Raw genomic sequence first — 143,061 nt, forward strand, 5'->3', positions numbered from 1 at the left:
TTTATAGTCTTAGTTTTGATCAATTTTTTGGAAATGGAGCACATGTCCTTTCTCCGTGGTGGAAAGCCTACTTCTGTTGCAGCTCACAGTTGTATTTTGAAAATTAGTTCTGCTGGGAAAACTTTGCAAGCACATTCTCCAGCACTCAGTGATGCCCCATATAGCAAAGTTCAGCTCTCTGCAGCTCCCTGAGGAGGGGAAGCATGGAGGGAGGTGCAGGTGTCTCTTCCCTGGTCACCAAGGACATGACATGCAGGAACGGCACAGAGCTGTGCCAGGGGAGGGTCAGATTGGACATCAGGAAAAATCTCTTTAATGTGAGGTTGGTCAAACACTGGCACGAGCTTCCTAGTGAGAAGGCTGATGCCCTGTGTCTCTTGGTGTTCAAGAGACATTTGGACAATGCCCTCAATACTACACTTTAAATTTTGGTTAGCCCTGAAGAGGTCAGGTAGCTGGACTTGATGATCTTTTCAAGTCCCTTTCAGCTGAACTATTCTATTCTATTCTGTTCTGTTCTGTTCTGTTCTGTACTCCTTGCTGCTATTGCTTCAAAACCAAAATGCTTTCTTTAGATTGCAATATCAAAGTCGTCCCAAAATTGAAGTTAGAAAACAGATGTGAAGCGAAAGGGATCATGGAATGGTTAGCTTTTGGGTGACAGATGATTAGAAAATGCTCAAGGAGAAACATCTGGCCTTTCGCTTCATACTCCATGCCACCATTCAGAGCTTTAAAAGAAGAGTAATCCAAATGGGAAAACACAAAACCTGTTTATGACAGATGCTAGATTTATTGCCTGTCTCTGCAATACAGTCCACAGTTTGAAGAGTAAATTGTACTGCTGTTATTCTGTCAATGAATTCTCTAAACAACCCCAAAAAACTCAAGCAGGAAAAACAGCCACAGATGAGCTGATGCTTGTGTTTTAAAGCTCTCAGCTCCAAATCTAGCCACTTATCGCTCCTTTCTGAAACTGAACTCCTGACTTTCCCAGTAGTACAGCTCTAGTTGGGTGACTGTTTACCAAGTGCCATCTAATGGGTTCAAAACTGACTTTGAGATTAAATTCAGAGGGGAAAAATGTGTTAAAAAAAAAAAAAAAAAAAAAAAAAAAGAGTTTTATCTGTGTAAAATGAGCATAAGCCTGATCAGAATCTGACCCTGCATTTCTCACTATGTGTGTGCGTGGATGTGTGGGTGCAGGGAGGCAGAGGAAATATGTGACAGAAGTCATAAAAGCTCCTAGATAATGCCTCTAAAGTATTTCTAAGGCATTGCACAAGTAACAATATTCAGAGACATAAATTCAGACAGAAGGGATCTATTTTACGTGGACAGAAGAATACTCATGTGGAATACACGCACAAAGAAGCTTCTTTAGGCAAAACAAACAAACAAACACTGGAGTCATTTATCTCCTTGCCCTCTTTTTTTTGCTGGAATACAGGAACTCCACAGTGTTACAGCCTAAAACTGTGGAAGAGGCCTCCCTCTGTCCCTGCTGAGTTCATCTGCAGAATCCCACTTCAGCCTGTTCAGCTGGGCAGGGGTAGAGGGCCCATTTCATGGGCAGACAAGGTAGGGTCTATGGAAAAGCAGCCTGCGAGACTATGGCAGTCTTTCGAAATCACATAAGAAGCCAGTGGGAATTGCCAAAGCAGCAATCGCCATGCCAAAACAGGAAAGAACACCATAGATTTCAGTAACAGCTACACTGCTGAAGCCTCTTTTCTAAATATTTTTCTTACAAAAAGGAACTACTCTGTTTGCTCAAGTGTTATTTCAGAATGAAATTGGTCTTTGAAAACTTATTAAAGTAAACCAAGAACTAAAATCTTTCTTGATATAGTTGAATAGAACTTTTACCCCTCATTGAACTTGATAAATTTGAATTAATTGCATAGGGAGAGGCAGATTCAACAGCAGAATTACCAGACTACAACTCCCAAACGAGAAATGGAAACACAGCTTCTTGACATTGCAAATGCAGCCAGTATCCATCTGTGCCAGGCACACAGACTGTCATTATTGCGTAGCCCTAGCAGTATCCTTCTCACACCAAAAGCATATTTGGCTTCTGACAGAGAGGAAAACAAACAGGATGTTTTCACCCTAAAGTACAAATTGTTAGTGCCCATTCCAGTGTGTGCTGGAAGGTTCCCCTTACAACCTGCTTGGAACTGCAGCTGGATGGCAGTGGGACAAAGGAGGGCTTTTCAATTAGGTACATCCCCAGATACTGCAAAAAGTTGTAATTTGGATTACAGTAGTTCCAGCTATTAAATGAATTTGCAAAATCATTATTCATCTTTAGAGTTTTGGTGGGTTTTTGTTGTTGCTGCTGAAAAGCGTTTACTGCCTCCTCTCCACCTCTGTGAGCAGGGTAGTGTAGCCGTCACTGACATGTTCTCCTTGGCTCAACTTCACTCTCCTTCAGCATGGGAACAGCTGGGCAAAAAGCTGCACATTGCCTATACTAAAACTGCGCAGGGAACAAAGATGATGCAAAGAGACCATTAAATCTAGGCCCGGCCATAAATCTGAGAAGAGCAAGCAGCAATATGAAGCAAAATGTCTACAAAGAGCTTAGAAAATAGGAGCTGTTCCTGACAAATATCACTGCTACTGCAGGTAAAGTATTCAAACTTCAAGCAAACAGCTTAAATCAGCTTAAGAAAGACAATAATTCAGCTCTCCTCTGCTCTGCCAAGAAGCTCTGCACATAATGTAAGGTAGCGTGAACAACTGTTCTTTTTCATCTAAGGAGACTTACTTGAAAACTGATTTTTCAAAAGAACCCACCTTTAAGCTGATAGAGAGAAAAACATCTAAGCAGTCTTGAGTTACTGAAAAATATGTTAAATTCTCAAATAACTGAAAAATTATTCTTTAGTCTCAAAATTCCCATGAGTACTCAGTTCTACAGGGAGAACAAACAGAAGGATTTTCAGATCGTTACATAGATTTGAGGGGTCATATAAAAGTTTTCAAAAAACATCCTCTCAGTCAGATGCACAGCACTGTCAGCATAATACTGTAACTCTCCACAATGGTGTTTTATCACAACACCACTTTGAACAATACAATATTCATAAAAAGACACTGCTGGAATATATTATCTCACTAGTACATGATGATAAGATTAAGTTGTTTGGTATTAGAAGTGATAAGGATTAGTGTTATCAGTGTTTGGCTTGTTGGACTTGTATTACATAGTGCCATTGACAATAATCACATCAAAATTTTGGATAATTTAGCAATAATTCAGTAATAATTACCAGATTAAGCTGTAAGGCAAAAAAACAGTGCGGCATTTGTACAATGACTCAGTGTGATAGCTTTGTACCTAAGAAAACTGATTCTGCTGATTCACCTTAGTCTTTTATTTGAAGAATGTATGCCCTCAAATGAGAGCAGGACAAGACAAGAAGGATATATAAGAAAACTATTTTCAGAACCAGTCGGCTACTCTTCGAATCCTGCAAAAAATTCTGGCCTAGATTTTGGCTCGTTGGGGCTGGGAGCAGCTTACTGTGGTTCAGCCACTATTGCTGCAGACTCCCAGGCACTGTGACAATACAAATAGCTAGTGAAGACAGCACTAGATGTTTACACATGCTGTGAGCACTTGAACACAAGGCATCTCAGTTCAGATAACAGATGCAGTGTTCACATGTGTTGTTTAGGCAGTCACTTTAGCAAATCTCACCCAAGAGATTAACTTTTGTTATTTACCAGTATTTGCTTGCTATCTTCAGCATACTCAGCCTACCAAACACATGCATATAAAACACAAATACAGTGACTGTTAACCTCGGAGGGCTCTGCTTGAAGGAAAGCCGTAGAACAAATAAGTAGTTGTATGAACACTGAAAAGAAAATAGATGCTAAGAACAGGATTTTAAATTCCTATTTTGACCCCAGTTATAACTAAAATTCGGATGTCATGGGGAATACATATGCTAAGGCAACACCTAGATGTTATTCTGTTAAATGAGACCTGGCATGCACAGGATGACAGACAGGAAAGGAACGGACCTCTTTCCATATTTATTATGTTCTAGTGCACCTATCATACACCTAGCACTTGTTCATTCTCACTTTATTCCTTTTCATATATATTGGACTCCTGTGTTTACAAAACTATTATATAGCAAGGGATTTATATACAGAATTGGTATTACGCACATCAAACCATTTCTGCCAGCTACCCAAGGCAGCCACAGTATCACACTGCCTTCTCTTGAACTCATTTATCTTTTTTCACAGCTTAGTACATTCTATCTAAATTTAGAAGGCAGTTTTGCAACCATTGCATGGAATAACCCTTGTTCTGGCCAATAGACCCAAAACCCACAAGCAGGAATTGTAGAACCACAGAGCTAGAAGAGACCTCAAGAGGTCATAGAGTCCCTTCCCCTACCCTATGATCAGACCTCCCCTTCTGGGTTGATGCTCATCCACCTACAGATCTCCATTGTCAGAGATTTACCACTTCCCACAGCAATCCATGGTTCCCTATTTCTACCTGATAATGTTTTCCTTAAAATTAACCATTAATCTTCCTTAATTAAAATCAAGTCTGTTGTCTTTTATGCTTTCCACTGCAGTCACAGACAACAGATTATCACCTTTCATTTGTCTCTTCTTTACGCTTAAAACAAATCATAATTCTTTAACTTTTTTCATCTCAACTCATTATTCTTTTTCACCTCCCCTAGATCTTCTCCAATTGGTTTATATTTGCAAATAAGCTGCCCTAACAGTTGTCCTGCTGGTTGGTGTCTTACCATTGATGAGCTGAGTGGGAGAGCTGCTGTATGTCTAAGAGCCTACCCTTCTGGTCATGCTTTCAGGAAGGGTGCTTCCCTTTTCACAATACTGTGACACTCTTGACTCACACTCAGCTTGTGACACCCCAGATTTTTTTCTGTTGAATTTGCTACTTAGCAAGCTCTCCCTTCTTGTCTTTCTGCAGCTATATATTTCCGTCCAAATGTTTCATCTTGCACTGGTCCCTATTTCTCTTCATTTTCCATGGTTTATGAAAATTTTTCAAGATCATCTTTAATTCTAAGCTTCTCCCTTCTATATCAGCATTACTTACAAATGCAATAGGAATGCCTTTCTATTTATGCCATTCTATTATTCAGGTAACAAACATACTAGACCATGAACAAAGGGCTTGATTCTGTATCTCTTATATTAAGCAATGTTGTCTGCTAACTTTACATACAAAGGATTATTCATACAGCTAAACAGAAGTGAACTTGAGCTAAGACTGAAAAATGGGGTCCTTAGAGTGCAGATGTATTAGTAACACAGACTGTTACAGGTACTTGTCCCAGCAGGAGAGTAATAAACAAGAATGTGCAGTTAAAGTCCATTTGGAAAGAATGTTCAATAGGTACAGCAGTTTTCATGCCACCAATTTTCTTCCTATCAATGACAGCAGTTACATTCACCACAGGAAACCCACTATAATCTGCCACAATATATGCTTTATGATTCTGGATTTAGAACACTTTGGAATACTTTCTCCTGATTATTTATTTTTTTTCAATCCTGTGCACAGATATATAGATAGATCTAATGTCCCTTGTTTCTAGTTTTAGCCCGTATTCATTGAGATTCTTACATAAATGAAGCTGAACACACATGGACATTTTACTGTTAGATACTTCAGTGATCAAAGCAGTTAGGATCTGCATGCCTACAGAAAATTTGGGGGCTGTTTTGAACTAGAATGTAAAACCTGTTATAACAGATCTCAAACTGAAGTCCAGTCAAGCACCACATCTAACGGTGTGTAACACTAGATAACTGGGGAAAAAGGGTAAGAAATAAGAAACGGGTGGGTGCCTCTTCTAATACCTTCCCCAGATCTAACAACGGCCTAAGTATTTTCTGAGCTAGCATTTTTAGCATCTGGGTCATTGTATGCACAAGCTTCTATTTAGTTAATTTCAACTGCTATTATTTTGATTAATTTTGGTATTGTTTAAACTGAAATAGAGAGCATAAAACCCCTAGAACCACAAATTGCATACAGTGCCATAGCTCTACTGACATTCATCTCATAATGCCAATATGCACCAATCAATTATTTGACCTAAAATATTTTGGAAAGAATTGTCTGAAACTATCGTGTGAAAACTAAAAGGACAAAAGAAATGATGGTAAAATTAAATTATTCACGTTTCCACGGGGACAATGGGGAAAAAAAAAAAAAAAAAAGAAAAAAGAAAAAAAAAAGGACGGTCTTTAAAGGATTAGAATAAATCAGCTACTGCAATCAAATCTGCAAATGCAGCAAAATCGAAAGATGATTGCCAATGCTGCTGAAGCCATGCTAGGTCAAAATTTTAATGAAGTTCTTCTAAAAATGTATAAGCAGTAATTGCACGATTGAACTGAAAATCTGAGAAACAGGGTTAAACAGGAAATTAAGATGGAAGTTACAGTTATGATTGCTGAAACATTAGCTCAAACATTTCTAAGCTGCTCACTGAAGAAAAAGATATAATGCATTTTCCACATTGGGGCAGATTTTCTCAGATCAGTTATTGTGTGTTTAAAGATGAAAGATAACGCGCATCAAGCAGTATGTATATGTAGGGAGATCAAGAAGGGACAATGCCCTACTTCTAACTCAAGTGCTCTTTTATCATTCATGAATTTGATGTGCTTGCCCTTTTAAATTGCCTCCACTGTCCCACCACAAACATACCAAGTGCAAAACACTCGGTTTATTGGCCTTACTATAATTTATACTCTGAAGCTTTGCATGTGCAGAGTATCAGACATTAAATTCCAAGGACTGAGGCCACTTGTATTCATGTCTATTGAAATGGAAAGAACATAAAATAATATCTCACTGGAAAACTCATTTTAGCTGGCCATTCCATTTGTAAATGTTATCTTCAAGCAGAGAGATTTCTCCCATGACAGTTATCCTATTTTTCTCAGAGGGAAAAAATAAAAATAAAAAAATAGACATTTACCCCTTTTATTGCACAGTGTGTTAAACAAATTCTGTAACTTAAGGGACATACATGCAGCCTAATCAAACTTCAAAAGCACCCCAAACATTCACGAGCACCCTATGCAGATATGAAAAGTACAGCCTCAGAAAATGTCACTTATAGAACTTGCAAAAACATAAAAATTACATTTTTTTAGGTAGTCTGACCATTTTTTATACCATGACGATTGTAGTTTATGCTGTAGAGAATGAATATAAGCCATACTGGTGATATTTTGCAATAGCTATTGAAAGAAATAGGGGAAAAGATGAGGATACAGAACAAGGAATCAAGACACCTCAGCTGTTTTATTTGCTGTACTGCTTTGTACATGACATAAGTAGAGACTTTGATTTCAGTGACTCAGTTTTCCCACCTGTAAAATGAGGATAACATATCTACATGTCTCGCAGGGTAATGGTGCAATTTAATTTCATTGTGTATATAAAGCTCATTTAGATTGCTAAGTGGCAAATGCTGTATAAATGCAAGGTATTATTATTACACATATTACAAACACAAATTTGAGAAATTTGGCACAGAATGTTTTGGTTTTATCTCCTTTAGCTGCCCTTTTGTTTTAAATAATAATCATCATTGGTATTCTATAACATTGAGAGGAAACAACAGACAAAGGATTCTCTGTACACACATGCTGAAGTGGGGGAAGCCAATATAACAAACAAGAAACAAAGAACAGGGCAAGTCTGTAGTCTGAAAAAGCAAGTTAAAATGGAGCCCTGCTCTAAATTTTTGTAAGGTTCCTTTTTACTCTCTTGAAATACCACATGCATGATCTTACAGCTACTTTTTCCACATTCTTCCCATTTATGGGATAATGCTTTGGCCCTCTGGCAGGTAAACTTTCCATTTGTGATTTCAAAGGGAGCTTTCAGCATAAGGTCCAAAGAAACTAACCTTTAATAGAGCCACTGATGTTGTTTTATCCTTGCTCTTCCAAGAGCACAAACCTAGAGGCAATTCAAGAAGGAACCGCTCCAGAATTCATTGATAACCAAGGCAGCAAAGTAACAAGAGACAAATTCAAATTGTCATAGAACAATAATGTCTGGGAATTTCATGTATGTATGTATGTATGTATGTATTTACTTATTTTTGTGAAAGCCTTGACCACCTCTCCCTTAACCCCATTCTTCTTTTGGAAATGTGTAGAGAAACAGTGGTGCTTGAAATACAGGACTCAACCCCCAGCACAATTGCAAGCCATTGTGCGCTGAGTTACAAATGGGGTATAACCCAGCTCATACATTTGTGGCTGCTTGCTTCGTTTGTATTCAATGAATCTGAATTTTCATGGGACTGATAAATCCCAGGACGTGCTTCACCTTTACATCTGGGGACAACCATGTTCAGGGAATCAGCCACAGCATACAGCAGTGTCTGACAGCATTGGCAGCTACAGCCCCTGCTAGCTCATCCAGCTGTGTAAGTCTTCTAGAGCTCCAAGCCCACTCGGCATTTGTCACAGCAAGGTCACTCCACCGAACTATCTCAACTTCTCAGCCACCCAAGCTGAGACTAAAACTGGGTGCACCGCCTGAAAATTCACCTGCTTCTGCTTCCCCTGAGCCCCTCCACCAGGCTATACAGTAAGAGTGTTTGTAATGAGTCATTGTCCTGGACATCTGGACAGCCGGCCGAGTTTATTTCGAGTGCTATTTGCGGGCAATTTATGATCACTAACAGCAGGATAACTTTTGCAGTTGCTACAGGGGCAGAGGGGTCCCCCCGGACCGAGCCGCAGTGGCGGCGGCGGACAGGCAGCGGGCTGGGGTGGGGTGAAGCACCGGGACTGGCCCTGAGGGAAGCACTGGGGGCGGCCATTTCTCGCCGGGCCTCGCCGTCCATTTCGGCTCGCTACGCCCCCGGCAGGCAAGCACCGCCCTGCCCGAGCGGCCGGAGGTGCGAGGGGCCGGCGCCGGGCGGCGTGGCGGCTCGGAGGAGCCCTGCCCGGCCCAGCCCGGCCCAGCCCCGCGGCGGCGCTGCCGGGCGGTGCGGAGCCTGCGCATTGCGCTGTGGCGGCCCCCTCCTGCCCGGCCGGCGGAGCCGCGAGTCCCGGCGCTGAAGATGGCGGAGGGCGGCGGTGGTGGTGGTGGTGGAGCGGCGGCGGCGGCGCCCCCCCCCTCCTGCTCTTCCTCCTCCTCCTCCTCCTCCTTGAAGGGGCTGCGGGAGCAGATGGGTGAGAGCGGCCGGGAGGGGAAGGGCGGCTGCGGATGGGTGTGGGGGGGGTGAGGGCACGGGCAGCCGCCGCCACCGGGTTCCTCCCCCCTCCAAGTCCCTTTCGGGGCCGGGGAGCGGAGCCTGGGGCCGCCGGGGCTTTGTGTCCGGGCTGCGCTCCCGGGGGCGGTCAGGCCTGCAGCCCCCGCAGGGGTTTGGTTGGGTCCCGGCGAGGCGCCCTGTGACTGCAGAGGGAAAGGGACAGGATGTGGCATCGCTTCCGAATCAAAGATTTGATAATAACTTTTTTTTTTTAAAACTTTTGTCTTGAGACCCAAGGAAACTCTGCTTTACGTTTGTCCTCCAGTGCATTTATGTGCCTATTTGTGCAGAAGACCCCTGGTAATTCGTACCCTGCAATGTGTGTTGTGCACGCATGATGTATGTCCCAAGCGTAATTTCATGGCACAGCTGCACACATCAGCTCTGTGGGTGAGCCATTGTAAAAGATCAATATTTTCTTAAAAAAAGTAAGGACACAGAATCATGGATTTTGATTTAATTTGATCTAAACTAACCTGGACTATGGACAAAAAAACTACTGCGGCAACCTACCACTTAATTGTTTTCAGTGCATCTGTGTAATTACATAAAGAAGAGCGCTGGCAAAAGGTCCTGAATGCTCAATTCATTTCTGGCAGTCTTTCTTCTTCACTGTGTTCTGTATCAGAAATATTTTTTTCTCTCTTTTGAAATTAAGATGATCTAATGTTTGAGAAAGATAACAGCCTGCCAAAAGATAGCACCTCTCACCTGCACAGGCCATGTCTATTTGATCCTTATCCTCGCTGCTAGAACTGCAGAATTTCCTTTTGCGCATTGGATGCTCTTATACTGTAGATCCCACGTTTTTCTCTGGCAGAGGGCACCCATGTTTGCTGACAGCTGTCATGGCCTAGATTTAGTCCCCCAAAAAAAGAGGTGAAATGTTCCGTGAACCAGTCAGCTTCTTCTCTCTTTAACTACACACATGTGCTAATGTGCACATTGTGTTGAAAAAACAAAAACCCCTCACTAGATCCTAGAAAGGATAGACCTTGAGGTTTTTTTCCCGAGGCAACAAAAGTCACTGAACCAGAATCTAAACTTCAGTTTATATAGAATGGATTTCTACCACTTACGTGTTGGAAGATGAGCTCATTGCTAATCTGAACTGAAGCAATGCTGTCTGTGAGTGTACAGTTCTGTTCCTAACTTCTCCTTCACTATCTGGAGAAAGCAAATAATGTTTAGAAATCATCCTCACAATCCAGTGTTTAACAGTGGAATTTGTGAGATAATTGCCACTGTATTTGCTGCTGTTTGGCAGAGTTGTGAGCAGTAACTAAGTGATAGAGCAGCTGTTTGGGGAAGATCTGTTTAAAAAAAAAAAAAAAAAAGACAGCATGAGGAACCTTGTTCTGTCCCACGCTGCTGTTTGTCAGGTTTGGAGATGTGGGGAGAAGGACATAACATTTTGCTTCTGTAAGGTCAGATGGCTGAGCAGGGACCTTCTCAATTCCAAAATACCTGCTAGCCAGAATTCTAACAGCCAGACTCTGCTGGGCTGTGGACAATTACGTACTTTGCTGTCTTAATCTGCAGATCAAACATCTCTGCAAACAAATACAGTGCTGCAAGTACATTCAGTCCTTTGCCTTTGAACTTCTGGTTGGGAATCTCATGTTTAAGGGGGCAGCATCTTGCTGAGAAACCACGTCTCCTTCTGGTATATGTGTGTATATATATGTATGTGTATATATACATGCATATCTATGTATATATACATATACACCTTTTGTGAAGTTATCTTTTGTGTAGGTTCCTTTTGTAGGTCTTTAGTACAAGACACTGCCAGGTCCTTGTTCCCTGCCTCTGCTTTCTGCTACCAGCCTTTTGATACTGGTTTGATTTTCAGCTGATTGGTACTGATTAGTTACTTTAGTCCTTGAAAATGTAGAATCCCAGGGTGCCACTAACTTCCTTATCTATGTGGTAAGGTTAAAGAGAATCTTTGTCTTGCAATTCAAGCTGGTATTGAGATAAGGAAAAGGTGTTTCTTTTTCTTTGAGTATCAGTTGTAATTAAGAATCTGCGCGCCAAATCATGCTTGCTGTATCAATTCTACAACTCCCTTGCAATATTTTTCTGCCCTTCACACCTGTCCAGTCTTATTTCCTTTAAGAAGGTGACAAAAAGCAAAATTTGCTTCTACAACCAGAAGCTATTGAACGTTGCAATCAGTGATGCATGAACAGGCAACTTCCATTACATATGAATTGTGATTATACACTATGAAACAGCAGCATGTAAATGGCAGATTGTTTCTCCGTTCTTGTGATCCACGCTGGCTGTTGTCACCCATCAGGGACAAAGAAGATATTTTTGCTCAGATTCTAATACCATAAGCACTGCTGAGGCTCATAAAGACTGAAGAAGTGGGGGATAGTGAATTACTTCGTAGGTTACCCAGTAAGTGAGGGGTTTTGAGTGGTATGGGTAAGCAGAATTTTTAAAATACATTTTTAAGTTGTTGTAGTCTGCATTTATTTTATTGTTTAACCTTCATTTTCACTGAAATACAAAGATCTCATCTTTCGTAGCATCAGTGACAGGGGATGTGTCTTTACTTTTGCCAGAGCTTGGATACACAGTTGCTAGGATTTCCACTTGTATTTTGAGTCATTGTAGTGAAGGTGCTTCAAAACATGCACTTTGTATATTAAAATGCTATATGTAAATTTTCCCTTCCAAGGCCTACACAGTCTTTTTGGGAAACCTGTTGCATGACATGGGACAAAACTAAAGAGCCTTTTTTCTTTGGCCTTTTCCACAAATCTAGCTGCAAGCACAATTCCCATTGCATACATGGCCAAGCCCAGTTTGATCAGTTTTCTACTAAAGCAACAGCTTCAGTCAATCCAATTGTTTGTTCTGCTCTGCTTAAGTGATTGTCTACTGTCTACCTTTGTCCATTTTTCCTGGAATGCAGCTCCTTTACCAAACACCTATATACAGAATTTACATTAAAAGAAGTCTAAATGGGTAACTAATAGGGAAAATTAATTGCTTAAGCACATATTGAGGAACATGTGCAAATTTGTCTGGTCTCCAGGTAATAGACATCTAATAAAATGTGACTTTAGTGCACAAGTTCATAGGAACAGCTATGGAGGTACTAGAGAAATGATGTGTAGAGAAAACGCTTTGGAACCCAGCAGCTTCATCAGACAATTGATGATTTGATCTCTGCGTCAGAGTTTCTGGCTGGAAGAGAGGAAGAACTAACATTCAAATTTGGCTCTTCAAAAGCCTTTCAGTTTTACAGGGTGGTTGTGACTGGAGGCAGTCTTCATAATTTTTCTGGGAACCTGTAAGATGAAGAATCTGCCTTTGTCAAGTTCCTGATAGCATGGAGGGTGGTACAGTAAAAAGCATCTTCAGTATTCAGTTGTCTTACTTGGTAGTGTTTGTACAGATGGCTCATGTGTTTTCCATCTGTGGAGCAAAGGCAGCCCGGTGACTGGGGCATTAAAGTGGCATTTGGTAGATCTGAGTTCAGCTTCTTGTGTTCTCAAACTCCTCATGGCTTTGGAGAAGGCCTTTAAGGTTCTCCTGTGCTTCATCTTATTATGCTTATACATAAAGAAAAAAAAAAGTCTCAAAACTATATGCCTATACAACATATTTTGGGAAATTTCTTATTCACAATGTTCCATTTCCTGATTTCCCACTTGTTTTTTCATGCATTAACATTACAAAAGATACATTTGGATTCCATGCTTCAACTGAGATGAAAGTATTGAACAAATAATGACTTGCAAGGATCACAGCTGTAATGGTGGAAGCCCAGAGATTCAGTCATTTTTACTGTCCTTAACTGTATACAGCCTTAAAACATGATTGGAATCAAGGACTCCTTTTTTTTATACGCTTGTCTTTTAAAATAAGAAAATGGATAGCAATATTTAAATTACTGATATATTGTTATTGATTCTCAGTTCTTAAAAGCAATAAGACAGTTAAACAGAAAAGTGAGGAAAGTGGAAGAAATATTCTGGGATAGTCATAATTATAGAAGTACTGAATTCTGCTATCTTTATGTAAATATGATTAAATAATCAAAGATACTAGACTTACCAGATGACTTGGGACGCTTTAAAAACAAACTAGGGACAACAAATTCCTGTCAACCACAAATGAATTGGAACCATTTAGCTTCTAATTATGCAGCTTACAACCAGGTAGTTCTTAATTGATGATATGCTTTTGATACGTTTGCACATGCCTGTCCAATAATTAAAACTGTTTTAGATGTAAGTGATTAACTTGCTAGCGGTGTAGGATTCGTGGAAGAAGACCACATGTTGCTCGATGTGTTTTCATTTGAAGGAGAATCAGTAGCTGCCATGCCTAATTCCTCCGCAATCCACAGAACATGGCTGTTCACAGCCATGTTCATAAATGGACACAAGCATTTGTTCATAAGGAACGCTGCTCTAGATGCTTGACCTTTGATTTCTTTTAAAATATTTTCATTTTCTGGTCAGTTTTAAACTTCTGCCTTGCAGGTGAAGGAGCCCACAGTTATAGTTGCCTTTGACAAAAATCGTTACCATTGATAGTGTTCAGAATGCCTCTTCCTTTCCTCTGTTTTCTGTCTTCATAATTCACAGGGAACTTCTAAAGTACTGTTTTATGAGTATTTAGCTGGCTCTTAATTCACTGACACCCTCTGCTGTTTAAATGCACCGACCCGAATCCTGGAAGGGAGAAAAGATACTGCTATGGCTTTTGAATAGCCTTCTCTGAGCAAGAGTTTTAATGTTTTTTAGTGTTAAAATCCTCCCAAATCAGAGGGGGGTTGGCTACAAGAGTATAGAAATTCTATAGAGATCTTTATACTAAAAGAACATGAATGAATAAATGTGTTCTGTGAAATTGAATGTTCACCCTCATTTTAGTTTTCTCAAGATAATTGTGTAAAGAAACAGTTTGGTGGAACAGCGCTGATCAATGATACGTAAGTTGAGTTCTGGACGTTCAAAGCCTAGGACAGCAGTCTCAAGGCCAGACCAGCAAGTGTCACCTTACATTCAGCTTTCTCTGAAAGGTTTTCTGTCACTAGGTAATGAATTAAGCAAACCCATAGTATCTTGATTGTTCTCTCATGCCCTTTTACCCTGCTTGTGGGTTTTGTGTTGTTTTTTTTTCACCCATTGGTCATTTTTAGCTTACCTTCCTTGTAGTGAATTGCCTCAGTACTTTTATTTTTTAATTGCTTAGGTTAAGCACACAGTTTTAAGAAAATTTACAGTTTAATTCCTTTTGCATTTTGTGCCACCGTGTTCTCGCTGTTGACTTGGCAGCATCTGATAGCACTGAGCTGGTGCATGCTGTATGTGAGTGCTGTATGGGTCTGGAGGTTGGTCTCTTGGAGGTAAATGCCAGCGTAGTCTCCCTTCTTCTGAAGCAGAGAGAGTGTTGGAATGGGTTCTTAAGCTGCTATAAGAAATTCATCAAGTGTAAAAGGCAAAAGCAGTAGTTTTCACTGCTTTCATGTAAAGGAGCTATTATCCTTTCATCTAAAGAAAGCTCAAAATTGTTTTCACAGGATTTGTCTCAAGTTAGTTGTGACTTGTCGTGCTAGGCTGTGTTCTGGCATTGTTTTGGCTGCATGAATTAAACAATTGGCAGCCAGCAAATAAGAGGACAAAAGCATTTACAAGAAAATGCTTTGAGCAAGCAAAAGAAACCAAGCTACTCAGGAAAGGGGGAAGTAGGGGATAAGAGAAGTTAGCTAATTTCCAGTGTTAAGGGTAGTGCAATATAAAAGAAAGAAATCATAAAATAGATGTGAGAGAGGAAAAGAGGACAGAAGTTTGTCCTGAAGTTACTTTTCACAGTGGCTGTGCAGGTGTACGAAGAGGAGTCAATTTAAGGCAACCTCCATAGCTGGGGGAATACACCAGGTTTGGCTGACGTCTGTCTGTCCTTTTGCTGGCTCCTGGGCTGGAGAAGTATAGGAGGAACTCAACTGCTCTGTGTGGGTTCGCAGCGGGACTGCTCTGACAGCTGTTAAGCTAGTCAGCATGAGGGACAAAACACATTAAAAATAATTTTTGAATTTATTTAATATTTGAATTTTATTTGAATTATATTAAAAATATAACATTTTAAATTTATTTTTATTTCATTTATTTTTGAATTTATATGCAAAGTGCTAGTAAAGAAATAAAATTATCTGTACCAAAGAGTGAGTATAGATAATCTTCTGCACCATGTATAAAATGTCACCATTTTACCTTTTTGTTCCTTCTGTGGCTGTTAAACCTGTCTCATTCTGGCACGTTTGCATACACCTATATATAAGCATATAACCTATGTCATGTAACACTTAAATTTCATAGTGAACCCACATAAAATGATGTAAGGGTATATTTATTATATAAATTACTTTTGTTTTAGGATAGTGTATCAGGATATTAGGATATTGAAATTTCCACAATGCAGTAATAGGTAAATATTGATTTCTGCTACACTTGTGGATGTCCACAAGAGATTTTCAGTCATAGTTTATTTCAGCAGCTTTAAAGTCATTATTTAATAGCTCTTTAAAAGAAATCACTCAGAGTGGATGAAAGCATTTTTTGTTTGTCTTGCAGTTGGCAGACAGAGTTTGTGGCTGCCAACCCACAGAAACTTTGTGCAGAAATATTCTCTTTACATCTAAAATGCACCTACAACGTGTTCTGTTGGAGAATTTTATTGAGGCATTTTAGTGCCTTGCTCTTTCACTGAGAAACATAATGAGCATTCCGAACTTTCCAAATCCGTGGCCTCCCTGTACCTGTGTCTAAGGAGGACTCTGCTTCTAGACAGCAAGGAAACAGCAGCAATGCATGGCCATTTGCTAAGGAGTACAGCTGGGACTGTAAGCTTTGTGTATGCCTTATGTAGGAAGTGTCAGCTCCAAAGAGAGGTCATTGTGCAAATGAGCTTGGTAAGCACAATGCAATAAAGAGATTAATAACTAATACCACATAGAGCGCAGAAGTGATCTGAGTTGCATTAAACCTTTGCAGAGAGTTGGGAATACGTGAGCTGGGGAAGCATCCTCTTTGGCGTGCCTTTTTGTACAAATCATATCAAAAGAGATTGGTGATTGGTGAAAGAGTACCTTCCTATTAAAAAAAAAAAAAAGTGAAATCATGCTGAATGCAAAGCCTTTTCACTTTACTTTGGGAGGGTGAGGAAGAACTGTGGGGAAAAGAGAGTGGCAAAGGAGAAAATGAGGGATGCAGAAAGCCACTGAGTAATTGAGAATAGAGTACCTGCCATGACTCAGTTTCATTACTTTCAAGTGGTGAGTAATAACATACCTTACTTGTAAAGAACCCCAAGCTGTGATGCCTGGTCTCTTTTCCAGAAAAGGGGGGTGAATGTAGCTACTCAACCCTATAGAAGTCCTCTGTGTACATGGTATAGGCAGCGCTCCTACCAACTCTATGATGGCTTCTCAAAGAGGTGACATCTCTTCGTCCTCTTTAAGCCTTGTGCTGGAAGGTGCTTTCCCCATTAAGCAGAGAGAAGCATAACTCTGGTCTGAGTGGTGTGAGCAAGGTTAAAGTAACAGAATATGAGAGAGAGGAGGAATTAGGGAGACTCCCCATAGGAGGCTGGTTCACAATAGGTATCGCTAGCTTTTGGACCAAGCATTGTACTCAGCTGATTCTGCTTGTGGACAATGGGATAGCTTCTCTGGCTAGAGAAAGTTTTTGCAGATGGCTGCCAATTCATTTAAGAACAAATTTTGATAATTTGGCCTGTGCTCTTACTACGTTCAAGTTTGGTTTAGATTGTGTGCTTCCCTTAGGGAAATGTGTACAGAGATCAACCCACAAATTAACTAACAATCTTCCTGGTGCCTTGCTGAGCATGCCCTAGGCTGAAAAAGCACGTAACATCTTTTTGAGATTGCTTCAGCCATATCTTTGTAGATTTCCTAGTAAGAAGTAGGTTTTTTTTAATTATGTGGATTTTTTTTTGGATGTTTCCAGTTCTTAATCTAAGTATGGATATTTTAAGGATAATTGCAAACTTACTTTCTTGCAAATATATCTCAAGTATTTGTTTGTAGAGCTGCTAATTTGTATACTATAAATGCTTGTGTCAAGCAGTTTTCCAGTGGGAGCAGTACTTTTGATGAGCTGAACAAATCATCCTAAGATGCCTTGAGCATTGGGAAGAAAAACAGATTGTAGTAGAGAATTAGGTGCAGAAATAGACTTTAACACCACAGGACAAATGCTGGGGGGGAGAAAGCACATAAAGGTAGTAAAATAGATATCCCACGTAGGGAATACGTCTAAAATGAAAGGCTGCAAATAGAAACTAGAAAAAGGGTAGGACAACAGGAAGCTCTTCTGGCCTGCTGAAGCTGAGAGACAGCGTGCACTGTTTTCGGAAGATCTGCATGCTTCCCATCTGGTGAGTGCCCAGACAAAACAGGAGAACCATCTGCTTCCCAGCTGGTCCGTCAGAAGGTGCCTGCTGGGCGGCACGCGTGCCGCTGGTGGAGCCCGTCAGCCCCCGCAGCCTGAAGGTGGGACGTGAGGAGCACCAGGGAAAACAGAGAAAAAGGGGAAAACAGGGAAAAGAGTGTGTAGGGAGGGGGCTGTTCCGTTCATCGTTAAAAGCCTGGTTGTCCACCAGTTCGTGAGAGGGTGCGGTGCGTCCTGCTGCCCAGGAGTAATGCTGTAAAGACGGTATCCAGTTTTTCAAACTGACTAATGCATGGTCTTGCATCTGTTTATCTTAACCTGTGGTAATTAATAGGTGGAAATCAGCTTAAAGGAAAATACGTGGAAATCTCAGCCTTGAATCCTAACTTCTTCCTGCTTTGGAAAAAAAGGTTAAAAGAAATAGGATCTGAGGAGTGTTACAGAAAGGGATTACTAGCAGCTAGGCAAAGAGTTACTGCTTGAGAAAAGAGCTAATGCAATACAAAAATGATATTTTGCAAATTTGACACAGTCTGCTATAAAATCAGAGATGTTTAGTGGGAAGTTCAAATTCGTTCTGTTTTATGCATTGCTTGTTGGCCTCTTGGCACCTGATTTAAACATTTGTGAAAACGTGTAGATTGACAACGATGCTTAACATTGAAGAGATCCTCTAACTTTAGTTTGAAAGGCTTACCCTGGGTTTTTTTTTTGTTTGGTTGCTTGGTTTACATGATGAGTCAGTAAATCATAAGAACCAGAAGGATTGCTGTGAAAGTCAGCATATTCTGCTCTCCCTTCTGGTTTGGCACAGGAGAGGAAAAGAGAGCGGGGCAGCGTCTGATCGGGTGAAAGACACCGTGAAAGATGATGCGATGGGAGCCCTCAACCTTGCTAGGTAAAGGGACGGAGCCGGTTCAGGTCCTAATGAGGCTTGCTAAGAACAGCAACTGTGTAGGTCCTCTGACAGTCTTGGCAGTGGCCAAGAGCATTAAGTCGGCGCAAGGATAGAAATAGAAATAAAGCTTTATTTATAGCAGCGGGCTCTTCAGGGCATATTGGAAACCTAATCAGAACGGGAAGTGTCGTCATGCTTGGTGCGAGGGAGGTGCCACCAGACCCGTGCTGTTAGCTGGGCTGCGGGCTGGAGGTGAACCAGGACGAGTCTGCCTTGTCCAGCTCGTGGCAGCTCCTGGTGCTCTGTTTGGGTTGGGTTGGGTTATCTTGTCCGAGATGTGCTGGGCCAGATGTATAATGTTAGATGGTAGTGGCAGGGCAGAAGGAAAACTGCTGCCCAAGTTACCTAACCATTTTCCGTCCCAAATATCCCTATTTTATTATGCACAAATGCAGCTATTGGTACTGGCCACATGGGTGTCTTGTGCCTTTATAAATTTTAGCTGAAGTATTTAGTCTACTGTAAAATAAGCACACATATCATGCTGATAACAAATAATTGTTGTGAAAGCCTTTAGTGACTGCTGTGGGAGGGAAGCTCAGACTAGGAAGGAGATTTAGTTTGCCTCTTAGGGAATTTTTCTTCTCCAGGAAGTTTGCTGAATGTGTCCGTGAAGGCATCCCCCAGTATGACAGCACACAGTACAGCCTGTAGTGAAGTGGTTGTTAACTGGTTTCCTGTTCTGGGGTTTCCTGATTAATTACAGAAATACTAGGCTTATTTTACAAAAATAGGTAGGTTTTGTGGGAAACTCATTTCAGTGAAGCTTTGCTTCATAGCAGATTGCTGCATTCAGTATGAAAAAGTGTTCTAAAAAATCACAGGCATCTTATGCTAAAGAATATTTAAATCTAATTAAAAAGTCTTTTTACCATATTAAAGAAAAATAAGATCTGTGTTTTTTTAAATTTGTACAGTACAACAGTGTGCAGTTAATCTCCCCATACAGTAGAATGTTGATGTTGAAAATTACAGATTTTATCGTAAATTGACCATAAAATTGACAAAGGCCATTAAACCTTTCTTCTGATGTGAGATTTGGTGAAGCTGAGCTCACACATTTTGAGGATGCATGTAATGTGATAGCTGTTTCCCTTTTAATAATCTTGTGCTTAAATCTGTAGTTTGTTTTTAATTCTAATTTTGTTAGTTAAATGGATTGTTTTGGTGTGACATGAAGGTGCACTCCTAGTGCCTCCGAATCTTGCACTTCCAAATTTGTAAGCATGTTGTTTCTATTAAAATTACAGATCGTTGAATCAGTGATCAGAAATGTTTTAACTGCCATGCAAAATCCTTTGGCTAAGTATTTCTGGACCTTTTCCTTCTCTGTGCCCTTTGCAAGTTGTACTGGTTTTGTAACCCACTTTTATGTTCTTCTATAGAATCTCAAATATTTTTTGCAACCTTAGTTATATTTTTAAAATGAACTAATTGCCTTGTAGATGGGGCACATTTTTAAATGGTGCCTTCTAATCATAAACATTATTTAAGTTTGGTGTGCTTTTTTTTAATGAATAAATACATAATCCCATAAATCCATAATAACCAGTTTGTTCATCAAGATTTCTAATAGTAAAATACTTCTACAGGTAAAGTAAGATTAATTAGATACCTTTTTACATTACAGCTTGCTTCTCTCTGTAACTTTGTTACAGAAATTTGGGTGTTTAAGTTTCTGGGAGTACAGGCAAAATTCCAGTGCTGGTTTTGACTAGAACCTGTGTCAAGTCGGGTGAATTTATTCTGTTGTGCTCAGTTTCCAGCTGGGCTGGGGTGAATTTTCTCAGCCCACCTGTGTACCTCTTTCAATGGAGACTGAAGAAACAATGCAACTGGGTTTCTATATTTCTCTTAATTTAAAATTGTATTTGAAGATGCTCGTATTTTTTTAGTCTTTGTGGCCTACAGGGGTATAAATGTTCTGGCTGTGTGTTCCTGTGCTCAGAAAAACCTGCAGTAGGCTGTTCTTCCTCAGAGTGTTTTCACATCTTGTTGTGTGCAGCAGATACAACTTGTCTGGTGACCTGAGCCAGATTCATGTCTATGTGACCTGCAGTACTCACAAAATCAGCTTTTTGACTGTCTTTTCATCTATGTGGTGAAATTACAGTGTGCCTTGTTCTAGCTCTTCTCGTTGCAAATTGGTAATCTTACCATGTTGCATTATATCAGGTCTCTTATTTGTTTGAAAAGAGCCTCCAAGATGCATTGGGTAGAATTGAGGAAGACTTTTGTTTGGGGCTGCAATGAAAAATTAATTCAAGACATGGCAACAGCTGCGGGTGACAATTTAGAGTTGCTGAATAAGTATTGTAATCAGCATTTATCACTGACATCACATGGGATTAAACACTTTGAGGTGATTGTTCTTGGGCACAGCCTTAGGGAGGATTATTACCATGACAGAGCTAGTTGTCATGGCAATACATGAAGAGGAGAGAGACTCTTCCTTCCTCTTTTCCTCTTTTGCAGTTTGCACTCCTCTATTAAAGGAAAGCCTGAGATCATTGACAAAGCTTTTTTTTTTTTTTTTTTTTAATATAACACCAAAATTGCTATTCATCCTCCGTGTTATGGTTTAAATCATAATTACGAAGTAGATTACCCTTTCTGTTTAAAACAGGCGTTAACTTCTACTTTTTTTTTTATGTATAATTGATGGCAAATCTGATGTGTCTGGTGCTGCCTGGTGCTTCCTCTTGCTTTTTCCAAAGTTAAGCATTTCTGAAAGACCCCAGTTTATCTCCCTGTATCTGTGAGCCAAGGTGACTTGATGCTGATGAAAATGCGTCCCTGGTGTAAAGATGCTGTCCATTCAAAGCTGGGCAGGGAAGTGGGGTAGAGCTGTCTGGCCCACAGGCTGCCCTGCCTGCTCTCTGTGCAACGTTTTGCCTTCAGACCCTAAACATCACTAATTAAAGCGAAAAGGGATAGCAAAATAAAGCAGATTTGTGAAAAATGATACAGTAAATAGTCTCCCTGACTTCTTAAGGGCTCTTCTTAAGGGCTTTTGTCATTTAGTGAAATTAATATAGCCAGCATTCAATTTCTGTATGATTAACTGGGAGCCATAGTCCTGCAGTTCTCTGTGTTCACCTTGGGAGGACTCAGAGAAGGTGAATTGGTCTCTCCACAATTGCTCAAATTACTATTTTGGAATCTAATTTATAATTAAAATTTATTTTTGAAGATCCAATTTCAGAAGTACAATGTAAGCATTCCTAATGGTTTACTTTATACAGCTAACCCACTTTCTTTTTCATGTCATGAAATAATGAAAGATGCTCGGAAACTTTTTCCTGCTTGGGTCTCATCAAAATATTATTCGATCACTGCTAACAGTCTATTATGTTTGTTTAAGCCTGCAAATACAAGTGCGTAGCAAAAAGTTTTTATTAAGTGTTTAAGTCAGACTTATAACTTTACTAAATATTGTTTCTCTTATAATAGTTCACTATTAAATGTTCGATTTTTCTGAAACCATGTATTCCTTTTCTATGCATTGTAAAACATAAGCTTTTGTCTCTGTTGCTTTTACAAATAAAACCTGTGTCACCTCTGAAATCTCATCTGAAAAATTGTTTCTTCTTAAAAAATGAACAGGCCCGAGTTAGTTATTAAATTAAAGAATCTGCAGCCTCAAATAGAACTTGATGCTTTTATTTTATGTGTTTATTTCATGAGTTAGGGTTGTAGAAATTCTCTTAATATGGAATGATTCTTTCTCACAGTTGCTGCAGCCCAAGCCATAGCAGAAGAAAGAAGAAGCCAAAGTGGTGTTAGCCCTATTGCAGTCCAGACCTCAATAAACATAAAGACAGCAACTAAACCAGGTATGATTATTGGTCATTGTTCTTAATGAAGTGTTGGGTTTACAGGGAGGTTTTTAAAAAGAAGTTTGATTCTCTTTCCTTAGTAGTGATTAGAGCATGAAGTGCTTGTTTAGATGGTTCACAGATTCATTGAAGGTCTAGTTCTGATGACAGGCTTTTTGTTCTCAGTGCTCTCAGTTCAGCTGCTGAAGTTGCCTATCATTTCAGCAGGACATAACAATGAAGATAAATGCATTCTTCATGTTCTGGTTTGCTTGCCAGTTCACTTCTGTCTGAAATTCAAGTTTTTATACCTACAAAGACTCAGGCAGTCTTGGTTCTGCTTAGCCTGAAAAGTAGCTATCCTGCAGCACTTTGAATTTGTCAAGATGCATAAACTATCTGTTCCCAGATGGAGTTTTCCTAGATTCCTGTATTTCTTGATCACGGGAATTAATATGTGCAGGAATAAGGATCAGAGTTGAATTTGGAATAAGTGTACGTTCTACAACGTCTGATGTTTCTCAGGCTTTCTTTTGACTGTACACAGTGGACTTTTTAATCTTGTGCATACTTTCAGCTGCACCCATTAAAAAAGGATCGGTTGTAGTGAGGGAGTGGAAAGGGGAATGGGGAGGGTATTCTGCCTCTTCTTAGTTTTCCAGTTGAGATCTCTAATCTCTATATAAAATGTGCAGTGCTTTGGTGGTATGCATCTCTCAGGATGTTCCATAATCCTGTCAGTAGGAAAGACTTTACGACTACTTTATTTAGATTTAAATGTTCAAAATAACTGACAGTTACATGTCTTCAATTTTTCTTTTGACAGTGATAGATGGTTCTACTCTAAGAACAGAAGAAAGGCAAAGACTAGCCAGGGAACGTAGAGAAGAGCGGGAAAAGCAACATGGTATTTTCTTGTTCCATTTGAAATATAATTTCTGAAAATATTTGTGATAAAAAAATAACTTATGCTGTTACTCCTTGTTTAGTCACTTTTTTCAGCTTGCTGGAGACCACCAACCAGGTCTGCCCTTGGTCTTGCTTCAGTGACCATCTGTGAACCTGGAGAAAAATTAGAGTTGAGAGGAAAATATTACAGAGATTTTTGGCTTCTTGAAACTGTGTATTGCTTCTGTCCTTCCAGTTCTGAGGGACCACCAGGCAAATAGAGTCAACTTCTTGTTGGAAACCTCAGCAAAAACATTTCTGAAATGATAACCTTTATCTTAGAGCTTCTTCCTGTAGCCCTGAAGACTGAGGTTTGAGAAACACTGATTCAGAGAAAACCAAAAAGGACTTAGCTAGTTAAATGGCTTGATTGCCTCGAATACTGCTTCTCTTGTTTCCTAGCATGCTGAAAAGGCTCCTGGATTTAAGTGTCAGCAGTATATGCTTTATTTTAGCTAAGAATCTGAGACTTAGAGAAGAGTATAAAACTCTTGCCCAGCTTTATGCTGTTTGTGATGTGAATCTGAGTTTATATATGTGAAGCAAGAGATGAAAGGGTCACGGTATGCCCTGCAGTCCTTGTTCTCAGTCTCCCATCTGGTGAGGAGCAGTGTCTTACTCTGGCCTGCATGTCTGTGTTGCTTAATGTGTGATCAAAGACACACAAAACAGGAATGATCGTCTCTTCCTAACACGAAGAGAGAACAGGACTGGGATGTACGTAAATTCAGAAGTATTTTTGGGGCTTTGTACATAGATAATGCCAATGTGTTGTTAATATAATTATCTGGTCTCTAAGTTCATTTCATCTGTCTAGCCACAGAAACTACGTCTACTGTGTATTCAGGCGCTAGATTTTTGTCAGAGGAGGTGAAGCTTGTTAAACTCTGCACAGCTGTATCTAGGTGGAGGCTGTGGAGAACAGTGACATAACTATTTGAACTCAGATGCAGTATCTACAGCGTTTTCCTGTGTTGTTGCCCAATGCTTTACATCTTTTCCATATATGTTTAATTCTAAAAAACTGAGAATTGCAACATAGAAAATTCCACCCTTTGATACTCAACTTACTACTTACTTATTAACACTATTATGATGGCAAGGAAAATGTGTATATACATATCCTGGCATTCCTGTCTAGACAGTGAAGTGTAATGGCAGAAAAGGTTCAAATTCATTGCCATCCTGGGGACAGAATTAGACATCTCAGTCATCATGTGAAGTGTCATCCAGCACTGCTAGCTAATCTTGCTATGTGTTGTAGTTTGAAGGGGTGATAATTTTGCTTGGTAGTCTTTTGCCTGTAATCCATGTTGTAATACCAATGAATAGTTAAGTTTGATTTTAATTTTCTCTTTAAAATTTACAGCTGCCAAAGAGACACAAATCCTTGAAAAGGAGAGAAAAGCAAAACTTCAGTATGAAAAACAGTTAGAAGAAAGGCAGAGAAAGTTAAAAGAACAAAAGCAGAAAGAGGAACAACGGAGGGCAGCAGTAGAGGAAAAAAGAAAACAGAAAATAGAAGAGGAAAAGGTACTGTGTCTTGAAGTTCTGTAGTTGTATAGGAGCTCCTACATTATGTTCTTACCATGCTCTGAATGATGAAAAATAGAAAGTCTTGGGAATGCTGTGTGTGTTGGAACGTAAAAACATTTTACACATCTTTACAGTGGGCACATGTCCTCCATCCCCATCCCTGGACTAGTTTTAACTATACTTGAGGAACTCTAGGTTTTGGAAGCTGTGTTTGCTGTTTGGCCAGTGATTATTTTTGACATTCACAAAAACAAACAAACCTCTATATTCCTAAATGTGTTGCTTCTTTTTGGTGCACTTAATAGATCCCATTTGTAAATTAGCATGGGTGACAGGTTTTAAACTTTTTTTGGCTCTGTGTCTTGCTTTCTGGCAGCCTAGCTGTGGCCAATGAGTCTCACATTCTTTAAGTTCTCCTAAATCATAATTTGTTACTATATGTTGTACACTTGATGTTACCTGTGTACTTATAATTTACTGCTTTGCACTTTGTATCAGCTGTTCTTAATTGACTGTCCCTTTGCCTTTGCTTTGATTGCACATGGAGCAGCAGAGCAGTATTTGACTTGTGGAGCATGTTGCTGGCTTCATAGAAGCAGAGAACAGAAATAAATACATTACTATGTGCCATCCCCTTTGACAAGTTGGTCTGCTGATGCATGTTAAATGTGTTGCAAGTTATGAAAGGGTTGATTTCCAGAAGCAGTGTCAGCAGTAAAAGCATAACACACACACGCTTTCATAAGCTAGCTGTAAGAACTTGCTGTGGTCATTGATGAGGAGGATGTAAGCCTGGCAGGATGTCCCCTTGGAGAGTCCAGCTATTGTCATACTATTCGAGGAATAGGTCTTTTTTTTTTTTTTTTGACTGGCAGTATTCGACACTGGTGTTTTATTATCTATAATCAGCTTCTGGGTGTGTTCAGATGGATATTCCGTTTGAACTTCATGGAATAATTTACATTGCTGAAGAACAAGCAGAAATGTTTGGGATGGGCCTTGACTGGAGTCCAGTGTGGTATTATCTCTTCAGGCAACTACTTTAAGCATAAAACATCCCTTATGCTTCAAGAGGTGCTGCCCCTAAGCCTACAGGATGTTTATTCATGAAACTTAGAGGATGATAGGTATGTTTTCAGTAGCCACTGTGGTGAGTGGTGAAGGGACTAGCCGATGAGTTTTTGATTGATGTTAACCTTGTCTTTTAATTGGTCCCTGGAGGAAGACAATCTTGTACATAGAGAGAGAGAGATATGTGAAGAATCAGGGAGGTAAGAAAATAGTGTGCACTTGACCTGTAAACCTTGCTTTCAACCAGAAAAGGAAAACAGATCTCGACTTTTGGACTCTCACACCTGAAAAAAACTGCTTCTAAAGAAGCAGTTAAGGCATTATTTGCCAGCAAGATGTCATCTTCTCTTGTAATTTAGCAGATAGAAGTGCATCAAAAATACATAGTCTGCCACGTGCTTGTAAGGTTCTTTAGCCAAGTCTCATTTAGTTAATCGCCTTCCTTGGATAATGCAGAGGAAGAAACACAATAGCAAGCAATGTGGAAAAATAAGTGGTTCTCTGTGTAAGCCAGTCTTGAAGACAATTAGCAATGGTACCATTGAGATACCTGTCTTATAACAATTACTCAATTATTCTGTACAGCTGTGCAACTGATTATGTTGATGTATTGAGTTGATAACAGATTTTCCATTGTTTACAAAGCAAAGTCTTTAACTATGACTTTCAAGAATTACCACACTGCAAATACCTTCTCATCTACAGATTACATAAACACTAGATGCTTCGGCATGTTAGGTAAACTCTAATTCAGCTTTGTTTAACAAGGGGTGAGGGGCAAAAACCGAGCTTTATATTTCAAAAAAAAAACTTTTCATTTTATCTTTTGTCTTTCTTGTATATGGAATGCTGCTTTCCTTCCTTCCTTCCTTCCTTCCTTCCTTCCTTCCTTTCCTCCTTCCTTCCAAGTTTACTTTGTCTGTTTTACACTGTGACTGTGTCAGTTTGTATTGTGAAACGGTGTTGAAAGAAAGTGAAAGTCTTACGTCCTCAGGAGGGAGGAACATTTGGATAATAAGTCCCCTTGGCATCTTACTCTAATGTATCAGCAGTAAATACTGCATCAAGAGATCGCTTGGGATCTGACTGTTCCAGAAAAGAAATCTGTTGTTGACACGTGGATAGAAACCTGGCTGATTGTGGAGAAGAAATGGTCTAGCATGATTACATTTTGTCTTTGTGTACAACAGATGAAGTTCCCACATAAGCAGTTCTTAGTCCTGGATACAGAAGAAAGCTTTGTTCGGTACTCCTCATCCTGTCAGCAGCGATTGCTCTAGTCTAGAGCTGATTAATCTTTTTTGCAGATTTTTTGCTTTCATATTTTGCTGTGTCTGGTTTCATTGTGTATCTATTGATGTCAGTATCTGTTAATACTTGGATCAGTGTTCATATAGTTCTCTGACAATACAAACAACCTTATAGTTACACTTGGTATTTTATAATGGAGAATTTCAAGCACCTCTTAGAAACAACTTGAGAATATAAATAGTGTAAAGAATAAGCAATTATTTTTGCTCAGTTTGGGCTTCATCCCTATTTAGAAAATAAGTAGTACTGTTTACTGAATAGGAAACCTGATGGCTATTTTAAGTAAAGAGTAACATGGATTACCTGTGCTGTCACTCAGTCTAATCATGTTTACAATTTCAAAACTATTAATTGTCATTAACATTTTTGTGTGATAGTTTTTGCAACAAAATAAAACATTTTAAATCTTGCTGGGAAAAAACAAAAACAAAAACAATCTGTATTTTGCCTTCTAGCATAGCTGTGCTTTATAGTTACATACCTTCATAGTGGTGTTGTTTAATAATAGGAGCGATATGAAGCAGCTATGCATCGTACCTTGGAACGGAGTCAGCGACTGGAAACACGACAAAAGAGATGGTCCTGGGGAGGGTCTGTAACGCCAGATTCAGAGAGCAAAACAGGTAAGTAACACCTTTTCTAGCATGGTTAATATGCATGAACACTGGCAGGTGTAGTGCTATTCATAGAGACCTGGGCATCCTTTTCTATGTTGGATCTTATAACAGGATCCACAGGTAGGTTTGGGGGGAAAGATTCCTGTCTGTACTTGTCCTGAAATGGTGCACTGGGAGAGATCTTTTCATGTACTGCCCAGCTGGAAGGCCCCTGCCAATAAGTAACTTTAAATTAGTTATTGTCCAGCAATAAAGTAAAGCCAAAAACTCTTCAGTTCAGCTTATCTTCTGAATTGCTGGAATTGTACTGGGTGTATTTCGACTTTTGTTTTAGTAGTGTCTTTTTTTGCTAGCTTGAGTGTTAGTTTTTAAGTGTCTGTTTAAAGCATGTTTAAAAGAGCTTATGATAGAAATAATCATGATAATCCCCATTTTTTTTGCTTGATTTAACATTGTTTATTATTTGACCTTGTAACTTACAAACCTTCTTCTTCCACAGAGCAACAGACCACAGATGAAGTTGGAACTGGTGGTATTGATTTCTAAAATTTTCTTTTTCTTTTGTTTTACACTCACTACTAATCATTTAAACTTGAGTTCTTGTTTCTCTAAAACTAAGAAAAACCATCTCCATGTAGATCTTCTCCTGGATCTTGGCCAGCTATGCAACAAACGTGATCCCTAAGTGGAAAGCAGTCCTCTATGTTTTTAACTATCCCTCCCAGCTAATTAAACTACAGCTTTGGTTGTGGCATCCTGAGGGAATTTTGAGGAAAAGGATATGTGCATTTAGGCTTTTAAAGATGATTAGATACAGCATGGGAAGAGGAGAAGAGAAATTCTTAGAGAATTGTATTTGAAAATAAATTAACTCGGTAGTCAGCTTTTTTTCAAAAACGGACATTTTGAACCTTTTCATTGTCTCCTACTTTGCAAAAAGTGTGGGGTTGGTTTATTTTTTGTTTTGTGGTTTCTTTTTCTATTTTTTTTTAATGAGCAATTGAAAATACTTGTAAAAGCAAACGATTTTTGCTAATTTTTTTGTAAAAGGGAATGGCTCCTATGTGCAGTTTGATTCTTTTTCCACGTAGGGCTTTGCAAAACTAGATGTCTTATCGTCTAAATGTAATTCTATGTATTTAATGTATTTTGATTGTAGTTCTGGTATTTGCCAGTGTGCAGAGTGAGCCATTCATAGGAATGTTTTGGATCGCTGATATATTTGTGAAGTCTGTATGTTTAATAAGTAAAATTATTTCTTGTAGGTAGTTTAAGACAACAGCTCTCAGCTGAGACCCAGCTAAATCTGAATTCTGAGAATCTGTGCATGCTCACAGCATTACTAATTCAACACAGCTGTCTTGTAATCCTGACAATATGAGACTTGAAAATGCAATGAAAGTCTGAGTGAGCATGATTTAACTACTGTGCCTTATTCTGGCAACATAGCAGAAGCATATGTATTTTATTTAAACTTCTCTCCTCCCTTTCTATGCACAGCATGAATCCCTAATTTTCTTCAAAATTAGCCACTTTCACTGTATTCGTTTACCTGTTAAACGTGTTCCTTAGATATATAAATATTTTTATATATATTATCTCTATGTATTATCTATATACAAATATAGATAAATCCAGATAGCATATTCCACATTACCAAATGTCTTGGAACGTAGGATGTCACATTTGTCATGGGCATTTAGGAAAGCATTATTTTTTTCTCCTGGATTCTTTTCTACCTTCTCTAATTTAAAAGCTAAACTTTATAACCAACATAAAGTAATGCCTTTGCTCTCTTCTAATTTATGTGAGGAAAAGAGTCCTGTCTGTCCCTTTAATCGTGAAGACTAGAATCACGGTACTGCTGAAGCATGTTACAAATAAACAGTCTTCCAACAAACATGTTCCTAATGTGAAAATAAACACTTAAGCTGTACCTTATGCTTCATGAAGTAGCGACAGGAAGGGCATGTATGTTCTGCTACATTAGATCAATTTGAATAACTTGGTGCCAATTCTGAAAAAAAATGACTGTAGAAATAAACAAATAATGCAGTGTTTGACCAAGACACTTTTATGCACGCTGTTTTAAATTTCTGTTAGTCTTTAGATTGAGATTTCAAACATACTTCTGTCTTTTCTGGGCTGGATAATACGAAATCGTGATTGGATTCATTCTTGTTGTATTTATTCCTGTTTCAGGATTGTCCTTGGCTTCTTAACTTTCTGGAGCTCATTGCTTAATTGTTGTTAAAAATCTACAAAAAACATAGGATGCATAAATCCAGCCAGCCTTCAAGTAAAATAATCTTTATTTGATCCCTTTCACCTTATATTTATATAATTGCTGGAAAGAAAACAATTACCTTTAGAGTTTGGAATGAGCTCTGCTGCATTACATCATTGTGGCTGAGTAATGCACCTGCTCTGACAGCATGTCTAAAGCAAATTTCTATAGGGTATTTTTCCATCATCAATTTCTGTGGCAGATTTGGGATTAAAGTCTCCATCTCCATTTCTTGAAATGAAAAACACTGTGGGGCAGATTTCAAATATTCTTTATTGTATATGCTTTCTTGTCTTTCGCGTTGCTGTGCAACAAAAATAAGAAATCAGTCATGTCCTTCCATGAACCAGATATGCCAGTGGTAATATTTAGGAATGTTGACTGGTAAAGCAGTGTTTGTGGGTGATGGAGATAGCATGCTCTTGAAAGTAAACCCCATGTAACTGAACATTTCACCAGCCATCAGGCATTCCATATTATGTACAGAATGTGATTAATTGAGACTGCACCAAATACCCCGCTGATGGTCTGAAATTTAAAAATTGATGAAAACCCTAGAGTCTAATGTTGCATTAATGACATTGCTGTCAGTGCTAAGATGAAACGTGCAGGGTGTGGGTCTGCCAAGAAAAATGGCAAGGCTGTGTAGTAAAGCATCCCTGATGACAGAGTCCTTATAAATGAGGGAGGTTTAGTGATGACTGCTAAGCAAAAGTAGACATTCAGGTGCACTTGAAGTGGAGACTTGTGCTATTAGAATAAAAAGTGGGTTGCAAGATTTTCCCCTTTCTAAATAGATTCTGTGTCCCCGTACAAACTTGGAAGGAGCTACAAAGCAGATAATTTTATTTTATTTAGCCTAATTTTATGTGACCCCAGATAGGCAGTGTGCCAGCACCCTCTGTCTCTCAGTGAAACTTGGCTGGAAGCTAGGGTTGAGAGCTGCTTTCTCAGTGATATTTGTAAGATACCATGTTCCATAGCTCCTTCCCACATTGCCAACCTTGATGCATAGTAATCATGTTCTTTCTTTGGCTTTGTTGCTGATTTTTTTTCCATACCATTAAAAAAACAGATGTTTAGTACCTCATGAATTATACTATATGCTTTTTCCAGTTCAAGTTCCTTGTTGCAAATAATTTAGCTTTCCCATCAAAGTACAGAAGTATTTACGTATGTTACCAGGCTAACTTACTTGAGAAAATCATGTCTGTCTTCTGAAGTTGTTTTGTTTAATAGCGATCTGTCCAAAACTTTGAGGTTTTCAGAAGCAATCTTGTGCTTGAGGTAGGGGAAAATATGAGGCCATCTGATCATATATTTTCAAATGTAGTGCTCAAAAAAGCATTGAGTTCTAACAATTTTAGGCAATTAGCACAAAGTAAACTTTTTTGTAAATAGGAAAATTCAAATATCTGTATGATATGCTTTACCAATTTGATTTTTTCCAGTCAAGGTGTCAACTGTTTTTTTATCTGAACAGTCGTGTATAGACTGTACATTTTTCTTTCTAGTCTTCTAGCAGCAATTTCAGCACTTGTCTCTACTAAACAGCGCAGTCCACCTTCAGAACCTGTAAACTTGCTGAAAAAGAGGTATTTTGCATAGTGTAATTTTTCTCAAGGCAAGATTTATTTTTCAGCCCTCTGGGTCTCGGTAGGTGATTGACTAAAGCTCATAATTCATGTAGGTGCTGAAGTCTTAATTTGAACAAAGAGAAATTTATATAAAGTATCTCCACGATGTTAGGCATTTGACTCACGTGTGCTTAAATTAAGGCAGGAACAGAGTGGTTTTTTGTTGTTGTTTGTTTGTTGTTTTTCAAACCAGCCACTAGAGGGGAGTGTTTCCCTTTGGAAAGACCCAAATACAAAAATTACAAGTTCCTGTTTTTTGTATATGAACTCTTGCAAGGCTGTTTTAGTTATCAGAGTACTCAGGCTTCATTCAAAAAATACCATTTTTGTTACGTTAGGAAAGTATCATCTAAGCTCAGATTTTGTTTCTTAACTAGATTGACTAAATTCCCCTTTCTCTTACCCCATGGAGACTTTCCTTTTAATTCACTGTGACAACAGCTTTCCATTTCTTTAGATTCAGCTTCAGAAGGTGTGTTCCACTTCACATGGGTTCGCATTTGCTGCTTTGAGAGGGAGACCCTTAGCTCCTCGTGGTGCTTTAGGAAGTCTGGGTTGGGTACATGAATCAAAAGTAGAGGTCGGGCTGTCCATAGGAACGCTTGTGCCCTGGCTCTTGCTGTAAGGAGCTGCTAGAGCACACTAGCCGAAGGGAAAAGAAGCTGCCCCTGTGGTGAGTAGTGCTGATTTTTGCTTTGGCGTTTCGTATGTGCTGATGAGTTCGTATTAATCATCTTTGCAGTCCAATGTACCAGCACAATCAATTATTTGTGTTAGAAGTACAGGACTTTTGGTGTTTATTATGCTAGTCCGTAATGCTTTACATGCATTATCATATTCTACTTACTGAGTTTCCATAGCAATAGATCCATGCTTTTTCAGGGCTTTCATGCTTTGGAGTAGTGTTCATCCTGAAAGAACATTATTTGAAATTAAAAAGCAGGTCTTTATCTGGCTTGTGGTAAACTTAAAATTTTGCAGTATGAGTTGTGATTTTGTGTGTTTGTGTGTTTGTATACTCATATAGAAAAATTAATTAATGTCTCAAGGTGTAGTTGTTTCAGAAGAGTCGGAAAGCTGGTTGGAAACATGAACTTAAGGAATAGCTTTTAGGAAAAAAAAATAAGAAATTTCTGAAATAAAACAGCCCTTCAGAAATAATCAGAAATAAGAATTCTTTCTTGACTTTCTTCAGGACTTGGTTTTATACTTCCAAAAGCATTTATTTTGCTTTGTTTTTCTTAACTAGTGAATGAATAACTGTTTTAACATACCGGAGTGGAAGTTACAAAGAAGGAAATTACTGTTATTCAGGTTTTGTTGTTACTTTCTCTGTCTTGCCAGTTTAGTAACAACACACAATCTCAGTAGCATCTGTCTTCATGTGTTAGGAGCAGAGGGTTTAAAAATCACTTGTTTGCATAAACATACTTAAAATCTATGCTTCACTGTACTAAAACTGAACGCCTTTCCTCTGCATGTTACAACTGGTATTAATTGTATCAAGTACAATCAAAGGAAAACAAACAAACAACAACAATAACACTTTTGTTTCTCATTAAACAAAACTTGAGGTAGCTTTCAGGATGTAATACTTCCAAAGTTGTCTCCAAGGAAAATGTGAAAGGTTCCTCTGCAGGTATGAAGATGAATTCTAAAGTAACCACTTCTTTACACAGCCAGCAAGCGGTCCACCTCCACTGCAAACCTCAAACAAACAGAAGCTGTCATGAATAAACGTTTATCATCATCTGCAGCACTTTTAAATGCTTCTGATAGAAGTAAGTGTTTGTGTTCCTGCTGGTAGCAGGTATACTGCTTAACTGTTATTTGGGGAGGAGACATGAGGACAAATGATACTCCTCTTCCTCCCTTGATGTGTAATTCACTTCATATTTTGATCTCAAATGCATTTCATGCAATTTGTTAATCCAGCTTGACTGTTCAGGGCTTTGACCCAGTTGATGTGATCTCTATTAGAGGAGAAGAGTAACGGTAAAGATTACTGTCTTTTTTATTATTATTATGTTTATTTCTGTAATCATTTTACTAAAGTCAAATCTTGGTGAATGATTGGTTCGTAAATCATTTCCCATCATCTTCAGGGGGTTGCATGCCTTAAATCACATCCTAAAATTTCAGCAAACTAAAAATAGTACAAAAGTAAAGTTTAAATTTTGTTAGACAGCTTTAGTCATTTGCTTGCCTGTGGGGAGGAAAAAATCAACATAGTTTTGGCATCTTTCTTTTGTGCAGGTCCTGTACTCTATAGACACGCTTTCTTTTTAATCTTAGAATTCTGCCTTAACCAAATAGAAAAGAATGCATAAAAAACTCTTGACACTTCTGGGAGATTTTTGGATGGGAGGAGGTTGTTTTTGTTTTGACCTGAGGTTCTAGTATGATTGTAGCTATAGACTGTAGCACTGTCATTTTCTAGCCCAATAAAGACATGTAACTTTGATTCTGATACACAAATTATGCATTTCTCAAACTGTTAGTACACACCACTGCTTCCAAGCATTCTGAAGTCTATCTTACCGTGTTAATGATTGTCAAGAAATACAAGTGGGCTACAAGATAGCTATTCCTTTAATTTTATTTTTGAAGGGTTTCTGAGTGCGTTTGTGCTCTTGAGATCCTCTATAATTTCTGTTGCTTCCAATCTCATTTTTGATTTCAAATGTAGGTTTGATAAAGTTACTAGCCACAGTGTGTCACATTTAAAATGTGCATCACTTGACTAGTTTTAACAGAGATCTAGAGGGATGGGATAGATCTCTGTTTTTTTAATTCTGACAGGCTTAGATGTTTCACTCTTCTCACTTCCTCCTCCCTTCTGCCCCATCCCAATATGTGTTCACTACCTGTATTGAGGAAACGTGAAACAGACCTTCCAGAATGTAACATCAAGGTCATTCTGTAAATCCTAATGATCTGCCTTCTTCAATTAAAAATAAAATAATTATTTAATTTGGAAAAAAAAAAAAAAAGAATTGTACTAATCTACTTGTTAAGAAAAGTAAAGATTTGTATTAGCACATATCAGCTTGTTTTAGCATGAGACTTCCTTGTGGGAATCTCTTCTGTGTTTCATAGGAGCCTGCCTGTAACAGAAATGTTTCTTCCCAAGGTAATGAAAAGTATTAATAAGCCAAGAGCTGTTTAATATGAACAGTTAGGTCTACACTGAAGTGTTCTGTCAGTCTTACAACATTTGATCAAATTAGCTGTGCTAGAAAAATCTCTAACATAGACATGGCTAACACTATTTTTGCTGGTTCAGGTTGGAAGGTGATGCAGCAGAAAAACTTGTATTCATGCACTGTTTGCTTGGTAGGGAAATTGGTGAATATATCTATGCTGGCATAGCTGCAGGGGCAGTCTGTCTGAGTCACTGGAGACTGCTTGTGATCTGAAATGATATTTATGTATAATGTGTCTCCAGGGTTCAGCCTGGGTATGAGTCAGAAACAGGGCTGTAGAGTAGAAATTAAGCATCTAACAAAGGAAGTCAGTAATTATCAGCTAATTGGGATTGCTTTCAAACTTACTGTCTACTGTGAAATCCTTTGTGAATCTTTGTATGCATTGGAGAATAAAATCTCGGGTGGTTTGAAATGGAAGAAATTTGGATAGGACTTGTGACTTCTTGGATTAGCTGGATGTAGAGGGTGACTTACTGACAGATTTAGATCACCACAGCAAGTTAGAACAATTGCTCCTGGTCTGGTGTTCAAGAAGAAATGCCTGTTTGGTGGATGATGACGAAATGCAAATCGTAGAGGAAAATACGGTCACAAAATTGACCAGATTGCTTCTGCCGCGTGTATGTGTCTGGGAAGGTGAAGGAGCAGAATGCATAAATGAGAGAAAGGAACTTGTTTCTGGATCAGTGGAGTATTTATTCAGCTGTGTTAATTCTGAGCTGTACACTTTGTTTCTGTCTCTTACTCATTCAGAATGTGAGCAGAGGCCTTTTTAAAATTATTTATTCAGAAAGGCCTGCAAAGATGACGTCAGTAGCTCAAACGAGGTCTGTTAAGATTGGCATTATGTCTCTGTGATAAGCAATGTACAGGAGTGTAAGATATATGCATACATGGAGTGATTCTTCCCTATTCCAGTTTTCCTGCTTGTGAAGGATCTATACTAGGAAGTGACTTAATTGCAATTCTGTATATAAGGGAAGTGGGGCTGGTGTTGGAGGGGACCTTTTAGGCTTTTCAACAAAATTAATCCATGCACTTTCACTTCCAGGTACCACAAAGCGAAGTGCCTCATTAAACAGGCTGAATAACAAAGTTCCTGTACATTCTCAGCAGTCAGCACTCAAAGGTTCACAGGTGGAACAGAAAGGTGCTAGAAACAAGTTCATTTTGAGAATTGGGAGACGGTAGACGGGGTATTGGAAATTGACTTTAAACCACGTCCCAGGTTCATTATCTGGGTTTTTACTCATGCGTTCACTGCTGTAGGTGTGGTCTATGCACTGTGGCGTAAATATTGTTATGCACATTCCAGTGCCAGATATTAGGTGATTTCCTAAAAACCAGACTTTAAAAAGTGGAAGGGGTGGAGGAGGTGGGGGGCTGGAGGGGCAGAATAGACAAATGCTAGCCAAATCATTTCACTTACAAGAAACTACTGGTTCATAATTTTTAGATCAGTGTTTTCAGCTGATTTCTTGGCAAAAGCAAAGCATGAAAATGACAATTTAGAAAATCATATATATATAAATACTATGTTAAAAATAATCTTCCTTACGCTTGGTCTCTAGGAGGAACAGAAAAGAAGAGGAGCACATCTTTGAATAGAATGAGTAGTAAACCCCATTCCTCTCCTGAACTAGAAAAAGTGAAAAAGGAAGAAAAAACAGGTGGTTGTTTCATAAAGCTGAATATTTCCTTTAAAAAAAATTCACAGTAAAGTTTGGATAGGCTTACCTTCACTAGTTTCCTTTGGTTGTTAAATCTCCAGGACTTTTTAAGGGCTTTTTAGTTATTCAGTGGTAAAGATAAAATTGTAAATAGTAAAGATTAAATTTCTAACTTGGGGCAGAAAAAAAAAAATGCTGTAAGAAGGATTTGACTCTGTTAGGTTGTGCTCTAAGTAGATTGCAGAAAGTCTCTGCTCAGGAGAGAGGTGTATTTGAAAGCTGGTAGGATTAAGTGTAAGATACGGTAAAAATGTTAGTGATGTTTTCACTTCTTAGTTAAATCTTACTTTTGCTTTCTAAGCTCTCTTTCACTATTCAGTTTAATAGCAACTTCTCTGCTCCTGCTGCTCATCTAAACTTTCTGCATGTGAATGATGGAGGAAACTGGTTTCACTTCAATCTCCTTTGTTCTGTGTATTCCCCACTAGGTTACAAATATCTTTTTTTTTTTTTTTCTAGGGATTCTTTCTAAAGCAGAAGACTAGCAACTTTTCTAACTCTTTTTTTCCCTTTAACAATTCTGAAACTTTCCTTTTAGCAGCTGTTGCCAACAGTGGAAAAAACATTATTCTTTTTCAGAATCTTTCCTGTTCGAGAGATTGATGAGTGCTGTCCATTTGTCTGTGCAAATGATGCCTGATGATAACCATTCACTTTGGCTTGAAAGTCTTCTGTTTATATCAGAATAACCTTTCTTGCAATGTAGAGTGTATAGCTCTGAAGAGCTGTGTCAAAATTTTTCCTATTTTGACTGACTTCAGCATTCATCCCTGTTGTATGCATCTGTCTCCGTGTATTAAATTGATTGCTATTAAGCAAGCCGAGGACAAGTGCAGCATAAGAGATGGCAGTGTTTAATCTTTCTGTGCTATTAGTTTGGATTTCTCTCTCCATGACTTGTATTTTTCTTCTAAAACTGCTATGATTTGCAACAATGCTCACAAACCTCCTTTGCTTTGTACTGCTTGTCTTTTTCATTATATGATTTCATGTTGGATCCTTTTTGATTTGTTCCCATCATTTAGCTCGCCGCTCCCAGGTCAGTCCTCTGGACAGTAGCGTTATCAGTCGCCTCCTCGCCCCTACACAGGCATCCTTAGCTAGGAGTAAAAGTGCTGCTACATTATCGGCTGATGGACAAGATCCCTCAGGTAACAGGAGGGCAGCAAAGTGAAAGTTTTTTGCAGTCGTTCTTCAAGCAAGAACTTAACATGATAGTTGCTAACTGCTGTGTTTCAGTCTGGATCAGACAGTTAATGTATGGTTATGTATAATATTACTTATCCAGTATTTTCTTTGGTCAGTGACAACTGATTCATATGCTATGTTGCGTGTTTATTTAGTAAAACCAGAGAAAAACACTGGCTTTTAAAACTTAAAGAGTGCCAGTTTACTTGGTTTGTGGAGAACCAAAATTCTGATACTTGTTTTGTTTTTTCCTTTTTTTTTTTTGTTTTTTAACTGACTTGGAGATCTGCATTTCAGTGTATACTCAAATGAATCTGAGAAATACTGGTCAGAGAACAGTGCTAGGAAATTAACAAAAGGGAAGAATAAATATATATATCATTTCAAAGGAGGCTGAAAGAAGTAAGTTCAAGGCCTAAATTTCTTTAGGGGGAGAAACTCTTGTAGAAACATGGCAAAGGGGTTGTCTTAACATAAATGCAGGGAGCACTGAGCTGGCTGCACTCAGAACGACGAGGAGTAGTAGCATACCAGAAAGAGTACATAGTGGAGAAACCCTGTCTGGCCCAAGTAATTTTACACTGCTCCAGACTGAGCTGGTAAGCTCACACAGTGGCTCAGTGTAGTACTAGCAAAAGAATCTCTACATCATGTTCTGTTGCAAGGAAGGCCTAGCTGCATTCCACATGTCTTATTACTGTTGTTAAGTATGCCCCGGTAAATACTTGTGTGGAACCAATGTGGAGTCCTTTCTCCTCTCTTACTTCATAACTTGCATTCCCAGTTTTGCTCATTTCTTTAGTGTATTCTTCCACTTTTTTTTTTTTTTTTTTTAATCTTATGCCACTTAACTTGGTCCTTGTTAATGGTAACATTTCTGCACTGCTCCCCTTGTATAATCAGGTTTTTGGTTCATAGTCAGTGGTCATGTTTTTGCGCAGCTATCTATGTGCCACTTTTATTTTATCATGAATATTTCAGATCATGTCATGTGGGGAAATACCATCTTTTTCACCATTACTGACAGCATGTGACTTATTCACTATTGCTGAATTAAAGATAACTTTTACATTCTTATCATTTTACTTAGAAGTACTTTCTTCTTTTTGGTAAAAACCTACCTGTGCTTTAGCACAAACTAAGCACAAACAGAATACAGTTCTCCTTCCACAAACGCTGCAAATATAAAAATAAAATGTATTTTCCATAAAGTTACAAAATTAAGTGCTGGCATCTGTCACAATTTATTCATACTCTAGAAAAATCGCTTGTCTCATTTCAGAAGTAGATTTTTACATATATGTATGCTTGTCCATCTATGATTATTTTAGTAAAAGTAGTAATTAGAAGATATAATTTCTTTCAATATTGTATTATTTGTGAAGAGATTGACGCCTAAGGTAGAAAAGCTATTTTAGTTTAGCAGTTGATTCGTCTCTCTTATATGTTTATTTTACACCACTTAACTTTGATTTGTTAACGTGGATAAAGGGTGCACATACATAGTAAGAAAGGGGTTAGAGAGGCAGAGTAGAATAAAATACTGTTGCATAAATGCTTATTTCACAAGAAATGTTTGTGAAGTAATGCTCAGATTCCTAGAGTAATTCTGCTTTGTAAGTACATTGTGAACAGAAGGAAATTTTCCTCCATGAGTATGGGGGGAATGTACTTAAAATTTGAATGAAGAATTTGTAAAGAATCATGCTAAGCCATTAAAACTGTTCTGAAGTATTTGTGATGAGATGCATCTTGACTGAAATGAAAGTAATACTGGTGTATTGCAAAATCAGGCAATGTTTGGAAAAGCATTTTATTTTTATCTACTTCAGACTCTGCTTTCAGAATGGTTTTATTCTTAGTGCTGTTGCTTCCAAAGTACTAATCGTGTGGTGGTGGTGTCTGTGTCCATGACCCATTGCAATGTGCACTTCCTGTGATGTTTCTCTGTATGGTTTCTAACACACACAATCTTTCTTTCTCTCTTTTTCCCTCTTTTCTCCTATTCCTATGCTGTGCACTTGGTTCTTGTTTTGTCTTGTCAAATTCCTAACTTTTATAGAATCTCACCTCTGTCCTCGTTCAGCTTCAGCCAGTTCCATCAGTTCCCCAGTCCCAACTCCTAAAGTGCCCGTGCGCAGTCGTAGCATCGACAGATTGAAGCCCTCTGTACCTTCATCTGATGCAAGTTCACCAGATTCAACCCAGGTTTGTTCAAAATCCACAGGAATTAGGTTTGTATTAATCTGGGGGTTTGGAACAGTTCAGGATTTGTGTGTGTGCTTTGTTATTGAGATGTCTGATAGTGCGTGCTTCAAAAACATAGTATTGAAATAGAATTGAAATTTTATGATCCTTGGTCTCTCTGGTATCTTAATGGCAAGCTGTTTTCTGCTTATGGTTCCTGAAGTTTCATTTAGGTAACATAATGACTGGGTCTGTATTTTGGAACATAAAGGAAATGTGAAGTTCATGTTTTTGAGGAGTTGTATGTTTGTTGTGGTAGCAGCTACCCTGTCTTTAATGTATCCTAGAGTGAACATTATTTTATTATTACATATCTTCTTAGAAATCAGAGATGGAAAAACCATCCCCAGGTTCTGGGTTAAGACGCCCTCCCTCACCATCCGTGTCTGCCCGTAGAAGATCCCCTTCTCCTGCTAATTTGGTGAAGCGTCCTCCATCACCTTCTACAGTTAGGTATGTGTCCTGGTTAAATAGCTTATTCAGAACAAAATGAAGGCTGCTTCCTGTCTCAAAGAAAGCTGTGCTGTTAGAATTCAGATGACCTATGCTACACCATGTTGATATACACAAGGATTTCACTTGTGGTCTGATTTCTCTTTTTTTGCACGTTGAGGAATGCAGCACTTACTTAAGCCTTTGTCTCCTTTGTGCAGACAAAACTACTCCTGTTTTTTTGTATAATCTTTGCACTGAAACCAATAGGAAGCATGCAAGCTTCTGAATAAGTCAATCTACCTGTATTATGGTAGGAATTCCTTAGACTGGAATCACAAGGTTTATCCTTGACATGGACTAAAAGCAGAACTGATCTAAAAGATCTGTTTGGATGTTAGTCCATTAGTAGGGAGCCCAGGTGCCCAGGGTATTTCAGAATCCTCTGTTTAAGGTTAATGAGGAAGGCAGCAGTATTTGTGTATGTATTTATTTTTAAAAGCAAGGTGCATAGTACAAATTAGACCACTGTCCTCTGTTGTGTATTTGATTTTTTTGCTGATATCCCTGAAAAATATTCTTTACTTCAGCAGACAAAAGACTCGCCCACCTTCACCTAGTATATCAAAACAAAGGCCACCATCTCCTACTCCGATCTCTAAACCAGCACCCATCCAACGTCCACCTCTCATACCAGGTGTTATAAACATTACCAAAAAGAAAAGTGAAGCAGAGAGCAAACCAAAGGAAAAGAGCACAGAAGGAATGGGACAAGAGCAAGGTGCTTCACCAGCCTTGGACAGGGATGCAGTAGCAGCTAGCACGAAGACCAAAGAAGGTGAGTGCATCTCCATGACTGAGACTCTTATTCAAGAGATCTCCAGCATATACTAGAACTGATAAAATAATTCATTCATGAGGCAGACCACTGGAGATTAGGATGCTATAAGGTGGCTTATATAAGGCTTATATAGCAATTACATGATTACTTATATAGTAGTTTTATGTGGTGGTGGATTTTAGTGCAATAGTTGGTTTATTCAGCTTGGTTATTGAAGACTTAAGTCAGGAGCTTTCAATATTATTGGTTGTACTATAACCTTAAGAAAAATAGAAATCCTGTTTGCCTTCTGGACTTCAGGTTGTTGAGAGATCTGTTAGCTTGAGGCTTGCAAAGTCAGTAGTTAAACTATACAAAGGTCTTTCAATGCATTCAATAGTTCTTATAATTGCTTGTGTAGAAACTTGCTTGTGGGAATAAATCAACTATTGGTACATCTCTGTCTGAAAGCTAGTTCTCACAAAGCTAGAAGGCTGCCTTAGTCTGGATTTCAGTGAACATGCTGCCTCAGGGAAAAAGTGGTCAGTGAATGTGTCACGCTGAGAAATTACTGTGATAGATTAAGGAGAGCCATATAGTGGATAAACAGTTAGTCTCCTAGTCCTTTTCATTGTGCCAAGTAAGCACAGCCTCTGTCCCTCTTACTGGAAGAACACCATGTGCCATCTCCAGAACAGAGTCTGGGAGAGCCTTCTGATGAGGTCTTGAAGGCATTACTCTGTGGAGAAGGACTTAGGGGAGACTTAAGAGGAAAAGGTGGGATCTCTGGAGTTTAAACTACAGCCAATGGGCAGTACTGAGGGTGAAAATCCTTCAGAAATAGGTAAGTGGGAACATATGCTTGCTGCACGTTACTGCATGTACAGTTCCTGTTGTGCATTCCTCAGCTGCTACAGTTGTCTGTGATTTTTGAGACACTTCCTGACGTTATGTGATGTTGGATGTGAAATACTATTAGTCATCTGAAGAACTCATTTATGGTATAGTTCTTTGAGCACATGTTCCTGTAGAAGGAAGCTCAGATATTGTAGTCAAATGTCAATGAGTTGCATATGCATCTTCAGTGTCACGTCACTCATCTTTGCAGTCAGAATGTCCATCTCTCGATGCACATTGTGATAAACGTCTTGCATGCCTCAGAGAGGGCATAATCAATTGTTAATAGTGTCAGCAGTTGGTTGAAACCTCTATAACATGTCCTATTCCTGTATCTTCCAGTTCTGGAATACAAACACCTGTCCTTGTTCCATGGATGCTTCACCTGTCTCCTGTCTGCACTGATTTCTGGAGCTGCATTAGCCCAGTTTATCAGTTTCCATTTTATTTAATTGCTAATCTCCAAGCTAGCCATCTTTGTAGTGGTTCGTAATGGGGCTGGGTGAAGCTCTTCATCTTTGGCACATATGAGGAAATTGTGGCCATGTTCTTCAATCTAGAGATGATGTGGTTTATCTTTTTCAATGTCTTGGTACAATGCAATATTGCCAAGAGAGGCAAAATCTTTGCTCTTATTAAAAAAAAAAAAAAAAGTTGCTTTCACTTTTCACAGTGTGTGCAATAGATAATGAAGAAAAGGGACTAATGATGGATATCTGTGTAGACAGTTTACCTTCTGGGTTGGTGCAATACCATATTTCAGGCAGCTTCTGAAATCAAAGCACACCAATGGCATATGGCAAATCAGTCTCCAGGTCTTGTAGGTTCAACCTAATTTCAGCTTTGTGTACTTCTGGCTTCATACCATCTCTTCACCCTCAAACTAAGCTTGATTGCCTGTTGCTGACAGACAGCAATCAAGTCTTTGTCTTGCTCTTTGTGTCTTCATACTAAAATACACTGTTCTGCAGTAAAACACTTTCTTATTTTTCAGTGACTCGGAGCAGTTGTCATTTCTGGCAGCAGCCTTTCGCAGCTTCTTTGAGAGTTAAAAGGCTTGTTTCAACTTTAAGCATAAGTGCTCCTTCATGAGCTCTCACCTTATGCATGATGATAGGTAATAAACTATCATGGAGCCTCGCTTCTTTTCTATCTAAATAGTGAAGGCTTTGGAATATGATTCCTAGATTAACTGTGAATACATGACTTGCCTTGAAATGATCTGGAATCCTCCATGTCTCCAACTAATAGTACAACACAAACACATTTGTGCTCTTGTTGTCAGGCTAGAAAGTAACAGTCCAGTAATGAACTGACACCAGTTTCTCCTCACATAGTAGATCTGTGTAGTACTCTTTTCACCTTGTTAAAAAAAAAGTCCTGATTAATGGGAAAAGAGGAGGAGATTCAACTTCCACCTCTTCTTAAGTTACAGGTTTCCTGCATCCTTTCTACTTAGCTGGCAGGATAATACTGCTGGAGAGGAACTACTTAGAGCAGTCCATATTCCTAATGGCTGCAAGAATCTTAAAAGCACCTCTTTGCTCTTAAACCACAGGCTAGAACTAAGTAAGATCGGCAGATCAGCTATTAGTCCTTTAGAGGCATTTTACAAATGTTCTGAGACAGCTCTCTCACCTGTTTCCCTCTTCACCTTTCTATCATGAAAATGACAGAAAAGAGACAATAATGACAGGTGGGAGTACAATGAAAATGGAGCTGAGTATAAAACTGTAGAATAATATTGTTAAGGCATGTTAGCCATCATGTTGGGAAGTCCCATGTCCAGCCCTATGGAAACAGACTACAAAGGGCATGAAAGCACTATTGAAGTAACCATATGGGAATTGTCAGTAAAGTTTCAGCAGTTAAAATGCAATAGAAAGATCTTTCATAGACTTGAGGTCTCCTATACTTTTTGTTTTTATGCTCCCCCTGTTCTTTCCATATCTGTGGTATTCTGAATATTTTTTTGACTAATTTTCTATCATTTTTGATACCAGATATTCGTAGTATTTCAAGCTCTTATTACCATGTTATAATCCTAAAACCTATACCTGAAAAGCCTAAAGCTGTTAGGCTTCTTGCTGAGGACTAATTTATCTGTTTTAGATTCAGTTTTGATGGGGGAAAGAGTTAAATCAACCAATTTTGATATTGAGATTCCTGTAGTGTCAAAATGGGGGTGTTGTGCTGGTTGCTGTGCAAGTGCATAATGGAAGATGGTCTTTGATGTAAAACGTGTCTAGTTTAACCTGGCAAGACATTTGGGTGGCAAAGGAGAAGAGAGCCATTTTGATTTTCTTTAGGGTTATATACTGGCAACATTAAGTGTTGCCTCCCCCTTTCAAATGAAAAATTTGCAGAATATAGAAAGAAGAACACTTAGTTCATGCAACTCTTGAGTAGGCAGATTCTGCTAATAGTTCTCACAACTGCAAGGAGCCGATCTTTCGTACTTGAGGAGGAGGTGGAGGAGGTTCCCTTTTGGCAGAGCTCAGATTTAGAAGCATCGTGGTTGGATTCCTGTTTGTACCGACATAGCTGTATTTTTGCCCAAATAAGATGCAATGTGCGTTCTGAGGAGGAGCTTCAGTTTCAACATTGGGTAAACCTAACTATCAGAAAACTTTTCTGTGACTGCTCTCTGTCAGTGCTATAATCCTGTTTCTGGGACTGCAAGAACAATTTTTATGCACAAAGCACTACTATGATTCAGCAATTAAGAGTGTACTCAGTGAATTATGCCCTATAGCTGCAGGTAGTGATTACGTGTCCACAGGATTTAAACAGATTTTCAGGTATTAAAGTGCCTAATGATGGCATTGTGTTTTGAATGACTTTTCTTTAGGTTGGAAGCAAAATAACGGATGAAACCCTGATGTCAGTGTTCATGAAAATTAACTTGGCTTGAAGGCTTTCTAAAACTTAAGCAAACATATATGTGCTAATTTGTGAGATATTAAAAAGAAGAAAGACACATCCTGACCAATGTTACGGTTCTGTTGCTCTGCTGACACCAAGAGTGAATATTCAGATGACCTCTAGTAATGGTAGAACAGTGTTAATTCTATAGAGTGGGATAAAAATCATAGTTATTTCAATATATATTGAGAGCAACTGGATGGCAAGGGATTTTTATTTATTTATTTAAAATATAATTGTATTTATAATATATTTATTTATTTACAATAGCATCTCTGAGGTTCATAACACCAGGCAGGGTGAACAAACAAAAACTGCAGGGCTATATAAATGTCTACTAACCTGGTGGCTGGGGCTGTTTTGATCTCTATGTAAACCGGAGAATGATTTTTTGCTAAAATATGATATTGCTGAAGGCATTAGTATGTGCCTTCAAGGCCAAATTAAATAGGTGATTATTTGAAATGCATTCAATTTTATTAGAAGGAAGTTAAATATATTTCCTGAAGCAGTGTTTCTTCAGTTTTCTTTTAAGCGTTTCTAATTGTATTAGAATGAAAATATCTTATTAGAAATACACTTTAAGTTCCATGGTAATTGGAGAATACCATTAAACTGTATTGTCTGAAACATGGCTGGAATGCTGTAGTTGAAATGATCTGTTATCAGTGTTAGTGAGATGTTGGTGCGCTGCCACCTTCTCTTTAGGACTGCCCTTTGGCTCTTGTGGGCCTCTATACACTGAGTATACTTACTGAGTGATGAGTGCTGATCTAAAAATGTAGTGGGTTGGTTGGCCAAGAAAAAAATCTCACAGTTATAACGTCTTTCTTAATTTTAAGTTGCTAGGTCTTTTTAACAGCAATTTTCTTTTAAACGTTGCAGAATCAGGTAGCAAAGCAGTAGCAGGGACCACCACAGCTGAAGAAGCTGCTAAAATCTTGGCAGAGAAACGACGTCTGGCACGAGAGCAAAGAGAGCGGGAAGACCAAGAAAGAATTCAGAGAGAGGAAGAGGAAAGGTAACAGTTCAGGAGAAGGAAATGTTTTCTTTGGTGGGTGTGGTTGAAATGGACACTTCAGTTTTACATTTTCCTAAGCATTAAATTTGATGTAGGACAAATTGCTGTGTGTATCATTAATCTATACCTCAGTATATATGTAATGCATGGTCACAGTGCAAATCGCTGCTTCCTTTTCCTAACAGTCACCAGTACTGCTTTTACTTCAAATCTAAAATGTGTTTTTACGCCATTTATATTTGTTTTGTTGTCTTGAAATATTCAGCCTCTCTGTATGAAACTTTACTTCAATGAACTCAGAAAGTGAGTACATTAAATCTCATTTTAGTGATCCTAAATCTGGATCAGAAACGTAGTAGCTAAATAATTCAAAGCAATAAATCAGTATACATTTGGTTCATCACAAAGAAGTTGTTAACAATAACAATTTTGTGCTGGCCATCTTTACTCCAGGTCATAGAGCAAAGTCTGCATAAGGTCCTGTCTAAGCTTCTCTGTACACTATGGAGTATCAGATTTTGTCTGTTTTCTGCTCACTGGGTATTAAGCTGTCATGAACTTTAACAGAGTCTGCTACAGATCAGAAATATATCACGCCCTTATTGGATTAGATCTGATGTGTACATCTGCATGATCTTGCAGTGAAACACCTCTAGTATATCTCTGGATCTAGGACTACAGAAGAAAAACTGTTTTAGAAAATTTGACGAAATTTGTTTGTCAGTGATTGAGAGCTTCATTCATGTTTTGGATGCAGGTGGTATTTATTAAATAGTTCTCTCTTAATCCAGTTCTCAATCAGACATTCCATTATTGGAAAAGCTGGCTTTGGACTTGTCTTAATCAAGAATGTTTAAGTGTATAGATAGTTTCTTTCAAGTTATTCTGCTTTTTCCTTTGACTGGTCTGGATGGTGGCATTTGTAATTCCACACCAGAAAGTATCATTATGCAATTATTCTATGATGGACAAACTGAAAACTTTCTTGCTTTCCTAGTCTGCCTCACATGCATGCACACTTTTAAAGAAGGAAATGTCCAGTCAGTAATCTGTATCTTGGAAACACTAGAATCAGAGAAGAAGAAATGGCCAAGAGAGCAGTTGAAGAAAAAGCACGACGGGAAGAGGAGCTCCGCAAACAGGAGGAAGAAAAGAGAGTGGCTTATGAAGAACAGCAAAGACAAGCTGAAGAGGAAAGAATCCGTCGAGAACAAGAAGAGCAGGAAAAACTTGCAGAGCTTCAACAGCAGGTCTGTTTATTTGTACGATTCTAACTGTGTTCCTTGTACAAAGCTGCTGACATGTTTTTGAGAGGGTTGTCTTTTATTTTCTTTCATAGAACAGTTTTGACAAATCTCAGGAATTTAGAGAGGAATGATAGAAAGTAGAGTTCATCTTGTCCGTGACAGGATATTGGTTTAAAGAATATCTTGCAGTTCTTCCTTGTCCTAGTGTTGTATGTGTTTTCTTCCCACATTTGATGAATTCAAGTGTGGGACAGAGGCAGATATTTTGGAAGTTTTCAAAAAATTTTTTTAGCCATCTGGCATGTTACTTTGCACACACAAAAGTATTTGTACTGAGACCACTTTACCACTGTACTGCTGTGTATTATAAGAAAACGGTCTGTTTGGAAAGTCATCCAGCCTCCTCTGATTCCAGATGAGCAAAAAGAAAGATTGGTAGTGTTTCCAAGTCTGCTTTTCCAGTTGCTAGATAGTCTTCCACAGCTAATATATGTGTACCTTTCCAAAGGCGTCTTTCTAAGCGAAGGAAACTGTTTTGAAGAAAGTGGACTTTCTTTAAATGAGATTAATTTTGAAAATCAAGGCAGCTTTACAATGAAGTGATTTATGTTTAAAGAGTTGTATCTTATGGACAGCATTGAAATGTGTCTCTGAACGTATCTTTAAAAGCTTGCTTAAGTGTAGTCAACACTCTAAGTAATTGTCATATGCTTTTATTTTCTTTCCAGTCATAGTGGAAAAGATTTTCCAGTGTAGAAGGAACAGAAAATGCTCAGCACAGAGTATCTTGCAGAGTATACCTCACTGCCAAGGTTTTTAAATTAATCTTGAAACATACAGAATTCAGTTGCTGTCCTGTTACTTCATAAATTATCCTTCTTAGAAAAACTTCATCCTGAAGTATAGTTTGAACTCTGACTAGCTAAACAACATCCAGAAGATTTGCATAATTGTAATAAAGAATTGCAATTCTTTTCAAGTCAGTTTTTAAATGTCACAGTAATATAAATTTCATTTCAGTAACTGTATCATTGGCATTTAGCTGCAATGCATGGTACTATTAAATAGCGATTGTCTGCCACTCCTGTCTATCTTAAACCAGAATCTGTAATGGCTCTGCTTTTAGCTCTTGGAATTGAGTTGTGCATAAGATGCTCTTTTTCTTTCCCTTTTATTTTTTTGGCCTTGCTTTGTTTTCAGAGAGAAGAAGCTGAAGCAAAAGCTCAAGAAGAGGCTGAAAGACAGCGGCTGGAAAGGGAGAGAATTATGCAGCAAAATATGCAGGAAAGGCTTGAAAGAAAAAAGGTATGCTGTTTTGAAAGGAGAAAGGCTTCTCAGCCTAAAGTAGTTGTTGAAGTGTTAGTATTAAACTAAGCAGGCAGACTGTCTCAGGTGCATTTAAATAGAAGTAGTAGTATTTTTAAAGCTAGCTCTGGCTTGTGAGCTTTAACAACAGTGAATAAAGTAGTAAATTTATTAAATATATAATTCATGTGATGAACATTTAAACCAGAATGCTGAAACATAAAACTCTGTCATTGCAAATATTCTCCCCATTTTAACAGAGAATTGAAGAAATAATGAAGAGAACACGAAAATCGGATCAAAACGAATCCAAGGTACTTGTTTTCTTAGATCTGTAGAATGACCCTTCCCAGAGAAGGCCTTGTCTTGTACCCGATATTCCTCTGTTATCTTTGAACAAACTGGCTTCCATATGAGGGTCAAAGTTCTGGCACACTAGAGTAACGTTCAGTAGCTTTCCATGGCATACATTCTTCTGCATTGCTTGTTCAGACCAAATGTCTTTGCATTTTTGTTCTAGGCATATAGAAACAATATGATCTGGCATTACCACTTGCAGATCAATTCCAAAACCTACTGATTGGTAATGATTTTTTTAAAAATTACCCATTCTTCTTGGGCTATGGGCTAGCCTCTGGAATAGCATGAGAGCTAGGATTGAACCATTTGTGAAATGCTGTGAAATGCAAGCAATTGTGAATAAGCAAGCAATTATGAATAACACTTCCTGAATTCAGTTGCAGAATGAAGGGAAGTCTTCCTCCGAGGTTATCGAGGGAGAAGACATTGAAGAGGAGGAAGAGTTGGGACTTGAGAAGACCAATCAATCAGGTAAGGAAATTTGATGAGAGATCTAAGTCGCTGCCAGTGTCTCAGTGTTGTTTTAGCAGTGTTAAAATGTCACTCAATTTATAGCATTGTGATGATCTGAGACACAAATTCCAGAAATGTCACAATCTCTGCTTAAATAGAGTACATAGTTGCCAGTTATAATAGAATAATCCTTATAATAATATATATCTTATATTATGATAATAATACCATAACATGTAATTAATATATTATAATATTAATATTATAATATTAATATAATAATCCTTATAATAGAAGCTATTCAGAATTATTAAATGCAAAATGATTTGTGTATGAAATGCAGGCAGCATGTTTTCTTTTTACAAATGTATTTTGAAAGTGAAAAACAAAAATCATGTTGTTATAGCTTGCCTTTAGATTAATTTCTCTACAGAAAGAGAGTGCATCAAATTTTGGCTAGGAAAGGTCATTTTGACACTTGTATTTTATTCATTTAGAACAGCATATCTGTTACTGAAGCTCTGTTTTTGTTTTTTCCTTCATACTTCCAGGAAAACTAAATGGCGTTGACTTACTCCAGGAAGTCAAGGGGGAGACAGAGGGCTGTTTACAGACTGCACATGGCTTGATCTCTACAGAATTTGAGCAACAAGACATGTCAGAGTTGAAGGCCAATGAAGTATTTATGAATGGGAGCGATTTGAAAAGCGATGATGGATCTCTACTCTTTACTGAATTAAAGGATTCCAGGTGAGTCTGTGTAGGTGGCTGTTTTATTGTCAAAGCAGTTATCTGTCACACAAGAAATCCCTCTGTGTTTAAATTCAATTTACTACTGTATGTAGCACTGGATCAAATTTTGCACCCCACTAGTTTTCTGGTATTTCTCTGGCTTGCTCTGGGCACATGGTATGTACATGCTGTCAGTTTGCAGGTTCTTGCAGAGTCAGTTAGCTCAGGGTAACTGTTTGTTTAGATGACACCATGTTGACAGTACAGGCTTTGCTAAGTGATACACATAGCCAGCAACATCGCAGTGTTACTTGTAAAGAATGGTATTGACTTGAAAACTTTTTCCATTGAAATAGCTAGCAGTTCTTTTCATTAACAAAATGTTCAACAAGGAGAAGGGGGGATGAAACTGAAAAGGAAGAATAACCTACAGGAAGTTCTAGAACAATTCTAGTTGTGCTGAAACAGCAGATAAAACACAGAAACCTCCCTTAATGGGATTTTTTTTTTGGTATTTCAAATTTTATCTCTTTAAACATAAAGTTATTCCTATGTAATAGTGGAAAACGTGTCCTCTCATGCTAGTTCCATTTGCTCATCTAAATGCTAAAGGTTTAGAAATGACATTGCAAACTTTTATTTTTTTTAATTAAGAGGAGAAATGCACAGTGCTAAAATTAATAGAGGAGGGCTTCTTTAAACTTGCTGGTTCTTCATATCATTTCTGGAGCCAGACCTTACCTGAAAGTTATTAGTATAGTAAAAAGTTGTTACATGCTGGTGGGTCGTTCTTCGCCACTGGCTCTTGGATGGGAAATCCCATGTGGCACCTGGAGGAGCTCATCTAGGGATGCCCTTCAGAATATGCACTGCTTTGCAAGCTGTGTAGACTGCTAATTCAGCTGGCCTGTAATGAATCTAAAGAGTAAATATCCAGAAATTGTAATGCTAGTATCCATTTGCTTTTTCCAGCCATCCTGCAAAAGAAATGGTTATTGATGACTCAGTGAAGTTGGGTGTTAATGAAGCTGATCATACAAGTGGACTTATTCAGAATCTTAATGGAAAATCTGATTCATGGACTTTTGAGGAGTTTATTGACGTTGGAGTACATTCCAGGTCAACAAAACTGAGTTCAGACAGTCTCTCTGCTGATAACTGTAATCAAAACTTGAATGATGCTGCTACAATACCTTCTAGTCCCAAATTGGCTTATGAGGAAGATGGTGCAGTGAATTCTTTGACCAAACCTATAGATTCTTCATCAGGTAATCCAAGCTGATTTCCCTATCTATCCCCTCCTCTGGCTGGATAATTAACTTTGTTGCATTTTTATTCTCCTTGCCTTAACTTCAGCTTCTTATTTTCAAGGCACTTTTTCCAATGTGTAGACTGGAGGAAAAGCTCCTTCTTTAGTGCTTGTAACTTGAATTCTGTCAAAAGGAGTCACCAACTGATGCCTTTTTAGGGATTTGCTCTATACAGCAGCTCAGGCCTGACATCAAGGCTCTTCCAAAGACACAGCTGAGCCCCTGTGAAGCTCCTGTTTCTCCTATCAGCACTCAAGCCCATCTGTTGTATTTTAGGCTTCTTCTAAAACGTCTTAAATGGCACGTTACTTTTGAAGATACTAACAGTTTAAAAGGTGTCTGATGTAACTCTACAGACAAGACCTGGCTGCTTTCCCCTTTCCACTCCTAGGCATGTTCTGTAACTTTTTGATGCTGATCTGCATGGTCTTAAAAGGTCTTTCAGGCTCTGGCAAGATATTAGCTGTCTTCTATACTTACCATAGCATAGTCTTTCACTTCACTGATGGGTGTAACACCAACCTTAAATTCCACCAACGGTTGTATTGCATTTTGGGAGGAGTAATAAAGCTACATGCACAATACTCAGAATTTTCTGAAAGAAACAGGGTTGCATCTGAAGCCAAACGTACTTGACAACCCAGGCCCTGATGCAGTACAGCACAGTGTGTCAGAGAGGCTTCAGCATGCTAGTTTTCATAAGACTAAACTGCTCTGTTGTCGTAGCTAAACCCCAAATGAGCGTACTCACAGCAGGAGATCTCTGTCCACGAGATAAATGACTGCGTGAAGAGTTGAAATAAATGACAGTGGGGAAAAAACAAGACTTGCTATCTACATTTTCTTTAAGTGATGTGTAGCACCTTTTTTGATTAAAGTATAGCACTTTTCTAGACTGAACTGTTTCCTGAGTCTCCTCTGTCACTCTGCGTCATCTGAGTTTTGGTCTTAAGGACATAGTTATATTGAGACTTTCCTCCAGGCCTCTACTGTGTAGGCTGTGGAAATAAAATGATTTAATGTGATATTGCTGATCACATTTTTTTTCTGATCATTCACTCCTTAGTGAGGAAAGAGTTGCCTTTAATTTTGAATGTAAATGTGTTTTGAGGTAATCCGTTTTAAGAACTGTGTATGCAACTCTGGAAACAAGTGCTCATATTTAAAAAAAAAAAAAAAAAAAAAAAAAGCTACTATGTTGATTTTGGACTGTGAGTTACTAAGTGGGTCTGTGTGCACCCCCTCACACGTAGACTCTGACAGTGATGATAGATGTATGTAGAATACATGCAGTATGATGGTTAAATATTTTCTTTTCTTTGCTCTCTGGACAGAACTGTGAACACTAGAGACCTGGAAATAATCTGATTGCACTGCAGTAATCCAGTGTTTTATCAAGTACCGAAGGCCTTGTTTTGAAAAGCTGCTTGTTTGCCTTTATCCATCTTCAAGTTTGAAAAAAAAAAAAGCAAAAACACATCAGGGGAGGGATGACAAACTTCTAGATTTGCACCTTGAAACATTTCAGGGAGACTATTGTGCTGATGTTCCTTTTCCATTTGTTTAGTTAATTGTTGGATAGGATTTCCTTGTCTAAATATTACTTACTTCCCTCTGACAGACTTTACGCTAACTTGTTTAAGTCTTTTTTGTTTTCATACCAGTAATGTACAGCAATGTGCCACTGCAGACTTTCCAGTTTGCTACTGGTCAGATTTTAGATACTCCTAAAATGGCACTTGATGAAATAAGACTTCTTCAGTGGGTGTTAAAGCTCAAGTTCATTTGTAATGTCCTAGAAAAAAGCTGTACGCTTTCATTCACATGCTATTTTTTAAATGCAAAATTGAGTATCTTCAGCTTTGAATTGAGAAGGAAAAATTTGTATTTTCCAACATCAAGTTTCAAAATATTTCAAAAATGTTGAAATTTCAAAAGTTTCAAAATGCAGCGTTGTATCATCACTAATATGTTTTAATCTACTGGAAAACATCAAAACATTTTACAGGATATGCACTAATATTACAAAAAATGTTGAATACCTAGATTTGTTTGTCATAGTGCAGTTTAACATGTCATGCTTTTAAAAATGTTTTCCTTCTGATTTATTTATCTACACTCATGTAAGTATTATTTTATTGTGTACATAACAGTATTAGACCATTGAAGTCATGTTTTGTTCATGTTACTGTTAATTATTCTAAGTGTTCCTGTTCTAGCTTTATAACAGACTGCAAGCTGCATATATATATATTTCCCTTCCCCTGAAGCCTGTATTAAGTAATCTATTTAACCTAAACTTGCCTGCTTTTTACAGCATGAAGAGATTAACTAAGCATCTTCTGAAAACTGCTACTAAAAGTAATACTGCAGTCTTGTTCTTATGTCTGCTGTAATAGATATACTAAATAAGTGATTAATTTAAAGAATAGCTGTCTCAAATCCTGCTATAAACCATTGGCTGATAGTTCAATTAAAGTGAATCATCCAAGTGGCAGCTGAATTTTAAGTGGTTAAATGCAAATGTTTTTGCTGGAACTGCGTTCTTTCCTCAACATCTGCAATTGCAATAGGAAACCCTCAGCCTTCTTGCTCTCACTAATTGCTATTCAGAATATGTTAGAACTGTTTTAGACTTTAGAGCAGTGCCTTAGGTAAAAAGAAGAATGTATTTTTGTATGATAGTTATTTCAGGCAGAGACAATCACTCTAACAAAGATGCTGATATTTTTTTCTGTGCTGATATTATTTGTCGAATGGTCTGTTACAGCTCTATGTAAATATGTGCGCACTGTTAAATAAACTTTGCAGTTGAACAATGCTTTATTTCTGTAATGCTAAACATTACCTTACTAGGAGCCTCCAACCCCTTGCCGTGTTGAGATGCGCTCTGGTACTGCTCTCTAACTACTCCACACTGCAGAGTCCCAGAATTAGTAGCCTCTTTGGCAGTTGCATTTATATGGTTGGAAAGGTATTTGTACTAACACCTTTAGGTTTTGCTGTGTTTGTACATGCCTATAAGATTTTTCGTAACTGTTGAATTCTTTAACTTGTTTTTTACTGCAAGCCTTTGCCTTTTACTTGTAGCACCAGCATCTTTATGTTCTAACAGTGAGTCTAGAAGTGTTCTGTGGCCGTTGTGGAGCAGCAACCATCACAAAAACAGCAAGGTGCTGCTTTCTATTTATCCTGAGAGATTTCGCTGTTTCTGGTAGGTGTTTGTGAACGAAAGGGAATGAGTGTAGTAGCATCTGGTTTATAAATATTTCTTTTTGGTATTATCATTGCTATGGAGGAAAAAAACAACACTTTAAAACCAGCATTCAGGTCACTGAAGGGTAGTAGACTGTGTATGGACTGTTGCTGTACATGTGTTCTCCAAAGGGTTTTTTTTCCACACAGGTTGTTCTTGGCAGATGGTCTAGAGTCAGTTCTGTATTTTTTTTTAGTTTATGTAAATTTTTGCTTTGGTCCTCATGTATTTAAGGACACTATGGCAGAAAAGCTGGCTCTCTACTTCACTGTATCAAAGTATAAGACTTGATTGCAGTAGCTCAGCCATAAACGATGTCAATCAGGTAAGATAGAAAAATAGAAAAAAAACAGTTTTGCAGACCGTAGGACTCCAAGCAGGCACTAGTCTCATTTTTATTAAATCATGAAACATATACTGACATGATAGGAGAGCTATGGTCATCAGAGCTATTTTTAAGGCACTTCTAAATGCATGTGCATTTTGCTGTAGTTGAAAGATTTTCTACTTATTAATGGATTAATAATTATATGTAGATGGCCTCATTTAAACAATAGTGTAAAAAAAGCTAGCGAGCAAAACTTTTGACAAACCATGCAAAAATCATAACCAAAACAAGTTTATGGAAACTTAACTAAAGCTAAGTTGTACTGCCAAAATGTTGTTATATGTAAGAGAAAGACACTCCATACACTTGTTGCAATTTGGTATGGTAAGATAAGCAAAGTTAATATTGAGTTTCTGTTAATGGTGTGATATACATGTACCTGTACTTGTAAAAAGCATAATAATGGACCTCTCTGATCCTGAGTGCAATGTTTGCATCTCTGTTCCAAGGTGCTGAGGCTTGTGCATGCCTTGTTAAAAACACTTCATTGTAAGTTCTGAGCTTAAATGTATACTAAAGTTTAAAATTAGCTTTTTTTTTTTTTTTTTTTTTTTTTTTTTTTTTAAGTTTAAGCCACACACAGATTATGGTACTACTTGGAATTCTAATGCTAAATCTAAATGGCATTTCAGGCCTTTACACCAATAGTTACTTGAAAGCAAAGTTAGCTTTTTGCAACAGTACATGCTTTCTTGCTGCAGGAGCTTCAAAAGTTAAACCTGGTATATTTAGGCTATTTTAGTCTGTTTTATGCTCAAACAGAAAAAGGTAAAATTCTTAACATGCAAAACCTGCACCTTTACCAGGACTATTTTGAAAAGCAGGCCTTTAAAATCCATTTTATAGTAGTTGCTGTCTGCTCCTTACAGTCGTTTGGGACACTCAGCACAGTAAATTTTTCCATTATGGCAAACAAAGCGCTTGTTGGCAAGACCACGGGCACACTTTGTGCATTTGAAACAATAATCGTGCCAGGATTCATCTTCATAGTTAACCACACTGGTTCCTCTTCCAAATCCTGCTAGGAGAGAAAACAATTATAGGACGGCGATAGTAGCTTTTCCCGTGGCTGGGTTAGTCCATCAAGCAGCAGATCCCATTCTTTCTGCCTCCCGTGTGACCGTATTTATAACATTTAAAATACTAGCCCAAAATGCAACTGAACTGCACTGTTTGCTGCTCTGTATTAGAGAGATCCAGGCAGTGTAGCATAGGTATGTGCGGCTTGTCTACAACTAGCTTTTCCCTTGGATCTTTTTCCCAGGGAACAGTCAAGCTAATGGAAAGGTCAAGACAGAGCAAGAAGAGGTTGGGCTAAACAGCCTACCTTGTTCTTACAAGCTCAGATCTATGCTCTGAAATGCTGAATCAAATGCAAGACTTACAGGACTAGCAGGATAATGCACACATTTCAGAGCCGAGATCTGTGCAATTTTCATATGCAGCCACTAACTGGGGCATGTAAAATATATTAGAAGTAAAACAAATTGTCAGTTTAGGGCAATATGACACTGCTCTTTTTAGACTTCCAGTTTCCAGACTAAGATTGAAGTGGGAACAGTTCTACCTGGGACAGTTCTGGAGGTAAATTTGAGGAGTTCAAAAGGTTAAGAGCTCAGTTACTAATTCAGCCTCCATCCAACAGCACATGGGTTATATAAATTGTTGGAAAAGGGCTAGGGATATTTGAACTGCTGCTGGTGTTGGTGGCCTCTGAGCTGCATCCCTTTGGCGATCACAGTTCTGACTTTAAGTACCCAGCACCCTCAAGCTGCATTTATTGCAACATACCTGTAATAGGATTCTTGCAGCCAGCACACTTCTTGGCAACACATTCCTTGTAGCACTCAACACAGTAAAACTGATCCTCTACGGCTGTGAAGCGCTTCCCACCCAATTGCTTCTTGCAGTTGGAGCAAATGAAGCACTCTGAATGCCAAGGCTGTTCCTGGTAAGTGAGACCTCCAGAAGTGATGGGCTAGGAGGAAAAGAGCAGGGAAGAGGATTCAGAATCAGTACAGAAGAGAATAGGTGACACAGGTATGGGGTGTATGGTATAGGGGAGCTTTGTTATGGTGAAGATCATTTGAAAGTTTTCATTAAAATGAAACATTGCAACACTTAAGTTCCTTTGGACTGAAATCTTGCATGCCTGGAGCTTTCATAAGAGTTTATTTTACCTGCAATGACACTGCAATTCTACATTAATCTATTGCAAAAGTGTACAACAGCTGTTTTGCAAAACATTGTTTTGTAGCTTGAATACACAATACATGCTAGAGAGCTATAAACCTTCTTAGCTTTGCCCTCCCTAAAGCTAGCATATGTCTGTGCTTACTTTGTTTCAACAGATTTACACCCTACTCAAGTACTCATGTGCCACAGCCTCTAGCTCTCACATTATTACGTTACCAGCTGCTTGCACCAGTATCTCAAGGAAGAAACATAAGCAATGGTACAGCTACAAGATGATCTGTCTGGTGGTTTACTCTCCTAGCTTCTAACAGACATGTCAGGGCCAGTTCTGGCACCTGCCCCTGCAAAGTGGAAGGACTTACATTCTTGCATTTAGCACAGGTCTTGGCAAATTTATGCTCGTGGCAGGAGACACAGTAGAAGTCATCACCCTTCGGGAAGAAACTCCCAGATCCAATCACTTGCTTGCACTGACTGCAAGTGAAACAGTCCTTATGCCAGACCATCTTCTTGTATTCAACGTTTTGGTCTCCTACAACAGACAGAAATAACTTGTTAGGTGGGATTTCAGGCCTGTGACAAGCTTCCCACCTCATGCAATGTAACATACCCGTAGGCAAGACCTGCCCATACAGGACTTTAATCATAACATGGACAAGGGAAGCACTGTTAATTTCTACATCCAACTTTAACTAGCCAGGGCCTTCCAGATTTTCTTACATATTTAGTCAGTCAGGTACCAGATCCTTTCTGAGAAAAGGATCTTCATTTGCAGAGCAATGCTTTTGGTAGAATTCACCTAATACTGACTATTAAGGTGAACAATCCACATGAGGGTTAACTGCAATGCAGCCTTTGAATACTTGTCTACAAAGGACAGGTAAGAGCAGCAGTCAAAACGTGTACCACTTCAGTAGTTCTGCAGATTTTCACCGTGATGCTCCTAACTGCAGCCTGCACAGCTCTTTTAACCTCCATGGTTTTGCCCTAGAACAGCACTCAGCATTCATCTCAGTATTGCTAGTACCAGTACCTGCAATAATAGGCTTGAAGCAGCCCTTACACCTGGGTGCGTCCTCAGTGGCGGTGCAGTTACTACACCAGACCTTGTTGTTCTCCCTTAGCATGAAGGGCTCGTTCACCAAGGATGTGTAGCACTTGAAGCAGCGGAAGCAGGTGTCATGCCAGTAACGGTTCTTGAAATGCAGCTCCTGCAACAAACAGAAACAAAGTGAGCAATAAGCCCTTTTCTTTTGCTGAGCAGCTCTAAAACTAGTTCTTAAGCAGGGCTGCACTCAGTGTTTCAGGGTGCAACTCAGCTGCGAGCAGCTGGGGAAGGCCATTTAACCAAAAGCACTGGCACAAGGGCCTTACTTATAATCGCATTCAAATTGCTACAGATATGCGGGGTTTAAATTCACCTTGGACTTTCAAACTTCAAGCTTTGGGATTCAAGGTTCTATAAGTGTGGTCTTTTCATGTCATCTTGTTCCTTCTAGCTTAGGTGTATGTTATTATTGCCATAAACATAAAGCAATAAACACTTGAAAAACTGGAAAAAAAATATATAAATCCTATGTTTCCAAGTGCTTTGCCCATAACATGAGTCTTTTGGGAGTCCTCACCGTACCTTGGAGTCGGCACCGATGGGTTTCTTGCACTCAATGCAGGTGTTGGCACAGATCTTGTCAAAGCACTTGACACAGCAGTGGCGGCCCTCCTTCTGCACGTACTTCTTCCCCTGCAGCGGGTCACGGCAGTAATAGCAGTCAAAGCGCTCCGACATGGTGCCCACAGTGTAACTGCCGGGCCCTGCAAGAGGAAAAAGGGTAAAGTTAGAACACCGAAGCCCTGATAACTGCTCAAGCTTCTTCCCATTACTCCTCATCTGTCCAGACCCAAGATGGCTCAGCCACGAGCAGACAGTGGGCTTATGTGCCTCGAGGGCTTGTTGCTAGAGAAAGCAGCTTTTGGAAAACAATAAAAATTGCCCCAACGGTGCTATCAGACAGCTCAATGGTTTACAAAACAAGACAGCTCTCTACCAGCTGCACAGGCATTTTCCAGGCATCTCCTGCTTTGCCTTTAGGGCCTAGAATAGGCTAACACACCATCGTGCTCAGAGAGGCTGGCTGCAGTAGACAACCTGTGTTCAATCACAGCAATCATGAACTCATATACCTAGCAAAGGATGTCACGTATTGACATGTCCCATGTCATGTATTGCCACTTAGGACGTAGGGAGAGAAGTATCAGGAATTCAGAAAAACGTAGGCTAGAGCATTCAGCTCTGTGGGCTGGCTCCTGGCTGTGCTGCGGAGCTCAGCAAGGTCAGGGGCCGCCCTGCCTCCTGCAAGCACTGTGCTTGCTGCTGCTGCACTTAGCATAAGCAATGTGTTAGTAATGCAAATATTTTCAGTTCCCTTAATAGCCATCCAAGATCCAAATGCTAAATTTCTGCCTACAGAGAGGCAGGATGGGCTCTGGCCAAACACAAAAATGCAGCTCTCTGCCTCCTGGAGTGCAAACTGCTGTGCTTGCAGCGCTGGCGAGCTTGCTTGCTCCATGGCTCCAGGAACACAGTTGCTGGAGAGGGGAGCAGAGTCACACAACAGTCTTCCCCCATCACCTTCTTAAGAGGAAGGATACTGAACTGTTTTATTTACTCGTTTCACATCAAGCAAGGATAATGATACGTAATCACTCAGAGCGACTTGGTTCATTACGGCAGGCCCACTGCAGGGCTGGCAAGATCCCGTCTGAGGCACGGCATTATCTGAGCAGAAATCACCGCCAACCAAGAGCAGAATAGTTTCCATGTTTCCAGCCTAAGCCTGCAGCCAGCTGCAGCCCTCCGAGGCCTTTTGTGCAGCTTCCAGCTGCCTGTTTCACTAGGCTTTCACATATAAAGTCATGAGGAAAAACAAGAAAAGACCTTTTACGTTCTTACATTTAAAGAAACTTCTTCAGTTCATGCCAGCAGGACTGGCCCAATGCATGACTGCTCCCCATGGCCAGCTGGTTAATGCTCCAGCTGCGAGCCCAGCTGGGTGTGGGGGTCTCTTGACCAGAGGATTTTCCACTTTGGCCAGAGATATAAGCTCACACTTTCCACAGATACTTGCCCCAGCCTGCACCCAGGCTCAGCCTTCCAGACCACCTCTGCTAAGTAACAGCTCTCTTCATTTCCCCACGCCCTTCCTCAGAGGAAGCCAGCAAAGCCCAGCCCAGAAGGCTGCAAAAGCCCTTGGAGGATATACGAGTCCCCGTGCATGTGTCTCCTGCATGCCTGTGGCCCCAGCTCAGCAGAGCTCTGCTTCCCCGTACTACAAGCAAGCTGGGATGCAACCTTAACCTTCATCAGTAACTGGACAGGAGCCGTGGCAGCAGTCTGGCAACGGGACGTCAAGAAGAAATTTAATTATTCTTTTCCCGATGGAGCTGAAGCACTGGCACGGAGTGAAAGAGAGAAGGATGCAGCCAGGCAATATAAACTGCTGCTGCTTCCTCTTGTTAGGTGCAGGAGGCCTTTCACACTTCCCTGCATAGCCTCACCTTGGACCCTGTCAAGCCCTGGTTTCAGGGTCAAAAAGCACTGAGACCAAAATCGCTCCCACTGTGGTTGGCTGCTTTGCTGTCTGTGACAGCAGAAATCAGCACAACGGTATAAATCAGAACCAATCTTGGGGTTTTGGGGTGTAGAGAAGATGCTCTAGGGTAGCTGTTATCCCTAGAAGGCCTGTGGGTCCCCTAGTGCTTGCCCTTGGCTGCTGGGTGCTGCGTGGGCAGGACTACCATGTTGTTACGGCATGAGGACCCGCTTACACAACCACTTGGACACCTGCCCAGCCCAGTAATTATAGATTTACCATCAACTGTGTAGCCCATCCTGATAGCCTGACACTGGCACGAGAGCCCCAGCCCACAGGATCATTGCTGCTGCCTCTGCGAGCAGCAGGGCTCAGCAAACACAAACGCACATCAAACCAAACACGTCCTGACCCGGGCACTTGCTACCCTGCAAGCCCAGGCAGTGGAGCAAGCTGGAACGTTTCTGTTCCAGAAAACAGTACAGAGGATCCCGAGGAGAGAAACTTGACACAGGGAGGCAGCAGCAGAGGCAGGGGCTGGGTTCACACCCTTCCCTTCCCTTCAACTTACTGAAGCGGAGGCCGAGCTGGCCAGCATTGAGCTCTGTGGGGACCAGGGCTGGAAACGCTGCCTTGCCAAGGTCAGGAGACGGCCACGTCCTGCTGACAACTACGCCAAGGGTTGTGTTTGTGCCGGTTCAAGTAAATGAAACAAACAAACAGCTGGGAAACATGGAAACTATGTGAGCCACCGCCAGCCCTGCAGAGCTGTATCAAGCGAGTGGGTTTTATTTAGAAGAAACGCAGTTGTACAGAGTCCAGGGCAAATGGTATCGAAACACTCCTGATATCAGGTTTAGGGTTGCTTTCAACCAGATGTAATTGTGAGCATATGGCTCAGAGAGTAACACGATCCAGTGTTCTCATGCAACGCATCATCTGCTAACGTGAGACACACATTTATCACAGTAGCTTTAGAGCCCCACAGACAATTAGAAGCTCCTGGCAGCCCCAGGAGCTTCTGCCCACTTTGTGCCATCTTACGGACCCAAAAGCCCCTCTCATACCTAAGCTGTGGCATGAATTTGTTCCCAGCTCTTACAGGAGCTTTCTGCCCTCAGCAGAACCACCCCTGCCCTAATCTAGACCTAGAAAGCCACCTCTGTCCTCTTGCCTGCCATGAGCACACAAACACTGACCGTGTTGTCCCAGCAAATGTGTGTCTGCCCACCCCTGCCATGCCAAGAGCCCACACCAGCCACACCGTCCCCTACAACCCTCCCCCAGGAGCAGCCCAGCAGGGGCTGGTGACGAGAGCCCAAAAGTAGTGGTAGCAGCTGCACTGGGACCACAGGGACATTTCCCTGGGGTGGAACAAACGTCCATCATGGCTTCAGAGCACGCTGCCCCAAGGAAGAAACGTTTGGCACCCTGCTGCTCCCCCATGCTGTTGAGTCCCCTCTCACAGAAGGCAGACAGAACAGAACGGGCATTTGTTGTGTAACCAAAGAAATACATTTTCTGAGTCTAGATTTTGGAAATGATTTATCATGATTTTGGAAATGTTTGTCTCCTTGATAACTTCAGGCTCCAGTTGCTCCATGTTCCCACCACTTAACTTTCCAAAGCTTAACCATGGCCTGTCTTTGTTGACTTGGAAAACAGACGAATCATGAAACTCAGGACACACCAGAAACTACCCCCACTTCAAGCAAGGTGTCCCTCTCCTACCAGCCTGGCAGAGTGCTGTCTAAATGTAGCTCCCTGATGAATTTGGCTACAGCTAAGGGGCGGCTGGCCAGACCAGTGGCCTTCTCAAGTATCAGGGTATTTGGCACAAAAGACCTGCTGGAATTCAACCCTAACATTTACCTGAACACAGAGGTACAAGTTAGCCACTTGTCCCAAAAGAGCATCTGCAGCTTTGCAAAACAGCCCCTCGGCCCACAGACAGGCACGCGTGCCTTTCATCTTTCAAACAAAAGTCTCAAATATTTGGGCCCTACAGGTTTCCTGTGCACCTCAAGTCATGCTGATACCGTGCTGTAGAGCAGCCAGAGCTGTCCCAGCTAGTGGTCAGGGCTACACCACTGCAGCACAGCAAGCTTTGGGACTGGAAATGGTGCAGACCTGAGAAGCACAGCCCCACAAAAGCTATGGCATTAACACAAACCCTGCCGCTCCCTTCAGTTCCTGTCTCCCACGGCCCCGTGCTGGTTCATCCCAGTTCAGCGGGGCTGTGTACCACCACACAGCAGCACAGTGGTTTGCAGAACAAATGAAATCAAAGCGCTCAGCAAATGAAGCTGAAGCATAGCTGATAAGCAAAGCACTTAGCACAGGATATGTGTTAATGTCTCTGGGGGATATGTTTAAATGTGATAAACCACCAAGGAAGAACTTCAAGTGCGGTCTCTGAAAACAACCAGGGAAACTGTACTTAAACCTTACGGACTATTCTGTCACTTAGGAAGGAAGATGAGGCTGAAGCTGTTAACCCTCTGCTGGGGTACTGGGCACACAGGGAAAGAGCAACTGCTTTTTGGCTGTCAGCTTTGTTGTTCTGAGCAGACCGAGTACACAGCCCCCATGCCACCAAGCAGTGACAGCACCTGCCTATTTCAGCTCAGGACCTGGTATCTGCTGCTGTGTCACCCGAGTCGCTACTCTCAGCATTCTTCTATATGTTTTGTGGTTTGCTATAAATACCAGGGAATACCCTTAAAAGAAGCGTCCTGTTAATCAGAAAGGAGAAGCAATGCTGAGAACTGCACCTCAAGGTCACAGGCACACTGCCCTGGACAACAAACATTTCTCTCTTTCCTTTGGCTTTGCAAATCACTTGCAGGTCATTTTCACTGGGAGGGCTGGCAGTAAAGAGCGGAGAGCTATGCTCTCCCATTGCCAGGCTGGGGCACGTGCAAGTCTCATACTCTATAATTCAAAAATTAGTCTGATGATAAAATAGAATCTTCTTTATTTAGAACAAGAATGGTTCCAAGTTCCTCAGGCAGTTGCCAAAATCATTCCCTATGGTCCTATTGCCACCATGTCTGAGCACATCCCAATCATTATTAAATCTTCACAGTTCCCCAGGGAGCAGGGACGTGCTATTAAAAACACCCTGCAAACACATCCCCCAGGGCTGACTTTCACACTTACTACAGAGCTCAGCTAAGGCTAGCAAAGCTCTCGGAGTGCACAGCACCACTGCCTAGAGTAGGCCTGAGCACCGAGGCAGAGTTTAAGCAATGAAGTCCAAACCTTTCCAAACAAGCTAAATCAGTCAAGGCCAAAAAAGTTCTGTTCAGTACCTGTGTGTTACCTTCTCCTCTCTTACACTCCCAGCTTTGCACGGACCTGCACCATCTCAGTAGCTAGGTGCCCTTACCATGCCCAGGTGTCCCCAGGAGCCTGACACGAGGCTTTCTCTGGCTGCGGGGTTCCTGCCCTGGGGCAAGCGCTGTGGCACCCCCCAGGTGATGTGCCAGGGAAAGGGGCGTCCTGCTGCTCTAAGAATGGACATGGAGCTATAACTTGGTGGTGGCAGCACTCCAGCTGCAGCATCTGCTCAGCAGACACTTTAGTATTTTATATCAAGCACAACAACGAATGCTGGCAGGGCAGACCCTGCCCTCGGTTCAGGTGGCAGGACCAGCAGCCGGGCTGGACAAAGGCCTTCACACAGACCTGAAGGCTGGTGCATTTCTGCACCCACTGAAAAGTGCACAGGATGTCAGGTTATCACTGCTGTCATTGCTTCAGTTTAAAACTGGCTACTCTGGCTTGTGTTCATTGCCAAGGAGCCAGAGATTTTGTGACCAGCCCCAGTCACTTGTCCAGGGAGTTTGGTAATGCAGGAATTCTGACTCGGCTCTCTCATAATCTCAGTGCAGTGCCTGAAATGCCAAGCAAAGCCCAGTCCTTGCCCCAGAGAACATCTCCCCACAGGAACATGAGAAAGAAAAGAAAGAAAGAGCTAGAAGTAGAATGAAGTGATGCTACAGTATCAGTCAGTCTGGTGGGCTGAAGTGAGCAAATAAATGTAATCTTACATCTGAATTGAATGAATTGCTCTTTTTAAACACCTTTGAGATGTTTAAAAAATGATACCATGGAAGTCAAATATCAATTGGAGAGAGATATCACGTAGTGCGTATCTGCCTCACACAAGCAAATCCTAAGCGAGTTACATGCCATGCAAGAAGCCTCGCACTCATGCCTTGTCCCAGGTGGCTTAGCATGAAGCTGAGTTCCCTCCCTAACTTTTAAGAAGCTCTGTGCCCCCGGCCAGGTGTGGAGCACCACGGCCCCCTAGCTCTGAGTGTGCAGCAGCTTGGTCTGATGCCCACAGGAGCTGCAGCCCTGCACTCCAGGGCATGTCCACCCCTTGGGCTACGTCCCATTAAGAGATGCAATAGCACTGCAATTGGATGTTGTCACCTAGGGCTGTAAATACAGGCTGGGCACACACAAAATCAGTTTTTAAGAATCAGTCAAGTTTTTCATGCAGAGCTGACATGCACTGTCAGTGTTAATGAGAAGGAAAAATTAGGTTTTTATATTATTACTACTGGAGAGAGTCGACCTCTTTGATCTACAAGATAAACACAGAAGAGGGAGCAAGCACACACCGCCCACTAGAGCAGAGCAAACCATCTGGGTTTACCCGCTGGGCTTCTGCTGCAGGTTTCCCCTGCCCCAGGCAGTAATGCCACAACAAACTGGCTGCGGGGAGAGGCGCCATCCCCCACCTTCACCCAGTCTTCCCCCAGTAACAGCTGAGCCCCAGCCCTCTCACCGCAGCAGATACGAAGCATACACCCAGTGCATTTTACAAACGAGTAAACATTTACAACATTTACAAGGCGCACAGCCCATGCCACCATGCTCTTCCCAGCACCAGTCCCACACACTGGTTACAAGCCTGTTTGCCATCATTAGTTACAGCTGCAGACTGCAGAGACTTAAGACCACATTTAAAAGAGTTATTTCTCTGTTAGCAAAACCTTCCTCCCTGTTCAGCAGTAATTTCACACACAGGGCTTCTCCCACAATGCAGACCGCAGCGTGTCCACTTTACCTGTGTGCCTGTGGAAAGCCATGATTAACAGCCCAAAGTCACAGGCAGCCCCTGAGGCAACAGGGTGCACGGTCTCTTGGCTGATTAGAAGCTGCCTCTTTTGATAACATACATTTAAACGGAGGCTATTAATACAGACAGGACTCCTACCAGATGTCCACTCCCCTCCCCAGAGATCACAACCTTAATCCCCCTGGAAAATTCTTACCATTTTAGGTGATCCGAGAGAGAAGAATAGGATCCAGAGACCTCTGTAGGCAACATTCAAATACCTGCCCAGCTACTCAGCACCCAAATTAGTCCCAAAGGCAGAGAGTGCCTTAGGAACTTGACCCCATGCTAGTACTATTTGGCCTTGGCTTTAGAGCTAGATTGTGTCTCATAACAGTCCTGAGCTAAATTACAGACCCAGCGTCAATTCTGCACCGCTGCTGCCGAAGGGAAGAGGAGAATCATGGTCCCCAGGGCCAAGGGGCTGCGGTCTAAGGAACCAGCTCTGAACCATACATGAGGGGCTGTCTCCTGGCTGTAGTGCCCAGAAAAGCCAAGGGTTGCACGCCGGGGGACCCAGCAGAGATTATGGAGAAGCACCAGGAGCTACATTCCTGGGAGCTGGACTTGTATTCAGCATGAGAGGCAAGCTGAAGTTTTACTGCCAGTAAAACTACCGTGCCTGGTCCTCCTCCAGCTTTTACCCTAAGGAACCTCAAGGCATTAATCATCCAGAGCGAATGAGTCCTTGAAGAGCAGCACTTTAAAAGCCAGGTTTCATGATTATGGGGCTTCTCTAGCATCTAACAGTATGGTTGGGCTCATTCCATGATAGGATTACAGAGAGCAATGGCTCACAACTATGCCCTCTCTGTTCAGGTGTCCCCAAAGCTCTGTAGCACAATGGGAATTTTGGTGACCTACTTCTACCCAAGCTATGGCAGGGAGCAGGGGGAGCTCTGGTCCCAGGCTTGCTCCTGCATGCAGACACAGGCTGCAGCAGCAGAGCCAGCTCCATGGCCACGCGTGTGCTGGGTCATGCAGTCAGCAGCAGCACGTGTGGTCGGGGCCGTGGCCAGGGACGCCCAGCTGCTAATCCTGCCTTGACACCGACTCACCGCGTGGCCGTGGGAAAGGCAGTTAGCCTCCCCGACAGCCAATGTTTATCATTCCAGTCACAGCCCATCGCGGTGGTGTCTGGCCTCCGAACAGCCTGGCACTGGGCATGTCACTGCTGCCCACCACAGAGGTGCCAAGGAACTCCTCAGCTGCGTTTGTGGGGCGGAGAGTACAGAGCCTTCACCCCAGCACCAGGCTTGGTGACCGCCCCGGGCCTCTATGGCCATCATACAGCCCCCATGTAGCACACGTGAAAGGTCGGCATCATTCCAACATTCCCAAGTTTTCAGAATTGCCTGGAAAAGGCCACACTTGACAGTGTGCTGTCCCAAAACAGCATGGCATGGATCCATTTGTGTAGCACTATGAGGCTGGGAAATGTGCTAACATACTAATGCACCAAAATACTTTGGCTAGAAAAAACCCTACGTTACTCTGCCCCAGCTCATCTATAAACTCAAGCAAATTGTTTGCATAATTCAGATGGTAACAGGAACCCTAACAACTGGTATTTTCCTGTGCTAATCTTGCTGAGTGCAGTGTAATATTTACAGACATGAGTTCATTTTTGGCAATGCATGTCGAGTTTGCACCATTAACCATTCTCATTCCTTTCTAGTTCCCTACACAAAGCGCTGGCGTGCTCCCACCTGGCCGTCATTTCCTGCTTCCCCAGGATACCCTTTGCTCCCAATCACAAACAGTAACCTTTTCTCCCCACCCTGAAAAGCAGCACAGCATTGCTGTGCACCGCCAGCAGCTGCCACGTCCCACCCAGAGGTGGCTGCAGTCCAGCTGCAGTGTGGCAGCATCTCAGAGTCATGCGGAAAGTAGGGATGGACACTTGGCCATCAAAGCGCTTCTCGTGCACAAATGCACGGGTGTTTGCAGCATGACAACAGGCACGAGCTGGAGGAGGTGGCAGGGAGGAAGCTTGACCCAGCAAGAGGAGCAGGACCCAGCCCTGCTGATGCCAGCGAAGCTTCAGCGTGAGCCTCCCTGGAGCTGCATCTCATTGCACAGCTCAGAGGCCCTGGCAATCCCCCAGAGCCATCTGTACTAACAAGGCCATTTTTTGCTTGAATTTGTGGCCTCCTGGGCCAGCACAGCAGGAGATGGATGGGAACAACACTTGCTGAGAAGACAGGGCTGCTCTTGTTGTTTTAGCTTGTTTTAGCCACGTGACCCTGAGCAATGCCCATATCCCCCTATAAACCTCCTTCTTCCCTGCAAGCCCAGCTCCCTCTGAAGAGGATTAAACGCTCTGGTGATGCAAGGTACGGCACAAGCAACAAGGAGGGACATTGTTGCCCTGTGAAACATGGCATGAAGCAGAAGCCACCAAGCAGGAAAGCCTGCCCCAGAAAGACAGCAAGCCAGCCCTGCCTGAGCACCTGCCAGTGCCTGCAGACAGTGTGTGCCACTCATGGGCACATCGCATGGCCTCATGCAGTGTCACCATGAAGTCTCTGCTCCCATCTCCTCCGTGCCTCCATGCTCTGCCAGAGCTGGGCAGAGAGAAAAGCATACTGCAAACATATCAGCAAGTGCACAGCAGGACACACAGGATTAGGTTTTCAGGTCTTTATCATGAAACCTCATCTGTCCTGGAGGTTTTCAGCCCCACAGGGAGCTGGTCTGGACACAGTCACTCCACCATGCAGGTCTGACTGCAGAGCAGCATGGCTGGTGCATAGTGTCATCCGCTTGGATAGACAAATGATTCACATTGTGGTTTCCAGAGTATTTTCTTGCCCTAACAATCCTGCCAGAAAAGGTCTGGGCGTCTCAGCTTGCCCACACATCCTACTGTCACTCAACAGGCTGCAAGTCCTAAATAGAGACAGTATAACCCAGGCATTGATGAACTATTAGTCACCATCATCAAAGAAAGAAGCAGGCAGCAGTAAATACGAGCAGGAGGGGGGCACCTGTCCACCTTAGGATTAACACTTTACTTTCTGCTTAGCAATGAACAGAAAACATGCACAGAAAAGCACAGCCACGGTTCAGTGGGCTCCCCACAAAAGCCGGGGCTGCAGGACATTCCCCAGCCTTTCCGTCCTGCAGGCTGTCAGGGCTGCTGTGATAGCACAGGACCTGCGTGGCCCCATCAGGCAGGGCTGCATCAGGCAGCACGGGCCTCAGCACCCCACATCCAGGTTTGCTCCCAACTTTTGCACAAACATTTCCTTCGTTTCAAGTAACTGCAGATTCAGGTGTGTTTGTTTTTTTTGTTTTTTGTTTTTTTTTTTTTTCTTCAAATCCACTCATAGCTTGCATGAAGTGTGCATTCTCCCACAGCAGGGAGCACTCCTTCTGCCCAGCCTACTGCAGACCTGAAATTTCCCTTGGCTCTGCTGAGGCAGAAACTAAACAAATTTTATGAACAGCTCCACTAACAGCTCTCCGCACCACACTTTTTTTTTTTTTTTATTCCCCTCTAATGACACAGAAACACCAGCAGCATTAGGGTCCAGGACTGACACCGAGGGCTGATCCAGCTCTCCAAGCATTCAGTACACCACTGATGCATCTTGCAGGTGAACTCACGTGAACATAAGACGGGCTGGTTCACAAGGGAGGCAGCCACATTGACAGCAAAGACATCACTGCAGTGTCAGAGGACAGACATACCAGCCATCAGGCAAGGCTCATGCTCTCAGGAAGCCAGCTCAGCCCATCCTCCATGGGATCCCACTTCCCACAGGGAAGGTGGAAAAGGAAACGGGCAGCACACAGCAAAAGCACCGCAGGTGTTTCCCTTCCTTCCATGCTGAACAGTCAGGTCCATGTGCTGAGCTTGTCAGTGCCAAGGGACGCTTTTAGGATCAGCTATGGACATGTGGGGCAAAGGAATTGGGGATAAATTTATAAGAAGGTAGATACAGGCTGGGTAGCCCTCCACAAACTAAGATATAATGTAAGTATAAAAAAAAGAAAAAAAAAAAAAAAAAAGAGAGAGAAAAGACAGATGGAGAAGAAAAAAGAAAAATAAGGACGAGGGTACAGTAACAGACAGAAAAGAACGGCCCAGAAATAATGGAGCTGGAAATAAAGGGATCTGAAAAATAGCAAAATTGGAAAGACACATAAACGGGGTTTTTCCCATCTGCCTCCATCCACAGTCTGGACTGTTTCCAGGACTATTCCCATGGCAGCTCCAAATTTATTTGCCTGCTGCCATCTGCTCTGCAGCTCCCCTCTACACACGCTCCCGACTGGCACTTGTTCCTGTCAGCTGTTGCTGACATGGCAGACCTCTGGTGGCTGCTGAAAGCCAAGTGACACCAAGGCTTGAGGAGAGCATGTGTATAAATCAAGAGCTGCTTTGTAGGTGCAAGGTTTTGTTCAGCTCCTGTCTTGTATCAGTGGAAGAAGTCCCCAGTTTAGCATCTCAAAGCCAAACTCTCACCCACACCGGCCAGGCCCCTTCATTCAAAACTCCATGAAGAGCTCTGGGGCTTCTGCTCACCACAGTGCCCAGAGCTTTGGCTCCAAACCTCCAGCTAAGCTGCTTCAACAGTGCCGGGTGTGATGCCTCTCAGTTACCTCCGGCGCTCCCACCAGATGGATTCCACATGATCTCTGGGGAAACCCTCCCCGAGGCCAAGTGAGCTGCACCACAACCATCATTCCCCCAGCAATTACTTCAAAGCTTCGTGCTTAGGACAGCTGAGCTCTGTTAGGGCAGCCCTGGTTGACTGCAGACGTCTTTGTTCAAGTTTAGACGCAGTCACATGCAGGAGGAATGACCGGTGGAGTCAAAGACATGGCAGAGGTTTGCAAGTCATAGCCTTCCCCCATGGCTTAGCGCTGGCTTCACAACTGAAAGCATAACTGAAGTCCCTGTCAAATAAACACCATGCTGATGCCGGCCAGGCAGCATGGCAGTCTTGTCCAGGAGAGACGAAGTCTGATGAGCACTCACAGCAATATAACCTTACCATACCCATGCAATAAGTGCTCATGTTGAGGCTTCACTGAGTAGTTAGCGAGCCTTCACTGAAATGGTATTTCACAACCTCCCTTATGCTCTCTGCACTGCTAATTGCTTTCAGTTACTTCTCATAGGCACAGCAGCTGGCTGAGTGGTGCTCTCCCCCCGTGAAGTTAAACAGCTCACTGTGGAGAGCACAGAAGGAAGTTCAGCTATGTGCATCACTGCCTGAAAGCTGGGTCATTCACCCTCACTGGAGATCTACCCATTACAGATCAGAAATTAGCAGCTACCCAGCCAGCAGCTCCCCGGCATCCACCATATGGGCCTCCAGCAGCCCTGCCACCCTGCTGCGTCCATTCAACGGGACCTGGCAGCCAAAAGGACGAGGTGAGCACCGTAGGCTACGCCTATGCTCTTCTTCCAAAGGCAGGGAACACACAGCATGCTGAGCCCAAACCCCACCTCTGCTATTTTATTTTCAGGAGAGAAGAAAAAGGAGCTCTTTGTGGGTGGACCATGATCCTGGCAAAAGACCTTCCAGGGATTTAGCACGTGGGAGACACTGAGGACACAAAGCTTCAGCTGGGGTGGTCAGAGATGGGTAAAGCAGATGATTCTCGGAACAGGGCTAGGCAGAAGCACGCTGCCTGGCTATGGGTGAAGGTAGGCCACCACTTCGATGAGAAGGACGTGCCCTTCCAGGCATTGGCATGCTGGCTGGGAAGACTCCCTGGCATCCAGCACACCATCAAAGCACCGCCCGAACTCGGCACGAACACCAAGGCCATGTCCTGAGTGCTGATTTAGAGCTGGTGGGAGCCAGCCCTGGCATATGGGTTTAGTAGAACAACCAGCCCATTACCTCAGGCACGGGACAGTCGCCTCCAGCAAGATTAGCGTTTGGCTATCTACGCTTTCTGTTGTTAGATGGCGCTGGTGGCTGAAAGGACCAAATCACCCTTGTTACACGGTTATTTTTAAAAATAACATTTCCCAAAGCCCCACAGTGCATAACCCTGTGTCCGTCTCAGATCCAAGAGCCAAAGGAGATCAGCTTGCAGGGCTGACGGGGTATTTTTGGGCACTCTGACTAATTGTCAGGACATATGCTGTGCATTCTTTACAAGGAAAAACAAAGCTGCAAAGTCCCCTCCAGTGAGGCCTATGGGGTTGGATTAGCCACAGAAGTTATTCTCAGTAATTCTCTGCTTTGGGAGGGTTTGATTACATTTCCAACTCCTGAAAAGAGTGTTTTAAAATGGAGGAAGGGGTCCGCTTCCTTGCAGCTTGACGCCAATAAAAAAAGGCTGAGCCATGTTGCACCACCAGCAAGGGCAGAAGTGAAAACCCTTCACCTTGGAGTGACTCCAAACTCACAACTACTTTTTTTGCATCACACTACATCGGCATTCACTTGAACTGCCAAGGGACGTGCTCCAGGACAAGCCAAGGAAAGGACACTCATTTGAGGAGCATGAGGAGGCCCACAAGCACCCACACACTTGTAAGATGGAGATATGGTGCAACCTCCTGAGATGCCTTGCTCTGGTCCTGCATTGTCACCCAATTCCTCTGCTGAAACAAATGTCATTTAACTTTCCCCTTTTCCCAGGCATAGTTTGCGGCCAGAGTTCCTTTAAGCCAGTTCATGCTAATACTCTGCAAATCAGCACTTCAAGTCTCTCATGAAAGCCCTGTTCATTTAACAGCTGCACACCACCCTGCTCAGCCAGGCTCTTTGTCCATCTCCTCTTTCAGGGAAGTCTGAGACTTTGCTGGACTAGGAGACCACTAGCTCTGCTTCTACTGAACTTGCCTTGGCTGCTCCTTCCCAAACTGACTCCCAAATACAAAGACTCAGCAAAATCAGAGAAATCATCCAGACTTCAAGAAGAGCCTGAAGCTTAAATAAATACATGAGTACTTTGCCAGCTGTGCCCTCTTCCTCCTCCAGACTCAGGAGTGAGGTTCTCCTCGCTCAGCAGCTGCAGAGCCTTGATGCACAGCAGCCAGACACAAAGTCCTCCTCAGAGGCCATCTCCCCAGGAGGAGCACCTTTCACCAATCCCCTCAGCACCTCAAAAGCTCTTCACTCTCACACCAGTTTAAGGAAGCACTCACCCGGCTCTGTTTCTTTATACTTACTTATTAAGGCAACAAAGCCTCTGTGTGCAATATTGCCACAACACTCAGGGACACGCAAGCCCAGAGCAGCCCATTGTTTCCCCATCACTGTGTGAGATCTGAGCACACATTGCTCTTCAGTCTCAAAGCTGTTTTAATGCTTTAACCCTTGCTGCTGCCACCCCTGTGCTGCTGGCCCACGCATTTCTGCTTTCCCTTTCTGTGGCATACAAACATCAAACCTTGTTCTTTCTGTTCAGCAGAAACACTGCACCAAAAGCGCACACATCTCACAGTGACAAGAGCTCTCTGAAGTCTCCACCACTGCTTTCTGCATATTTTTCCCCTAAGCTGCACAGCAATTTCCACTGAGAATAAGTGTTGTCGATTCAATTTCTAATAGCAGCATTAAAATGTATGAGCCATTTCTCTGGAGTCAGGAATAATTTTTTCAAAGTGCCTGTGTGCTACACGAACATAATTCTCATTTTTCATAAAGCTATCAGGATCCCAGGTCTCCCTGGAAATCATGTCAGATCAGAGCTGGGCAAGGACTACACCAAAGAGTGTTCTCCCTGGGGTGGGTTGGAAAACACTCACTCAAATTTAAAAAAAAAAAAAAAAAAAAAAAAAAAAAAGTTTTTAACCCTAAAAAGGGTTTTCAGGGTTAGGATTATTCAGTTTCTGCCAAAACCAGGGGGACCCAGCCTAATCCTCAGCCCAGGCCAGAGCCCAGGCCTGGTTTGCAGCATTGCAGCTGAGTGCCTTGATGGCAGCTGTTTGGGTGTTGGCAGGGAGCGAGCAATTTGCCTCCCCCTGGCATCCTCTTGCTCCAGTTCTAGGGGAACCTAGCAAAACTGCAGTCGCTTTGGTGTCTTTGGAAATGTTAAGATCAGTAAACTAATACTTGACAAGACCTAGCAGAGACAGACCAGCCCAAAGCAGCATGGGGAGGTAAGGTTATTTATGCTGCTAAACTGAATTTGCTCTGCAATTGCTGAAGCAGCAAATGCTTTCATCCCTCACCTCCACAGGGACAGGCCAGGGACTGAGACTCCTCTCCCACATTCCCACCACAGCTCTCACAGCAACAAAGCATGCTACAGCATTACTATCAGTGCTCACTCTTGGAGCAATGGGCAAAGCCTACAGGCTGTTACATTTATCACCCAGAAACCCTGGAATAAGAAAAATAAGATACTTAGAAGTGTGCTTAAATTTATACACAGAAATAAACCAACTGGAGTTGGTACAACCACTTATGTGTTTCATTAAGCCATCCTCTGCCCTGTGGCTGGATCCAGGCCCAAAAAATGATTTTGTTTTCTTTTTCAAGTAGCAGTGAGACAATAAATTGAGGGACAACGAGTAACACAGTCTGCAAAGGGAAGCAACCCTTCTCAGTACAATTGCTGCTGGCTGTCAAACTACTGTCCAAATCAAACTACCACAGGATCGGCTCCGTAAGACAAAAAAGCAGTGTTAATTGCACACAAGTGCCAGAGAAAACTGTCAAAAAGCTAAAGCAGATGTGAAGCAGTGGCTTGCTTTCTCTTAAAATGAGCTTGTGCAGCTGCATTACATGAGAGCCCACAAGCGCCTGCATTCCCCTGGGAACAGGGCAGAGCCATGGGGAAAGGGAGAGGTTTCCAAATCCTCAGCAACTTCTCCAGCAATTATGAGGGACTCTGAGTGTGGGACTCTACTGTCACCTTGCTAAATTACATCTATTAGGCCAAATTCTCTTCTCAGCTGTGCTACAGCCAGCCCAGTAGCAAACCTTGCCTGCTTTATACCAGTGTTGAGCCATGTTAGACTCGGTCCTGGCCAAGCCCAGGATCTGAAAAGTATGGCAGTGATTTTAGCTGTGCAGAGACAGCCAAAAGAGCAAATATACTTTTGTACCAGTAGGTGAAACGGCGAGGTAAGGAGAGGCTGATGGAGGAGAACACAGCCAGGAGAGACATTGCAGACCTGCAGGGATGCCTGTCCCACCTCCAAAACCCAACACCTACTGCTCTACACCACAGAAGAGAGGAGACAGAGAATGTCAAACCCTACATCGAATAACTCACATGCACGTTACACAAGCAGTGCCTCATCTCCAAAGGGCTACTGAAAGCAAAAGACAAAATGCCATGGAGCAGCCCGTTAGCTGCCTACCAGCTCGGTTATGGGCAGCACAGGGGATGTGGCAGCCAGGTCACAGGGCTCTGCCACCAGCAGAGTAACGCAGGCTCAAAGCCAGCTGCTTGGGTGGCACAGGCGCTCCTCTGAGAGCGCTCCCAGCAGATGCATGCAGGTGAACTCATGCTTCCTTCACCCAAATCTCACTCAGTTGTAACTCCTCACGTTAAAAATCACCTTTTTCAAATGCCACCCTACCCAACTGTTAGGTTCTCTTCCCTAGAGTTGATCACTGAACATACTGGCAGCTGTGATACAGAGCTGCCCGTGATGCTGAGGGACTGACTTGGTTGTGTCACCAAAGCATTTTCCACATGGCCCCAGAGAGCAGCTAGAAGAAATCCACCCACAGGCCTGGAAGGGATTTGCAAGAACGCAGAGACCTGTCAGTCAGTGCTTGTAAAATTATAATAAAAGACTTCCAGAACATAAAAATACCTCTGCTGAAACCAATGTACTGTTTATAGACACAACCTTTGTCCCTTGCTCTAGAATACATTTGGATAAGCCATGCAGTTAATCCAAAAAAAGATTGAGTTTTTGTATCATGTGAATATGTTTGTGGATTATGTTTCAGGGGCTCAGCTTTTGTCTGCAATTGTGCTGTTGATAATCAGTATCTGCTTTCAATCACTATGTCTTAGAGGATTTGGTGAACTCCATCAATGGGCCTCAGGCTTATGTGCTGCTTCATCGAGACCTCCACCCCTAACCCCTAGCCCTACTTCTCTTTTGTGTCTCACCCCCAAAGGCAAGAGGAGAGCACGAGCAGGAGCATGGGGTGCTGCAGTGCAGCTCTGTAGGTGCTGCTGGGAAGGAAGGGGGAGAGTGGGTGCTTGGGGAGCACTGCAGGGATGGGCAAACACAGACAGGTGCCAGGTGCCATCACCAACATCAGCCCCTCAAACAGCAAGTCCTGGTCTTGATACTGTTCCGGTTATGTAAAGCAGTGGGTGCAATAAGGGCCAAATTTTTGAGGTCCTGAGGGGGTACATTGCAGAAGGTGGGTCAGATTTTTCTTAGTCCTTGTTCCAGAGCCCGGAGCAGCAACAGGGGAGAGGCTCCACTGGTCAGATTCAACCATGTAACTTCAGATGCTTAAAAGCAGCCTTTGCCTACAAGCCAGGCATTGCAGTTTACCCCACAGTCCTTGCACAGGGAGTGGTTTCCAAGATAGGGGAGAGAGCAGAGGAAGCAGTCACTAACCCCTTGGGGCTCTCTGACCCATGGTCCCCCCGCGAACATCACTGCTGCATTTCCAGGAATTGTGAGGGCCTGGGCTCAGCAACAGCCCCACGCACTGTTCCCCGCACGAGCTCATTTGCAAGGCAAAAGCTTCCTGGCAAAGCAGCTCGCAGAGTGTCCAAATGTCGGCAGAGCAGACAGCGTTCCTGGCGCTGGCTCCCTTTCCATCCGGCTGCTCCAGCTCAGGCACCAGCATTGCTCAGAGGATGAGCTCATCGCTATTTCAGGTTGAATTTGCACTTGGCCATCTCCCTGGTAACCAAAACAAATTACTCATTGGTTTATAGTAGATTTATTGGTTGTTTGTTTCAGTGTCTAGTGAAGTGCACAGAGTTTCACCACACTACAGCAGCGATGTAGCCTGGTGTCCGAGAGCGCGTAGGACGGTATTTACAGCCACTGCCATGGAGATGGGCTGTGCTAGCACTGGAGGTCAAAGGGAAAGGTAACCATGGGCTGATCCCAGAGACGTGGAACTGTAAAAAGCAGGTGTGTGGCACAGCCTGAGCTCACACATGGCACAGATGTTGCCGCACGGCAGCCTCCTGCCACCCCAGACACCGGGCAGGTGTTGGCTGCCTCCAGCACAGCAAAGCAGCCAAGGAGAGGCCGCTCACGATCCTCCTCACCCAGAAATGAAATAATCCTTCCCAAAACAGGTATCTGACACTAGTATATCCACTAACACCAGCTATCATCAGCTTCATTTCACAAGTCAGAACCATGAGGACACGAGCCAGTTATAGGACTCGCTGCCTGTTTATGCTCTTGGACAGGAATTTTCCCCCATTCATCATCACAGGCACCAGCACAAAGGGCACAGAGAAGCCAGGGAAGCAGGAATAACTCCACTGTATTTGCCCACAGAGTGCTTGAAAGGAAATCAGCAGTTCCCATTTTTCTGTCACACCTAGACCTGAGCCAAGATACAGCTCAGAAGTTGCCCAAATTGCCATGTACATTTAACAGAGGGTTTAGGCTTTTGTTGTTTTTTGCTGAACGTGTTTTTGTAAGACAGAAAAACTCTATCCTGATGATCTCAATCCGGCAATCCAAAATGTTCAGAAGTCCTGCAGACACATAACCAGTGGCTAGGGCCCCAGCCCTGCCTTCCCCGACAAAAGCAGGCAGGTTGTGTCCCCTTCCTGCAGGAGACCTGCTGCAATCAGCCTGTCCTGCCACACAGGCAGGTCCAAAGCTTCCACTTTTAGTTGAAAACGGAATAAAAGGGAAGATGTCAGCAGATGGCACACTCATGCATTAAACGAAGAAAATCGGGATAAAATAAAAGAGACTTCAGCCCCTGCCGAGCACCTCTGTGCCTCCACAGGGTAAGTGTGGGCTGCCTTCTGGTCCTGCTCTGATACTGCCAGCCGTGCCATCTCCAGAGGCAGCTCCGAAATACGTTACACATCAAGTGGCATTTACCTGGCAGGCTGTTCCCGGGTGGAAGCGTGACTGGCTTTCAGTCAGCAGAACAGGGGTAGACAGGAAACAGTATTTGCATGTGCTGAGTGAAATATATAGCTCTGTGTATTTTTAAAGTTAGATGAGACCAGAGAGAGAGAGAGAGGGATTCTTGCACTCTCGACTGCTCACTACTGGCTCTCCTTTGGTACTGTCAGAAGCAAGACCAGGTCAAGACAATGCGTAGAGATCACCAGGGAATTTTAAAGAGGAAACAAGTCAGTACGAATTACTTATATTTTTGCATCAGCTCTGAATTAGGACCACACAGCCCACTGCTTCTGGAGGTGCTGTCTGCATTTGCATTCCCTCAAACCACTGACAACCCTGCAGCAAATGCTGTACAGAAGAGCAGGATGCAGTGCCTGGCCCACAGGATGCTAACAGGATCCTAACACTGCCTCAGCAGGTTGTTAATCTGAACGACTGGTCCAATGGATCAGGTAAATCATGCTAAAAAAAGAAATATCCATGTAGCGCCCAGCAGCAGCATGACTGCACAGAGCTGTCCCAGGGTAGCCCATCCCTCAGGATGCAGGTAGTCCTGGGAATGGCACATCTGTGGGATGTTTAAAAAAAGCTCTCTGCTATGCCAATAAGAGAAAGGGCAAAGCAAGAGGGCAGAGCACAGAGTGAAAAAGACTCAGGAGTCCAAAAATGAGAAGAGAAGACAGAAGCTGGAAAGGCAAGCAGGCAGTGCCTCAGAAGTGACTAATTCCATGCCTTTGCTCCAATGTTTATTTTAGAAAAGAAGAGATAAGAAAGGCAGCTGGTGGTAACAACTGCCAGGGGAAGCCAGTCCCAAACTAAACAAATTGCAAATGCCTTGCAAGTAGCCAGCCAACTCAGAATGATTCCCATTACTTGGGGCATTTCTTTAGAAGAAAGTACATTATTTTCTTCCACCCCACCTTGGCATTAGCAATAGGGAAGCTATATTTTGGGTGGCTTCATAGTTACTCTAAGGGGTACTCAGCCAGGTACCACTGGAAGCACACAAAAACTGAGTATTCCCCACTGAAGGCACTGTGGAAGAGCTGGGACAAAAGCCAACTAGCAGCCACTGTGGGCCAGACCAACTGTGGGTTTAGTGCTGACCACTTATTTTTCTTAGCAAGGGAATAAAGGCACATCCAGCACACTGGTCCATAACACAACATTGTGGAAAATTGAGTGCTGGTGTTCTGTTTTTTCTTTGCTGTCTTCGGCCAAACAAAACAATGGAGACCAATTCTTGCTCTGCCAGAAGCTCTGAAATCCTCTTCTGCTTAGACACTGCTGTGATACAGGAACATTCACATACTGGTGCAGCCACTTTGTCACTAAAAGTAGCTTGCAAGAGTCAAAAGCAAAAATAAGTGGATCACTCATCCCTGTGCCAAGTGTGCCTCCAAAAAGAGTCCCTTGGCACTTCTAGCACATGTAAGTGCTTGTTAACAGTGGTCCCTTAAACCCTTCATGTCAGGACATGGACACCACTGGAACTAGCCATCATTTGATGAAGCTCCCGTCTCAAAGCATCAGGATCTCTGATGCCTTGAAGACAAGTGGGACAATTTTCCTGAAGGAAAAGCATTTTTCAGCTATTTATCCTGTTCTTCCTCTCATCTACATCACAGATGTAAAAATGTCTGAACTTGTTGAACTGTTGAGCTACAGTAAAATAAGAAGTAAATGGACTCTGGAGGATTTTATTCCAAGTTATTACACCTCGAGATACACCTGTCAGGCAGATTTTATTCTTTTCCACTCCAGCCTGGTGTCCCCTTTCCAGGAGTAGAAAGGCACCAAAAACCAGGAAGGCAAAAGAGCCACCCTGCACTGCTTATTCCCAGCAGGAAGAGCTTTTTTCTGTTCTTCCTTTGAGGTCAGGGTGACAATTTGTGCTCTGCACTTGATCCCAGCAGATCACAAACATAGTCATGCCCCACCACTTTTAATCCCTCGCAGGTACTGGCTGTTCACTGCCTACTCACACATCAAGCAGCCAGCTCTGCTGGGCAGGTGAAAGCGGAGGTTTCCATTTCCAGTTCTTTTCCACTACACAGGAGAGAGAGATCCCAAATTACATCAGTCTCTAGGCTCTGCTCAAGAAACAAAAAGACCAGGCACATCCGTGGAATGAGTGGATCTTCTGAAAACACCACTCTCTCCAAGCAATCTGAGGTCAAGAGGTTTTGAATTTCCTACTTGCAAAAATAATGCAGCTCTGTAATACCATCCAAACCAAAATTGTAACTTTGCCTTAAAGTTTCCAGTCAGGCGCACAGCAAAATACCACCACTTCCACCCTGGGCTGCAGTTCCCTTGCTGTCGGGAACCCTGTCATGACTGTCCAGCCTTTTCCAGGCCACTGGAAAAAGTGGCCTGGAAAAGGCTGGACAAAAGCCACTTTAATTTGGCTTTTTTTTTTTTTTTTTTTTTTAAAAAGATTACTTCTATAGGACCCTTTTTATCCCACTCCAGCATGGCTATAGTACAATCCTTGCCCTGATTTTGAACAGGGCAAGGATTTTTTTTTTGACATTTAGCTAAGTCCTAAACGTCATTTTAACCCTCTTCTCTCATCAGATATGAGCCCTATTTCCACAAGGGACAAACTGGTTCCTGAGAGGGAAAAGCACAAGAGCATCCACCCATCATCAGTCCCCCAGACAACACTGCTGTCTTGCTCCAACAGCAGGAATTTGCTCTGGCAGCACTCTTGCCACCACACACACTGAGGTGATGTCCCAGAGCTGCCCATCTACAAGGGTCCCAGTCACAGCACGTCGGGGAGCTGAAACACACCGGGCTGCACCCTGTGTCTGAACCCAAGGGAAACCCCAGTGCCTTGGCTCGTACATGCTGCCAAGTGCTGCAGACGGTTTTGCTGGAGCACAGGGATTACAAAACAGAATATATAGCACAGTCCTTCTAAAACTACGTTGCAGAAGTGGAAACAGGCATTTATCTAAATAGCGTTTAATCCTTTACAGTTCTAGTGTCTCAAGAGCCATCTGGTTAAAATTCCTCTCCAAATCAGGATATCTAAATGAAACATGAGGTCTCTTTCTTCCTCCCACACTTGCTCTGCCAAAATCAGACATAAAATGACTGATCTCAGACACTTTTGTTTTGTTATTATCCCTGAATCTTCCATAATAAGGAAATGGAAGGAAAAAAAAAAAAAAAAAAAAAAAAAAAAAAAAAAGGAAAGAAACCACAGTGAATCAAGCTGAAGTACCTTGACTAAAGCTGAAAAGCTGACAATGTGTTTTTCATAACAAAAATCACAGGTCAGGTATGGGAAGGCTCCTTATATACACATTATTTGCATTACCTTTTCAAGCAAAAGTTATTCTGCCTAACCAAAGTTACAGAACTGCATCTGAAACCTCAGCTTTGCTACCTAAATTCCCCAGCATGCCCCCCAGAAGGGGGTAAGCTCAATAGGGCATCATTCACATCGGCTACCGCTGATCGGGAAATATTATTCCTGACTCACATCAATATTATCCCCACTGAAGCACATTTCCCAGCTCCCCCATGCTAGGAGTTGTGGGTTCATAGCACTAGCAGCAAGTAGGTTTCCAAAATGGAATAGGGAAGGCAATCACACAGGTGTGGTGCTCAGGAACAGTGGGATATCCTGCAACACTGAACAACCCTATTTTCACATAGGTATTACACAAAAAGAATTGTTTCCCAGGGGTAAGGAAGGCAGTTATGTAAAGCTTGTGTTATATCCTAGTACAACGGACACGGACTGCAAGTCGTAGTTAGGGGATATGGGCCTAGATCAGAAATAAAGCACGTCCTACAGCATCATTCCCTCATTCGAGAGCAGGGATCTGACAGAACTCCCAGGAGCTGCTTCGTGCCATATGTCTAGATTTTCCATTCATGGTGCAGTCCGATGGAGAGGCTGTTTCCGAAATAAAGGCCAGCCAAGATGGGCTGAAGAGTGTTTATATTCAAGTGTTTGAGTACCATAAACGATGCCTCCTTTTGAACAGCTGCCTTTATTTACATCCAGGCAGAGAATTATACCAGCATACGTGGAGGCAAGCCATCATTTACAGCAGGGAATAACTTCTCCTGTTAGAAACACTTCAAGAGACCAATCCTACAGACCACTCCTGGCCAAAATTCCCCAAGAGCAGTGCAACTCAGAAAGCAGCTATAAACCCCAGTCCTGAACTGGTTCCTTAGAGCTCCAGTACAAAATCAGAACAGTTAAATTTCTATTGTGCTGAGCTCTTGTGGTGCTAGCTCTGAAACACCCCCGTTTTTCTACCAGGTATTAGTCAAAAATGAATTTTTATATACTGCATTCTTTACCAAGAAATTAGGAACTAGTTTGTATTCAAGAATGCTGTACTTGGGGGGGGGGAATAATATATAAAAGAAAGAGGGCGTTGTCACGGAAATGAAGTATGTGGGAGCTTTTATAATTTAAAAAGAAAGTTTAAATTTTAAAGCCATATTTGGTTGCTTGATCAGCTATTTACTTTGTACATCATAGCTTAAGAATTTAATGAGTTTCCTTTTTGAAAGTTAAAAAAAAAAAAAAAGAAAAAAAAAAACACACTTTTCCTCTCAAAACAAGGTAAGAAACTAATTGGTAGATAGATCATTTTAATCATTTTTCCCTTTCATGTGCTAGAGTACAGTGATTTAAAAAGCAGCTACATCCATTTCTAGACCACAGACTAGCTCCTGCTTATACAAGGTGAACTGAACCAGTCATACGCGTTAACTTATCTTTTGAACAGTTGATAAGGATTAGTGACAGAAACACCCATCTTGCAAATACATAGGTGAATAGTTTCACTCATACAAGTAACTCCACAAACACAGATAGATACAAGGCGCAGTATTTGCGTAAAGTTAAAGGTGTTTGCATTCACATGGGGACAGCTGCAAGCGAGGCTTGTTAGAAAATCACAACTGTCCAATACTCCATAATACAGAAAGCTGAAGATGCGATAATTATTAGCTGAAAGCTTGCATTTCCACCTTCCCCAATTCTGTTACAGCCAGCATGCTCCTACAGTTCAGTGGGTATCGTTCCCTGCTTTCCAAGAACATCACATCACCTGAGGAGCTGACAAAACAGCCACTAGTTTAGTTATTTCCTCCTCAGCTGTCATTAAAAACTTCCAACAGGCACATCTGATCCCCCGCCTAGGAAAACAGGCTGCTGACAGCTCACACACGGCTCTGTACCACTGCAAACACTCCCGAAACGCCCACTCGGCTAGGAAGCAAAGAGAAAAAGCTATATTTATACCCCAGTGGCTGCCTGTACTTTCAAAGCCATCACCTTCCAGGAGGGAATGCGTGCATCAGAGAAAGGATGCGAGAGAAATCAGAAGCAAGAATTCAGATAAATCCCACACCCAAAACTCCCCCTAAAACAGAGGCAGTCTCTGAGGTTAACTTGGTAATCCATGAAAAAATCGTTTGCTAAGAGTGTTTCAGAAGTACATTACAGACTCACAGACTTCCCGTTTCCCCCAGCCCTGCTCTCACAAACCCTTCCCCAGCCGATTCCCCAAGCCGAGCAGCCTCAAGGCAGAGGACGCCCAGCAGGAGCCCTGAAATCCCGAAGCCCCGCAAAGTGCGGGATGCTGAAAGCCTCCCTGCGCTGCTCGGCAAGATGATGCTCGAGAAGGGAGAGAGGGAGGCATGTGCTTACTGGCTGCCGGAGAGCCTGGGAGCTGCTGCGAGGTGGCTGCTGCCCGGAGCAAGAGCAGGAAGGGATGGAGCACACCCGGCACAGCTGGGAGCGACGTGGGAGCGCCTCTGGCCAGGGCTGTGCCTCCAGCCCCTGGCCGGACAGCCGCTGCTTAGACACTTATAGCAGGGAGGCGCGTTGCAAAAAAAATTAATCCAGCCAATAGCACCGGTCCTGCCTGGGGAGCAGCTGGAGGGGGGGGAACAGCCTGCTCCTCCCAGGGCCTCTGCACCAGCCCTTTGGGGGGAAAACCCAACCAGTAATGGCATTTTGCTGGCAGGGCTGCTCTCCCGCTCCCCTCCAGTTGTTGCTGGGACCCGTGGGATTCAGCAGGCTGGGCAAATCTGTGCTACCCCTAGGGTGTCCCCCCAGAGCATTTCACACATGGAGAACGCAGCACAAAAACTTTATCTGGGGAGTCAGGGGGAGAATATGTCGTCGGTCTCCCATCCTGCCCAGAACACAGTTTAAGTGATACCAAAAGATGAATATTTTCTTCAAAGCAAATATAGAAAAAGTACTATCAGGTGGCAAATCATTCCCACATTTAAACAAATCTGCCTGTTTGTGCCGCACACCAGGTAAATCTGGCAACATTCACTTCTGTTTTTTCCCCATCCTTTATCCCATTTGTTTTCTGCTCATATATCTTCCAACTTTGTCCTGCTTTCTTCCATGCTCCTCCTATTGAATACATGGCCCAGCAAGTTTATTTTCCACAGGAGGTGCTTGGGTTGGATCTCTTGCATTACAAATAGGTTTTTGTGGTGCCTTAGAGAACCACAGAGCTTCTGAGTAAAGACAGGAGAGGCAGGGTGAGTATGCTGGGTATACCACTCGTATTCTTGGAAAGCAGATCACTAAACTGGGGCCAAGGGATTTCTGCTTGTTTAGTAAAAAGAAACAAACACTGCACTAGAGTAAACACACCCTTTCCAGAAGCATTTGCATTTCTGTGTCTGTTTCTCCCTGCAAACAGGTGAGTACCACGTTCTTCCAACATCCCCATCTTACACATTAACAACGTTCCTTGCAGCTACAAGAAAGCTGGGCTGTCCTGAAGTTCAAGGCTCAGACTGTCACCACTTGCCAAGAAAAACTTCAGGCATACGTGAAATACAGATATGAAACACCCATATTATTTAGCATTATAGACTGAACTGATCCATTTTCATATGAATCTAAGTACTTGTAGGAAATCTAAAAGCTGGCTAGAATCTAAGCTAACTTTTTTTTTCCTCCCCCAGCAGCTCTCTCAATCCACATAAAAACTTAGTTACCATCAGAAATAGGTTTTCCCTAGTGGCCCTCTCAACAGGAATGTTAGCAAAAGCCTCCTGACCAGAGATGGGTTATTACCCCTGCCACCACAGGGGTATTTAGGGAGTGACCCTGCATCTTTGCTGATGCATCTTGGAGGAGCACAATCACTCTACCAAGCAAGCAAGCCCAATGGCAGGTACTTGCAGCCCACCAGCAGTGCAACAAGTGCAGGGAACAGCACCTGGCTTCCACCAGGACCCTCTGCCTCTTATTTAAAATGTTAGATGCCATCTACAAACAACGCAAACCAGAGATTTTACTGTCAAATCCCAAACACCATTCACCATCAAAAACAGATCTAAGGTACAACATCTATCAGCCTAATGGCATAGCAGCTAAACAACAAAACGACCTGTTTAATGTGTTCCATGTCACTATTACAAGTCCCCCCATGATTACAGCAAAGTGTTATTTAAGCAACTCGTTGCTCTCCTCAGGCTTCAGCTAAAAGCCTGGTCCCGCACACACTGCTTGCTCCAGACCCCACTGGCTTTCCTGGCCAGCCTCATAGGCACAACATCACATCCAAAGAAGCAGCAGAATAAAGGGCCATGAAGGCATGTGGCACAGAGAATTGCTCTGCCCCACTTTCAATATTGCTGCTCCTGACAGCAAGTGAGTGTTTGCAGTACCAGACCTTAAATCTGCAGACTTAAGATGACCGATATACCTGACGCAGAAAAATTTAAGCACTCTTAACCTCACACATATCAAAATAGCAACTTAATTCTGTTTGGGGAAAAAAAATATTTAGAAAATAAAGACAGCATGCAACTAAAGTCAAAGAAAAGGCACTCAGGCATTGTTGTATTACAGATACAACATGGCACTATAAAAATCTCTGCCAAAGTGCTGTATTAAACAAGAATAAACTGCAAGAATGACACAACTCATTTCACAGGGCTGAGACAACTCTGAGTCAACCCCATGCTATCACCATTGCTTGCTAAAGAATATACCCAGTTATTGCACACACTGATTTTTGGCAAACACAGTAAAACTTTTTTTTTTGTTAAAAAAAATAAAAATAAAAATAAAAATAAAAATAAAAATAAAAATAAAAAATGAGGGTTCTAATGTATCCTTGACTGGCTATCCAAACAAAATGAACTATGGGCAGAAGCACTTAAAACTAGGTCGGTTGAATTACTCACCCAAAAGCTAACTGCTAGGAAACTTTATTTGGAAATAGCAGAGCTCGTACAGTTGGGCAAGGAAGCTGCTTCACAGCAGAGCGCCATGCAAGAAACCTCACAGAGCAGGGCAGAACCCCTACAAAAGCACAGATCTTACCTGGGGGCAGGAGATCTCGTCCACACTGCAAGGAAGAAGGCATCAAATATTTCATCATCTTTGAGACCTCCGGCCTGTTTTAATTCAGTCACTCCGCATCCACAGAGGAGGTCTTCTGCACCGTCTGGCCCGTTTTTGTAAGTCGATGCTCTTCAGAAGGAAGCCATTTTGGGGTGCATCCATGCAGAAGGAGGCTCGTGCACCACTTGGGAGGGCTTGGCTGTCCTCCTGGCTTCCACACACCACGCTGGGAGTGACATGCCCCCACAGTGCTCTCAGGTCAAGGCTAACAGCAGTTACAACCATACAGTGTAAGGGAACAGGGCCACTGCACTCACCTGCCTCTGTGGGACATCACGGCCATACAGAGCCACAACAGCTCTCCAGGCCAGCATGGTTAGCCTGTCCACATATGCTGGTCTCTTCTCCTGGCATGCAGGACATGAGGAGACCTGGACTGTGCCTCAGCCATACCAGCTGCCTCAGCTCTTCCTTCACATCACAGCTCGTCCCACAGCTGCCCCACTCCAGGTGGGGGTAATTACCAGTTCCCTCCATTAGCTCTCTGCAGGCAAACCTCCTTTCTCACAAGCTGCATTTCTCCTTCCTACAAAACCACCTGGAAGAGCCCTTTTCTTCTCCCAAGTTGCAGCCTGAGGGAGGCAACCATTTGGGGGCTCCAGTTGTGCAACCACCACCACCACCTCCTACCAGTGCATGAGCACGGGAAACCTTCCTGGAGATGTTTCAAGGGGTACAAAAAGAGAGGAGAGAAAGGGGAGAAAAAAAATAAAAATATAAAATAAAATAAAATAAAATAAAATAAAATAAAATAAAATAAAATAAAATAAAATAAAATAAAATAAAATAAAATAAAATAAAATAAAAACAGGGAAGTAGATGCAGCAGTCTCCATGCCCTGTGCTCCCCACCATTTTGCTGCTCTGGGGACAGCTCGTGGCCAAGCTGCGCCCCCACCCTGCAGGCAGCTGGGCCTCACCTGCAACGCACTAATTACTGTGCAGGCCGTTAGCAAAACGTCTCCAGGCAGGCAAAGTAATGGAAAAGCTGAACTATTTCAGAGTCATTCCTCTTGGGGAGCAAGGGAGGGTGGGGCTTTGGGGGTTTTATAACGGTGTGGTTAAAACATCAGTGATGTAAACCCTTTTTCCACAGTTTAATGTGCTGGAGGGGCTGGGCTGCCTCAGTTGAGGAGCAAACCATGGCTCTGGGCCAGGTGCACCTCTGCAAAACACAGGCATCAGTCAGCTCTCTGAAATGGGGAGTGGAAAGCAAAGCCTGAAGAGCAATGGCCAGCTCTTCTTTCAACCAGTGAACCTCAGTAGGAGATGCGTGCTCCACCATTTCCACCTCACTGTTGTGGAGCCCGGTGAAGGGCTGTGTGCATGCACATGTTCAAAGAAAAAAATACTGGAGTATTGGTATGACCTTGCTAGCTGGAAAAGATGCTAGAGCAATGCACCACAGACAGCAAACCCATCCAGGTCCAAGTGGGATTTGCTTAGATTTTGCTCAGCTTCTTTGTCTCCAATACCAGGTGGTAAATAAAACTGCGAAACAGAGAGCACCGCTGACAGAATAAGTCTTCTGCAGTAAAACCAGTCTTTGCTTACAATGTAATTCTTCCTATCAAAGTAGTTTGGACACTGCACACATGCATATGTGTGTAGTAAAAGAGAGGGATTAAATTGCTGCTGAGGGGTATCTGTGGATCCTTCTCCATCAGTGGCTGCACAAACTAGCCAAGGATGAAGCAGGAAGTTCTCCTCAATTTAGGGGGCTGACAGTAAGGCACTAAACAGGGGGTTGGTTGCTGCTAACCTACTCATCTTTCCACCACTTAATGTCAAAATATATCTGTAGCATAGCCCTATAATGCCATCAGCAAACCCGGATCAACAGATCAAAAGAGATTTTCAAGAACTGGAAAATCACCTGCTGAAAGACCAGTGGCGAATGTGCCTGTGAGTAATTACAGTGACTGCGTTATTCAAGGCATCACCACTACTCAGATTTTCCTGAGTGACACCAGAACATGCACTTTGAGAGAGTATCTAGCTAGAGATCGTTCCCACCTTTAAAAAGCAACTGCGGGGAGGGCTCAGCTATCAGGTTAAGAGGAGCGGCTGTGTCAGCCTGCCTGTTATCCTTTGGCAGAGGCCAAAATGCTTCTCCCAGTACAAACTGCTCCTCCTGTCCATGGAAAATTATGAAGGTGACTCCCATTTATAAAGGATGATGCACCCTGCAAAATGGACGCATCTGTTGGCTCTGTGGGTACATTTTGAAAAGGCAACACAAAGGAAGGTTTCCACCTCTCTTTCCAGCAACAATATAAGTTTTCAAAGAATGTTGGCAGCACTGGCAGGCATTTATCTGCAGCCTGCAGGGGGCTGTTCAAACACAAGGTTTTCTGCCAAGTGTAGGGCTTGAGGTTTTCTGCTGCGTGGTTATTTGAAGCTCAGCATTTCCAGCCACGTTCACACACATGGTCCTTGTGTTGTTTCGTTTCCTCTGCTGCTGGATGCGGAAGCCACAGGGTACCCTGTATGGAGCCGTGCTCCGGCTGGGCAAACACCCATGGGATACGCTAGCCCTACGAGTGTGCACACTTCTGCTTTGTCCTCCCCATGTACAAGCTTCTTTTGGTCTTATGGTTTGTATAAACCTCGTCTAATTGCCTTGCAGAGCCCACAGACTACAGCACAGGGAATAGCCTGGGCAAACAAATAACTTTGCTCATGCAGAACTACTGCTATGACTAAAATTCTTCGGCCACCATCCACTGAAGTCAAGTAAGTTTCCATTGACTTCAACAGCTGCTGGGTCACAATTTGTTTAAGTGTTTCCAGACTTTGGCCCTTCCAGCAAACACCTTGGCCAACCCTTTAACAATAACTGAAATCCATCAAATATTTGAGTATTTGCATAAGCAAACCAAATAAAATTTGAGACAAGGTTTGGTTCTTCTTAGTCTTTATCTATTATCAGTTCTGGGTGGATACATATCCAGAGAGATTTATCAAACAAAGGATACTAATAGCAATGAGGTAAAGTGATGGCAATATAATATTAGGTTTTACTTTTAACATACCAAGGGGATTTGTGAAGGTATCTGTTATCACCACCAAAAACATGCTTATTTTTATCTTACTATACATAATTACCCTAACAGTGTTTTTTTTCCTTGGTGTCAGGCTCACCACAAGTTTCATGTTCCAGATTTGAAAAATAGCTTCCAGGCATCAGATCAAAATTAGGCTCCTTTATTAATTTTAGCTTTAGATTTTAGTCTCGGGAAAGAAAAAATAATAATAATAATAAAAAAATTCAAGGTACCCACAGGCTAACATAAGTAAAATTAGTGTTTTAATGGCAGAGGAGTTTTTCAAAGCATGACAAATTTAATTTTACTTGAGTCTGCAGCTAAAATCAAATCAATTAGAAAGCTGAGGACCATGAAAAAACACACACAACTGGATTAGATCATTGAAACGAACATGAGAAATGATAGGCACAGCATGGGCTGAAACTTAGAGAGTTAGCCTACAGCTCAGGGAACCAAAATTGAATTCCTCATCCTGCTACAAATGTCTTGCTTGACTTTGGCTGAGTCATGTAACATCTGTCCCTCAGGCGCTACCTGCCTGGCTCTGAGGCTGTGGTGTAGACATAACCCAGAAAGGAGTAGTTGTGCTCAGCGCCTGCAGTCCCTCACATTCCTGGCTTGTGGCTGCCTTCACCCTGTCTGCATGCCCAGGCTGGAGGGGTTCACCTGATCTCACTTGGGTTTCTGCTTGTTCAAAAGGACATAACAGGACTTTTTTTTTCCCTAGGGATGGATGCATCAAAGAATGAACTGCTTGGCTTCTGTTTAAAATGCAGACTTTGCAAATACAACTGATAGGTAGAAAGAGAGGAAGCAGCAGGGAGAGGTCGAGATACCAGCTGTAAAAGCAAGTGCCCATGGAAAAGAAAAAGGTTCACAAAGCAGAGCTGGAGACAGCAGCAGCACTGCAAGGGGCTCACACAAACCTCCTCCGCTACCATGGCCTCTTCCAGACCACTCTGCTCAGATGTGGGACAGGACATGAGAGTCACACACCAGTCCCCTCCACTGTCAATGTCGTTGTGGCTGTCTGAATGAAAGCCTTGAGCTGTCGAGTCTTAGTATGTGCTCTGCTGGCTTTTCACAATTTTATATGACTCACAGTTAATGCCAGTGAAAGTCTTATTTAGTAAGAGAAAGGCATCTGAAGTGATGGAGAGGCTTGAATTTGCTGTGCTCCCAGGTACCAACCTAAGCTCATCATGTGGAACCTGTGCCACATCAGGGTGCAAAGTGGGGAACAAGGCTGCTTGTCCCAGGACAGGGATGGGATCAGCCCAGGGGCTGGAGCTGACACGGGTCTCCAGCTGAAGAGCCCAGCATCAAGTCCTTCTAGCCAAATCAGAGTCAAGTCCTTTTCTTGTACATAAGGGTTCTGGGAATCATATTTACTACACAGCCCTGTGCTGATGGTAATAAGAGAAGCCAGGTGACACCTTTCTGCCTATTCTGCTTGTTGCTTGTGCCCAACAGTACTGGCCACGTGAGTATTCTTACCTTCTCTCTCAATTCAATCTCTCCTTACATGAAAAAGCTTTTATTAAAATTATAAGGCTATTTATAGAAGGTTTAGTCTCTAATAAGGTTGGGGGAAGAGGGTTATTCCCTATGTCAAACAAGGTAAGAGTATCCCCTTAAACTGTGTGCTTCATGTTGGCTTCATAGTTAGGCAAAAAGAAAATCTGTGAGTGCTTTTCAAAGGCTTTGTATCACAAACAACAACAACAAAAAGAAATAGTCATGGGAAAATTACAAACTGTTTGGCACTAAGGAAATTATGAATGCAATTTCCTGAGTTCTGTGCTAAAAGAGCTGCAGTAAATAGCTGTCAGGCAGCTTTCTCTACCAAAAGATTTTAGACATGATACCACTCTGTGAAAGAGATTTGTCTGTGCTGGACTTTTGCTTTCCTTCCATTTCAGAACAGATTTTCAGCTGATTTAGTTCAGCTGCACAAAGGGAGCATGGGTGTGTTTTCTATGGTTTAAACCAAGTTTTCTGGGAGTCAGCTTTTATGTGAAAATGAGGAAGCTCCCTTTTTAGCTGAATTCTGCTGAAGAAAAGTGATTTAAAGATGGGCTGCAGTCAAAGCTGAAAAAGACCCAAGAGAAAGATCTCAGATATATGCATGGATATAGAGAAACTGTCTTTCTGCCACTTCCATACTGAAATAAATACCTTCAGTAAAAACAGATTGTGAGTTTTTTTTTTCCCTCGGCAGCACCAGTGAGGGCTGGGAACAGATGAAGGAACTGAACCAACAGCAGGGAAAAATATTTGGCAGTAGAGACTTTGGATCTGGGGAAGAACGTGAGAGGTATGCCGAGGCTGGTTAGATTTTGACAAATGAGCAGCACGCTGCAGCGCAGGGTGGCGGAGCCCGTCTGCACAGGCTGGAGGCGGATGCACACGTTGACCTCGGAGTAGTACCAAAAGCATTTCTGTGCAGCATCCACACACTCACAGTAGGGCCTGGGGGGGAGGATATGGTCCTGAAAGGATGTGCTCCAACAGAGTGTCATTAGAGACATCTTACTGAGGTGGCCTTGTCCTCCTGACCCCAAGAGGAGAAGGCCACTGGGTGCTGTGTATTCAATTCCCACCTCCCTCATGCACATCAGGGCCAGTCTGTGAAAAACACTGCTAGGCTGACTTTTAGGGACTCAGCAGTGCCTCCTGCCCCCTTTCCAAGGCTTCTGGTTAGGATGTGGGAGCTGGTGCCTGGTGGGTGCAGGGGGTTATGCTGTGCTGCGGCACCGCAGCTGGAGCCAGCCCGTGCCCTAGGCACTGCTGCCTCGGAGAAGTGCTGCAGCAATGCCCCTGGCTCCTTCACAGAGGTTTCTGCCCCTTGAGCAAGCCTATGAGTGTCCCTGGCAACTCAGAGCCACAAACATCAAGTGGTAGGAGCCAAGAGGGACCAGCCAAACACGAAACCTGGTAACTGGGGTATAAATATTTACACCGCGCCTTGGCTCTACTCACTCAGCTGCATCAGGAGCACGGCCAGACACAGAAGGCCAGGTATTAACTGTCCCACTTGTTGTGGTCCAGGTCTTCCAGACAGACTATAATCCCCACCGCCTCGATGTCTTGGGTCAGATCCATGCCCCAGAAAGCTGCAGGTGCTCCTCGTGCTCCTCTTCCTAGCCTGAGGGTGCCAATGCGTTGTCTTCCAGTCTCAGCATATCTACAGCATTAGATTTGCCCAAATGTTCCCCAAATCAGCCAGTCCTTGCAGCCCAGCCTGCTCTGTGCTGCTGCTAGCACAGCTGCTCCAGTGCCCTCTGGCACAGCTGCCTAACCCCGGCTGTTCTCTCCTCCCTGGGGCGATGCAATTCAGCCTTGTGAGCACTGCTGCGGCTTGGTGCTTGCTCTGAAATCTCTGGGATGATCACTTTTTTTCCAGGGAATATTTTACTCAGCTCCTACACCCTTGTCACGAGTGCCATCAGTCTATTATCAGCTCTGTCATCGGAGCACAGGCTGGTTCCAGCTGAAGCAACAAGTCGCTGATGTTGAGGCGTGTAACGGTGCCAGACGGCGCTGGCATCTCTCTAGCGGGACAATAGCACCGAGCCCTTTAAGGCATCTGGCCCAGTGCTAAGGCATTTTATCGACAGCAAATATCTCTGCAACAAAGCTCCTGCTGGTGAACCAGCCCATGCTAAGCAGAAATGAGGTCACAGGGGAAATTCATTTGCCTTTTGTAACAATTTGGGCATTCTCATGTAAGCAGCAGACACAGCTCTGAAATCCCAGGGTGGAAAACATGACCCGGACATATCTTGTGTGTTTGCAGCGTCTTATCACTGGCTTCACCAGGTAGTCACGCCTGCTCTGTCAGAGGAATCCAGTCTCCTGCTATTGCCTTGGTCTTGTACCTTGAAAATATGGACAGCAATGCAAATAGTGACCTTAGACCACTCAACCAGACATACCTTAGATAAATAGCTTTAGGTTTATTCCAAATCTAAAAAATATGGTGGAGTATCTGGAGAAGGGAATAAGATTCTGTTAATTCTGTCATTGAGAAAGAGGGGCATTTCCAATTCTTTCTTATTACAGATCTCAAAAGCTTCAGAGGCCAGGAGAATTCACACAACGCATCCTGAAGCACCAGTGATTAATATTAACTGCCTGGGAAAAGGGAGAAGTCAGCAACACTGCATCTGTTGTTCCCCTTCCTCTTGTACCTCTGGGAGATTTAGGAGCAAGCTGCATCACAGAAGAGCAGATTCAGCCATCCATCACAGTGTGCAGAGGAGCTACTTCAAGGTGCTGCAGAGAATGAGGATACAGCAGGGAGGTGGGAGACAGACACCTTGGCAGAGAGGTGGCAATAGCTTCTTCTGCTGTGTTTGGAGTATGAGCAGGTCAGGAGCTTGTCACGGACCATGGACACCAGGCCATGGAGAGAGGAGGAGGAGAGGAGGAGTCCTTGGCAGAAAGATGCAGCCGAATTCGGGGTGCAGAAGTCCCTCATGGACAAAAAGTGCTCAGGAGTAGCTGCTGGGTACCTGCAGCTCTCGGCCATAGTTTAGCTTGTGCCTGCAGGAGGAGGAAGGGTAAGGGAAATGTTCTTGCTGCTGTCTCAGCCTGAGCACATTTACAGTACAAAATGCTCTGCTGCCCCGTGGGTTGGTATTTTCCTATTCACAAAGCATCCTTTGCACCACGGTGCCTTGCCAACTCAGCGCAGCCCGTGTGGGTAGGCTGGGATAACTAACCTCGCTGCTGCTGGGAGCAGAGCTGACACGCTGCATACAGCTGATGACTTTAATTTATACACTTTTTATCTTTGTCTGCATTCCTGGGAGCTTATGCATACGGGAAGGGGAGCGATGCTCACACGTGTCCTTAGAAGCAGCTGTGACCACACTATTCTGCGAAACACGCCGGGTTAGGAGATCGCAGCCATATAAGGACTCCTGGGGCCAGAGCATCGCTGGCACCCCTCACAGAAGGACATATGGTGGAATTTCCTACAAAAGGCCAATTAAGAAAGATCAAATCCTTTTGTATATATATACGTCTAAATATTTGACAACAAGTTCGACGCTCTGCTATCTTGGAGCCCTGAACCTTACAGAGTCTCCTGCAGCCCTTGTAGCCCCTCATGCTGCCTCTGAGTGCCCATCATGGACTGTAATGGCTGGATTAAGCAAAAGCACCAAGATGGCCTGTGTAAGGGCTGCACGACCCCACAGTGACATGCTCCAGAGCCCCTGGTTCCCAAATCCGTTCTGAGAGCAGACCTTTGCACACCCCTGGTGCTGTCCCGCAACCCTGAGGAGTGGCAGACTCGACCTCTGCTTTCCCCAGCTTTGGGCTCTCCAGCCTCCCCACCACATCTCACTCCGCAGCAGCCAACCCACCAGGGCTTTGCCTCGCTTGTTTTGGGGCTGCTCCAGGCATTAAGTGCCCGATTGCTCCCAGAGAGCAGAGGAACACAGGGTGCTCTGCCGGGCAGCACCGGGAGATGTTGCTACACGGGACACGGAGTACACAAACACTGCGCTGCCTCTGGGCTCTCTCAGCGCCTGGCAGGTTTCGCTGTGACTGTCAGCAAGGACACCAGCTCTTCATCAACTCCTCATCTTCCAGTTATTCTCCAGTCACAGACACAGGTGGCCCAAGGATGTTTGCAGCTTAGTACTGGAAGGCTACAGCTGGGTCCGCGAGTGAACATGTTCCTAGCTATCTATACGGGATTTCCTCCAGCACACAGCCCTTGGCTGGTGGCACACACTGCGCTGGGGCTGTGACGAGCAGGAGCCAAGCCGAGAGAAGAGGCTGGCACCACTGCCAACAGCCATCCCAGCTGCAGTCACCCCACAAAGCCCACAGCTCGTTCGAGTCCTGCAGGCTGGGTGTCGCATGTGGAGCTCGAAGCAGCTCTGACGCTTGGCAGCAGCTGCAGAAAGGCTGCACCCTGGCTCTGGAGGGCCACAACTGATCCTGCAACAAGCTGGAGACCACCAGCCTTAAACTGCAGCTGGGTGCTGGTAAGGTGCAGGGAGCACAGCAGGGGATCGAGGGGCTCTGGAGCAGGGGTGGACTGCAGCCTCTGCACCTGCAGGGACACTGGTGGCAGACAATCAGTGGCCTTTCCAATATTGCCATCTAGAGGACCCAGCAAGGACAGGAGATCCTTGCAGGATATGATAAGGAAGATTCAACAGCTTGCTTTTTTTTTTTTTTTTTTTTTGCCTCACATAAAGGTTTTGTCAGCATGGCACGGATGGAGAGCCAAGTGCACAGCACCTAAGCATGAGAACACAGGATTGCTCTGAAAACAGCCAAACAGCCCTGTGGTTCTTCGGAGGCTGTAGGTACCTTTGGGAAGGAAGGCAGAGCCGATGTCCTTTTGGCTGGCCTTGGGACAGCGGTGGAAGAAAAGTTCTTGGTTTTCTCAGTGCCAACTCATTACAAAGGAACCACTTTAAACCGAAATGCCATGGACATTTTCACAGCAAGCGTAGCTGTTTAGCAACAGAGTTCCTCTGTTTTGCTAGCACAACACAGCAGCTTTGCTCTCTTTTTTGTGGTGGGGGATGGCTCAACACAGGCTTGGTGCAGTATGCCCCTGAGCCAGCACTGAATTGCCCACCTGGATCTGCAGGGTGGGGGACACCTGTGTACAGGCACGGCTGTGTGGTGGCGTGGTCCTTCCCTCTGCTTGCCAAAATCAAACTCACAGCTACGTAAAGAAGGAAGGTAACAGACCTCTGCACTGCTATGGATGGAAGACAAGGGTTTATGAGGTTTCAGAGGCTGCCCTCCCGCAGTGAAGCAGAGCTACAACGTATTGTAATACCCTTAGAAAAGCAAAGGTTGCCCTTTTTGAAACAAAACCCTCAAAAGCAGATTCCTGAAGTTTCCCAAATGACCTCAGTATTGAAAGATTGTAAAGCATTTGAACAACAAACCTCTTCTGCTGCTCCCACAGCACTCACAAAACCAATGTAGAGGAGAGATGGAGGGCGGAATCACCTCCAGAGGACAGCAGATCTGCTGCAATGATCCCAGCTGCAAAATCAACAAAAACACTGGGCATAAAAGTCCAGGAAAGCTCGAGACTCGGTTTTGCAAATGCCCCTTGTAATGCACAGGTCCATGGAGCTCTGCAGGGTGGCTGCAAGCAGCAGCACTGCCCCATGGGTTTTGCTGTCCATGGATGAGCGTGGGGTCAGCAGCTGCTGCCTTCCCTGGCTGCCAACAGCCGTGAGCAAAGCAGTCCAAGAATGTAAAGCAGCACGTCTTCACTTTGCTACAGATTTATTTCCATGTGAATTAATGAAACAGTACACACAATTCCAGAAAAAAAAAAATCTTTTATAGGCCCATAATCCTTCTTTCACAGTACAACGCAACAGTAAAGGATTTAGTCAGTGTAAACAGAAGGTCCAATAGTGATCATCAGCTATCACAGATCAGCTGCACAAACACCACAACTACAGGGTTAATGCCATTACCACACAAATTGACAGTACTAGTACAAACCATAACTTTACCTACAATGCTTTTTCATGTGCAAAAACCATGAAAATTCAATTTACAGAAGGAGGGCACCTTCTCTAAATCTCCATGTGAGCTGTAAACTGCCTCCTTGGGGCCGTCCTATCTACTTGGCAAAGGGTCTCAAGGGCCTGATTCTCTACAGTAACCCTTAAAACCAACTGCAGCATACAAACCATCAGGGCTCTGCATCTGAAACCCAGGCAATCATGTGTTCTCTGCTGCAGCAGAACAGAGAAAGTAATCAGCTGAGGATGAATCTGAGTCATTTATTAAAATGCTCACGAATTGCAGCGTACATTCATTCTTTCACCAACACTACTTGAAATAGTCCTGCTTATATGACGTATGGATCATAGCAGAGTTCACAGGTACCCCATAAAATCATCTCTTGTTAACTGTTTTTTCTTAAATGTACTAATTGAACTGGCATCAAAAGCCGAGGCTTTTGGTAACGTGCTGGCAAACTTTCAGGATGTGGACACATTATTCAACTGGGAGGGTCAGAGAAAGAGGAATGCCACTAAGGCTATGGGGAGACCTTAGGCTGTGGCCATCACGCAGTGCTCGGCTGCAAGCTTGCACCTCAGTTGGGATTGCCTGGGCTGGAGCCCCGCGATGCCCGCACGCTGCTCTCCTGCCTGGAGCCTGGCAGCTGGAGCAAGGACACAGCAGCTGCACCAGCGTCAGCTTCGTAAATTGAATTCATAGTCTGACCATACAGGAAAAAACAAGAGGTAGTTATTTATCATACCTCTTCAAAAAGGCAAAACAAAACACAAAAATAAAGGATGTAGAAATGATGCAGTAAACCTAAAGTCAACATGTACCTACTTTTTTTTTTTTTTTTTCCTTTTTTAAACACGTGAAGTTAAGTTACAGATGTCATATAAAATGCACACTTTATGGAATTCCTGCATAGCAGGAAACAAAGAGGCTAGCGCTAATCCAACAGCTACATTAACAGCGAGACTGCCATTTATTGGTGCAAGGAAGATTTCCTATCTAAATATAAACAGAGCGTACCCCCCTTCTAGAGGAGACCTATGGCAACACCTATACATTTTTTGTTCAGAAGGGAAAAGAAAGGATTTTCTTGGGGATAAACTGCCAAAATAATTAGTTTCACATCCGTAAATTTAAGGCAATGTTACGTAGACCTGAGAAAATGAAAAAAAAAATCGATTTTCTCAACTATAAATATACACACAAACTTTCGGTATTTCCTGTCTTCTCCAGCTCTCAGGTGGTGCTGGGGAAAACAGCTGTAGGGAAACTGCTCTGCGGTCTCAGGATCGGATCCTAAGAGATGCAGAGTTTGTTGCAAGGAAAGCTAATGGGAGCTGGGAGAGCTCACCCTCACCTGGCTCTTTTTCAAATATTCTCTTTTTAAAACACTTCTGTTTAAGCCTTTCGGAGTGGGTTAACTCCAGAACAGGCTATAGTGCACCAGTAACCCTGAAAGGTTTGTATACCAAAACTGCAGCTAAAACAGACAATAAAATTACATACAGTAAATTTCTGTGCTCCCCCCTTTTCAGGAGGAAAAGAAGGATGTCAGGGTTAACAATCTCACTGCACCTTTAGCCATTCCTGTAGCTACAGAGTAAATCCTGTAACACTAGTGTGAAATCACAAATTGTTCTGTGCTCTTCCTTGGGAAAAAAATAAAATAAAATCAACTTGCAAACACAGTTCATTAAATGGTAAGAGACATGAGAGAGATCAGGTGGGTATTACAGACACACAGCATGCTAATGCTAAGGAATTATTAAACAAAGTGCAATGATTTTGACTATACAGGAGGACGGACAGATGGACAACTCCCCTTCAGTACTACCTAGATGCTAAATGCCTCACCTCTGGAGAAGCCTGGAGGTACCGTGTCAGTCTGTAGCCATCGAGGACTCTGCGGTCCAGCATGGGCAGTGGCAGCACTGCACCTCAGCTACATCCATGGCTTCAGCAGAGGAGCTTCACTTGCACAAAGACACGGTCGCTTCCCAAATGTGAATTTGGTCACCGATTCAGGATTTGATGGCTGCTTCTACAAAGCTGCTTGTGCTACAACTGAAAGACAGACTCAGCCCTAAAATCTGTGCACGCCCTGGGCAGCTTCTGCAGGACCAGCTCCTCCTCCCAGAAGTGACTACAGCACGACCCATGCCTCCATCCCACTCTGGGGGCTCCCCCACTCACAGCTAGCAGCGTGACTGATGTCTGACATTAGCCTGCTAAAGCAGTGGCTTGGGCAGAGCTGACGGTCACTAAAAAGCCGAAAATCTCTGGATCCCCAGTTCAGGTTCCCACACAGCGAACAAGAGTCTGCAGTCTGACTTTCTGCTGACATTTCAAACGCAACTATCCAAAGATCAGAGGCAAAAAAACAATCCTCATCTGAACAGAAAGCAACTCCCACTGTTCACCAGCACCTCCCTACCCCACTCTCCCACGTTCAAAGGATGAACAGGGAGACAGCTCCTTTACTTACCCAGCTGGGAACTAAACCCCTCATCAAATCACACATTAAAGAAGCTCACTGTGTGCAAAAGACTCTTACGCTAAAACAGTTCCACCCTACACAGTGCAGTCAACACAGTTTTTAACTTAAAATCGCAGCTTGTTCTTTACAAGTGCTTGGCAGAGAATATTTATATTCTTCTGACACCATATAAATAATATTTATACAGCTTAGACATTTTGAGACATGCATTAAACTTTAGGTAGTACACATTTCTTGATCATATATGCAAATATTACTGTCAATTAAACCGAGCAACCTTATGCTGGACCATGTCTTGCGCTATCCAGGACGTTTGAGGGTGGCTCCGAATCGTCCATGGGAAGGACCAGGCGTGTTCCCCGGATCACGAGTTCATGGTCCCCAAAAGCCAGCTCCCGATCGAGTGCATCTTCGGAGCTGTTTCCGACGAACCGCCGCGACGTGCCGCTGGACGCAACCGAATCGGTGTTGACGGTGGAGTCCCCGTAGGTCAGACTGATGTCCCCATCGTTCAAAATGAGGTCAGAGTCATCGTCCTTCAGCTGCTCTTGATTCTGGGCAACAAACAGGAGGGAAGTGCTGTTTAACCCTTCCTGAAGGGCTGTGTTTGTTTGTCAGCCCGAGCGTCTGACCTCCCCACAGGCTCCCAGCAAGATGCAGCACCCAAAGGCTACACAGAACTGTAAACACATCAAACCCCACTGATACCACGACACAAAGGACACCACAGGTGGCATCGGACTTACTTCGTATGCCTGTGGACTTGTCAGGCACCGGGCAATCGGCCCGCAGCAGCCGGGGAGTGTGGTCGTGAGAGGAGGACCGCTGTGTGTCAGGAGAGGCTTCAGATAGCTGCAGAGAGGGTTAAGGAAGAAAAAGGAAGGCGGCGAGGTCGGGGAGTCGAGGGGTGGGATGCAGAGGCAACAGCAAGGAACTGTCTTGAGGAAAGAAACACAAAACCCTGGAAGCACAAAAATGAAAGGGATGAGCAAACCGAATTAAACGAGTAAGAGGGACACAAGTGGACCAGGACACAATCCTGTTAAGAGGTTTTCCAGCATCACTTGTCCTGTCATCCTGCACCCTCCACCTGGCAAATTACTCCCCTGCTAGCTCGTAACAAAGCTTTTGAAAGGGAGGAGAGACACTGATCCAGCAAGAGGGCTATAAATGGAATGTCCCTCTGCCTCCCTGTCCTCCTGCCATGGGGAACTGGGACCAGAGACCTTTGGAGACCCTCTGGAGACCCTTCCAGCCTAACAACCCAGCTTTGAACTTAGCCACTGCAGCATTTCCAGTAAGTGCAGGTGGGAACAGCCACAGACACGAGGAAGTGCAAGTCAGGAAACAACTGTGAGACGAGGAAGCAAACGCTGGCTCATCTGCAAAGCAGGGAGGGAGTCGTGCTCTGAGTCAACAGAGCCCCTCGGGCACGGGGGACCTGGCACGGCAGGGACTGACTGCAGTTCAAGGATACTTGTGATCGAAGTTGTACCACATGCGGAAGAGCCAGGCGCTTTCTGCCTTTGTGCTCCTCCTCTCGCTCTCCGGGACACCCTGTGAGAAAACAAAATGTTAACAGCAGCAGAGCAATGTACTGAGAGCGGGTTACCCAGGGGAACGTAGGAAAATGCCTTCCCCACCACCTCTTTGGAAGAAACCTTTGGGCTGCAGCGAGCATAAGGACATCACTCACACCGCAACAGGCTAACAGTGCTCGCAGCACCAGGCTCTGCATTTAGCAGCATCAAAACAGGGCAAGCACAGAGCAACTGCTTTCCTGCTAGAGCCTTCCAGTTTCTGGCCCCAAGGTTTTAAGTGCCTCAGAACCAACAAATGCATGCAGACATCACGCTTAATAGCGCCTGGCAGGTCCAGCCTCCATCAAATCACCCTTGAGATGTAATATGCAAATAATCTTGTGCCATGGGCATTCGTGGCTTCCTTTTAGCTGGAGAAAAACACAAAACTGTTTGGAGGGCACTATGTATGTAATACAATTACATATTTCACATAAATTTGACTTTCAGATTTATGGCTCCGGGCTGCCTCCTGTATTTGGCACTTTCCTTCCAAGAGCCCAATCAACATCTCTGCACAAAACGAACCTCCGAGGTGCAGACCCTGCACTGAAATCGATTGGAGGCACAGCCACAGCACTGCCAGGCTGCAGACACACAGCTGGGGGCTACCAGGCAGGTGGTGCCCGATGCCACAGGGCTGCAGCACGTATCCCACCACGGTCAGTGGTCCCCGCTCAGCCACGTAGCTGCTTGCAGCAAGCAGGAGGGCACAACAGAGGTGACAGCAAGCCTGAAGATGCTGCATAAAATGGGGCAGTGAGTAGCATTTCTGTCCTGCACAGGACACTGGGATGAGGCAGAGAGCTTCTGTGTCATGCATGTTTTGATATTAACTTCAAAACCAGTGAGAGACCAAATGTTCTGTGGCAATAACGTGGACTGACTAAGCACTGCAACATTACTTCTAAGTCTTTCTTTCAAACGGAATAAAGGAAGCCTCATTATAACTACAGAGGGCACAGAAAAGAGATGATTCCTATGGACTTCAGCTTTCACCAGAGGAGCTAAAAAGCCTTCCTCCCCCAGCTGGAAGGGAGCAGGGCAGAGAGGAGCATTCACACAGTCCCTGACACAACCCCTGTGCCAAAGAGCACAGCACAAAATTCCCCTACCAGGACCATCTGATGGCAAGTAGCAAAGCCCTGCACTCACCACATTCTCCTGATCCGCATCCACGCCGACTCTGTGGAGGAGAAAACACACAGTGAGCACAGGGTGAGCACAGGCAATGCCAGGCAGGTACCTGCCGCATGTCTTGGGGAAGGACGGGATCTTCCCGTTGCCTTTGGGGCAAGCGCAGCGCTTTCAGCAGCTGCTCCCCCTGCACAGGGGGATGCCCCAGGGCACAGGCAGGAGCTCTGCAGGGCCATGCAGCCGGTCCCATTTGCCCACCTGGTGGCATCCCTCACACCGCCTCGTGTCACACAGCCGCAGGCACCGTGCGACCCGCAGCAGCGGGGTGGGGTAGTGGTGGCCAGGAGCGCCCCATGCCACACTCACCTGATGTTCAGGCAGGACAGCATGGCCGTGGTGCCCCCGCCGAAAACCCAGACCGTGAAGAAGACGATGAGGAGCGTTGTGCTGAACATCATCTGCCGGGCATAGGTGGCCGTGTCGCGGATGGCCAGGGCGAACGCCATGGCTCCTCGCAGCCCTGCAAGGGGAAGGGATGGCAGAAGAGCAATGTGAGCCTGCAGGAGCAGAGACCATATTCACTGTGGGCTTCCCATATTCACTGGATCAGAGATTATATTCACTGCCCAGCCTCCCCTGCCCCATGTGATTGAACACCAGGGAGCCCTGTCCTGCCCAGCCTCTCCTCCAGACGCTGCCCTAAGAAGTTGCTCAGGGTGAGGAATGTTTGGAGGCCAGGATGCATCAACGTACCAGCAAACATCATCATATGCTGTAAATTTGTTCCAATCTTATTTCTCCTCCCCAAATTCAGTAAAAATGATAGTGGATAAATATTGGCAGCTCTTCCTAGGAAGATAGCAAGCTGGATTTGTACTTGTTAAGGAAACTGTTCTTCCTGCGTCTCCCACTGTATCCCACCTCTGCATGCTGAGCCAGCAGAAGCACGAGGAGCTTCACGAGCACCAGTCCCTAGGATGCAAAGACAATAACCCAGCTCCGAGTACTACAGCAGCGTGGGAAGAGCATGCTCCTGCCTCACCAAAGCAAAGCACAGATTGCAATTCAGGAATATCACAGAGGACAAACGCAAACATATAAACAAGGGAAATGATGAGAGGACGGGTTAGACAAGAGAGAAAAACCACCAGTTCCCACTGTATGCTCTCCCCTGCTGCGCTCATTTTTCACCACAAGAATTACTTGTCCTTTGCAAAGCCCAGGTTTCACAGCTTCCACAACCTCTCTGACATTCCCCAGCACACCACACTTCACAGTTTGGCTTGAAGCTATAAGCCAGGTCCCATTCCCAAAGATTATTCAGCAAAATGAAAGCAGCAGCAGTTGAGAGGAAAAAAAAAAATCTAATACTCTTTCTGTTTTCATAGCCTGCGAGACACAAGAATCATCAGCCCCTTCATATTGCTTTCATCTTTGAAGCTGTGTCTTTTAATACCAGCACCCAGATGGCAAAAATAATCTTGCAGCCAGTATTCAGTGCAGCCTAGAATAATATGCAAAATGCTTCCAGCTTTTATGTTCTTTCCTGAACATCACGAATTTGCATAAGAGATGTATTTCATGATCTTTCTCATGAATGAGCCATTTCATCAGCAAGCTAGCCGGTTCCTACTGAAAAGGCACAGCACACAATCTCAGTCTAAGTACCCAAATGCATTTCTAGGCTCTTCACTCCCTTTACCCTACTGCAGCCCTGCAAAAGCTAATCAGGGAAATTCATCAAACCCTGCTGGAAACCCATGCATCAGCACCGGTGAAGATAACATTTTGTTTATCTGTATAAACCTGCTTCAGTGCAGGCAAAGGGTGAAAATAATTCCACACATCAGAACTGGCATCCCTGTGAAACAAAACAAAAAAATCCTTCACGTCCTCACTCTTCTGAGATGTATTAGGGCTGACAGCGTCTCCGCTAGCATCAGCAGAAAGGGAAATCCCTTCTCGTCTCATCATTGAGAGGTAACTACTGTAGCTCTAACTGTTATTTTGAAAAAAAGGAAGTGTTTTTTTTTGGTGGGTTAGCCAAATGGAATAGCACAGAAAAGAGGAAACAAGGAGGTATCAGCAGGTCCCCATTTGCAAAGCTGCTCCTGTACCACGCTGCCACGGGATGAAGCTTGGTGCTCCAGCACCATGTTCACATCCAGCACTGAGCATCTCAAAAGCTGACAAGACAGAGAAAAGACAACAAAACAAAACAGAAAAGCTGGGAAAAGAATCTCCATCTTCTTAAAACAACCAAAGGCACCACTACACAGGAGAAACTCCCTTTTAAAAATAAAGCTAGACTGAGTGGGAAAAAAATCACATTTGAATGAAAAACACACGCTAGGAATGAGGCAGCTCTCCCTTTCTCTTCTTGTTTTACAAAACGAACTCCAAAGGATACAAAAGCTCCCACCACAAAGGTAGGGTTGAAGACGTGGTTCTGGAAGGTGAACAGTGCAAGTCCCATGTAGGAGAAGATGAAGTTTTCTGCCAAGAAATTCAGCAGTTCGAACAACTGAAAGAGGAAAACAAATTAAAAATGAATTAAATGTAACTCAGATTTAACAAAAAAAACATGTTAGCCCATCCACCATACAATGAATACTTCTGCAGGAGCGACTCCAGCAAAATCCAGCTGTAGACTGGCAGATGCACCTAATTCTGGCTAGAGGGAACAAAAGAATACTAAACTGCAACTCTGGAGAGGATTAAGGGGACTGAGGAGCTCTCACCTGCTTTGTTCTGTGTTGGGATTCTGTAGATAAGTTGTTATAGGTATAATGAGCCTGTGTGATCCCACAGAAGAGTACAGCCACCACACCTGGGGAGCAGAGCATCACGTTAGACTCGTGGCCACGAAAAGGGAGCAGAGCTGCACCCAGCACTGTAGGGTTTTTGATACAATAACCCCAAACCCCCAAATAACTGAACTTATAGAAGCAGAGGGTCAGTCCCATCTGCAGCCAATACTTAGAGAAGCAAAATTCAATAGCACCATCATCCCTGCAGATTTCCATTCAAATGCAGGGCAGTGCTGGAGCTTGCCTGTAAAGCCACACGCCTCAGCCAGCAGGAACGTGCTCCAGGACATCAGGAAGAACAAGCCAGTCTCCAGCAAGGGGAACTCCCGCAGTTTGGTGAACTTGGTGACGTTGCAGATTGTTAAGGACAACTTGGAGAGAAACTGCAGGCTGAGGGAACGTCTAATCCTGCTGTGTGTCATAGCAGTACTGCACAGCCTGCCCCTAAAAAGGCTGTGGCATTGCCTCTCGTTAATTTAGGCATAAAATCATGAAACACTGGGTCTGGCAGAAATGCCGCATAGCAAAAGAAAAAGCTGTTATGTAAACACTTGGAAAAACAACAAAAAGGATATTAAAGCTGTCACAACTCCAGTAGCTGCTCCCATTGCAAAAGACCCACTGAATATCCCCAGGAAGATCCCAATAGACTTGAACATCGCTGTGACATCAAACGTGTGGCTGTTGTCGCCCGCTGGCTGGTACGCAACAATTGAACTGAAAGAGGGAGAAAAAGCACACATGGGAGCAAAACACTCCTTAGTCTGGGGAGAGGGAGATTTTCACAGTGCTGCGTGAGCTTTGCAAAGTGCTACAACTGCTGCAAGCCCTGAGCGTGAGAAACCCTGAGCTCAACCAGCCTAGGCAAGGCTCTGCATTTGCTCCTTCCAGATGCTATAAAGCATCAGACCAAAACCCATCTCTTGCACGATCCCCTACAAATGAGTTTGCCAGGCAACAGTTCTTCATTTACGATGGCATTCTGGGGGCTTGGCATCAGGACTCTGGAAAGCCAGGCACTCTGGGAGCACAATGCATCCAAGCAGGCAGCCTACACTTCTCTGCTGATGCCACCTGATGTGAATATCCCCTGGAGAACTGCAAGTTCTTCAGTTTTACTACATTTAACATGTGCTACCTTCCTTTTGCACTGCTCTGGGTTCTGAGGGGAAATCTTGCAGGGCAGCGAGGCAAGCGGCACGGTGCCAGTTCACAACAGCAGCACTGCTGTCTTCATCCACCAAACCTTAATGTTTCTTTTTGACAAGAAAACCAAGAAGATTTTCCATGGTTGGTGGATCAGCCAGCCACGCTGGTGTCCCCCGGCCTGTGCTGAACGTGCTCCCTCCAAATCCCTCAGCAGGTACCCAGAAAGGCCTCGATACAGGCAGGCCCCTATCCATCTCCTCAATCCTGTGTTAATATTGACTCCTTGTTAGCTTTCTTTGATGTAAACTTGCTGAGAACATTAACTTCCTTGTCAGCAGTCCCTCGGCTGGCTCTGTTAAACCTCTCAGGCTTGAACTTTAACTAGCTGCCGTTTCTGTTTAACCTCCTGAGTTATGCTGGAACGGAAAGTTGCCGTCTCACGAACACATCCTGCCACTTTCCTCCCTAATAACAGACCAACATTCTTCTGCAACACGAGTGATAACCCTACCCTTGCCAACACGTAACGGGTCACTTCCCTTGCTAAACTTCCCTGCTTGTAATAAATGGTATTTTTTCTCCATTGTCTTTTATGCCACAGCCCTCAGACTTCTCCCTGAGATTTAAGTTCTTTTGTCAGTTCCATCTCCTACTTCCCATTCACCAACATTGTCTCATTCTGGGGTTTTGTTGTTTTGTGTTCGTTTGGTTTACAATCCAAAGTTTCATTTCCCCTCCATAACTGACTGTGTGGATGGATGTCAGTTGTGCACTTTAACTTATTGCAGCCTTCCTTCTGGTTTTGTTTTTTTCCCGACTAATAAGAAACTCAAGAGGGAGAAACTAAATGGGGAGGAGCAAGTAGGAACCTTGGGGCCACAAGCTGCAGCCTGGCCCCGCACTGCTCGCTGCTTTTGGTTCTGGGTTCGATTCCTCTTTACACGGCCAAATCCTGAATCAGGTTCCCTGCCACTAACCCCACCGGAAAGCACCTCCTCACAGGATGGGGAGTGGCAAATCCCACGGCTTTGTGTGTGTTGCTTCCTCCCAACACCAAGCCCCTGTGCTCGGCCGGACACAGCTGGGGCCCCTCTTCACCCCAGGGCAATGCTGGCACCCACCCACGCCAGTCCAGGTGTTCCCCCAAAACCCCCAAATCCTCCACATTTCCGATCCACTCCTCCCAGCCACCAAGCTGGGGAAGCAGAACTGCCCCTGCCGCTCCCCGCTTACGCCTCTTCCATGCAACAGGCAAGTGCCAAGCTAAATTTAATAAAGGGGAACCACAAATAAGAGCTGCAGCGGGTCTCTTTTGCTGCTTGGAAGCCCTTGAGAATTAAACACGCTGCTGGATAGGTCTGCACACAAACCTTGCATCAAAACAACGGCTGGCTGCAGCTCAGAGCTGCTGGGTTTGGTGCGCATTATCTTATTCCAGAGGAGGGGGGCTGAACTCAGCTCGTGCAACAAGGAAGGGAGGAAATCAGAGCTACAAAGCTGGGAGCAAAACAGTGCAAGGGGCAGATCAGAGCACATGGTGCAGGCACAGATGCATGCACAGACCCACCACAAACTCCACAGCCCTGCTGCTGGGCCCACCAACACCTGGCAGGCTCCGAGCCCCCATCTCCTCCTTGCTCTGTGTCACTTCTCAAACATGACCTGGCTGCGCAGAGTTTACTCTCGCAGCAGTGGTGACACATCCAGCATAAAAACCAGAGTGAGCAATACAAACAGTTCTAGAAACGTTCAATTTAGTAAATACAACTCAGGCGGGTGCTGATACGAAGCTCACAATATGTTACTTGCTGCCTCCACATCAGTAAAACCCACGCAATCAGCACGCCGGCTTGACAAGTATTCCAGAAATATTTTCTGCATTAGTCTTAGTTATAAGTTAACCTGTCATGACTGCAGATACTATATATTCCCAAACAAACTCCCATGATGGCAACACAACGGAAATGCAGATAAAATATGTCCTACGTGCAGAGGACATAAAATATTAAAGAATGTTATAAAACACTCTTTAGAAAGGCACCGGCTTTCCAGTTCAGGATGCTAACTCCAGAAATACCATCTTCTTGAGGCACAGAAAGTGGGCAGAGAAAGGAGACAGCTGCTTTACCAACTGTCTCCACCAAAACAAAAGCGGGTACTTGTGGATGGGAAGGCAGGCAGGTAGGAGCAAAGCCATCAGCGAGGGGTTTCGGTAGGATCCTGTGGCTGAAAAGCAGACGTGGTGCTTTTCACATTGCAGAGAGACATGAAAGCTTCCTTCTGGCTGGGTCAACAGGCCATAAAAGAAAAGCACAGCTATCCATCATGCAACAGGAAGCTGTAGCTACAATCCATGCTCCCAAACAGTGGTCTTCAAGGAGGAGGCTGATCAGAAGATCACTAAAGCTTCTGGGGACACTTAATAGGGAAATCTGCTCTGGCCAACACCAGTGCTCCTATTTTTACAGGAGCAAGGCCAGGTGGCTCCCCCCAATGCCTGACACAGAACATACATAACAATTAAAAATAAAAACAGAACACACTTACGAAGACAGCACTATGGCAACGGCATCATTGAGAACGCTTTCGCCAAAGAGAAGGGCATACAGCTCAACATCAACCTGGAGTTCATGGAATATGGCAAGAACAGTCACTGACAAATAGAAAAATAGAGAGACATTCAAGAAGGTGCCGTTATTGTGGTGTAATCAAAGACAAAACATCCCTTTTAGAAAGCTGCCTTCCTTCCTTTCTTCCCCTCTTCAACAAATGTAGGTAAAACGAGGGGAAAAAAAAAACACGTCTAACGTACCTGGGTCAGTAGCTGATACGATGGCACCAAAGAGGAGGCAGTCAGTGAAGTAGAAGTCTCCCCCAAGCTGCCCAGTGACCTTCATCAGCGCCACACAGCCGTACATGACGGAGCTGTGGAAGCAGAAGAGACAACAACTCGTACCTGCAGTGTAAGGAGTTCCCTGGAATCTGCCAATTTAACCCCTAAAGTTGTCCAAACATAGAAGAAGAATACCCTGAGAAGTTGTATTGCATGAGCTGAGCCTGGTGAAACACCAGGGTTTCAGACCAGAGAGCAGGACCGTGAAATCCAAAGCACTGACAGCACAGGAGCAAAGCACAGTGCTGGGGAGGAGCTGGTACCACGACTGCTCCTCTGCCAGCACAACACGGACAAAAAAAAGCAGCAGCTTGTGGGACAGACCATGACAATCACCTTGCAATTGCTTCACAATGCTTGATGTTAACACGTTTCAATGGAATTGACTTTTCAGTTGGCCTGACTTTCAAATGTCCTAAACTTGCAGCTAGGAGCAGATAATGAAGGCGCTGAGTTTGCTTGAATCCCCCTGGATCTCCAGTGGAAAACACCCTACGCAAGCCTGCACGTTGCTATTCAGAACGGGAATTATCTAGCTCCCTCTGTGCACACAGATAAATAATTTGAAACACAATCTGTGTTTGCTAGGCATCTGCTTCCAGCAAGTAAGGACAGGACATGCATTTACGATCCTGCCCTCTACTCGTGTGTCTCACACTTGTTTGGGCTCCGCTTTCAATAATTTCAAGTCAGTGCCTGTTTATTCTCAGGGATCTGCAGAACTTGCCTTGCCATGCGTATAAGCAGTCTGTACGGGATACAGGAAAGCACTGTGCAATGAGGCAGCAGGCACGCTGCGCGGCCAGCAAAAGCAACGTTAGCTGCCCTGCTGAGTAGCCCAGGGAGCCCCCCTGGCCCTCGCTGCAGGACAGAGCTCTGTGTCCACACACAGCCCTGCCAAAAAGCACGTCCGGCCACAACCTCTCACCCGATCATCAGGCAGGAAATCGCAGTGCCAAGAAAAGCGTAGGCCAGGATTGATCCCAAGTTTCTGAAGAAGTGCCTCTAGAAGGAAGAAGGAAAAAAACAAACAAACAAACAAAAAAAACCTGAATTACACTTTACTAACAATTTATTTCAAGCTGTGCCAACAGATAGGTACCTGCACAGCACCCACAGCAACTTGTGCCTGGCTTGAACACTGCGAGCTGTGTGAGCTTGGCTGAATAACGCCTCACACAATGGCACATGCAGCCAGAACAGCACAGCAAATGCAGCACTAATAAACATCATTTTCCTGTACTGGTGTATTGAACAAGGTGCAGCTCCGAGTCCTGGGGACTAATTCCTAACACAGCACAGGACCTCCTTCCTTCTCCCAGAGACAAACAGGATCATTTTCCTTTCCCTCCAAATCAGTACTTCAAAGAGCTGCTGCTTCCTAAAACCTTCCCACCTTCTGAAGTGTTTCAGCATTCCAGATGGCTCAGCTGGCCTAAAATACCCCTGCACAAACCCATGCTGGAAATGGTCGCAGTTGCTGACCCTTCCTGGGATGAGGGATGGGTGAGACCTACAGGGGCACTCCTACCATCCTGCGTGTACTGGGAACACCGTACCCAATTCTGCAGCCTTGGCCTGCTGCTGAGCAAGCATTAAAACACTCTCAAGTATTAAAAATGCTCTGGGGGCAGAGGAACTGAAAGTGTAGGCACTGTAAAGGCACGTACCCTTTTTAAGCTGTAGCCTGCATAAAATATAATTGGAGGAAGCAATATGTTGAAAAACACCTCAGGATCAAAAGTCACCTGTAAATAAATTAAAAAAAAAAAAAAAAAAAAAAACAGTTAATCGGTTTGTTAAGACTTTACAGGACGAAACACAAAGAATGACATAAGAAATACCCTGTACTCCCACCAGATGAAGCGCTGTTAGGTGAGCATGGAGGAATCAGGGCTCTTTCAGACGCACAACCCCGAGTTTAAACAGCTCACGTTACGATCAGCTGAACCTAGAGCTTCATTACATTGTGTATTCAGCTTACAATTTATGGGACCAAAGTAAAAACATAAAAATGCAATAAAAAAAAATCACAATTCAGCAGATACGGGATTTCTGCATTTGCATGCACCCCACGGAGCATCCCTCACCACAAAATCGCTCCCTTACCTTTCTCAGCATCTCATTATCCTGGACATTGTTGAGCTCCTGGGCGCTGATTTCCCCCTTCAGGGTGTACTCGTAGAACTTCCCACTGACGTTCACCAGCAGCGTGGCCGGACTGGTCTGCACCTGGCAGCTCAGCGTCACGTTGTTCACATCGCTGGGGACGTGGATGCCGTAGCGCAGCACCACACCAACCAGGACGCCTGGGGAGAGAGGGATGCGGGGTGAGACGAGCAAACTGCCGGGGTGGTCACCGTGAGCATCTGCAGCTGGAAACCTGACAGGATCACGTGTCGCCAGTACAGAAATGCACGAAACCTTTCCTTTTGGTAGAGGTTAAAAAGGTACCAGAGACTCATGAATGTTCTGAGGACGGTGAGCATCCTTCTGACACGAATTGTTAAAACATTCCTCACACTTCATACGATGCTGTCTCAAGCTGGGGAGAAGAGATGCACTCAGGCATTGGCCAGCACAGCAGAGATGGTTTTAGGTCACTTTTCTGCTGTTTTTCTGATTTTTTTGGGGTCGCTTAATCCCATTTCTGAACCATATGTTTATGAAAAAGGTTGCAAACATGTGGAGACCGCAACACTCCGAAAGTTACTCTATTTGCCTCCGAGGATGCTCAGGCTCTTCACTGCTGCATTAATTAAAATCTCGCTCTGCGTTTTCCTAGGGGCAGGGCACAACCCAGACCAACACCAAACTCCTTCCCCATCACAGTCCTACAGGAGCAGAGAACGGGCACAAGCTCTGCAGCAGCAGGGATGGAGACCATGGGACTCACCCAGCACCTCCTGCAGCCAGTCCCCACGTGCCACCGGGCTCTCACCTGCTCTTCCCTTGAAAGCACCTTTCCAGGATGACATTTGCTCATTTTGCTGACCTCCAGAAGAAAAGCCCCCATGTCCCCTGCCAGGGGATGTGATGTGCAGCAGGGGCACAGCTGGGGCTTAGCTCCTGTGAGCTTCCTGCCTGCTCCAGGAATAAAGTAAAGACACGAGGAAATGCAAGGCAAGGATGTCAGGAGCATCGAGGTGCTCCTACAGCCTTCCAGAGCTACCCCTTTCAAAAAAAGTTGATTTTGGAGCTTTAGGGAAGAGTCAGAAACCTCCTGCAGCAGCTGCCTGTCTTTTCTCAGCTGGAAACCTACCCTGAGACACCTTTCAATGCTGGGGCTCACCGCTTTGAAATGAGATGCCCAGCAAGGAGGAAGGAGGGAGAGGCTTTGGTTGCGGTTGGAAATTTAGAAGGGATCCTGACTCACCCACCTCTTGGCTCTTAATCCTTGTCCCACAGCAGGGCTACATCTGATAGCAGCCGTGGTCGGCCTCGCCGTCTCGCCGCCCCACGCAGCTGTTCCCGGCCCCGCGTGCCAGCCGTGCTCCGGCCGGAGCTGAATTCCCAGCAATGGGAGAAGGGAAAGGGGACGGGCAAACCTGCAATAACCGCCGAGACCACTGGGCTTGGGGCTGCTAAAGTTTGTCTTGCCCTGCAGCACACGCAGAGCTGTCTGCATGAAACAGAGATGGGTGGGAAGAGCATGCACAACCACATCCACTCGCACGCAGAGCGCTCAGGCACCCAGTCCAAGCCAGCCTCGCACCATCAGTTCCTAATGTTGAGACAAAACCAGAATCACCTACAGAGAAAGCTGCAGGGTGCCGTGCCCAAAGCCAAGAGCTCTGGTGTAGAAACAGCCCGACCGTGGGCCTCACACCGAGCTTCCCCACGCACCTCCCATATCAGGGAGCTGGCTGGCGGCACCCGGCACACACCCGAGCTGCTGGCAGGGTTTTTCAGCCCCCCAAACCAGTCCTGTGCTAACGGGACCAAGGCCAGAGCTGGAGTACGTCCTCCTGTTGCTGACGGCCTCTTAGGAAGTGGTTGGAACGCTCCTGGCACTCGGAGGGCTGCCCTAGCTGCAAGCCGTGAGCCGCCCCACCGGTATCAAAATGGTTTTGCTGCCAAAAGTTTTACAAAAGTGAGCCCTGGGAGGGAGCTGAGCGGGGGAACCCGACACCGGGAAGCTGACAGCTGAAAGCTGCAAGGAGTGAGGAGCTAAAGGCAAAGCTGGAAAATTAACCGAGTTCTTCTATGCAAAGCGCAAAAGATTATTTTCATTGCATTTATCCCAAAGAACAAAAACCCATGGGCTTTTTTTTTTTTTTTGGTGCTACTGAAGCTTCTGAGCTAAGATTTAAAACAAAGACTACTATGTTATCATCCAGGCACTTAACAACAATGGCAGCACCAAGGAACCCCCAGGCAAGCATTAATCCGGACACCAAAAGGGAAGAAAAACACAGCGAGCACCTGAAAGCATCAGGCCAGCAGACAATCGGGATGTCTGCAACCCAGGGGCGAACCAGGAACCACTACAAGGAAACTAAACTTCTAGAGAAGCTCCTGCCACATCCACCACCAGACTCCGGGAAGAAATGAAACAAGACTGCTCATTTAATTGTCCTAAATGTTGAGTACCCAGGGTATGGGAACCTAATTTTAAACACTGAAATGAAGCCCAGGGGCTGCTGAACATGTATTGCCTATCACTCTGAAACAACTCCGGCTCTTGAACAACAGCTCTGAGCCAACAGTGTAATTTGTAAGGTAAAACGCCACCCGAAGCAACAGCTTGTAACTTGGGGTAAAAGCACAGACTCCGTGGAAACCCTGATGGATTTCAGCAAGTAGAGATGCAGAAGTTTTGACTTAGTTGCTGAGGTTTCTTTAATTAGAAAAAGGATGAGCTTTTACCAATTGCTTCTTTGCCCAGATGTAAAGGTCTGTTTTGCAGGCTGCCTGCTGCAGCACTTCCACATTTTCCACCGACTTCCCCTGGGCTGAGAGCATCAGAGGGGACCAGGCATGGCAAAGCAGAAGCCACACTTGCTTTGCTCCCGGTGGCTTGCAGGCTGCTGCTGTAAAACAAGAGCTCTCGCCAACCTCTGGGAACTAACACATCCCTCTGCCTATGGTGGCCGCCTGACCTGAGAGGGCGATGCCAAAAGCCTTGACAGCAGAGAAAAAGTCAGGGTTTTCCGCCTGACCAGGTGGGTGAGGTTCCTTATTTTGCCAGCAATTCCCTCAGTGCAGTCTGCAAAAGAGCAGACGGAAAAGATGTGTTTTAGGGATCATCGGGAGACCAAAATGTCACGGGCTGGGCTCTGGGACCAAGAGGGGTGCTCACATGGGCAAGGGACAACAAGGGGAAGACAAGTGCAGCAGCCTCACCGAGGGCTTGCAGGAATTTGTACACGCAGCCCAGTATTTTGGTTATATTTTGTGCCCCCAGGCTGCAGCAAGCTTCTCCACCCCTTCGTTCTGAAAGCCGCCTCCAATTAACTGAGAGTTAGGATGACAAAAGCCAAGGGCCCAAACGCACCAAGCCGCAGCCTTCAGAGCCGAGCTTTCCGCTGCGTGGGGAGCTCAGCCTCGTTTCTGCTCCCACCGAGCTTGGTGGCACATCGCCTGCGACCAGACTGGGGGAGAGAAGAAAGCAAGAAGAGATGGGGACTGCAGAAAACACCTTGTCAACCCTATATTCCACTGATCTCGCCTCGATAGGCGTCTGTGGCCGCGTTAATCATTCCCCCAGCACAACTCCCAGCCCTGCTCTGGTCGAACTCCAAGGGTGACCCTGGGCGAGCCCCGTGCGTTATCTGCTGGCCATGGCCAGGGCACCTCAGGAGGCCACTCCCGAGCACCTCAGGCGACAGCAGCCCAGCATTAAAGCCCAACCCTCGATCCACAGCCCCGCTGCGGGGCAACACGAGCACCTCGCAGGGTGGGAGGAGGGACCGGGAGCCCCAAAAGGAGCTCAGGGGACCCCCCGGCCCCTTCCGAGCCCTCACCGTAGATCATGGCGAGCCCGGTCTCGTGGAGGAAGCGGGCGCGGCGGTGCTTGAAGAGCCAGATGGTGAGGATGGTGAGGGTGAGCAGCAGGATGAAGACCAGCAGGTTGGCGCTGTCCTGCCGGTGGCTCTCCTCCGCCGCCTTCTCGGACACGATCTCCTCCTCCAGCGCCCCGGGACGAACCTCGCCGCCCGCTGCCACCACCCCCACCCGTGCCCACAGCCCCACCGCCAGCACCGGCACCGGGCTCAGCCCCGGGCCCCGCCGCGGCCCCGCCATCGCCCCGGCCCCGTTCCCGGCCCCGGCCCGGGCTCCGCCGCCACCAGGAAGCGGCGCTGGGCGCAGGCGCCGCCACCTCCCGGTGCCGGCCCCGTCCCCGGTGCCGCTGCCGGCCCCCTGACGCCATCAGGCGGCGCCTCGGCGGCGGGCAGGGCGGGCAGGGCGGCCGGGATGGCGGCGGCCTCGCTGTGGAAGGGGCTGGTGGGGCTCGGGCTCTTCGCCCTGGCTCACGCCGCCTTCTCGGCGGCGCAGCGTGAGTGAGGGCGGCGGGGAGGGCACCGGGAGGTGTTGTGGGGTGGGGATTTGGGGGGATTTGGGGGGGAAGCGGGGACCGGTGCCCGGCATCGGGGGCGCTTGGGGCCGTCCGCAGCCGTGCGCTTGTCTCCCGCAGATCGCTCCTACATGAGGCTGACGGAGAAGGAGGACGAGACGCTGCCCATCGACGTGAGTGTGGGGCCGCGGCGGCGGTGTGGGGACGGGAGGGGATGAGGCGGCTCGGCCCCAGCTGCCCCCGGCCCACAGAGCCCGGCTGCCCCCGTCAGAGCCAGCACAGGGCAGGGCCAGGCCTCCAGCCCCTTCCCCAGCACCACCCGGGGACATCTCGCCCCAAGCCCCGAGCACGGCTCCTTCCTCACCCCCTGCAGCATAAACATCCTCCTCCCTCTGGCTTCTGCTGCCTGACATTTGTTTATCCGGCGTGGCTGTGCGCCCGTTTGAGCCCAGCACAACCTGCTTCTGCAAGGGTTTCTTGCTTTTTTTTTTTTTTTTTGTGTGTGGTGCTTTAATTCCACTTCAATTATTATCCATCGTGTTTTTGCTTAATCTGAAAGTTAAGGAGGTGAAACACCCACCATAACCAGGACGTTTGGACAGAGCAGCAGCTGTCACCTCTGCGCAGCACAGGCTGGCTGCTGACCCCTTTCTCAGAACAAGTATTAGATCCTAAAGTGCACAAGAGCAGGGTGTGCTGTCCCCCCGATCGCGGTGAGGAGCTGTGTGGATCGATGCAGTGCCCGTAGTACAGCCTGCCTGCCTGATGCCGGGAGCTCTTGGCTCTGCCACCATCTCACGGTGCCATCTTTCCATGCCTCACTTTCCCTGCTGTTGAACTGCCCACCTCTGTAAAGCACTTTCTGTCACTGGATAAAAAGCGAAAGAGATGCTGTTTGACAGATGAGATTATTTTTTTTTTTAAAGCAATTATATTTAGTAATCCGTATGTTGCATTGTTTTCCCTCTCCTACAGATAGTTCTTCAGACTCTGCTAGCCTTTGCAGTTACCTGCTATGGGATAGTACATATCGCAGGAGAATTTAAAGATATGGATGCCACTTCAGAACTAAAAAATAAGTATGTTTTATTTCTTCTCTTCATAAACACATGTATCCGTTACGCTCTATGCAAACAGCACGTCTGCACAATAGCAGGTCTCTCTTTAGCTCAGCTCTTCTACGCGTATTGTAGACGTAACACAGGAACAGTCACATCTGGGAAAGCCAACAATGTGTGGGACATAAGACAGAGTTAGATAACCGGAAGAAATTAAATAAACTTTTTGCTTTTCCCCATCCAAAATCCTGCTGAGCAAATTTAGTAGAGGAATTAAATGTTTGCCTAGGAAGTAAGAGCTTAGCAGTCACAAACTGCTGTCACGAGATGGTCTCAGATCTCAGGGCAGTACGCCTGGCTCACCCTCTGCTGCACATTGCTTCTTCACAAGAGCCTGATCTATTGGAATCTCACAGTCTCAGTCAAGGCAATATGTCAGACGCCTGAAAGATTTTAAGAAAATAAAGAATTTTGAATTGAGATTTTGGAAAGGATAAGAAGTGGGGTTGGTAATCTTTCTGGCCATTCCCAAAAGCCTAGGAAAATATGGAAACTGAACAAGTTGGCATCGCTATATTTAGTGCTTACCTAAAACCCTTAGCTTCAGGCGTGGAAAGGGCTGGGAAGCTCACAGTGTCAAGTTATTAACACAAGTGACGTCTGAAATAAGGCCGTCACGTTTGGTGTGTATGTAGTTAGTAATTGTCAGAGCTGCCCTTAAGCTCAGGGAAGGAAAGGAAAGTTTGTCTGCAGCATGGGGCAGCTTCTGCGTATTGAGCAGTCAGTATTTGTCAGGCATCTTGGCTTTGTATCTCTTCTGTGACTTGGTTTAGGAGACTTACAAAGTGAGCATCTCTCCCTAAGCTTTGGATTCAAAACTTGTATTTCTGCGTACGTAAAAGCTGGTATGCCCTAGACTGACTCTTTCCAAGCCCCTATTCTGAAGTAGTATTAACGTTGACTTTTTACCTTTATTTTGAAGGACGTTTGACACATTAAGGAACCATCCATCATTTTATGTATTTAATCATCGTGGTAGAGTATTGTTCCAGTCCCCAGACACAGTGAATTCTTCTTCAAACCAAGATGCTTTGTCATCCAGCTCGTCACTGAAATTTCGAAAACTTGAACCTCTGCGCCGCTAAGACTTTTACAGAGTATAATAATAATACAGGACACTGGGATGTAATATTCAAGTCGGGGATGTAAACACTTTTTTTAATTTCTGGAGCAGTATTTATATTGATCTTCCAGACTTTATAAAGTATATATATATAAACTAAGGACCTTCTTTGTACACTGTTAATGGAAATGAATTGTGAATTGGCAATGCAGTGTAAATTATTCTACAATTATGCTGTGAAACACATCTTCAAATTTTCATATATTAAAAAAAAGAGTTGCAGGTGACCTAACTTCAGATAAACAAAAAACAAGCTAGTTTTTACTGTGGTTACTGTTCTTTGATAAGAGGGAATGTTTGAGTGCTATTTATTTTCACAGTTTGCTTGCACTACAGTTTATGGAACTCCTTCAGAAATACTGTGGGCACTGCATCACCTAACAGCAGAAAAAGGGTAGCGTCTCCTGTTCCTAAAATGCCTTGGAGACCTGCATGGTGTAGGCACAGGAAGTCAAAAGGTTGCTTTTATTTTTTTTTTAACAATACTGGAAAATAGCTGTGTGAAGGTTGTTGGTTTTTTTTCTTAGTTTTTCATTATCACATTTAATTTCTTTGTTGCTCTCCTCTGTTTAAGCTGTCCTATGTTGCCCCAAGTTGCCTGGGATGTAGCTGTACAGTTGGTGGCTGTGTGGGGAGGGCAGCTCACTTCGGATCACATAGATCATCTTCTATGCTCAGCTTGTTTACCCACGCTATTTATGTTCTGTTTGGTTGTTCATATAGGAATGTTCCTCAGATGGCTGAATGGTGTGTTAGTACCTCAAAATGGCACTGGATACTAGTTCCCAAGTCATCTTCTACGAGATGTTTTTAAGTATCAGTAAGAAATGTCCCTTCTGTAAATGTTACAGGGGTAGAGTCCAGCAGCTGTATCTGTTTACTGTCATTAGTACAGTACAGGTAAACAACAAGTCATGGTACTAGCCCCTTTTCTGTCAACAGAGCCTTTAAAATTGATTTCGTTTTCCAGCTGAGCCCTGTGTTGATTTAAGTTGACTGTCTTTGATTGTCTTAGGACGGATGATACGCTCCTTAGCTCTACTGGCTTCTCAATTCTGACCTCCACTTAGGGGCTGAATGAATGCTAAATTTTTTCTTGCTCTGGCATTTCAGTCCAGAAATGGAACGCTCTTCTCCCACCTACCTGCTATAGCAGAAGAGATGGTAATGATGGGGCCAACTAGAATTTTGCGTAGTCTGAGGATGTCGCACTGCCTCCGAGCAAATTCAGCCTTTTGTCCTAGCATCTGTTTTTTTAAACTGCTAAGAACCGTTCCAGGCAAAAAGCTTAGCAAAAATACTGTGTTAAATGAAGCCTCTTTTTTCTAGCTCTGCCCATCCTATGGAGTGGGTGCCCCAATGCTAGAGCAATATCCATAGCTGCTGCTCTTCAATCACTCTTAAGCAACTGGGTTTGGTTAGAAAGGGTTACTCTGCCAGCTGAAACCTGAAGTGTTCTGGTTCCCTCCTCCTAGCTGGTGTCACAAATCAGCTCTTGACAACTGCTGTTACCAAAGGCCTCTGAAATCGTGTCAGGTCAGCTCTCTATTACAAAAAACTTTCCTTGGGGAATTGGGCTGCTGTGGTAGCAGTCGCTGCATGGAGAAAATGGCTGAACATCAGCCAGCTGTCCTTGCAAGGCCCGGAGGAAACTGCAGAGAAAAGTAGTGGAGAGAGAGAGAGGCAAGGCAGGAGGTCAGTAACCACCGTACCAGACTGATCCTACAACCGTGGTTGGCAGGGAGCCATTTGGAGAGGGTCTCTTAGAGCAGGGCTGCTCACCCGTAATGTCTAAGAAGCCCCATTTGTGCTCCGGTAAGGCTGTGTGGACCTGCTCATGGTGGGTGGTGCTGCTGTGTGACAGTTCTAAGTCATTCTTGGTGAAAAACACTGCTTTTTCAGACTGTCGTGCTAGGAGCACCCTGTTGGCTGCATCAGGTCTCTCTTGTGTCAGGTAGCCTTACTCTTCAGCAGCAATGGTTATATCACAGAGCTGTACAAATTATTTTTTCTTATTGATCTTGCAATGTCCAATAAAAACTGATATCCTAAAAGTGTTTGGGAGTCGTCTGTTTATTTCTGACCTGGAGCCTGCTGCAGCAGGTCCCTGATGAGTGCATATTGAACAGTGCCTGCCTAGTATTGACAAGCAGGCTTGCCTTCCCTGTGGCAGCTCTGCATGAAAATGTGCGCCTGGCCTGGCATTCAGTACTAGAGATAAGATCAGTACAGGGAATGAAAATAACGTGCTACAAGTGGCTGAACAAGACGCTCAGGCTGAAAATGTTACTGGCCTGGGGTTCTCTGCCTTTGCAATTCTTAGTCAACATACCTAGTGGCGCTGACATGGCTTCTGCCTTCCATTTAACCATAGCGAAGGCTTTTCTACTGTGCACTAATAATCCCTGGCCTACCCACAAGGACAGGCTGGAGCAAGGCCGGGTATTGCAACAGTTACTGGGGAAACTGGCAGCAACCCCATAGGGCTGGAGATAGTTACCATCGCGGCCTTGGGCGAGCTCATTTTTCACTGGCTGTTCTGCTTTTCTTTGGGGGGATGTTGGAAAGTTATCAAAGAAGGAGCTTGCTTAACTACGGCATCCATCATGATTGCACCACGAAGAAAGCAGCAGTCACCCTTCAACCACTTGCTGTGCTGCCACGGTTGTCTGCATCCAGCACTGAAGACGTGCATGTAAAAACCAGTAACCAGCATCTTAGAGAAGGAGCACCTTAACCAGCCCCCAGAGGTGCACTGAGCTTACCTTGCAAAGCGTGAGCAGCGCAGCTCCTCACAGATGAGCCGCCCTTCTAAAGCAAACCAAAAGTTGTGCCAACAGCTTCTTGGGTCAGCCCGACTAGGAAGAGTTTCCAAGCCTGCCCAGCACGCTTTTGCTGCCATACCTTCAGCTGATTTGGCTGCAGGATGGGATGTTTCTACTACATTAAATAGGAAAAAACCATGCTGATAATTTGCATTTGTTGCTGACGTAGCAGGCTTGATCTGCCTTAGTTTTGCTGGTTTCTCCAATCCTCCTCTCCAGCCAGCATCACTTTCAGTGGGGAATTTGTTTCTTTAGAGGGGGCAGGAGAAGTTCAGCCCCCAACCAGGCTCAGCGCCCAGCGCCTCTGCTTTGGGGCAGAGGTCAGCGAGGGCTGAGCTGCAGCCCCTCCTTTGCGAATAATTTCAATTACACACGTTAGTTTCCAAGCCTGGCAGTCACCGAGGCACTTACCATCTGTGCAGCTCCAGAGATGGAGCGCACTGGAGCTGCCTGCAGTACAGGGAAGCAAAATACAGCCGTGAGCTGTCAGTGCTGCTCTGAAGGCCCAGGTGTGCCTTCTCCCTGCTGCTGCAGAGCTGGCTTGAAGCCTTCTGGCGAAAGCTGGAGGCCAACCACCCCTTCCCAGAAGCTCACAAGCACAGGCACAGCTCTGCCCCTGGAGAACACGGGAAATGGCAAGCACTTTCTGCTCTGAAATGATTTTTGGCCTCCTGCTCTCACTTCCCATGCTTCGGGAAGCCCCTCTGGCCCCAGGGGGACAAGGAGCCTGCAGCGCTTCCCTTCTGTCCACAGCCCATGCCTGCGTGGAGGGGAAGGGCCCAGAGAGCCTATTTCGAACGTTTAAACAATCAGAAAACTTTGGTACCAGCTTTCCTCAGCCAGAGCTGGTAGTGAAGGCGAAAGTCCCCTTGGCTGGCTTGGCCTTGAGGTTCACCTTGAAGCTGTAATCACCTGGGGGAGAACCACAGCGTGAATAAATGCGGTGCTCGAGCAGGTAAAAGCCTTTTAATCAGTCCCACATTGGTCTCAGTGACACGATGTCATTTCGAAACACTTTGGACTGCAACAAAAAGCTATATCCTTAAAATGGCAGCTAATTAATTTTCCCGTCCTGCTCACTTAATCCTTTTTCCAGCCAAGGAAAGGCAAGTGGGCGTTCACGAAGCAGCGAGGCGGCCAGGAGCCTGGCAGGGCGAGCAGGAACGTCTGTCAGGACACAGCCCCAGGGCGCCTTGGCAGGGGCCCAGGCTTTGCGGTGTCACAGCTTATCAGGCCATTTTCAAGGGAAGGAGGGGAAGAAAGGGTGAAATCTGGATGAACACAGCAGGGGTTTGTCCCAGGCCAGTGGGCCAAGGGAACCCCCAGCCCCCCCACGGGGACCCAGCTCACTTTTCCCTCACGTTTCGGGGCCGGACGGAGCGCCTGGTGCTGGCAGTGCCCTCCCTGCCCTTGCTGCTGCTGCTGCACCAGTTTCCCGGGGATTAGCCGGAGGCACAGCACGCTGCGGGAGGACTTCGCTCCAGATTTAAAAGAAAAAATTCCCCCTTCCCCCTCCAAGGTTTTTCAGCCGCGTGTGTTAGAGAAGCTGAGGGCCAGCCCCACAAGGCCAGCCTGGACATCCTGCAAGGCCCAGGCCAGCATCCTCTGTGCCCCGGGGGGTCCCTGCTGCAGCGCAGGAACTAACGAGTGCCTGGCCAGCCGAAAGTGCTGAGGTGGTGATTTATTCCCTTGTCCTGCGCACGCAAGTGCAGAAAACAGACGCTTGCCTCAAAGAGCGGTTTTGGAGGAGACAGGTCAGCAGACATGCCAAAAATCAGCTCGCAAAACCCCCTCGAGGCTTCCTCGCTTCCCCACAGCAGCCGTGCGGGCTCAGCCGCACTGAGGGCAGCCCTGCAGGAAGGCAGCAGCTCCCTGCACAGCACAGAGGGCAGGGAGGGGAGAGAAAAAAGGCCACACAACCTCCCCTCCGATGCAAACAGAGCTCATTTCTTCCAGCATACCTGATCAGGAACAGCCTGCAAGGCTTTCTCCTCTCTGCCTTTGCTTCTCACACGCAAGAGGTAACTGCGGAGCTTTGAAGGGCTAAAAATGAGCCTCAACACCACGACGTGCCCAGCAGCCCTGGGACACTCAGCAGGGATCAGCTACCACGCAAGTTAAGACAGGAGCACTGAAAAAAATGAGGTGAGTCATTGCAGATGTGGCTACAGAGGCGCAGAGAGGAGGCCAGGTGCCCTGCACCACACACACCCCGCTCGCCATGCACTGACCCCAGCCCCAAGCTGAGATCGTGCCAAGGGCCTCCCCCAAGATGCAGCCTGGGCTCAGGTTTCTGCCTCCTGAGGAGCTCCCATTCTGCACATTTGTATCCAAGGATGAACAGGGCAAAGCTTTAAGGGGCATTTTCAAACTCCTACTGGTTTCCTACCGTGACAAGAGCAGTCCCGTGAAGTCAGAGCCTCCTCAGGGCCCTGTTGCATGCACTTCTGGAAGAAGCCATCCCCCAACCTACCCAGCAGCAGTTTCCTTTCACAGCCCGGCCGGGACTCACCAGCTTTACCTCAGGGGAACACTGCCCGTCCCCAGGGAGGAGGCAGCCTGGTTTCCCTCGCCCCATCTCACCCGCTCCGGGGGCAGGCCCCCACCTCCTACGCCACTAATGACTACTTTGGATAGCGGCTTCCACACCCGGCCCACTTGTTGGCGGAGGGAAGAGCCCTGAATCTGGGCACGCCAGAGGAATTTAAAACACACTTCTGCGACGGCTGAGAAAGACAAGGTGCAGAGCAGCTCAGGTCAGAAACCAGAACTCCAGTTTGAAGAGGCAGCAGTAACATCCCCAGCACCTATGGGCTTTGGCGACATCTCCACAGCCTCCTCCCGGCCTCTTTTTGAGCTCCCACTGTTCTCCAGCTCCAGAAGCACACAGCCAGCCCACAGCAAGACTGTGGGGAGGAGCCCACCGACAACACGAGCCCAGCAGCCAGCAGGCTGCTTTGTGGTGGGATTTCCAACACCAGAGAAAGAATTCAGCGTACAAGACCAAATTAGGGCATGGATTTTATAACCATCTTTGCCAGTGAGACACTGTGTGACCTCGGGTAAGTCCCTCCATCCATCTTTAAAGACACTCTCAGAGGAGTGCCACAACACTAATTAGCAGCCCTACAAGTGCTCAAGATAGTTTGTCCAAAATACCCACCCGCAGATGAATTGGAACAATCCCATTTCCAAATTCTGCAAGCAACTGGGATCCAGGCTGCTCTCAGATCAGCCACTTAAACAACATAATCAAAGCTAAACGTGCCAGCTGTGCATGAAGGATTTTAATACGCTGCATGGACCAGAAATTAGCCTGAAGAACTAATGTTATTTTTCCATGTCTGGGATGCCACAGTCAAGCAGCTGCATTATAACCATCTGCAATCAGCAAAAAATGTATCGCTTGCTAGTCTTGGGGAGGAACGCTCATTTTATTTCCATCCAACTTACAAAAGCACCCTGGAATCCTGAGGCACCCGTTACCAAGAGATCAGGCAGCTACTACGGCAATGAAAACCGCTAGGTCTTCTGCGTTCTGCTGTCAAAACCCAATTATACCGACCGACAACTTCCTAAGCTTCCCAAGTTGTGCACACAGTGATGGCTCATGCCACCACCACCTCAGGAAACAGTCCGTGCGTTTCCACAAACCCAGCCAAAACCTAGCTCTGGTTGCCTGTCACATACCCAAAGCTCCCCGCGCTCAGCGGGATGGCTCCGAGCTGTCCCTCCCTGCAGAAGACCTGAGCGCAGCCTCGCTTCCTTCTCTGCACAGCTGCGAGATGAAGCAAGAGGGGAAGCTTTCCAACTCCGCCCTTTCCAAAGGACTGCACATCTCTTTGATATGTTCTACGTATTAAATATTTACAAATAAAATATAACAGTAAAATATGCACGTACTTTGACAGAGTGACAAGAAACAGGCAGACCACACGGAACAAGCTGTGCCCTTTTAACGACCAAACGGCTTTACAAAACCCTCCTCCCTTCCACTGTCCTGTGAGGCACTGAGTATTTTACAAGCGGAACACAGCATCCAGATGCCCTCCTTGCAAACAGCTCTCTGTCGCTCCTAGCAGCTGCTCAGCACTGGTGAGTGGGGCACCAGTACACAGAACACTGCCAGAGGTGCTCAGCATTTTTGGGGACATCTCGCAAGTCTGCTTGCATCAGAGGAATGATGGGGATCGAAATGACAGCAAGCATGTATAAACGCCAGGGATTGGAGCAGATCCAGGAAATCAAAAATATCCATGAAACTCCCATTGCAAATGTAGACATGAAATTTCCCCAAGCTCTCAGAAAACAGATAAATCTGCAGCGAAAATCTGATTGGGGGTTTCCATTCAACTGCGCTTCCCAGACCAAGCTACTCAACTTCACCATGAATTGTGTATCAGCTTCAATTCAAGTGCAAAAGCTTAGAAAAGGCACCTTCTTTAGTAGCTTTCCAGCTCACATTGAAGGCTCATTTTGTTTCCTTTACATGGTATCACGCAGTCCCCATTCCAGGCAAACCCACATGGCTGTCAACCCAGGGCAGGCATATGCAGCTCTTCTTTTACCACATCTGAAAACATTCTCCACCGAGCTGACCACAAGGCTGTACGAACAGTGCAACTTCTTCCGTGGCATGGTCTTTTTCTGAACTCTGAATAACCGGCTGCTGACGGTACCAGATTTGCACTCCCGGCCCGAGAACTGCCTCATAGGCTTCTTAAGCAAAAGCTCTGAAGTGCAAAACCAGATCAAATGGAAGCAGCTTTCACAGCACGCAAGGCACACTGCCTGTCCCACTGACTCCACCAGAACCCCCTACCCACGGCTCTCTACTTGGTGGGTAACAACAGAGCTCTTGCAAAACTGTCACACTAGTTAGCCACTACTAAGAAACAGTCGCAAGCATTGTCAACACAGAGTGAGAAAGAAAAACATCACCACTAAAGCCAAGCCAGCAGTCTCCTTTCAAGGATGCAACCGTATGCCAAGTTGCAGCTGAATTGGAAACATGGGGAAAATCAGATTCATCCGGTCTCTGGTTTAGTCTTCCCTACCTGAAATGCCAGTCTAAAACAGTTAAAAACACTGATCACAAGGTTCAGATTTAATAGTCCAAGTTAACTATTCCTGCAGACCACAAGTTTTTCCTAAATCCCAAAGCATTATCCTTCTCCAATTTCTTCCTTTTCCAGTTAGGGCAGACTTCAGCTCGTTTTTGCAGTCGTGAAAGCAGCAGCTCCTTTTAAATCCAGTGACTACCATCCTTCCTTCAGTTCTCTGCCAACCATCGCTTCTGCCAGATGATTTCTGAGGTGTCTTTGGCCTTGTTTTCAGCTTAATGAGGTTGCAATATCTTCAAGAGGAGTGCTGCATTTGCTAAAGGTGTGGTATTGCCATGCTGGCTGGTATGAAGCAGTATAGTTCAGCTTTACAGTTTGCTTCCGTTACCCAATCCATATCTAGTCTTATTTTTCTATCTAAAGTTTCCTAATAGGTATCAAAGAACAGACAAAACCAAATGCAGTACCCTACCTCACTGCAATTACAGCCAGTTTAGAGGCAAGACCTTGAGAAAATTACTAGGGGGGAAAAAAAAAATCTTTTCCACCCCTTCCAGGAGCAGACACAGGAAGAGAAAAGAAGATAGGAAATTGCTCGGCCACTGCAAACACAAACAGCAGAGTTACAGCCTCCCTGGCATTTATTTTGGAAGATGACAATCATTTTCTGATGCTGGCTAGGCAAAAATACACTCCTGCACATCATAAACGTACAGCACGTGAATTAGGAGCAGCAGCACCTAACAGAGAATTTCCAACCAACTGGACCCTAGGAGCTACAAGGCTATGGGCTCACTTTAGGAAAAACTCCTGTTTACAAGAGAAAACTAAAGATAATAAGCACTGAGGATGCCCAGTTAGAGTCAAAAGAGACAGAAAAAGCAGAATACACACTGCTATCTGGACAGTTTAATTGTGCTGCATTATTTTAACTTTGCATAAGGGCTCAAAAAAATTTAAGTTTGAGCAAAACACATACAGCATCCCATATTCCATCTACATGTACATATATATTTGCCAGTCTGTGCCATTCCCTGACCCTGTGCAGAAACACTCCTGGTGCTCAGACTGCTCTGTCTTACAAACACACTCTCAGTAATGCAGCTCTTGCTTCATGGGTCATGGTCTCCACCCACAAGAGGAAAGGCCTGACAGCAGGATAACACCTAGTGAACTGTGCCATTCAAAACTTGTGGCTGTATCTTTTCCAAAGCATTTGCTACCCACACCAAGCACGGCCACTTGTCTTACAAAGAACTGTCTCTGTTAATATTCTCCTTAACGCAGGCACAAAGCATCCATTGGCTTTCTAATCAAGCAACGTTCCTTCTATGCTCCATTTGGGATGCAGGACTACATGCACTCAGATTTATTCCACTCATTTTTCTTCATCTTTTCATTGGCAGTCTGCAAAGACGTCTTGCTTTCTTCCCATGAAGATTCACATCCAGTTCAGTGTAAGGCATCTTTTCCCTCCGCTGTTCTAATCCAAATTCAATTTATCCAGATAAAACAATAGTGAGGTAAGAGAGAACTGAGTTGAACAGATTGTTTTGCAGTTCCTGTTCATTTTCTGATGTATAAGCTTCCAAACAAGTGAATAAAAGTCCCCATCTTCCTGTAGCTAATTTAGCAGACAGCTGTACTACGTCAGATGAGTAGGTTTAGATACTAACAAGGTCACAGCCCCTGCTCAGGCACACCATGATCAAGTGAGTGCCTCTGGAATCAGGAAAGAAACTTAAATAAGAATCAACTAGAAGAAAGCTGTCTCCTCTTACCACCACCTATTTAAAAAATAGTGTATTACAGGCAATTCTATGCACATAACCTGGCATTTCAAAACCACGTACACACAGTATACCTGACCTACTGTAAATAAATTCCCTTACAAGTCCACCATTAGGCAAGAGAGGTGTATTGTGGTGACATACAGCTGCCGTGTAATGATCCTGACGGGATGAATCGTCCTTTGTATCACTGTATTCCAAGGGATTACTGTGTTTTTAAGTATGTTCAGCTGTACAGATGAGTACATTACTGCTAAGAGAAGAGTTCAGAAATGTTTATAACAACTTCTTTCCGTGTGTCACTTTTTCACTTAACATCATAACAGAGATATGCTGCTTTTGGATTTTATTTCCTTCTTGAATCTCACTGGTTTAATTCCAATGGTCAAACTACCTCTTCCAGAAAGACAAGGCCACTGCTTCACAGGAGAAGGAAAAGACATCTCACAGGCTGGCTAGTACTAAAAATACTAATAGGAACAGAAGTTCAGGCCATGAGCTTAAATCTGTTTCCCTGCCTCTTCTGCTGGCTGGTCAAGTGGAATCCTTAGGATATTCGCAGTACTTTGTAAAGAGCTTGTTAACACGAGCACAACTTCAACCTGTCTTTTAAAACAAAGCTGTTAAAGGAACAGGAGGATGTTTTTAAATGAGAACAACTGAAAATAAAATTATCTGAAGAGCCACTTACTACTGGCATATTACTGTTTAAAAAGAAAAAAATTAATTACGTGCAGGTGCTTCAGTCTTCGTTGCATGTTCTGTGATACACAACATTACCTTTGAACAAAAGAGTAAGAGGAACGGAGGAGAGGATATTAACTCAGGTAACCAAGGATTTGGTAAGCTGGAACTTGGTGCCTTTAATACTTTCGCCTTGGAGCAAAAATGTACACCCTGCACAGGCTGAGCTGACTGATGAGGCAGGTGCTCCAGGGTGCATGCTACTAGGAGGTAAGTACAAACACATTCTGCAGCTATTACCATAAGTGGAGTTTGAGGGTGTGCAGACTGGTTTCACAAAAAATATTAGCGGTCTGTTGGTACCAGACAATTCGAGGACTTCAACGCTGCCCGCTACAGACTCCTCAGATTAGCACTTATTAAAAATTAATAAAATGGTTTATTTTATATATACATATGTTCCAAAAAATTTATACAGTTAAAATATCAAATTAGTGATCTGGTAACAATACTGTTCAAAATAATCTCTTTTGTATGAACATTAAAATACACGTTTTTAAAAGCGTTTCCTTTTAGTGCTTCCAAAGCACAGCGTGTGCCAAGGCCACCTGAAGAATCTCCGTCCTCCTCACAGGATGAAAGAGAACTGAAGTCGGGGACCTGGGAAGCCTCAGGTGCACTTTCATAATGTCTGTAGACAAAACAGAAGAGAGTCTGAGGTAGATTGTTTAGTGACCATCAGGTGGTAACAGTCACAGGGCTGTCTTTAGCTTTCATTAACACAATAGCAGTTTCTTTACTCTCAATCTACACTGAATCTCAAGTTTAAAGGCATGGCTAGCAGTTCTCGGGAACAAGACCCTTGTCTCTGTGGTGGCAACATGCAATATTACCAGTGCAGGTGTTTCTGGGAGGTTTTATTTGGGGGGGAACACACGGGATCTCTCCACGATGCAGACAGTGTGTGCATTTGACAGTGCCCCATTTTAGTGCAATCTGCTGCCTATAGCACGTAAAATGTCTAATGACAGTGTTCAAATGAGTAAATTCTCATCACCTGCAGGAGGGGCAGCAATGGTTATTTTCTTCAGCCTGTTGAGCAAATAGCACCCTCCACAGGAAAAAAGCCACACCTTTCATAGCAAATCCTTAAGGTTATAGCCCAGCTTCTGCCGATAGAGGTTCGTAAAGTTAAAGCTCCACTGCTTCTTCTCAGACTCTGACAGTAAAATCACTTGACTGCCAAGATGGTGAGGGCAACAGCTACATCCTCTTCCACTCTTCTGTGGCACAGCAAACTCATTCCTGGTCCGTATTCCTCTGGCTGGTACACTATTATCTACTGTTGACATGATTAACTCTGTTGGGTAGGCTGTTGAACTCTAGTTCCTCTAGTATTCTCTCTAAGTGTTGTATTAAGACACGTTTTTTAAACCTAGGGAAGAGAAGGGAAGTAATTTCATTTTTTCTTCCAAAAATAACAGTTAAATAACTCAGTATTATTTTGCCATGACAAACAGTATTACCAGAGGCTCTCTGTTTCCAGCATGGAAGAGCTTCCTTCATTTCTGACATCAGAATGGCAAATTTAATTTGATAGAGCCATCTTTCCCCAACCCAGGCAAATTCTGGCTTTTTCTTCCATAACCACCCATCTTTCTAATTCACATTTCAACTCTAGGTAACGACCATTTACTCCAGAAAATACAATGGCAGTTTGACCACTAGAACTGTAATAATTTAAGTATGTCAAAACAACGTATTTGTTTTGGAAAAGATTAAGATTTACTATCATGAACAAAGTTAGCATTTAACTCTGAATCGTTTATTTCTATACAAACCTTGCTGCTTCCTTTATAGCAAATTCAATGAAATACTTCTGAATTTCCATAGGTCCTTGTACCTCCTCAAGAAGAGAGAAGATTTTTTCATAATCTTGAAGAAAAAATTCAAACAGATATTAGAAACAGATCTTGCAAATGCATTTTCAATAAATCTTAACAAAGGAAAAATAACAAAACCTAGGGTTTCCCATTTCTGTATACAGTAATGCACGTAAGACAAGAAAAAAGCCAGCATACCAATAATTTGAAGTGATATTGATTAGCTGGTATTCAAATGCAGCACTGAAGGATTTTGTTCTCTTAAAAGAGCAGTATCTAGAAACACCTGCCCTAGAAAATGCAGTCTAGGTTTAATCAGCAGAGAAGCCTTGTACCTCCACGAACACGCTGCCATGATTAGCAGTTAATACAAACAAAGGGATACCATGCCATGTTTCAACCTAGAGCTGTCATTTCTGAAAGCAGAGGTTTAAGATAATTACTCTTTGTAAGATGATTAATCTATGTGGAGCATGAGCACAATTAATATGATTGTCTTGTATAAAGTTAAAAAAAAAAAAAAGTAGTGCAAAAGAAGAAACTGGACACATTAGATCTGAAACTGGTATTTTTTCATTGGTTTCTGTATTTTCTTATCTGAACCAACTATGAAAACATGAATGGCACTGTGACTAAGCCTGCTTAAGAGTGCTGCAGTAAGTACAGTGAGGATATGAAGTCGGACTGTGAATACATGTATTTACTTGCTTGTTCTTCCACTACTCATACACAAGTAATCAAAAATCATTCAAAATCTGCAGTTTTATTTTCAAAATAGATCTTCATTTCAAGAAAAGTCTTCTATATCCCTAGCCTATTTTTAATATACTAATAAAGAACTTACTTCTTCCAGGTTTGCGAACCTCTTTCATCACTCTAATTTTGATATCAGCATTGCTTCCCTCCAACATCGTAGGTGTTATTTTAAATGAATTTGGCACGGATTCAGAAGTAGACTCCATCACCCGTTTTTGGTCATCTCCGGCCACACTGTAATTTAGAGGCCCTCGAACAAGTGCATTGGTACCAGGTTTATGATCCAAGCCATCTTCATTTAAGCAATTGAACTCATCAGGTAGGGAGTCTAAGTCATTGGGTAACATTTCATCTTCTCCCATAACAGCTGGAACTGAAGAAGCCATTTGCACAGACAAGCCATCAATTTGCTTTTCCAGCAACTGACAATTTTCTGCTTTCTTCTCTCCATTACCATCTTGGACAATACTGTTACCAGTGTCTGAAAATGAAGAAGATGTATCTTAGTAGTGCATAACGGTAGTGTCAAAAACACAGAAGGGAATTATTCTGCATCCGTTCTTGTTTAAAGCACTGTGTAGAGAGTTACTCAGCACTGTCAGATCACTTCAGTAGTTTTATTCACCCTTTGATACAACCAAAGGAATACCTCCTTTTGGACTGCTACTGTTTCATATGACTGTTGTGAAGTTATTTTCTGTATTCCCATTTCAGTGTTATGACTTCCAAGTAAACTAAAGTTTCCCCTCCTTCCCCCAGTTTTTCCCCAAATTTTTCTTTTGACTCTGCTGCAACAGGTGGGTAACTTTTTTTTTTTTTTTTTTTTTTTTTTTACACTTTCCTTCCCACTTCTCCCTTCCCCACTATAGAACACACAGGTGAGAACTAAAAGCTGAAATGAAATCCTTGCTACCTCCAAACCATCGTGGTGAAAGGTTTCAGCACTTTTTAAAAACAGTTCAAAATTACTGCTCATTCAGGACTTCGTTAGCTATAGCACCAGCCTGTTTGCCTAAGCCGACCAAAGAAATTCAGTCCTAATTAACTCTAAAACTTATGTGTCCTTTTGAATTAATACAGAAAGCACAGAGACCTTTTTTTTTTTGCACACATTTCCACTTATGACCACACAAGCTCCTGTACTACAACAACTCCAACATACCTTTGTTTGTTGGCATGCCTTTGAGGTTCAGATATGATGGAGATCCAGCAGCACAGGGTGGCCCTTTCCCACCAACATGGTTTGTCACAACAGGTGGTGACTGTGGCCGTCGCAATAGCGGTGACATGCTGCGCCTTCTCTTTAGTGATGCTGGAGTGTTGGGCTCTCCGGGACGCTTGATCTTATTCTGAGGCCCAGCAACAAATTCATCTGCTTCATCTATCATCATACCCTGAAAAGACATTTTTTTTTTAAGTAAAAAATAATTACTTCATCAATTCACTACTAGAGTAATTGCCTCTGTGTTATAATTCAGTTAGTTTTCAAATAATGATACAGCAGATAGCAAGACTTCTCCTACCTTCTTATCCTGTTTGAATGGATTGCCAAATGTATGAAGCCTTTTTGGTTGATCTGGATCAATCTCCCGAAGGGGTGAAGGCATCATTTTCAAGTACTCCTGATAATTTCCCATTTGAGCAACAGGAACGCTGTGAAGGCAGTCTGCAGCAGAACAAGGTATCTAAATTTAGTCTACCTTAAAACTAAGGAAATACAAGCCTCATATGCTTCCATTTCAAGCGTTAGCATTTCAGAACTAGAAATCACTGTTTCTTCCCTCTACAAAGGAAAAGCAAAAGGCAAATAAAAGCCCTCTTTGCTTTCACCATCACTATAAAAATATATACTGCATCCTGTTGTACAGGAAAGCTCACCCATGAAATTTATTTTTTAAATTCCAAGCATGTTTTGTGACAGAAGACAGAAGTTTCATTCTTTTCCTTTAGAATCTAGGACAACTAAAAAGGACGACTGACCCAACAAACGATGCAAAGTCTACTTCCTGTCCCACACCGAGGACAGAAACACTACTTAGGTGAATTAAATAGCTGTACCAGACTGTTAATAAATAATTGTGGCAATTTACCTTCATCCTGCCCCACGATATGCCTGTGTGTTTTCAGAAGATTGGTTCTCATTCTAGTTAGCTGATCTAGAAGACTGCGACGAGGAATATCATATGCATTTCTGAATGCCTGTGGCTTCAAATCCTAGTTTTATAATAAAACAAGTAGCTTTCAGTTAACCCATAAGTTCTCATGCACAAAGAAATAGCTCTATGAACTGTAATAACATTAACTGCTAAAAAAATATTCTGAAACAACTTCAGATCTTCCTAATTGATACAGGAGACTCAACCCTTTTTAACAAGATCTTATTCAGCATTATCTCTTTCAGCTTTATTAAAACTATCCAGGTTAATTCCTGGACTAACAATTTTAGCTGTCTTTTGCAGAGGTTGTCACTTTCATCACAGTTGTCTTTGACTACTACTGTGGGATTTTCAAACTGTGTCCCAAAAACGTGCAAAAAATTGCCTTTGCTCCTCTCACTACTTATGCCTATGGCACATTCTTCACAATTCAGCAAAAAGTACTTACTTCCTTCTTCTATGTTAAGTCCATAAAAGTTACCCATTTAAAACAGATCAGCTGTTTAATCATGCAAGATCTCTATCATGTTTACCTTGTTTAAGAGTCCTATGTGGAAGCCAGCAAATTCTTTAACATTCATTTCCGCCAGTCTCAGTGGAGATTCCCCAGTGATCCCTTGCAGCAGTTGCTTAAAATCCCTACTGTGTACCAAGGAGAGGCCACTGGAGTGATTTTTCACTTTTATTCCAATTTCTTGTGGAACTTTCTTACCCACTGAACCTATTATTCGTTCCGACTCTATTTTTGTCTAAAATGGAATCACATCGTGAGTTAAAGAATCAGCATGCATTGCAGATTTCCAGTATAAAACACATAGTACATGAACAGAATAAAGCTACAATTTAGTTCCCAACCACTCAACTACCTGCCCAGGGATATACTGGATATAAAGTAGAATAAAATTCTTGTGCTAGCATACAGAAAAAATATTTAGCCAGTGTATCTAAATTTATATGCCAGTAGGTGGTCTGTGAACATCCCTGATTTTGCTGCAAGTCTGTGACTTTCTTTATGTGCTCCTGAAAAATCATCTTTAAAAGGAAAGAAATAATGAAAAGGGTGATACCTTAGGTTACTGTCAAGCTACACCTAAAACCGTATTCAAATACAGTAACATCAGATTTCATTTTGGAAACAATCTATGTACTCAGGTTTGCAACAAGATGAACAGTAGTAGAACCTGCATGTAATTTGCTTCATCAGTAAGTTTCTAAAAAGATGTTACTTCTCTAATTAACACAGGTTTCTTATTAATAGCTACAGATAATTCTACTGTATTAAGCTTTAAGTGAATTCAAAGCAAGATTTTTTTTAAACCACTTGCAATACCTCAGAAACACCAGTGATTGCAACCCACTTCCCCCACATCTCATCCTCTACAGGATTTGCTTTATTATCTGCGGGAAACTCTGATTTTAAGGACAGCAGGAGCACTACATAATTCTGGCACTGCTTGCCCCTGCATAGGAGCCTATAATGCATGCAACACATTTAAGCTCTTTCACAGGTTGAGAAAGTCTGTGAAAACCACAGTAGCCATATCAAGCCATTCCAACTCCATATTGCAGATAATAGAATTTGCATGTCATTACTGAAATACCACAGGAAGCTTTATATCTAATAGATGCTCAGTCATTCTGAAGCTTTTGGAACGTAGTTTGTGCATTCTTTAAGGAGGAGGATCTTTTCTTTGTCATTTCTAAAGGCTGCACTGCTTTGCTGCTGACTTCTAGATATTGAAATACTGTTATAGGAACTGTTCATGCTAAGGAGGCACAGCTTTCAGAGTTACACCTGAAAGGGCATTCTTGACAAAGACAAAAAGACATGCAAGACTATTTCCCACCAGGTCACACAACACACATAATGGATTTGACCTGAAGGAAACAGGAAGCTTAGATATAAACCATGAATTATGATCTTATTCCCCATGGCCAGGAATGTATACGTTTTGGAATGTACACACTGCCAAGGCATCCGTGGAAATAAATACAAAACTGAGAGCAAGCCTCTGACTTCGGCTGTGATGAATAATAGCAAGAGCAGTCATAAATCCAATTAGTGATAATCTTTGCAATTTAAAGGTCTAGCAGACACTTAAAATGTAGCTAAAGTTCTCCTCACTCCCCTCCACCACTTACAGAAGGCACAATCACTGGCTATATAGTCACTCTAGATTCATCTGCATTTGTCATGGAAATGTTCACCCATCTTTGATTATAATGTATACTGCACACCCAAATGAACTCCCACAGGGAATAACTGTGTTATAATGAGATTACCACAAACTAAATAATCAACGCACTTCTAATTGCAAAGGTTTTATCAATACTACCTGTTGGCTGAGTTTTTTAAGGTAAGAGATAACACTGTAACTAAGTCCACAATCTAAATTATCTGATATCAGATTTGGAGCTCCCATCATCCTTAGGGCTTTCTTTAATGGCTATAAGGAAAACAAAATACACAATAGTAAGAGAGTAAGTCTTTAAAAAAATTGTAAAAGATCAATTACAGGAAGCTAAGGCACATGGATTAGTGCTCTAGCTTTTCCACTTTTGGCAACTAAAATTCAAGTCTATTCAGATAACATGTGACATGAGTTTGGTAGACTAACTAGCTTGCAATGGACATGATGCCACATTACCAAGACACCGCACAGCATGGTGCCACTGGCAATTTCCACTCAGAGGCTCAGTACCAGAATAGCCGGGATGATGCAAGTCCGTATTGAGGTGCATTGTCCAAGCTACATGTAAAAGGTGACATGGTTCCTCCCCCCCACCCTTTATCTGGCCCAGCCAGTTCTCTCAGTGTGAGTTTTTCAAGTTCTAGCAGTTCACCCACATTAATAAACAAAGCAATCTGTATCTTCCTTACCAAGTTACAAAAATAATGCCAAATTTGGTTACAATCTAAAGTGCACTAGATCAAAGCTCATTTAATATTTAACGAACTGAAAACATTTAATATTGTAATATCATTATTATTGCTCAATATTATTAGAAATGTATTTATTTATTTTAGAAAAGATAGACCTGATCTACATACCTCTGCAAAACAGAATGTTTACTACCAAAAATTGCATCAAATTTACATAAACAAAATTTACTAGGAAGAGGTATGATGCACAGGACTCTGGTCACACCAGCCATCATTATACCCAGGAGCACAAAATGAGAGAAGGAACATACCAGTAAGTAGTAAGGAGGCATTGTTTTTAAGTAGTTGTCAAAAGCCTGTCGCCACTTCAGATTTGGCTTAAGTTTGTGAACCTTAAACAAGTCATCTGCAACAAGGAAAACAACAAAAGAAGGTTTTGTTTATAGAGTCCCAGACTGTTAGAATTACCCAAAATTCAACTGCCAGGTAAGTTTCCTCCCATTTTTCTTCTCCCTCCCCCCAACTCCCAATGGGGCTTCCCCGCAAAAACTGGTCTTAACCTTAGGATTGATTGAAGGGTTTTGAATCCCCAGTCCTAGCTGTAGGATATACTCCAGAACAATTCCTCATCACAGGTGAACTTACAAGGATACCAGACTTAAAAACTGCACACAACTACTAGTAACATGGTAGATGCAACGGATTCGCCTCTCGCGATAATTCGCATCATCAAAGACTCTCTGTATTAGCCAAACAACATTCACTTGGTTCAATTTCCATTTTCAGCTCAGCTGTCTTTTGTTCAACCTGTATGATGAATTCTGGTCTTCAATAAATAAATAAATAAATAAATAAATAAATAAGAGCAGGGAATCCTTACGGGCAGCTTTGCTGGACTCCACTAGCAACAGTGAGCAGCTACCCCCAGCAGGCAAGGGGTGCACCTTCAGTACCACTGCCTGCCTCTTGCCAGAGCAGCAAACTCCCACAGATGCAGCCGAGTGAAGGTAATTAGCTACAAAAACTGCTGCCTGTTAAGACGGGGGCAACCAGACAGACTATTTCCTTTGCCAAGTGTTTTAGAAATACCTTGTTCACTCAAGAGGTGTGTATATTGCCATTTAGAAATCACTGAGTTGAAGCACGTACTCATTTGCTGTGCATGCTATAGCAGTGATTTCTAAACATCAGAAGGGAACACATTATCCTGCAATTAATCATTTGAAATTATAAATTATCAGCTGAGATCAAGCTTCTCCTTAGTAGGGCAATACCATGCTGGCAGAGTGAGGCTAGTGGAAGTAAATACAGAACTGGAGAAAGGGCTGTCCAAAAATTAACTGCGGAGAGCTGCAGGAGATGGAGATGCACACAGAGGAGGGTGCGAGAAAGACAGATGCAGCAAGGAAATTGTTTTCTCCAGACTGAGCTTTCAGGAAGATATATTTGGAGAAGAAAATTTGACTTGCATAGTATTCTGCACAAATGGAACAGATGTTAAGATACACTTTTCCAAGTTCTCATAGTCAAACCACACTTAATTACAGGTATTTTCTAATCTAAATTAATTCTGTAGCACATAAAAACCACACTACAGATGCTCTAGTTCTCTTTCCTGGCCTGAAGGAAGTGGGGTGCAGTTTGAGAGGACAAATTAGAACTCAATTTTACATCTCAATATGCTTAGCACTATTATCCAAAAGAACCCATGGTAGTACCATGAAGCAAGTGGCAAATAGAAAATAATTGTTCTTATCTTGTAAGCCCGTTAGCTCTTTGCTGCAGAAAGGAAGCTAAACTATACCTGCCTCACTAAAGTAAAAATTAAAAATATCAGTCCTGTAAAATATTCAGTGTTAGAGCGTCTCAATATTTTAAAGCCTATGAGTTGGTTCTAAGTCCAGCTTGAACCTTCAACTCCTTAACAACAGTTTACTCCTTTCTCAGTTCTTCCTCGGCGAAGGTTGTTCCAGCATATAGCCCCTTAGGTCTGACTGCACAGCCACTCTCAAATGGCACAGATTTTCGTAATACATACTGGTTCAACTACCTGTAATTCTTAATCTGCAGCATGGCTGCAGTCTGAGAAATCAAATGCAGAAGCACCTCCCTGATCTTCGCTATCCAAATACAAAGTTCTCAAATCTAAGTAGAGCTTCACCAAAGATTTGTCTGTCTTATCTACAGAGACCCTCCCCACAGCATAAGATTCCTTTAAAAGGAATAAAGTCACAGTGATAAACGTGGCCACAAGTCAAGAAGAACACCACCATCAACATCTTACCTGCCTCTATAGCAAGAGTTTGAGACATGCACTGTCAATAGATTGCAACACAGGCACTTGAAACGCACTCTTTCCACCGTGCCCTGGGCTGCATATAACCATTTATATAAACAAGGAAACAAACAGCAACTTAGTTAACTACTTCATTCACGGATTAAATCCAAACCTTTGGTAAATAAAATCCAAAAGCACTGAAATCATCTTTTCATAGTTTTAATCCAACCTGCCGATTTTCAGATACTGCTCTGTATAGTCCAGAAATCGATACAATACTCTTTTCACTTCTAAACTCAGAGGGAGCCAAAAGCACTGGATAATTGGGAAGATGGCAACAGAAACAACCAGTAAAGGGCCACAAGTTGTAGCAATTCCAAGAGAACAGGTAAACCTACAGATCACTTAATTCAAGTTGTGCTCCAAATGCTCTTTATCCACTTCCAGACTAACATAAAAAACAACCAAATCATGCCAAACCAAGATACCAACACACATCTTCAGTAACCAGTACCACATAAGGGGGCTTGATGCACCTTCAAACTCAGTGAACAAAAGGGAGAGAAAAAGTGTGCAGGAAAGAAGGGTCAGTAGGCGATTTCAGTAGTTTGGAAAGAGCCTAATTACCTGAACAGATCATTTGCATGCTAGTTTTGACTGTTTATACCATGGAACGAAAAAAAAGTTTTAATTTTTATTTTATTATCACTACCCAAAAAGTTTTAATTTTTATTTTATTATCACTACCCATGCTAAATTTCACCTGAACAAGTATACCACCATTCCCTGAGCTTTCTGATGTCTCTGCACTAATAGATATGCTCATTTGTTTTAAGCAGTGGGAGACTAATGCTTTTACATTCAAGAAAAGCAGTATTCTTCTCTGCAAAAAATCTAGCCTACATATAAGGAGCTACAATGTAAGATAGTATCCAACACCAAAAAAGGTATCGTACTTTTTCCATTGGTACAAAATGTTTGGCTCTCCCTCCTAGTGCAAGAGCATCCTATGCTCACATTTGTGACAAAGGCAACTCTTGGTTTCCAAAATATAAAATCATTACTTGCAGGTTCACTCAAGCAGCCTGTAAAATCATCAAAGGTAACGATCGATATTGCAGTCCTTCACAGGCAGCCATCTTCTAAATGCTCATCCTTCTGCATGTTTAGATCCACACAGCAAGGCTATTCACCACCTTCTCATGGTATTTCCATCACAGCCGTTTCAATGCTACTTCTGCTGACCCTCCCAGTGAATAATCACTCCTGTTGCCCAGCAGTACCTGCCCTTCTATGAAAATCAATCATGAAAGCATCTTAGCAGAGATGAGACACTGCATTGCCCATCTCTATCCCCTCGTTTGACTTTTACTTGATGAAGTTGGCTGTGCAGTTGTTTTTAAACAGCAGAATATCTCAAGTACATGAGCTATGCTAGTATCAAAGGCAACAATCCTTGAACAGGAAATCTCTGTAACGCATAAGCCAAACATACGCATAAGCACATCCCTCTACCTGTGAAAAGTTCTGTCTTCAAAAGCATCTCACACTGAACACACTAAAATCCACTCTTGCAGAAACTGAGATATAAATCATCAAATCTATCGAATGTGATACACAGTTTGCCTCCTTCCATCATGGACCACAACTTGCTTCAGTTGGCTTAAGCATCACCTGCAAGCCCCTTCATGCATACCTCTCCTATCTTTTAGGACTGTCTCCTATACTCTTTACCAAAAATAGGATTAAGGCTTGCCCTGCTCAAGAACACAGAAAAACAAATGCAAGAAAAAAAAATCTTCAGCATCTTGTGATCTGTTTTAATGCTTGAACACATATAGGTCACTCGATAAGACAGCACGAATGTTGTAAGGTGTTTTTGACTTGTCTGAAAGAGACAATGAAAGGAAGGGAGAGTTATTATCCATGGCACTATACCAGGACAAGTCCCACTTCTCCAACACAGTATAGGCAGTAGCCACTAGAACCTCAACTGGTGGACCAACGTTGGTGGGCTGGATACACTAAGTTTCTCCTGGGTTTGGAAGTTCTCACATCCTTCTTCATCTGGGTGAGAGTAATGGAAGGGGCCAGATCCGCTTTCAGGTTTAGGTATATTCCACAGAACTTCATTCCACCATGCCTTATACACCAAGGATAAACAAAGTTCTGGAACAAGATCTGAAGGTAACACTTCACGTACGCTTTTTTGTTAACAACAGAGAATGCTGTGCATTCACATTCTAGAGAAAACATCCATTTTACAACTTGCACAACATGGAAGTTTCACATTTTCCTTTAAACAGCCTTTGCAAACTTAAGATGTGGGATACCAGGTGGATGTGAGTGACCTGAAGAATAGCATTACACATACAGAAAAGGTGCTTTTTTTCCAAAAAAGCAGGAAGAGCTTTATAACCCTGCAAAAAAGGCAGGAGGAAGACATGAGCTCCCAGGGAAGACATAGCAGAACTGCAAACAAACATCAAAAGAACATCAAAACAAACAGGGAAATTCTTTTAGTATCACTAATGACTTTTCAGCAAGTGGACCTGCAACAGTAATGCATTAGCCACCAGCTTACAGAAAATGCTAAATTAGTCTTGAAGGATCCTGCTTGCATACTTTAATACAACTGTTAGGCTACAAGCATGATTATGGAAGGCAGCCACCTTACCCAGCAAGCACAAAATTTCTTTTTTTGATTATGACCAGGATTAGGAAAAAGCAATCCCAAGTTGTTTTCCAGAACTAAATGCACAACCTTGTGCGAGGAAGTAATAATCAAGTTTGTGTTCATTCTCTCCAATTTCCACTTCTATTTTCTATCTATATAAATTTTATTTTCTATCTATATAAACAGAACAAAAAAGTCCTACAGCATCTGCAACTAAAAGGTTTGGCAACACCCAAGAAACTCTCCTCTCTGCCATTACCTTTATGGCAAAACCCTAATAGACAATTATTATGGCAGTTACTCACACAGCACCTTTTCATACTGTTTTTCCTGTAGAAAGTACTTTATTGTGAGAATGAAAAACATTGGTTCTTTGGGCAGGGAAGAATTGTAGGCTGTTTCACTACTCTATTCCTTCTTACTGCTCTCAACAGCATCTGGGAATTCCCTCTTCCCAACACCCGTAACACTGAATCTGATCTTCCAGAAAAAAAAAATTAGCTGCTACAAGAGCAACGGCAAAACCTGGATACACCACACCCTAAATGAGGGAAAAGAATGGAGGTTGAAGCTTACTCCAGGTTAAGGAAGAGGCTACGTGTCTAGGAGGTGAACAGCATCAAACATGCACTGGAAGCAGGTAGCTCTCCTCCTCTGCTGGAGAGAAAAAAAGGGAGAGGGGGTATGAAAATCCTCTCCTCCCAAATTATATTAAAGAGTTTGCAACATTCTCTACACTCCATTCTCCATTATTTTATAATGTCTCAAACTAAGGCAGCACACTAACCACTTTGTTTTTATTCTCAAGTAGCTGCATCGGCAGTCCAACGTAAATTTATTACCTACCTAACAATGGAAGTAAAACAGGATAGTTGTAAGGCATCACAAAGAGGTTTACACAGGTTAGAGTAGTGCTTGCTTTTAAATACCCAAATGGATGGCCAAGTTCACTGTACTTTCCACTGCTACTCACAAATACCTGATAAAGAAAAAAAAAATATATCACTATTGGAAGAACATGAGGAATACTAAGCATAGAGCATTTTAAAAACAATCTGAATCTTATTTTAAAAACAATCTGAATCTTATTTTAAAAACAATCTGAATCTTACTGCATTAAGGCAACTCGTTACCAAGAACAGCCAAGTTTGAGGTTGCACACATCAGGATGAGCATGCACTTACGCTTCCCAGTCACAAAATGTAAACATGCAACATTTAGCATACTCCCAGTCAGTGCGGAAATGCTCTTCACAATATAATCTTTAGTGCTTTAGTGAGCCTACTTAAGTGATGCTCTGAAAAGATTTTGAAATTATTTGAAATTGGTTAAGGGACATCTGTGACAGTTATGTTAATAAACAATGCATTTGAAATCACTCTTCTGACCTGTAAAATAGCAGGACTAGAATTTACAATGGAAAAGGAAATCTAAAACTTCTTACACATACATATCAAGCATAACAAACAGGAATATTCAGGAAACATCTTTCAATCACACCAAGTGCCCACACTCTTAATGTTGAGCCCATTTCCCTGGTATGCATGGGTCTGTTAAGGAGGTGGAAGAAGGAAAGCAGTTCTTGGAAAATTTAACAATGGGATCGTCTGGAGGACTTAGGCAAGTAATTTATCTATGAATGCTTTAAGGCCATTTTTGAAGTAAGTTTATTAGAAATAACTTCAATTTTTCAATTAAAACTAACTTCAAAAATACATCTTATGCTTTCAGTTAAGTTTTAATATTTATTAGGCAAACAAAAATAGAAGATAGACTTCTTGTCCCATCCTTCCAGGTAAGATCCCAAACCAACCAAACTCCTCTTGTACCTATTAAGCTACCCTTTACAAGA

General features: G+C 43.5%; 5 protein-coding genes across 28 annotated transcripts in view; 2 read left to right on the forward strand and 3 right to left on the reverse strand.

Moving 5' to 3' along the window:
• Positions 1-9,073: 9,073 nt before the first annotated feature.
• Positions 9,074-54,629, forward strand: MAP7D3 (MAP7 domain containing 3). Of its 6 annotated transcripts, XM_082770713.1 has the most exons (21): positions 9,074-9,228; positions 22,442-22,543; positions 23,352-23,432; positions 24,843-25,006; positions 27,900-28,014; positions 28,508-28,540; positions 33,612-33,713; positions 36,193-36,291; positions 36,713-36,811; positions 37,897-38,022; positions 40,122-40,267; positions 40,629-40,759; positions 41,329-41,576; positions 46,266-46,401; positions 47,471-47,651; positions 48,849-48,953; positions 49,214-49,267; positions 49,691-49,784; positions 50,318-50,516; positions 51,471-51,766; positions 53,143-54,629. In XM_082770713.1, the coding sequence occupies exons 1-21, from the start codon at positions 9,117-9,119 to the stop codon at positions 53,148-53,150; spliced, it is 2,631 nt and encodes an 876-aa protein (XP_082626839.1). In that variant the 5' UTR covers positions 9,074-9,116; the 3' UTR covers positions 53,151-54,629. The 6 variants fall into 6 exon arrangements, with proteins under 6 accessions (XP_082626839.1, XP_082626837.1, XP_082626838.1 ...); XM_082770711.1 differs by lacking the exon at positions 53,143-54,629 and having other exon boundaries at positions 51,471-52,568; XM_082770712.1 differs by lacking the exon at positions 53,143-54,629 and having other exon boundaries at positions 41,332-41,576; positions 51,471-52,568.
• Positions 54,630-55,433: 804 nt separating this feature from the next.
• Positions 55,434-84,211, reverse strand: FHL1 (four and a half LIM domains 1). 4 transcript variants are annotated; one of them, XM_082770719.1, is made up of 6 exons: positions 84,081-84,211; positions 59,279-59,460; positions 58,682-58,859; positions 58,011-58,180; positions 57,244-57,430; positions 55,434-56,473 (listed from the first exon to the last, which is right to left on the reverse strand). In XM_082770719.1, the coding sequence occupies exons 2-6, from the start codon at positions 59,432-59,434 to the stop codon at positions 56,316-56,318; spliced, it is 849 nt and encodes a 282-aa protein (XP_082626845.1). In that variant the 5' UTR covers positions 59,435-59,460; positions 84,081-84,211; the 3' UTR covers positions 55,434-56,315. The 4 variants fall into 4 exon arrangements, with proteins under 4 accessions (XP_082626845.1, XP_082626846.1, XP_082626843.1 ...); XM_082770720.1 differs by lacking the exon at positions 84,081-84,211 and adding an exon at positions 83,479-83,568; XM_082770717.1 differs by lacking the exon at positions 84,081-84,211 and adding an exon at positions 66,322-66,439.
• A 12,921-nt stretch (positions 84,212-97,132) lies between these two features.
• Positions 97,133-115,701, reverse strand: SLC9A6 (solute carrier family 9 member A6; the record flags this gene model as incomplete). Its single annotated transcript, XM_082771030.1, has 16 exons — positions 97,133-100,440; positions 100,633-100,738; positions 101,364-101,443; positions 102,622-102,652; positions 102,970-103,123; positions 103,357-103,468; positions 105,014-105,127; positions 105,345-105,433; positions 105,658-105,763; positions 105,989-106,130; positions 109,110-109,215; positions 109,375-109,487; positions 110,384-110,460; positions 111,126-111,203; positions 111,565-111,764; positions 115,422-115,701. The coding sequence occupies 16 exons, from the start codon at positions 115,699-115,701 to the stop codon at positions 100,165-100,167; spliced, it is 2,064 nt and encodes a 687-aa protein (XP_082627156.1). The 3' UTR covers positions 97,133-100,164.
• An 80-nt stretch (positions 115,702-115,781) lies between these two features.
• Positions 115,782-120,272, forward strand: MMGT1 (membrane magnesium transporter 1). The gene is made up of 4 exons (XM_082771032.1): positions 115,782-115,954; positions 116,093-116,145; positions 116,948-117,051; positions 118,013-120,272. Exons 1-4 carry the CDS (start codon positions 115,873-115,875, stop codon positions 118,173-118,175), a joined length of 402 nt encoding a protein of 133 aa, XP_082627158.1. The 5' UTR covers positions 115,782-115,872; the 3' UTR covers positions 118,176-120,272.
• A 6,828-nt stretch (positions 120,273-127,100) lies between these two features.
• The window catches only part of LOC309883251 (integrator complex subunit 6-like), a 39,357-nt gene continuing 23,396 nt past the window's right edge, over positions 127,101-143,061 (reverse strand). The window contains exons 9-19 of one of the 16 annotated variants that reach the window (XR_014318425.1): positions 142,056-142,188; positions 136,566-136,660; positions 135,707-135,817; positions 133,904-134,119; positions 133,305-133,428; positions 132,738-132,880; positions 132,377-132,608; positions 131,303-131,695; positions 130,417-130,510; positions 129,633-130,010; positions 127,102-129,266 (exon numbers count right to left, since the gene is read on the reverse strand). Coding sequence is in view for 14 of the 16 variants with exons in the window: in XM_082771157.1 (XP_082627283.1) it covers positions 129,911-130,010; positions 130,417-130,510; positions 131,303-131,695; positions 132,377-132,608; positions 132,738-132,880; positions 133,305-133,428; positions 133,904-134,119; positions 135,707-135,817; positions 136,566-136,660; positions 142,056-142,188 (1,641 nt within the window). In the remaining 2 variants the exon portion in view is untranslated. Of the gene's footprint in view, positions 130,011-130,416; positions 130,511-131,302; positions 131,696-132,376; positions 132,609-132,737; positions 132,881-133,304; positions 133,429-133,903; positions 134,120-135,706; positions 135,818-136,565; positions 140,953-141,785; positions 141,867-142,055; positions 142,189-143,061 lie in introns of those variants that run through there. The other 15 variants (XR_014318426.1, XM_082771157.1, XM_082771165.1 and 12 more) reach the window with 15 other exon arrangements.

This window comes from Aythya marila (genome assembly GCF_965140915.1).
Source record: "Aythya marila genome assembly, chromosome: 13".
Classification (NCBI taxonomy): Eukaryota; Metazoa; Chordata; class Aves; order Anseriformes; family Anatidae; genus Aythya; species Aythya marila.

Coding starts and splice junctions, on each gene's coding strand:
- FHL1 (XM_082770717.1), bottom strand. CDS start 66,343: ATGGCTTTCCACAGGCACACAG. Junction 58,181..58,681: donor CTTCAAGCCTATTATTGCAG/GTACTGGTACTA, acceptor TGTCTGTTGTAG/GAGACCAAAACGTTGAATAC. Junction 56,474..57,243: donor CTGCAAGAATCCTATTACAG/GTATGTTGCAAT, acceptor TTTCTCTCCTAG/CAGGATTTGGAAGAGGAACC.
- MMGT1 (XM_082771032.1), top strand. CDS start 115,873: ATGGCGGCGGCCTCGCTGTGGAAGGGGCTGGTGGGGCTCGGGCTCTTC. Junction 116,146..116,947: donor ACGAGACGCTGCCCATCGAC/GTGAGTGTGGGG, acceptor CCTCTCCTACAG/ATAGTTCTTCAGACTCTGCT. Junction 117,052..118,012: donor ACTTCAGAACTAAAAAATAA/GTATGTTTTATT, acceptor TTTATTTTGAAG/GACGTTTGACACATTAAGGA.
- MAP7D3 (XM_082770711.1), top strand. CDS start 9,117: ATGGCGGAGGGCGGCGGTGGTGGTGGTGGTGGAGCGGCGGCGGCGGCG. Junction 23,433..24,842: donor AGAGCGGGAAAAGCAACATG/GTATTTTCTTGT, acceptor TAAAATTTACAG/CTGCCAAAGAGACACAAATC. Junction 41,577..46,265: donor TAGCACGAAGACCAAAGAAG/GTGAGTGCATCT, acceptor TAAACGTTGCAG/AATCAGGTAGCAAAGCAGTA.